This window comes from Pyrgilauda ruficollis, unplaced genomic scaffold (assembly GCF_017590135.1).
Source record: "Pyrgilauda ruficollis isolate IOZ18807 unplaced genomic scaffold, ASM1759013v1 scaffold288, whole genome shotgun sequence".
NCBI classification, from domain to species: domain Eukaryota; kingdom Metazoa; phylum Chordata; class Aves; order Passeriformes; family Passeridae; genus Pyrgilauda; species Pyrgilauda ruficollis.
Window position 1 is genome coordinate 3 of NW_024524244.1, and position 144,179 is coordinate 144,181.

At 37.3% G+C, this 144,179-nt stretch overlaps 1 protein-coding gene across 1 annotated transcript; it reads right to left on the reverse strand.

Moving 5' to 3' along the window:
* Positions 1 to 591: 591 nt before the first annotated feature.
* On the reverse strand, positions 592 to 121,351 carry LOC121356149 (protein prune homolog 2-like; the record flags this gene model as incomplete). The annotated part of the gene is made up of 16 exons (XM_041472263.1): positions 121,242 to 121,351; positions 94,598 to 94,702; positions 93,943 to 94,145; positions 92,553 to 92,716; positions 86,244 to 86,396; positions 83,606 to 83,700; positions 46,807 to 46,965; positions 39,350 to 45,836; positions 37,645 to 38,443; positions 16,612 to 16,691; positions 15,517 to 15,717; positions 11,124 to 11,300; positions 6,801 to 6,903; positions 3,329 to 3,460; positions 3,091 to 3,177; positions 592 to 698 (listed from the first exon to the last, which is right to left on the reverse strand). Coding segments are annotated over exons 1-16 (9,088 nt in total), but the record flags the coding sequence as incomplete, so codon positions are not given.
* Positions 121,352 to 144,179: the final 22,828 nt, after the last annotated feature.

A 144,179-nucleotide genomic window follows, 5' to 3' on the forward strand; every position in this document is an offset into this window, starting at 1 on the left:
ACTCGCAATTTTCATTTATAACACCTACCTTTTAGATACTATGATTAGTTTTACAGTTGGAAGAAGATGTGTAAAAATTTGGAAAATACTCAAATCCCTTAAAGACTACTTACATGTAAAAAAGAGATGGGAAGCATTACTTGACATGGACATAATAATAAAGACAGTTATCAAGGGATTGTGATGACTTAGCATTTCTATTTTACACCAATTCTCAAACACAATAAAACTGAATTTCATAATTTATTCAGAAGAGCACAGATCTGATTGTGTCTATTCTTACCGCAGTGCCTTTCTATGACAAAATATTGTGCCTATTTGAGCTGTGCTATATGATTCATTTATTGTGCTTGTAAAACAATCAGTTGGAAAAAAGACTAAATTGTTCAGAAAACACACTTAAAACACAAGGCTATTTACTTGTCTAACCTAAGTTTGACAAGTTTGGCTTATAAAGCAATTTTTCACATTTAGTTCTGCTTGTATTTAGATGGTCTTGTAACATCAGTAAGAGCGGCAAGCTCATATTGACCATGTATGTTAAGTGTAGGTCTTGAAAAACAGCACATATTCTTTCTATTTACTGCTGACCTGCAGGTACAGCCAGACAACACGAAGCCTCTGAAACAGCTCTGAGCAGAAGGTGACTGCCCCTCCCCTCAAGAGACGTATCTTCCCAATAATGCAAAGTGAGACAACTGGAACAGTAACACATGAAGGTGCTGTGAACAGTTGTTTAAGCTTATTCATTGTAATTTGTTTCTGCCCCAATTAGCATCACTAGGCACATACACTGGATCAGAGTGGTCACATTTTAGAGGCAAGAATCACCCAAAACTGTCCAGTCAAAGCATGGTAACGTACAGATTCTTAGCATTTTATCTAAATTGTTAATCATAGTCTGCAGCATCAGCATTGCCATCTAAAATAACCTGGCAAACTGCAAGCCAATCATAAGATTCTAAAGGTGGTGGGAAGGGATTAAAAATCTTTCAATGGTTAATTTTTCTTCCTGAGGATTCTTCTGGGTCCACTACTTCCACTACAGCGACCAATTCCTATTTCCTTCATGTGGGTGTCAGGGCACCCCAGACACAGTTTCTTTCAGACTTCAGGGAAAGCATGCTGCCAATAGTGGTAACTTTCCATCATTTAAGTATTTTCATCAAATGCCAAGGATCTTTCATACACCCTTGAAAAATCCCTTTGAAATCTAATTTCTCACCTAACACAGCTCAAATTTTTGGCATGAATTATCTATAGGGGTTCTAAAAGAGCATCTAAGATCTGTATCTGCTACCTCTAGTTCTTTAATTCTGTATATTCAGACAATGGTTTGTCAGTCAAGATGGGTCCCACACTCTACTGAATTATCTTGTCAGTTTTTGAGGTAGAAAAACGACAGAGCTGAGATAGAATTGAGGCAGTGAACTGAGGCACACACTCAGTGACTTGACTGCCCCTTACCACTTTGTTGTCTTTCAGGTTTTTGATTTCTACTGTTTAGCTCCACATCTCAGCTGATATACAATTAAAATTATGTTGCTTGCTGTCAGGTATCTCACTGAAATCTCTGCTTGCCTTGTGGCACATTAATTTCTCACTCTAAAATTCCCACTGTGCCTGTCACGGGTTCAGGGAACAGCTGAGGGCTAGCAAAGTAAGCTACAGTCATTGGCTTTCAATCCAATCAAGTTTTTATCTCCTTACCTCCTGAAGAAAGGGAAGGGAACTCATAATGTTCTTCTGTCCTTGGTAAGGGTCCAAATATCTCATACCATCCTCCACAAAATTCACACTAGCCATGTGTCCTGTCCAGCTTTGTCAGCTTCTATTTGCCCTTCACTTTCTTCTTGCACCAAGACTGTCTACCTGGCTGAGCTGGTGTCTAGTGTGTCTAGTTCTGCACTGCTAATCTGCTTTGCCAAACTATTTAGAGTGAACATTTTCTCCTGTTTTGCAATGAAAAACCTCTAATCACTGCTGCTTAGTATGGCTACTTTGAATAAATGACTAATGAATTGAAACAGACGTGACTTTTAAAAAAGACCAAACTGTCATTTCTGGCAGGAAATAGGATGGCAACAGAAATATCTCAGGTATCAAATGCAACTCAGCAAATCCTTGTAACTACTGTTGATAATTCCAAGTATTGTTTTCCTTTTACTCTGGTATTCTGAACAGTAACTTTCAGCTTGGTCTTTAAGATACCACATCTAGAAAGGAGCTTTGTTGTGACATTCTGCCTGCTGCACTCTGGCAGCAATGGGACAACTCATGTGCTTCCCCAGCCCAATGTACTTCTATCAGGACAGAGCACCCTGCGACTGTGATCTCCACAGAGATCTCCAGTGTCTTCACCTGCAGACTGTGAGCAGAACTCCCCGAGATCTGTCATAACTTAAGTAATTCTCTGTGTGGTTTTGTAGCTGAAGCTTCTTCTCTTGCCTGAAGCAACTCTTTTTCACACCTGCTAGTTTGCCCTCCCTCACTGAATATATGCCTATCTTCTCCACTACGTGTGAGGTCTTTGAAGTTGGTAACTTTAAAAAAAAAATTGTTTTACTAATCAAGCCATTATTTTTGACAGCATTAAACATTTTTTTAATACAAATGCATTCTGACAGCATTAAACATTTTTTTAATACAAATGCATTCAAACACCTTAGGGTGCAGGCAGTTCCTCTTGTATGAGCTATGAGCAGCAATGATATTTTAAAAACCCAGAACCGCAGCCTAATCTTGTTCCGTAGCCAGGATTTTTTAAATAAGGTGATTATAATTACATGCAGTCCCCTTTTCTATATGCCTGTTATGTGGAGTCTGAACAATGACTATTTTAAGAACTGAATTCTCAATACATACACATACAGGTTTAGAAAACCATGCCTATGACTTCTGCAACTAGATACTCATATGAATCACTTTTTTTTCCCTATTCACCTTCAGAAAGTGAAATTCAACTTCCAAAATCCCAATGTGAGCTATAAAATGAGCATTATTCAGCGAAAGATTAACAGCCACGTTTGATGATTTAGGGTGCTTATGTATTCTCAAGAACATAGGAAATCACACGTATTTATTACATACCTTATAAAAGGTCGTGTTACAGCCAGAATTGTCCTGATAAACCATGATGGATGAACAATTATAAATGACTTCAAATTCTTCCGTAATCTAAATAACAAAAGCAATAGTTAGAAAAGCAAAAAACCCCACAAAAGATAAAGAAACATCAAACACAGTAAGCCCTGCCATACAGGAGAGTTACAGAAACGGACACCCTTTAAAATACTGGCTGTGGATCAGACAGCAAAACACCACTTACCGTCGATCAATCATCTGGTAGCATTTTTTCATCCAACCCAATCCAGGCATCCTTCTTCTTGGTGTTGCTCCATTCAAGTAGACAATCATATAGTCTTCAGCTACCATCAGCTCTAAGGTACTGATTACATATCTGATAAAAGTACAGATGTCAGTGAGCATATACTGTACACTATCTGATTGAGCCCAAACTAAATGAGGCTATTAGGAATAAATGAAGGCAGATTGAACACTTTATGACAATCTTTTAAACAAAAGCAAACATTCAGCACTGATCACAATGGTACCTGTACATACACAGCTAGAAAACCACAGTCTTACCTGAGTCTTCAAAAATATGTGGCTTCCTTACAATAACAGAGTTTTGTAGTGAGTTTTCAAGTATCACTGGTGAATTTGTTTTTTCTTAAAAAGTAATTAAATCAGGAAATTTTGCAAGGGAGAACATGGCATCATGTGAAGTCCTAGGAACTTCTGAAATTAACTCTTGAGAAACTTCTATTCACTATTTAATCACCAAGTTTGCTCAATACAATAATAAAAGGTGTCAGAAGATACTTGTTTATACTTCGTGTGATCCTTACACTCCTGCTATCAGTCTGTGATAAGTACAAATACTTTGACAGTCAAGCCCAAGAAAACCTGACATCTGATGGAACAGAGCACTCCAGGACATCACTTCATTTTGCCTGCAAAACACTCCCGACACCCATTATCAGACAGTGCTCTTGGGGCCAAATGCATTCTACTTAGAAGAGCACACTACTCATTCAAATAAGAAGATGGTTTTAAATTCTTGTTTGGGACTATCTATGCAGATGATCTACTCAGAAGTCCCTACCTCATTAGGGAGCTGATCATCACAGGAATGTTCAAATTGTTCTCTCTACTATCCAGCCTCAAGGCATGCCAATGTAAAAACTAGAATGCAAAACCACAAGTCACACCTTAAAACCCTGAATGCCTGAGTGCACTCACTACAAAAGGCAGCTCTATCCCTAAGCATAATGGCCCCTTTCAGAGTTGTATGGGAATGCCTCACAATCTAATCTGACCCTTAAATTCCTGAGGATGCAATATCTTTAGAAGAATTGTAGGAAATCTAGTTCTCACCAGAGAGTGGTACTTTACCTTGGGCATAAAGTAGGCAGCATTAACTAGACCAGTTCCATGCATTTGGTAAATCCCATCTAAATCACTACCCCCTCAATGCTCATTCTTGTGTTGTCAATGCTCCTTGCAGTTGTGCATTCCCTGCTTTTGCCTCACATTTGTGAAGGCTTATGTTTAACAGTGATATAAGAAAGCAAGGGATTGCATGGACATTCTGATGCATAAAGCTTCATTTCATAGCTACTTCAGCGAAACTACTATTTGACAGGTTGTAAGATTAGCCCTTCCCACAGGGCAGAACATCTAATGCTTTAAAGGCACTTAACACTGAAACATAAAAGTTTGTAAGGACAGGTGTGTAAGTACATATTAAAATACTATAAGAGTTTCAGGAATGGAACACGACAGTCTAAAACGGGCAAGTTATTGACAAAAATGTCAAATTATACTTCTCTAATAATTTATTATTTTATAATAATGGCAATTTCTTCATCATTTGGAAAGATGGACAGAAATTTTCTCATTGACTAGAACAACGGAATCACGCAGAAACAAAGTGCAGGTTTTGTTTTCAAAGTGTAGTTTTTCAAATTGAGATTATTTTTAAAAATTTTAATCTCTGGACTGGCTTTACTCTGACTTCCAGGCAGCCACAAATTAAACAGTAGATTTTTTTAATGTGGTTCTGCATTAGCTACAAAAACTGCTGTAGAAGCTTTTCCAAGCATTTTCACACAAATTCAGCCCTTCAAAGACAATTTTACATAATTAGTCAATATAAAAAAATAGGAAGAAGATAATTGGAAATGTGAAAGGAATTCAGATGGGAAAGGAGCTACTGAGGACAATTGTTAATCAGAAGCTAGAGGTAGTTTATATGCTACCAGAAACATCCTGTGTAAAAAAAGAGATTCAGTGGTTTGCAGGTCTCTCCAGATTTCTATGTAATTCAATAGTAAAGAATTACCAAATATTTAAAAATATCAGTTACTGTATTTAGCAAACTGTTGCACTCCCTCTATTTCCATGCAGACCTAGAATGGAAACAAAGAGTTGAACTCCTTTTTCTTGTAGAGAGCCAACCGTCTACAAGCCTTAAAATAAGCTGCAAGTTCACAGCCAACATGAGAGTTCATTTATATTATTACTCCAGAAAAAGGGACTTACAAAATTGACTTCAGCAATATCCTTAAGCCATGTGGCTCTTAAGGCTTTCTCTGCAAAGTTAATTTATCACCAGCTCTATCTGAACAATGGTCTTGGGTGAAGACAAAGAACAACTATTGAATGTCAGTCATGGTTACAGTCAGCTTTGTTCCTTACTTATCATGTTAAAACCACTGAAGTAATTCCTTCCTCTCTTCTAAATCACTGGGCATTGTGTGTATCAGTTACTGTAGATGACACTGAGTTCTTAGAGGCTCTACCAGGCAAACGATACCACCTGTTCTGACCAGAAACTAAAACACTGAGTCTTGATTTTCACACATAGAGATAATGTTAAAGGCACTGGCTGCCAACAAGTGCATCTTCACAGGCTGGAATATTAAGGAGACCTGGGTCTGTGCTCTCAGTGCCTTGTAAGCTGCAAATGGCAAAGGCCGGGTCTCCTGCTGGCTTTAGAAAAATACTGCATTTTACCACAGAAAACATTGGAATGACTGATTTTTTTAACAGCTGTAAGTGAAAGTAGCTGAAGGCACTTCAGAAGAGCGTTGCCTTCAAAATTTTGGGCTGCCAAACCAATTGCTATTAGGAATAACTTCCCTGTATTAGATTTGGGGTTATGTGGCCAAATTTGTGTCCTGCCCAACTGGTCCCTGCCACTTCTAGCTGAATTAGAAGCAGCTGGAGTCAGGAAGCATAGTTAGAGATGCTGGTGTCAGCAATTGCCATTTATCCTGCTTTTAAAAAGCAAGTGTCAAAAAAAGGCCCAGTAACTCCTAAACCAAAGACAGCATATATTAAAAATATGTCCAGGGATACGTCCTAATAATAAACAATGAACAGTAAAAAACAGTCTAAGCCCCTGCTGACTGCTCTCAGCAAGACCTGGAAATGATTAGTCAAACAGTGTAAAGACTGTAGCCCCAGCAAGGTGAAGATATCGCACTCCTTGGCTTTTAGAGAGATACTGACAGTCAGATTTAGTCCTGACAAATACACCTTAATTTGGGAAGGTGAGTAGGTAAAGGATACCAAAATAATACTCTGAGCAGTTTATCTAAAACTGCTATTTTCCTTGTCACTCCCCTTCTAATGGCCAAAATTACCTCTTAAGGAAAGACAGGTTACCTCTCACTGCATAATTCTGAGTACTAACTCAAAAGACTTTGCCACATTGCTCACATATCACTCACAGGAAAAGATTTTCCATGACATAGTTGTAATCAGTTCGACTGCTGTCTGGCAAGAAGCATGCTGCGAACACAATGATAGCATTCAGACCATCACCATAGTATCCTGTGGAAAAAAAAATGAAAATGCATTTTTATCTTTGTCAAAGGCTTTTAACAGGATAATTTTTTTTTAATCCTCTAATAAAGCTACTATGTCTACTGCTGAAGCATCATTTTGGTATGAATGCTTCATACTAAAGGCCTGAAAATATATGAACTATCATAAAATGATAAAGAAGTTGGATAGTCAGCTAAGGTGAATCCTCAAAAACCACATATAAACTACTAGTAAAGTTTTTACAGTGACCAGCAAAAAAGCTTTTTAAGGCTTCTACTTCTGGTTCATTGCAGCTCTATGGCAATCACGTACTGAATGCTCACCTCAGAGTGAGGAATAAGGAGCTGAAGAAAATATCCTACACTTGTTGTCCTGCATCATTTGAATTATGTTCAGCAAAGTCTGAACATAATCCAATCCAATGCTGGCCTGTGCAGCTCCAATGGCTTTAGACCATTACAATTATGACTGCACTCCACTATTCCTTAAAAGCTCCTGGGGAGCAGTTAAATCCTTTGCTGCAAGTTTTGTTTACATTACTTTTTAACCTTCAATGCTCCAATTGTCCCATACTGGCATTCTCTGGGCTGCATCACTGCCTAATGATAGCTGTTAATCTTCAAAGCTGTAGCACTACCATTCCAGGGCGCAGCACAGTTGCTTATTATCCAAAAAAGTATGTTTCCTTTTCATGATAGATTAATATTGGTTAATCTTCTCCACAACCCTTTGCAGCTGCCATGGATTTTCTGTACTTTCTATATTATTATCATAAATAATAAATAATACTCCTGCATTTCAGTTGAAAGTTTTGCTTAAAGGATACATGCAATAAGGAGGGAATTTATAAAGATGCCGTAGGAATGTCTGTAGGTAGATAGCACTAGTGATGCAGAGACAGAAGACAGATATACTCAGAGAACACTCAAAAACCTTTTGAGTCTAGAAAAAACAGACAATAAGGGAGAGATGATAATATTTTTGAAGGCAACTTCAATTCCCCTCAGGAATATGTTTTCATGACAAAAATTAAAGGCTAATACTAACACTTAAACAATCTTTGCTAAAAGAGATTCTAAGACTTTTACAGTGCTTTCTGGATACTAGAGAGCAATATCCAAACCTAACTAAAGTGCTTATGGAACTCAAGTCTAGTTTTCAGCACACATTATTATTCAGCTAGATCATTTGGAATTGTGCTGGTTTTGGCTGGCAGAAAGTTAGTTTTCTTCACAGTGGCAAGTATGGGGATGTAGTTTTGATTAGCACTGAAATCAGGTGGCTGATAATATAGAGATGTTTTTGTTATTGCTCTGCAGTGTTCACAAAGCATCAAGACTTTTTCTGCCTTTCATTCTGCCCCCCACCACTCCGACAGCAGGCTGAGGATCCACAAGAACTTGGAAGGGGAAGGGGATACTGCCAAGACAGCTGACTCCAACTGACTACAGGGATATTCCAGACCATATGGCATCATGCTCAGCAGAGGAAGAAGGAGGAAGTAGGAGGGGACATTTGGAGTGATGGCCTTTAACTTCTCAAGTGTTTTGTGTGATGAGGACCTGCTCTCCTGGAGATGGCTGAATACCTTCCTGTCTTTGGGAAGAAGTGAATGAATTTCTGGTTTTGCTTTGCTTGTGAGCATAGGTTTTGCTTTATGTATTAAATTGTCCTTATCTCAACCCAGACTTTACTCGTTCTTACTCTTCTGATTCACCATGTGGGAGTGAGTGACTGACTGCGTGGGGCTTGGCTGCCAGCTGGGTTTCAACAACAACAAGAAAAAGTATTTCTCTCCCCCTCCGGTTTACAAATAGGGAAATAGGGAGGACAATTCTTTCCTTCCATAAATTTAATAACATTTAAAAAGACTTTATACTAAAGCAATCTGTCCAGCTGGCAGGCACAGGAATTTGGCAGTAAGAGCACATTATGGCAGGTGCATCCACTAAATTACACAGCACAGTTTGCAGTTCATGGAAAGCAAAACAATTATGTGCAGATGCTAACTAGCAACACACAGAAGAAAAATCCACAGATAAATCTAAGCCACTTTTTCTCACACATGCTTGAAGAGAAGGAATGTTCACCCTAGGGACAAGTGTATTTTAATCCATCACTAAAAGCCAGTAAAAGCCGTTTGCCCAAAATCTCAGTTAGCCTAAGCAAAGCAAAAGATCTCTAAAGAATTTCTCCATTAGCATATATTGAAGACAGTCTCAAACCTAGGCTGCCAAAGCTACTCTCCCCTTTCCTATTTTGTAGCTACCACCTAGATTCTGTGTTTGCTATTATCTGTCATTTGGTAGGGAGGAATGTTCAGTAGATCTTTGAATCATCAATAAATGCTTGACTTGACTTCCTATTGACTAATTTTAGTCAGAAACTCTCATTATTCTTGAGATTAAAGAAAAGACTCCTGGCCCTCTAAACACTCCACTGAAGTACTGCCAAAGGGCCTTGCTGCCCCTTTCCGTATGAAACTGTTCGAGTTGTCCGAAGTTTTCCACGTTAGATGCAACAATGTGATTTTGTTTCCTTGACTTCAATCTGCCACTTTATTAATGCAGAATTTAATCCAGTCCTTAACTTACTTTGATTTGCCTAGATATCAGGAAAAAATTGCAGTTTAGCCAGCAGCAGGCTGAAACTTGTTGTTAAATCTTACACTTTTTGTTTTACAACAACTTAATGCTATTGACTAATAGCAAAACAACCTTTCAAAAGTAAAAAAAACCTAAATGCTCCTTATCTTACATTTGAGTGATCTAACAAAACGTCAGATACGTAAAATTTGAACTAGTATTATTTCATATTGAGAGGTCAGCTGAATTACATAGTCTCCCATTAAACACCGATTTTTCACAAAAGCTGATATAAACATAAACTTCAACATCTAGTAGGAAATATACACGGTTTTCCTGCAAATGCCTATTGACTAATCTACAGCACACAAAAATATATAAATAAACAACATTAGCAAGGCCCAAAAATATTTTGTGTTTGTTTCCTAAATTAAGTCATCTGGGTATGTTTGTTAAATTGAGTCTGAGGTGTCATCACATTGATAAAACTTTGATGGTAATGTTGTAGTAGAAAAATACTTGTTTGGAGGCCTAAACATCTTTATTAATTCTGGTTAAACCTTCAGTACACTGGCCACCATGAATACCTGTAGGCTAGCATTTAGCTGCTTTTAATGTAAAAATTAACCATCATTCATTTATGTAATTTTACCAGACAGAGGCTCAACACTGAAAACATTTTAACTTCAATATTTTAGTATCTTTAACTGATGCTGCAGATCAACAACACTGTGACAAAAGCATCCTCATATAAACTCATAAATCTTACCTCTGAGATGCTACGCTGCCTGTCTCAGTTTTTGCAAGAATTGAACACCTCATCTTAACCTAATACCTTGCTTAACAGATAGCAAAGAGTGTCCCCCAAAATTACAGAATCCAAAGATAATCCAAAGCTGAAACCAAGGAAAAGGCACTTAGAGCAATACTTACCCATTTGAATTAATTGATACATAAGTGTATTAGTAACACTGAAACTATAAATTCTCTGAGGAAGCTGGGTAGCAGATAAGAAAATGAAAAAATATAGCAAGCACATGGGGCCATTTTCCTACTTTAAATGTTGTCTTTGATATGTTATTTAATAGTTATTAACAAATTATGTATGAAGTCCCATAAACCAGTTCCTGGTGAAATGCTGCTGACAACTATAAATGGCAGAAAAATAGTATAAGGTGAGTAGCCATATGAATGGAAGCCCCAGGGAAAAGGATATTTTATCTTTTGCCACTCTACTTGTTTAGATCTGTGCAATCACATACATCATTCAGCAAATCACAGAGCATTATACTTCCTCACACAAAAGGTTTTGTCAAAACTCACCAAATAAAGTTTTCAAAATTTTATTTTGCTGTAGGTCAAAAGCTTTTTTCCTTGTCCCAGACAGTTTTACCCTGCAATGACCAGATTGTTCCTGACACATATGTGCCAGTATGCTGCTTCCAAAATAGCTTTAAATTTAAAATTCTTATTAGTCATTGCCACATTGAATTTAAAGCCTGGATGGTTTCAACCAAAGCTGAAAAATAAATTTTCTCTCCCCTTGTCAATAGGATAATGGAACAAAAATAAAAATAAATCATGATCAATAAAGCGTGAATTTTTTACATCAATTTAAAAAATGCTTACAGCTGCTCTTACCTCCATGTGAAATGACCTTTTTGTATGGTTCAATGACTTTCATATCAATTCTCTGTTCTTGTTCTCCAATAACCACTGTTCTCCATAACCTGTTGTCCTCTCGCTCCTCTTCAGCAGAATACTCAGGGATTGATTCAGACTCCTCCTGGGAAGCATCCTTAGCAGCAGTCTGCTCTTCTGAAAAGAAGAACTGTATATATTACCTCTTCCTGTTAAACCTCTAAATATTTTTGCTGCTACATACATTTGAGATGGATGACTGAAATTAACTGCATTTTTACAGTACTGGTATAAATTAGAGCAGAATGACCTATATTTGAAGTAAACTGTTCTTTCTAAAACATTATTCCGTCTCTGCAGTCATAAGAACAGAATTTGAATTGCAAGTCAGTAAGTGAAATAACAGTAAACAAAGATAGAGTGAGATACATAATGACATACACAAGAGTACACAAAAAGCTGCAGGTATTCTATTTGAAAATACTAACAAGATCTATGAGAATTAAGAATAAACTCAAAGGAGCAATTTTAATTGACAATAACTAAAGAACACAATGTTCCATAGCTGCCGTCAAACCTTTCTATGTGTTGGGTTACTACAGATGTGCCTCTCTGATTAAGGCTTCTTCTTGAACCACTCATATAAATCAAAGTATATTGCTCCTCAAAACACACTAGTTTATCATAAGAATTAAAAAAGTTACCTATGAAATCAGGAATATGAGAGTATACTGTATGTATACCACATATATTTACATAGAAGCTACAGGCACATATGCATACATGTACTAAACTATTACTTTGTAAAACTGAATTCTCCTATAAATCCTACCAATAATTTCACCAGATCTGTTACAAACACCAAGTTTCTCTAAGTCCACCAAAAAAGCTTCTAAAAAAGATAGGTTGAGCACATATTTATTGCAACAATAGGACTAACAAAGTCTGAATTTCTACCGCTGCCTGTCTTGTATTTTCTGTCCCTAATACAAAATATTATTACAGAATTATACTGGCAGAAGGTGCCCCTTTCTGAGGTAGATTCTCTTATGTGCAATGAAATCTGAGTCTATAAACAATTCTGTACTTTACCTAGTTCTTGCCCGATGGAATCCTGAAAGAAAGTGAAAGAAAGGAGGAATATTTCACCTCTTTCCTCACTAAATAGCCAATGAGTTAAAAACATACTCAAATGAAATTGTATTAATGGTGGAAACAGGGATGGAAAATCAAGAAATATATACATGTGCAAATATAGTGTGACCATGCAAGCCTTTTTTCCTTAAAAACTCGAAAAGAGTTTGAGGAGATCTAAGGTTGGAAAAAAGGACAGTCTGACAAAAAGTGGGGTTTTTTCAAGTATAGTACTTCAAATTGGTTTAACAGTTGCTGCTCAGCAAATTATATACTGAGGAATTGAAGAATATACTTATGCCTTTCTCAGGGCACAATCCTCATGATATTTAATAACACCATTCAGCTTCGAAATACCACATATTCTGTGGCACTGGGAATAAGCTTACAAAATGCATAACCCCACTACCTCCAAACCCAGGTATCTGAATGCAATTTTTTATGTTGTCAGTTTTGCAAAGGTACTGTTGGTAGAAATATGAAAATTACATGCATACAGTCAAGTTATACAAACTTTGAGAGGCCACTGCAGGGCAGCCCATTCCGGTAAGGGTCTCCAAGGACACTATTTTGCAGCTCAGGTACTTTTAGAATAGACAGATGGGATTATCAACACAGCCTATAAAGTCTGTCTGGTCAGCTGATTCCTTGTCAAGTACAAAGAACATGACTGCGGCAGAAAAGCGTAGCTGGCGGAACAAACTTTAATAAAAAGAGGCTGGGCTACATACATGGCTGACCAATGTTGAAATTGTGTTTGGGGTTTTTTTTTTTTTTTTTTTTTTTTTTTTTTTTTTTGGTTTGGTGAAACTTAAGAAAATAAAAAAATTACTAAACCCTGATAAAATTTACAATGTTGAAATTGGACACATGAATTATTTTTTAATAGAAATGGTACTAGATTGCCTCTTCCTGATGAAGTAGCTCTCCTTTACTGCCTGGACTGTTGATTTTGCAAAGAAAGATGCACCAGTGTGAAATTCAGAAAGGAAATAAATATCTGCAGAAAAAATAATAAATATTCGTACTTTATAAGTATGCTGATTGGAGAAAAGGCCTTCACTGATACTCATATATGGTTTTCAGAAACGGAATTTTTATGTCATCTAAATAAATACTAATAAAAAGCTCATTTTAGAAACTAGCATGGCTTGTAAAGGGAATGTTGAATGTATGGTATTAGTGACTAAAAAGACCCACCCCATGAAACTGATGATCAATCAATCTCTGAACAAGTCAGGTGCTAGTTCAAGACAAGTACTTTAGTATTTCTGCTCTCATCTTTCACGCATATTGCAGTTGTGATAATTGTTCTTCACCATTCATTTGAAAAAAGGAGCCTCAGTATTAACTTATAATACAGAGACATTTTTCAGTGATGAGGTGAACTCCTGAACCATGGTAAGAGTCTTGCTTTTCTCAGTTGTCTTTTGTAGTTCAAAGGGACCTTCAACAGTCTGATCATGACAAAAGTCACTGTTCTTTCTGGTCTCAGCAGCTATGTTTTTCTCAGTATTTACTTTTCTGGGTTTGGCAGCAGTTAGAAGCATTGAACTGTGGGAGATTGCTGGTAACATCATGACGAGTGCATACCAGCTAATAGTAGAGTACAGGAGTACAAAGATAACAAAGGCTATTTACCATGCAAATAAGCCATTCTGCACTGGTTCTTGTAACTATAATCTTAGCTATCAGATTAACATTACATACAGCCAACTTCTTTTATTTTTGGCTTATTTAGTTAAAATGTTGGGGGTTTTTTTTTGGTCTTTTCTATTCTTTTCATGGCTCATCTCAGTGGAAGATATTTTTACTATTAACTATCTGAAATAAAACTACACAACCATATACATGTCACCAAAACCAGAGGGACCCTGAGCTCTTCTGACTTAAGCATTTGGAGAAATTGCTCCTGACTTAAGCATTTGGAGAAATTGGTCTAACTTTAAGAACTGAACGAATCATCATATTTAGAAAGTAGAAAATGGGAGGAAATGCCACCAATACAGCTGCTATGAAAATCACTGGAGCTGAATTTAACTACTTGGGGGTTTAAAGGAAATGTCTGCTCTACTGCAGACAAGAGACATTTTCTCTCACATGGTGGTCACAACAGTGAAACCATGTGAGACTGTGTGTGTGTGTTAGTTTTAACCCTCACTATAAAATCTTCTAACTATCAAGCAACTCATCACCACACTCTGCATCTACCCATAAGGAAATCAGCCTTCTCATGAGAAGTAACGTTAGAGATGCTAATGCATGATTGAGTACACAACAGTGCCTCTCTGGCAATATCACTTAAAATAATGCAACTGTTCTTGTATGCTCCAGAAACCTCACTAGCATTAGGGAAAATAAATGCATGGGAAAATTCAGTTTGAACTGATCAATTTTTAAAGTTTCTTTCTGCTCTTGCCTGTAAAATGTTTACACTTGTTTTCCCCTCAAATAGCTTGTGATCTGTTTGTGTTTACATCAGCAATTACATTACAGTTCTTACATGTTTATGTTTTATAAGGTACTAGCAAGGAACAGGAAACACCCTATTTTGAACACCATGAAACTAAGCAAACTGAGTAAAACTTCTACATCATATTTCTCCACCAAAAAATCATTAATACATGAAGAAAGAATGAAGTTTCCATTGCACACTTCAGGGTGCATCTGTATTGTACAGCTAGCCCTGCTGAGAAAGGACATTAAAATTAGTGGAATAAGGAATTCTGTTCTTCCATCATCATCTGAGCTAGCTTTATTATGCTATCCACATACCTTCCATACGTCAGCTTTTCAACCATGGGAATAAAAAGCAGACCTTTCTTCCTAACAAAAGACCTCTCAGCACGTTATGTCTACCTCACTTATATACTGCAAGACCTTTGGTGCAGCCAACATATTTTCCACAAAGTCATATTCCTAAATATGACCGATGTAACTGTACTCTAGAGCTGGCCAGAGCTGCAAGAAGCTGCAGTTAGCTACAGCACTATCCACAGCAACAGTTAGCTGCTCTCTCTTTCTTGAACAGTTGTTTTCAGGCAAGTCCTGTGGTACTGGACAAAGAAAGGACTTGGAATTTCATTCTCCCTAGGTAGCTGCTCTTACTTTATTAATTCAGTTGAACTATTTCTTTCTGCACTCTGAATAAACAGAAGGATAATACTTTACACAGGAGGAATAAAAAAAAATAGCAGACAGTAAAAATACCTGGATGCCTAGCATTGATGAACCCTACATTTACAATCTAGAATATTACCTTGTCCAGCGTATTCAAAAGAGTCAGCTTCATCAGGAGTGTCAAGGTCATCTACATTAATGTCAATTTCATCAGGAGTATCCAAATTATCATCAGACAATATAGACCCTTCGCTCTGATCCAATGACAGATTGATGTTTGGAGCAGTGAGCTTTATCCTTCTGGGTTGGGAACCATTAAGATCAAGCGAATTAGGAGGTTCTGAATAAAAGGAAAAAAAAAAAATAAAAAGAACTGTATCTACTCCGCATAGAATTAATCTCTCAGGTATTTGAAAACTAACTTTAAACACCCTGGGACAGATCAATGCTAGTAACACCATGACATTTAAGACCATCTAACACAAAACACAAATATTAGCATTAATGTTTTATGAAATGAAACAAAAATCTACAGGAGCAGCAAATGTAGTTCAGAGCTCTTTAACTATGCTAAACCCACATACACTTTTTTGCAGTCATCAAAAAAAAAAAAAAGGTTTTGAACATGCTCTGACCCACAATATTTAAGAGTTTAAAGGGCAAATACAAATCACTTGAGTTATGAATCAAGACATTGCTGAGTCATGGTAAAATTTGTACGAGTTAAAAGCCATTGTAAATATATTTTTTTATGCACTCACTGCTAATTTACAGATACTTACATCTTCAGCTTTAAATATATAATACCTTACTCAATACAGTAACAAATAAAAAAATCTCTGAGTCTCTTAATCAGTCTTAAATATAAGTATTATTCAACAAGACGAGAGCTAGATATATCTTTGCTCCTTGCCTCTGCCTTGTACAGCACAATTCAAATTGTTCTGTCTAACGCAGTTCACTTAGACAGCGGTCAATTACAAAATAAATAATACAGACTATTAAAATTTTCCAAGGACTAAACAAGTGGTAACAATGCCCAAGAGAAAATGTCACACTGTAATTATCATTTCTCAAGTGAAGAAGAAAATTGACTAAATAAAGGAAACTCAATGCTTTTTTCTTTTTAACACTGAACTGATTCTTTACCAGCACAGAAATATCATTCTCACTGCATAATTAAAGGCCACAGGAAAAAGATACAATTAAGAAAATGAGCAAGAGCTTCTCTCACCAGGTCTCATCTCCGTAGAACTGGGGCTCAGTACACCCTCAGCTAAGGGGATGTCCATTCCCATATCCTCTTGTACCAACCTGAGAGGTAAATATAAAGTATGATCTTAAAGAGATGTACAGCTCAAGATCCTATATAGAACTGAAATTTCCTCCAACATAGCCAGTTCAGAAGTCTGATTACAAAACTGATGCTGCAAACAGCAATATTTCTCATTTTACACAAATGAAGTTGGTCTTTGGTTATCAAGCGAACGGCATCATTGCAAGGAGCTGCAGCTACTCTTTGTAAAACAGTATATTCATGACTGTATACACAGTTACTGTATAGCAAAAATGAGTAAGTTTTCCCTTTTTTGATATCATGTGTAGCTTACAGTAATTCTGATCCAAACCAGTAATACTAATGCAGGTAATCTGACACACTGAAAAAGTTCCGAAAGTAAAAAAGTGAGAACCAAATTACATCACAGATTTTCAAAGATTAAATTGTTGCAAATATCTTACCTAGACCCCATTTTTATGTAAGTAAATATTAGAAATTACTTTTAACATACATACATACCTACAGACATACCCACATATATAAGAAAAGGAAAAGGCACTAAGTGGTGAAAATAGCAACCAAGATAGTTAAACGTTTACTTGAAAACAAGTTGACTTGAACCATTTTTATATCTACTTGTTATTTAAATATTTTACTAAGTACTTGCTGGAAGAATGGTTCAAATGCAAATAGGAAACAACATTATACATTTTCAGGACACTTTTAACAGCTACAAAACTATCTTCAAATGCATGACTTCAAGAGAGCTTCATTTACTTTATCGTAATACTTGTAGCATTTATTCTGCACTGCTGTTACAAAATGTGTTTTCTTTTTTTTTTTCCTCACAAAAGCTGAAGAACAGACCCTTCTTAGAGTACTTTGACCAACAGAACTGTGATGAGATCAAAGCTGGTAGTTTTCCCTGCAACAGCAACAGCTAACTGTGTTTTGAATGATTCAAGTGACTCAGCTGAACAGATCTGAATAGGTGTGGCTTATAGCTCTTGCAGTGTCTTCCTGCCTTCACTTTTCCAATGAGGAGGATTACCCTCATTATTTGATTGTGTCCAGACAAGACTCTTTGGTCAATCACTGTATCAAAGTAGGAGTATAGTTTCTGTGATTTCTAGTTATTTCATATAAATTGTATAAAAATGTGCATATTTAGGGCTGCCAAAGGCTTTACTGTGCCTAAAGTTGAAAAAGATCTTTACTTCAAGCCCCATGAGATGAAATTCCCAGTACAGCCCAACAAACTAGTCAACTCAGAATTTTCAATGAAACCATAGAGAGAACACAGTTTAAAACTATGGTCAAACATGTTTGTGCTGCTCAGCTTACAACCAAGCCTTGTATCTTAATAAAAACTGATTTTATTAATTTTGATTTTATCCCCACATACTGTATAGTATGACTTTCATAAACACAGAGATGAACAGCTTAATGATTTTTACAAAACATATCAATTCTTGAATGTGTTTAATTACTGTCAAAGAAGGCTTGAAACACTTTCTCTTAGGATACACAAGAGAATAGTGAAGGAATTTGATCAAAGTATCCTTTTTCATGAATAAAATCAAGGCACAAATTGCCCGTAAATTACCAGTTCCTTTTCCCCCCATACTCAGTACAATTATCTGTATTCAGAAGTACTGAATACCACCACAACTTACACAGATAATGTAAATAAATCATTAGAGTCTTTGGCTTTTTTTTTTTTTTTTGAGGTTTTTATACCATCCATAGTAAAATATGTGTAATGAAGTCTGAGTCATTCATTTGAACTAACTAGAGAAAAACGCTAATTAAAAAGAAGAGCTGTAAGTAACAGCTGGCTGTAGTGGAAAGGGTGTGGGGAGAGTATGAATATTTCTAACCCATTTTAAATTCAGATATGTATTTTATGTGGGGCTATATTAACCTTCTAAATTAAAAAAAAAAAAAAAAAAAAAAAAAAAACCAAAAAACCAACCAAAAAAAAAAAAAACCCCCACCAAAAAAAACCAAAAAAAACCAAAATACCATGAAGAGTTCTTCAATTAAACCAGCTCAGGATTTGTCAGATGATGACTTATGAGTACTGAAGGGTTTATATTTTGGTTGAAAAGAACAGAATTTTTGTACTGTCATTCAAACAATTAATTTGTGGTATTTCTTACAGCTTTATCAGACCAAAGGGCATTTCCTTACCTGCACAACCTTTGGAAATTACTGGAGGAAATTATTTGAAAGGAAATATTCAAAGCTGTGTGAAGAGGAAGGTAGAGCAGGACAGTGAAATTTCAGGCTTTCTGTATTAAAATGAGAGACACTTTTCTCTGTATAAAACAAAAAATTTGTTTAAGAATGAAGTTCATATTTTCCTCTGTATGAAAAGAGTATGACTGAGTTTTATACACTCTATGCCTACAGAAACAGTGACAATTATAATCTGAAAGAAAGCAATTTCCCACAAGTAATTTACAAATCTAGAGCTGCTTAATGTTTTTGCAATGCCCAAAACAGAATTATCCTAAATCATGATGTTTCTAGGACTGCCTCAAGACTGCTTTTCTCCCTGTGGCATCCTCTTTTTATTTTTTTTCCAACACATATGTACTTGTGTTGGTATTGTTGCTTTCTCTAGGGCCCCTTACACTTTCACAACAAAATTTTGAAGTATTTTTCTGCTTTCAATGGGACTACTGCAGCTGAGTTAAACCAGAATTTTTTATCATATTTGTGAAGAACAGTACATTTCTAGGTATTAAAAGCTGCATGTGAAATGCGTGTTTGAATTTTTTATAAAATTCAGCTACAAGCAGTATAACTCAAAAAATATCCCTACTACTGGATTACAGTTAAACAGCATCAGGATTTGTTGGAGAATTTCTAACTTTATTTTGTTGACATAGTGTTTTTAATGTCAAAAATCTGTACTGTTCATATTGGGTTATTAAACTTGGAACATAAGACTCTCTGGTCCTACAAGAGCTGGGTCAAAGCAGGCATTTAAAAAGTCCAGTTGCCAAAAGCTGTTGCTGACACGAGGTTCTCCATTTTATCTTCAATTACATAAAATGCTATTGCCTTTCAGAAGCTTTTTAGCAGAGATTAGGTTTCCTGGTTTTCTTTTTTTTTGTTTGTTTGTTTGTTTTTTTAAAATTGTGTCAGGTTCTTATGTACTGTCAAAACCAGGCAATAGGCTTTTTGGAGAAGAGAAAGTCTGCCTTGGGAGCTAGTCTTATTTTTCCAAATCCTCTGTGCTTTACCCAAAGACATTAAAGATTCCTTGCCAGACACACACACCTTCAGCTCAGGGAAAGTTCAATATTTCACTCAAAAATTAATGGGCAATATAGGCACATTTAAAATTGTATTTAAATGTCTGTGATACTGTGCCTCAACATATGGCTTCAGAACTGCTGTCACTAAGAGAATGAGTAGGATATGGATGAAGATTTTTTTCTATAGACGCTGCTTCACATTTTCTGACGGATTTTGAGAGCATGTTATGGTGAGCAGCTCAGCACCTTGCAGAGCAGAAGCTCTCAACAGACCTCAGCAGGAACCCTAGCAATGGAAGTCAGACTCCAGAAACTTTAAAATAGGCAACTACCTCCTCTTCCTTTCCCACAGACTACTTCACATGCTTCCAAAATTCTGGCTTATAAAATTCTTTGCCTTGCCATAAGGGTGCAGCTTATAACATGGATGATGTGGACAAAAATATTAAGGACAGATATTTTTTTAATCCCCTTTTAATCAATGCTTCTACTGAAGAAATAAATTAAGTTACTTTAGAAAGCCCATTCTAATCAGGTATGATTTACTGGATTGATAAAAAACGGATCTTGGAACAGAGGTCAAAGTCAATTAAGGTTTTTTGTGTCATAAATGACTTCTTTTATGTTGTACACAGACCAGTCATTTAAGGATCAGCTGCACTGGGAATCAAGTTACTGATTATTTGCTCTGATATTCAGGTCTATGATCTCTCTCAGAAGCAGCTGAACCCCCCTCATTTCTCAAAGGTGGAACAGAGACAGATACCAAATTCATTTGAAAGGAGGAGAGGCAGGAGGCTGAAATACTTTCCTTGCTCTTTCTTTGGTTCAGACATTCTTACAACTCAGTAAGTTAATAATCTTTAAATAATTCTTAATGCCCTCTCAAATCAGTATTTCTCAAAATTAAAGTTTTCCTTCCTGACTTTTCTAGGTACAGCAGCATTCTGCTATTTTGGAAAGAGCAGTTTTGAATATTCACAGCAATATGTCATAATCCCTATGGGCTGTGTTGCCTCACCCTTGTGTCATCTGTGATCTATCACCAGTTTCCCAAGTTGCTCTGCAGCTATCATTATCAAGAAGTTAATTTCTTTAGTCTAAAACAAGATATCCTTCCAATGCACTGCTCTGAATAAATACATACAATGTGCAAAAGAGATCAACATTAATCCAGTTGTGACTGTCACCACAATTTATTCACCAGCTGGACTTCAAAATGTATACATTTTCTCATTTTCTTTACTCATCATTGCAGATGTTTAATCTGAAGTGGATCCCACAACTGCCAGGCACTTTTCCTAGATAAGAAAATCATGTTTCCTCCTGTTCCCTTTACACAGAGAAATAATTTTTTTCTTAAATTTTCACACGATGTCAGAAGTTTTTTTATAAAGTTTCAAAACATGATGAGTCAAAGAAATGACATGGATGAAATCACCTCTGTGCATATTAATATATGCTTGGTTTGAATACTAAATGTGAAGAGGGGATATGAAGTGCAGTGGAAAGTGGTCAGTCAGAGGCTAGACATTCAGGCTTTTTTCATCTTCTCAAATTCCACACCTTATGCAGGTATACCCTGGTTTTGGATGAAGTAAGCATCCTGCTGATAGCCCACTTTCTCACTAATTTTGCAGAAAAATTGAGCTGCATTGAAGAATAATGCAGGAAGTGAAATTTTAAGTACAAAAACAAGTAGGGGAACTTAAACTCATTGAGTCACTTTTGCAGCACACAGTCAGAACAAAGTTCTTCTCCTTTGAACCCATCCCATCCCCACCCTGTGACACCACCCTTATGCAAGTACTGAGCCCAGGAAAACAGAAAGGAGAGTTTGAGGGACTGGATATGAGAGTATTTTCCTTGGAAGGTATGAAAAAGCCCTTGGTATTTATCAAGTAATGCCTGCCTACTGAGTCTCAGCACAGCTTTGTCTGAAAGTGCCTTAGCATTAAGGAGGGTTAAATGTTTTACCAGAGTATGCAGTATCTTGTGTAAAGCCATCTCTGGCCTGCTTGGTGGGTCTCACATAATTTTGATCACCCCATCTGGAAGATGTCTAACTTCTTTCAGACAAAACAAGAATTCCTTCCTATTAAGAAGCAGTAAAAAGCCTTAGAAGAACCTAAAGCAATTGTTCAAACACTCCACAAACTGCAATTTACATCAAGGATATGTTTATGCAAAATGTTTTCTTAATTGCTTCATTCCTCTTCAGTTTACAATTATAGAAATGCAGATAAATATGTTACCAAATACATGATTTACAAGGCGTGCTTTGCCATCACCCATCTCTGTAGCGACCTGTCATGGTTTAAGCTGAGCTGGCAAATAAGTACCTCACAGACACTCATCCACTTTCACCCAGCCCAGTGGGATGGAGTGGAGAATACAAAGTTAGCCTTAGGATTTCAGTGAGGAACAATACAATTGCTCAACACTCACCAAGCCATGCCAAACTCCATCCCTGCGCCAGGATCAGTCCCCCTTTTGCTTGGTAACTCCCCAGATTATACACCAGGCATGATATTCTATGATCAGCGTGGGTCAGCTGCTCCAGCTATGCTTCCTCCTGGCTTCCTGTGCACCTGCTTGCTTGCAGGTCATGAGACACCAAAACTGTCCTTGACTTAGGGTAAACATTACTTAGCAGCAACTAAAACATCAGTGTGTTATCAACATTACTCTCATACTGAATCCAAAACACAGCACTGCACCAGCTGAGGAAAAATGAACTCTATGCCAGTCAAAACCAGGACATTACTCCAACATTCATCCCACTTCCTATAAAAGAACAGCAAAACCCATTCTGTTAGCACAATTTAACACTCGACATATTATTTCATTAAGAAAAAAACACCTGTTTTGCTGTTTCACATTTACATCCAAACAGCACATCTTTCCGTTCTTTCACAGATTCCACAACTGTGGCTTGTAATTTCTGCACCATTTCTGTTCAGACCATCACTACAACAGCATTTTTAAAAAGAAAGCAAATGTCTACTTCCTACTTTTACTACTTGGAGTGCATGGAGAAGAAAGTCAGTCTGTCCATCATCTTCCAGTTGTAGATGTAACTCCATAAACTGTTATAACTGAGATGTGTTACTTCCACGACCTTTAACGCTACTGGACTAATAAGAAATCCTAATATAATCTGCATGTGTTCGAGTTTTGATGCTTATTGTCCAGGTTACACAGGTAGCAGTGTTCTGCAAAGTCAGAGAAATGTTGGACATACTTCAGTATCAACTGTGTCTACAGCCAAAAGGAGATGCTTTAGGAAACACAGTGTTTCAGAATCGAGAATTTCAGAAATAACAGCTGACAAAATAGTGGGCTTTAGTGTGAAGAAGCTTTGATGAAAATACACAGGAAGAAACAGAGAAAGAAAGCAAGAACATTAGTCCCCAAAAACCTAAATGGATTGCGCACTAAGAAATGAAGAAATCCATTAGCCTATGTACCCACTAAAACCAAAATTACTTCCTGTAACTAGTCCCCTGCTACAAAACTTCCAGACAATAAAAAAGAATTTATGCAGATACCTATTCAGAGATAAAAGAGACTGCAGTGTGATTTTTTTTTAGGTTCAGCAGAATTAATGATCCCTAAATTGTAGAAGAGTATGCAACAAATCAAAGTGACATGCACTGTGCAAGATTTAGTCAGCATCAGTCAGAGATTATGCTTCAGCTCTATCCATATACCAAGAAAATGAGTGTATTGGAAGGAATCCACTCCAGGATATCTGAGACTATAAAAAAGTAATTACTTTTACTCACAGCTGCGTAAAATAATTATACTGTATACAGGTGACTTGTAAAAATGGATTAATTTTATAACCTCCCAAGACCTGAATTTAGCAACCATATGTTAGAAATTAACGGTGTTTCTCTTGCTATTTATTTTGTAGCTCTTAGTCACAAATTAGTTTAGGAAAAATCCATAGATTGAGCACCATAATTTATGCATAGCATGAGACTTTTATTCCCACATCTGTATGAAAAGGAAAAGAAAATAAAAAAGCTGTGGTGGTTTGTTTGAGCCAAAAGGTTTATTCATCAAACACCTGTGCAGATGCTAATTCATCATTGTCACTCTGCTTGCTTCCTAGTAGATTACATGCTCATAATCATATTTTACAGAAATATATGTCATTTATGAAAGCCACAGAATAAGCCATTGCTAAATATTAGCAAAAAAATCATAAGTTCTTTGGTTTTTATACTTCAGTTTTCATGTACTAACATTTTGCTCCATTTTCAGCATGGGAGCTGAATGAAAAAGTCAGGCATAACAGTAACAGGCAATATTCTTTCTGTAGAAAAATCATTACACAGCCACAAGATTTAAAAACATGTTAAAATTCTCACTTAGAGCCACTGAATACATTTTCAACCATTCTTTATTAAAATATTTCCTAGTCTCCAATCAAATTCATTGTTTAGTATTTGTTTATCTACCCATCTTTTCCCTTGCACCTCTTTTTTAACTTATACTATAAGCCTCATTTTATTCCAGAAAGCTTGTCATAGTGGCAGGCTCTTCTGGCTCCTCATATCAGCTTAAGACTGCCAAAAAAAAAAGTTGCTATTCTTAAACATATGCTGCTGCTTTCACTGCTGCTAGGCAGGCACACGGTGTCTGTCCTGACCCTTTGCCAGCTCCCTCCCTGTGTCACAGCACAAGAAAAACAGGAAAAGACATGGAGGGATGCAGAGAGACATGAAGGGACAAATCCAAGTAACAAGGATAGTGGACTTCACTAGGCTATTTCATCAGCCTTATGTACATACCCATGGATCACGAAGGCCTATGGAAGAGATCCAGGGCTCCAGCCTTCTTCCAATTATACATGACTTCCAGACACATGAAATAAAAATGCATCTTTATATAAAATGAGGGAAATTGAAGTTCCAAACCTAGATGTCTTGCTGAAATGGGGACCTAGAAATGCAAGCCAGACTGATGCTGCTGGCAGCAGATCCCAGAGTCTCCAAAACCACATAACAACTTCATGGCACGAACATGGACAGGAGAAAATTCTTTAGGGTGGTGCTTTTGGAACCACTGTATGCATCCATATAATAGCACTGTCTCCAACTATGCCTCTTACAGAGAAATGTAGAACCTGCTAGGTTACTAATATTACCATTTTAATAATATTCTCTTCAGACAATATTCTATGTGCAAAAGCAGAGAGTAACAAATTCTAAGGCAGAAGTAACATATCACTTAACACCTATTTCTTTGCATAGCATTGCACTTGTATACCACCACACAGTTTTGTCCTAAGAGCAGGGGTTGTTCTTTGTTAGGTGCCTAGATCATTGCTCCTTACTGCTCTTTACTGAAACCATGGAAAGTCAGAATTAACAACACAAAGTTGGGGAGTTTATGGGTGCTCCTCCATCGATATTGAAAGATCACAAGGTCCGCAATATGCTGTGTAGGTTCAAAGCAGTATTAGCATTTAGAAAGCACGTTTCTGATCTCTTAATAGATGTTGTTAGTATTCTACAGATAATATTCCACATATTTATATGTGTTGATTGTTAATCAACAATCACTCTTGAACAAGCATTACAAAAGCAACTGGTAATGCTAGCAGAGAAAGTAGAAATTAAAACAATCTGGTTCAAAAGATCCATAAGTATAACCTGAAAATACATATTCTTTTTAAATTATATTTTTAAAATTTATTAAGATGCCAGGGATGTGATTCCTACCTTCTACTCTCATTGAGTGATTAATTATTCCCTGAGAAAACTCAGTTTTAGTTTTCCTAACTTTTAAACCAGTTTCTCTTCCTGAATGTGTGGCTCACAGTGACCATTTTCCTGTCATACTGTGCTGTCAGGACCAACCATCAGAATACCTGCAGCTTCAAATGATGCAATTGGCTTATCAGAAGCACTTGAAAAAGCAGGGTGCACCTTCTACCCAGTGCAGCCATCTGCACTTTCAGGAAGTATGCTAACGATTTGAGAGTAGTTAACAGAGGTGAGGTTACAGGATCAGAAGCCAAAAAATCTTTAGAAAGTTTTAATAGACACTGGACTTGTCTATTCTCCACTGGACTTGTGGAAAATCTCTTCCAAATGAAAACATGCTAAAATGCCTCACTCTGCTCTTAACCATTATTCATAACCATTAATTCTGAAACTGAGCTAGTACCTGAACTTCAGTGGCTGTTTCTCTCTACCACTTGTTTTTTTCTGTAATATTGGCAATTTCTTGCATTGCTTAATGGACTTGTTTCTCTGCACGTCCAGATGATGACATGTACAGTGCTGATGATACTTATTACCATCCTAAACTAGGCTGGAACAAAATGCTTTAACAAACCATCTTACAACAGGTGAAGTATGACCTGCCCACGTGGTAAAATGTGATAATGACTTTTAGAGCTGCCAATTACAAGAATTCACTTAACATCAAGACATACATTTTCATCCATCCATTAAAGCATTAGTATTTTTCTAACACTCTTCTTATTTCAAGCTCAGCTTTTGGACCATATGTTGATAGACAGGAAAAGATACATGGCATTTTTTTTTTTTTTTAAATATTGTATGACTTCTATCTTTTCCTCCCCTAATACTCCTTTTCTCTAGTCCTATTTATCATCTCATTCCCTATCCTCCAAATATTTCTATTTCCTCAATACCTTAAATATTGTGAAATTCTGTCTTCTTTTGTCACATCTGTGTCACTGTACTGCCAAATGTCTACCTTTCCATATTTTCAACATTACTGTATCAATGATTTCACAACTTATATAGTGTTCAATGTTATTATAATTTAGATTCCTAGCTGACCTACTACAAATTTAGGAATAACCAACAGCTACATTTTCCCTGTCTTGGCTACCGTGACTTAAAGAAAAAGCTCTGAAAAGGTGATAATGTCAAAGTTTAGTGCTTCTTAAAGCTGCAGTTGCTGGAGATGCAATACACAGTAGGGGAATTTAAGTGACAATGCAGAATATGGAGTGGGAATTTTAGCCAGAAAATTAAAATGGAAATATCTTATTGGGTGTAAATTGGTAACTGAAATTAATTCCCATCTATACTGGGAAATTATCAGCTTGGGAAAAATAGAGAAGTCCCAAACATGAGCCAAGGAAGACTCCTAATCAGGAGTCTACAGAAGCAGTAAAACTGGAAAACATGCAAGCCTGCAGCTTGCTCTGGCAAGGGGTTTTAAGAGCAGGAAAGATTGTTAGACCCTGCAGCTGGCAGGCCTAAAAGGCATGTGCAAAGAGACATGGGAGATGCAGAAAGCCACCAGTTATCAGAAGCAGAACTCTGTCAATGAGTTGGAAGTGCCACAAGAAGCAGTAGGAAGATAAAAACCAGCCCAAGTGTGGGAAAGAGGAGTAATGTCAGTCATAGCAAAAATGATGTGAAAGAGTCAGAGTGACAGGAAATGCCAGACCGAGTAAATAATATTCAGGAGAGAAAATGGGGCTCCTCCTTCCTCCACATGGCACTTACATACTACAGCTAGGGAAATACATGGGCAAGGTTAGCTACATGCTCTACTTTCTACAAGCAGGCAATGGTGTATTCTGCTGGGCTACTGCTCAGCAGACAGGTCTTTAGAGTCTGCTGCCAGTGTGTCGGACACAGTCATGTTTCATCTGTTAGCCTAAAATAAAGAAGTCCCATCTGCTGCTCTCATAGGTTTTTCATAGGTGCAAGGCTGTAGATAAGACCATAAACTACAAGATATACTAAGAACTAATAATGAGTTAATTCTTAAAATCCTGTAACAGCTAAACCACTTCCTTCAATGTCCAAAGGAAAAACAAAGTAGATAAACTATGAAATCTGTCAAGCAACTGGAATGTCACTCCCACCTTCCCCCACCTCAGTATTATTTGTTGTTGCAGTAGCACTGTCATTTTCTGGATATTTATACAGGGCATGATAGGAAGTGTCCCCAATCCTGAAGACACTACAGTGATAAAAAAAAGCCTTATCAATATTCACAGATGCTTTCAAAAACATATTCTCATGTACACGTTGTCTCTTATTAAGTTTGCCAGCTGTAACTTTTGCCCAAAGAAAGACTGGAGCTTTAAAATGGCTTTATTTTCATATGCCTTTTCCTATAGATACATTACAAGCTGTAAATAACACTGTTCTATTATTGCTGAATTCTATAGAGAGATGCCACAAAACTGCAACAGACCGCTTGCAGCAGGATCTAAGTTTTTAAAAGTAGTGAATGTATGCAAAAACTAGATTCGTCTCTAACTACATGGATTTTCTACTATCCAGATTTATGCAAAGCAAAATAAAAAACCAGACTAATCAAGGCCAGGAAAGAAAAGGCTATTTTAGATCTTTGTACATCCCTACCCCATCAGTGAAGATATCAGTGAAGAGCGTTGCTGAGAGTGAAAGAATGAACATGGCAGCCCTGGAAGAAAGAAATGTTTGGCAGGGTAAGAATTAGTGTGCATTGTTCCCTGCTCTGACCTCCACAGTTATTTTAATGCCTTCTGATAGTGCTGCTAGAGCTGTGTGCATCCTCCCTTTCCCAAAACAGATTTGCTTTCCAAGTAAATATACATAAATCCAGAAATTACATCTCTGCCTGCCCATCCTTCCCTTCCCCAGTCCCCTTAGAAGAATTCTGGCTGCAGAAAGAAACAAGCTTGCATACATTTCCTTTCAATGTTCCTTTAAGTAGCCAATATTTTTACATTCTATATATTTCAATGCCTCCTGTATACTACTATCATCACTATCATTTATGCACTTACCATACTTGGAACTGAGGAATATTTTCATTCCTTCATCACAGACAAAAAAGCAAGTAACTGAATGAGCTGAATCAAGCTCCTATAATTAATTTAAAAAAAAAATACTGCCTGCACAAACCAACTTTTGCAGTAATTTAATCTCTTACCATTGAGATTACAGCTGCATCCTTCATCAGCTTTAACCTTCAAAAATTACATATACTGTTCACTGCAACATTTTAAGAGGACATTGCAAAAAATTCAAAAATCATATGCTTCAGTTGATAGGGAAAAAAACCCCGAAACTATAATGCCAAGTAGCCTACAATGAGAGCTGTCACAAACAGTGGAGCTACCAGTAATTAAGCACTTTTAAAAGCAAGATATATGCTGGCAATGCCCTTTCATCCCTTTTTGCCCATTGTGTCCTCAGAGCTAGGCAAAAAAGCTGAAAATAATCCAGCACATTAGGTGACTGGGCAGTGAAGTTTTGTTTCCTAATTATAAATACCATGCCTGTGCTCAGACAAAAGAAATCCTTCTGAACTGATGTAAGCTTCTCTCATAAAGAGCTGCAACAGAATTAAAATACAGCTGCCCTGTTTTCAGTAATGAGGTCCGGAGTGCTTTTCATCATGCTGACTAACATTTACCCTTTTTCTGTCTAAAGTAACTGCAATAAAGAGCCATTAATCAGAAAATCTTCTGCACATCTGTCGCTCGGAGCCAAGAGACGAGAGACACTTACCTTCTGAAGACTTGAAAAGGCCTCTCTACTGCAAAAATAGTAAAGATGCTTCACTGCTGCGCTTCAGCATCCCTCGTTCCCTAGCAGTTTACAAGGAATACAGATCCTCCACCATTTTCTCGTCACGTGGGCAGTGGTACTGCTAAATAAGGGTGATCACCTGCCCTCACACAGCCGGCTGGGTGAACCAGCAGCTACTGGGCTTTGGTTACAGGCGCACTTCCACAAACGCAGAGCTGTGCTTCGGCCGTGAAAATTGCGATTCTTTTTCACATTCCCTGTGGAGCTTCATCGGAGCATCATCAAACTTTGATGCAGCGAGTCAGCCGGCGGCAGCAAAAGGGCTCCCTGCTGCTTCATTTCACTGCCTGAGGAAAGCTTATGCTGCGATTGCATGACAGAAGTTCTTATGGATTCAACTTATCTCAGTCCTCATTTCTGTTTGCATTGATAGTCACAGAGCACAAGCACATTCAGACACGGTTTGCATATTTTTTTCAGTTTGCAATTTAGCAATGGGAATACAGATGCAAATTTAAACAAAAAAACCAAAACACCAACAACCACCAGTTCGGAAGGCACGGTAGATTCTGAAAACACAAACTATGTGCAGCAGGAAGCAATGCCCACAGCCTGTGGTCCTGATTGTGCTTCATAGGGAAAGAAAGGATACTTCTTCCCAGGCAGTGCGGTCGCACAGTCTCCTTTTATAAAAGTCTATTGCGAGTAGGGTCCCTAAAAAATCCAGGTTCCTTTCCAAATGAAAACAGCTTCCAATCCTAACCCCCACAGCAAGGCAACAGATCCTAGGACAGCCTAACCTTCATCTGGTTTCTCTCTCCATACTGCACAGATCCTCCTGGAAAAGAATGAGAACTGGAGAAGCTTTCACGTCACACTGCTTAGCCAGAAACAGTCAAAAACAAACAAAAGCCTAACCCCATTTTCTCTTTTCAGTACAGCTCCATGCACAGCTACAGCACAGCGTAAATACAATTCAGTGGCTCGCACCTTGTTCTTCATGGCATTAGTAATCCTACAGAGAAAGCGGTCATTATCTGCAACCCATGTCCTGGTAAGTCAGTCCCAGATGCTATTTTAAAGGAAAACAGGTAAATACAAAGCATTTCAAGAAATTTAAAAACCATCACCAATATGAAAATACACTTCCAAAGAGGACAGTGCTGCAGACACATCATCTTTGATGCTTCTGTCACCTAGCTGTACGTAAAATTTACAGTGATGGTGATGTTTCTAGCACCTTTTCAACTGGCCAAGATTTATTTCATTTGAAATCAAAAGTCCATAAACCCAGTAATCATGGACCCAAAAGTCCATAATTCCCTAGGAAATAAAGCTATGAAGTATTTATGTACAACAGAAATCATTAGTAGCAAGATTACAGTGAAACTGTGAAATCAGTTAATGTGGCAGAAAACAAGGTCTTAATTCTCCATGAGCAGAGTACCATAGAATATTTTTGAGATTTTAGGATGTTTTTGAGGAAACTTCCCTGTCTGACCATCCACGAGCCATTCTGGCAGTCACACTCGCAGCACCTGAGCTGACTCACGCGGTCAGACTAGGCTTCCTTACCAGTGCAACTGCCTGCTTCCCATAGCAGAGTCTCGATCCTTAAAATAACCTAATCATGGTGCAACAACAAAAGAACAGCTTCAGCTGGGTGCCTCTGAGGAAGGACCCTGAACACAGGAAACTCTGGGCTTTTATGCCCTCACAGCCTGTGCATGCAAAATTCTGGGGGTCGTCCAGCAGAGTCAGCAGCCACTTGCTGGCACATTTCCCCGTGCCCTTTGTTGTGCAAAGGGGAGAACCAGTCCATGGACTCCTTAACAGATGCTCTGCTGGGTCCACTTACCTCACTGAGGCTCACTGCTGAAGTCAGGTCTGTGAACATGGTTAAAGTTTCAAAGCTTGTTAACACTTTAGGCTGACGTCTCTTGTCATCGATCATATTGATTGGAATATACAATTAATTAGGTCAGAAAACAGTGGTGCTTTTAATAGTGAGGGACGTTTTCATTTAACTGCTAAACCATACTAACAAAGTCCAGGTCTTCTTGCTTTAAGAAAGTGGCTCTATCAGGGCAATCTCACAATTTAATTAAAATTTCAGTACAATTAGTAAATAATAGTAAGTTGTGGATTTTTTCCCTTTTGAAGTAGTTTTTCAGTCAGTGAAGTGCTGTTCTTTTCTTCTTAAAAGATTTTTATAAAGGTCTTGATATTTGCCATGCAAATATTAAAGCTGTTTTTACAAAAATGAGATCATCAGGACCTTCCTACAAGCAACCTTCTCAGTAGCTGCTCCTTACTTAGATGTTTGGTTTTAACCTTTAAAGCATGGTCTTTGTGTTAAGTCAAATGTCATGCTTTGTGCTGCCAAGTGGGAGACCTAAGTTCAATTCCCATTTCAAGTCCATAATCTTGTAGGTCAGCAGGAGCTGGAAACATAACTGAAGCAGCATGCCTGGTCCCCAGAGTGCCTGGAACTGCTTTCCAGTGGATCTGGCCAATTAATAAACAATCCTGACAGAAGTGAAAGATGGCAGCCACAGATTTCCAAGGCAAAAAAGGAGTCAAGTATCCAAAGCAAAGTAAATGTTGTTTTATTTTTTCTTACGACAGATTTTCAAGCCTTTAAGCATCCTATATATAGCATCCCTGCTTTGCCCATAAAAGAATAAGGCAAACCTGGGATCTCTAACTCACTGCCTTATTCTATCTTTGGGATGACAGAACAGATATTTTGAGTAAATATTTGGTGAAACCTCTGGTCGCTGGAATCAATGTGAATTTTTTCCTGGGTTCCAGTCTGTCAGTATTTAATTTCAGTACTGGGCATTGATATTGACTCAAATAATTAATGGCTTTGAGATTTATTTGTATTTGGCTAAGTCACAGAGACAGCACAGTCATCTCAGAATTCTTATTAATCTTGTAACAGTCACATATTTTTCTTTAATTAAATTTGATTATCTTTATTCACTGGCAAGCACAGGAGAATGTGATGAAAGCAGGCTTTTCTATGAATAAAACACTGGATTGCTTCCCCTACTGGGCAATTTTAATAGCCAGCAGTATAGTAGTAGTCACAGAGGGATATTTCAGACAGAGGCAGTGGAAGAATTATCTTTTCCAAAGCACCATTATACATGTGAGCAGAAAATAATTATTCCTGTTACTTTGAGAAAATGCTATCAGAAAGATAAATGAAGCTTTCTTTTGAAGTCCTGTTCTAGCAGGTTAAATACATTATGGTAGTTCTTCAAAGGAAGTTATCTGCTGCTCCGTTTTGCCACCAGTTTTTTAAGCTCTCCCTCAAACCTTCCAAATATCTCTGTTCTTATTTCTACTGTTCCCACTGCTTCTTGTACCTCAAGTCAATACATCATTTAATATTATTTTGGTCAGCTCTTTCTAACTCCTTCTAATAAGGAAAAGGATAATACTGCCCTACAACAAAGGTAAAAGCAAGAATGATCTGGTATACACAGTCACTAAAATACTCTGAGGGATATGCAGGGTAAAAACTAGCTTAGCCATCTGCAGTGTTCTCCCTCTGCCTCCTGACCAATTCATCACCACCAACCTTCATACAGCTCTGTAAGACACGACACCTATCAAGAAGAAAATTACCTCCCATCTTCATAAATTTTACTGCTGGCACACCTCCAGTCAGCAGCAGCAAAGTATGTAATCCTGCCCACCTAACAGGCTGTATAAAAAGCTGGTTTTTTCCTGAAAGACTGACATTAGTAATGACCTATCAAATATTTTTGTATTTTTTTTAGGAGTCCAAAGAAGCTCTAGGGTTTGTTACTTTTGGTGTTTGTGTATTTCTGAGAAAAGCTGATGTCTTTTCTGCAGTGTTTTAATACTAGTAAATATCCTTTTCTTCACTCCCTGCTGAAGCTTTTCCTTGCAGAAATAGAACAGGAGAGGATGGAAAAACTTCACCCCTAGCCACAGACATCTTTAAAACACCTTTGAGAGTTGTTATGTGTGACATTGGGATGAAGGGCAGTGACTAGCAGACATCAAAATTTTAAGGCACTTCTTCATTCTAGTTTTTGTTAATGCTTTCTGTTTCAAAACTTTAATTCCCTCTTTGTTGGAATACCAGGCTCTTTCTTGCTCCAAGGTCAGGGCGAATAAAACTCAGGAGACATTGTTTTTGAAGTCTGAGTCTGAAGTTTATTATCCTTATTTATTACAAACTCACAAGATGTGAGCTCTCTCTAACAAGTCGAGAAAGTGAGCTAAAATGGTGTCTATTCAAGGCTACTTAAGTCCTAATTATCCAATAAAGGGCTGACATCTGTATTATTTATGCTTCTAACACAATTATGGTCACCTGAAACCTGCAATGCAGACATCTTTCACCCAGAGAAAACCACCCAGATTCGTGAAGAAGAAGGTGCAAATAAGATAACTAACCCACACCCAAACTGCTCCATCTTGGCTCCCTTATATCACCATATACTAAAATCCCAAATCCAAGCTTTTTCACCCTGTGAGATCACACAATACTATCCAAACTACACACACACTGTTTCTGTGCTCTCACTCAATTTTTGAACCCTTTTCCAAGGTCTCAGGTCAAATGAGGTGTTTACTTGAGGGTTGGCACCCTTAAATTCAGAAAGCTCGAAATTTGCAGCTGTCAGAGTTCCAATATCTTTTCTGTGTAACAGGCAATTTTTATTAGAAGAAGTGGCAGACATCTGCTGGATGAAAGCAGGAAACAATGTGAACTGCATCCTTCACTGACCCTTACTCCCCTACAAAAGGAACCTACTTCAGCACAGTACAAGTATGAACTTTTTCTTTTTTTTTTTTAAACAGGGGCATATGGATATAAAATGCATTACAAGACAGTTACTAAGTAAGTGACTTCATAAACTTTCTACTACTTTTTCAGTACTCTACTACTTCAGTGACTTTCTACTACTAATTCAGCTGTTCATTGGCTGGGTTTGAGTTTACAAATGGTAAGTTTCTTTATTTTTGTAAGATGATAGAACCACAGAATGATTTGGGTTGGAAGGGATCTCAAAGATCACCTGGTTCCAACCCACTTGACTGTGGAAGGGACACTTACCACTACATCATGTTGCTCAGTGGCCCCTCCAGCCTGGCTCTGCACACTTCCAAGGATGGAGTATTCAAAGCTATCCTGGGCAACCTGTTCCAGTGCCTCACCACCCTAACAATAAAGAGTTTCTTTACATCCTACTTTGATGTAAATCTTTGGCAGACTCAGCTTCTGATGACTAGCACCATCAGGTGCCTTCCAGAAATTGTATTGCAACAATCAGAAAAGTCTTAGTTTCTTCTCTTATGTGGTAACACCAGTGTTTCTTCACTAACCTCCCATAGGCTGGCAGCTCTGCTGCATCACTTTATTTTAAATTTCATTGGCCATGAAAGGTAGTTAATTTCAGACTAAAAAGTCAAAAGCAGCATACTGAGTAATGTTTTAAGAAGGAACTTCTGTTTTTAAAACTGTCACAGTGTATGTCTTAAATACATTAAGAAAGCATTACTAATTGCATACTTCTACCATGTCAGTTGCTAGTTTTTCAGCTGTTTATGTAAGAGCTTTCATTAAATGGGCATATCATCTAGAAACAATTATTCCTGTATGTGTTTCATCATAGTATTTTTTTGTGTGTTTGCTTTGGTTTCAAAGGAACTAAGGCCTCTGTGATCATGCTGTGGGCATGCACAGGGATGCATTTGTCTGCTCTTCCAGGAAGTCTGAAGTCTTTACCTAACTGATCGAAGATATTAAGCTTACCACGAGTTTATTGAATATCAACTACCAAGCAGAGGGGAAACTGAGGGGAAAACCACGCCACAAAAGCAATCTCTATTACACACAAAATACTCACAGAAGATGATTAATTACTTTTAATAAAATTAATGCTGGAATAAACTTGCATTAAAGTTTACAACTTACCAAGAAAAAATCTAACAAGAAAACTTAAACCCAAAGCAAAATACATTTTACTGGTTCCATGCTGCCACAATTAATTGTTAATGTGGAAGCTGAATAAATTCCTTAATTTGCTTCTCTGGGCATCAGTATTAGTAGTGTAAAGGACAGAAATAGCCACTGCTATTGACTAAAAAGGCATTTAGTATTAAACAACTTCTAAGTAAGATAAGAGAAAAGACTAAACTAGAAGCTATAGTGATCATATATATTCTATACCAAGAATTATTTTATCTTTTTCTTGCAGGATGCACCATATTCCATCATGCATTTAAATTTTTACTGAAAACACAAGAACATTAACATGGTCCAGTTTTGTATTTTAATGTGGGAATTACTCTAAGCAAATACGCTTAGTTCTAAGAATAATGAATGTACTGCAAGCAAAATTCCAGTGTGAACTGTTATTGAGTAGTACTTCAGGATTTGCCAAAGTTCCTAAAAAACAGCAGAGCTCTTCTCAAAATGGATATAACAATTTATAGCAATAAGATGTTAACCCACCCCTATAAATCCATGGCATAGAAATGTTTTTTCTAGTACCAGTCAATGTTCAAAAATCAAATTTTCTTACTGAGGTGTCTAACTAAGAGTCTTATTGCATCAAAGTTATCTCAAGTCGAAAATGTGCTGGTTTACTTACAAATCATTCTAAATCAGATACCTACAGTTTTCTTTCCCTCTCTACATCATGGGAATGTAAGTATGACAAGTCAAATCCCTATGATGCTGCCTGCATGTAATTAATCAGTGTGACTTAGACTGGGCCAGCATCTGTCTGGTTTTAATTTAAAATACTTTATGGGAGACAGAGGAAATAACAGATTATTTCTTTGTGTCAGATTTGCAAGCCTGCAACTAGCCAGGGCCTCTAAACAACTCTTCCTGTTTCCTGTCCCAGTCATTACTGGCTGTGAGCAGAACTGGTAGACATTTCATGATTCTACGATTTTTTACTAGAAATGCATGGTTTGTCAAAAAAGCATCTTTACTAGTTGAAATTAGTTGTTTTTCATGAACTCCCAGTGAAACCCTGCAGAGGTTAACACCAGAAAATGGCTTCTAGGGCTCACAAACAAAGCACCTCCTTGTCAAAGGACATCTAGCTTTCCTAGATTTGCAGAATCCTAAGCCACCCTTCCACACAACAGCATGGATACAAAACAGCTGCTTGGAAATTTTGCTTGTTCGGCTTCTCCCAGATTTCCCTTTTATAGGAAATTTCAAAATTTCTATTTTTCCTTTTGGAATGGAATTTACAAGCTTAGAGGATTGGGTGCAACAGAAATGCTGTGCCAAACTCCCATACTTTGGCTAGTTTCAAGGTCAAGCACTCAATTTTTGGTTTACTTCAGGCTCTACAGGTCTGATGAGTACTCATCTTCTGCTAACACTTTTGAAGATTTTCCTCTCCCTTGATGGCAGCCTGCAGTTTGCAAAGGAAGAGAGGTCAACAACAGAAGCACCCTCTCCAAAACACTGCAGTAAATGGAGTCAGGAGGGCCACCCCTCACTCCATCTGATGACAGCAGGGAGTCACTTGGCAGGAGGAATACTGCTAGCACAAAGACTGCATGTCCACCCAAAACCAGGTCCACATGTACTCACTCAACCTGCTTCAATCGCCAGTTCAATTCCAATAGTTATAAATGCTCCTCTCATCTGACTAGAGCTTGAAAATAATGACAAAGACGACAACTTTCCTTCATGCTTTTCTTTCCTCTACAAGCAGCACATTTTTCTGACTTTGGGCCTTGACTTCTTCCTTTCTTCCTTCTCAGCAGTTTTGCATTGGGCAGAGATACTGCTTCACTTCAATCCCTCCATAATCTCATCATATACTGGCAACATTATCAGTACCTGGCTTGGGCCTGTATGGCCTGGCCATATCTGTTTCAGATTTAAAGGTAGGTAATACAATCAGTGGGACTTCACAGAAGGAAGACAGATTTACTCCGGCAAGAAAGTAACCTTCAAGTCAATTGCAAAACAACCCTAATGTGGCTTACATCAAGCAATGAAGAACCAAAAATCTGCTTACAGAAAGTAATACACTGATAATTAAATAATACTTTGCATACTTCAGACTTGAAAGTCTTGCCATCTGTTCATAATGGTACACACCTCAATAACATAGTAACAAATGAACAGAAGACTTTTGAAAGAAAATAGGTTGATTTTTACTTACCCTGATTTTTGATTCAATTCTCTGTCACTGTTGAGAAGAACCGTTTCCTCCTTCATTTCTTGTTCTGTTGCTACATGGTTCCCAAGCCTCTGTTGAGAATTTGCTTCCCAGGTACTATCACCACCAGCTACCTGCAACTCTGATGTTCCTGCAATGCCCGAACTCACATTCTCAGCAGCCAGGCCATCTGAAGGAGAACAGCTTTCATGTTCAAAAGGTTTCTGAAGGGGAGTTTCTACCTGAAATTCTGTCCAAGTGTCAAGAATCAGTTCCTGTGCTACAACAGATGGCAGTTCTTCAGGATGTCTGGACCCTGATTTTGGCATTTCTGTCTTGGCAGAAATTTCTTCAGGTGATAGGTCACTTACTTCATTTTGTCCCAATATAATCCAACCCTCGTCTTGCCCACAGCTTTCCTGTGATTTCCTTTCACCATCCAGCTTTTGAGGCACAGCAGAAGAATTTTTCTCTTCTAAGTGAACAGTGTCCCATCCAGTCCCACAAACAAGATGATCTTTGCTTTCATTTGAAATGGATATTGCCTGAAAGGCATCCAAGGAGCCTGGTGAAAAGCCTTCATGGGATTCTTGAAATGCAAAATCAATTTTGCTTCTTTCAAGGGTATCATTTGTTGCAGGTGTATTTTTTTCCTCAGTAACAAGGATGTAATCCATCTCCAGTGAAGCTGGGAGCACCTGCATCCTCACATCTTCTTTACTGTCTGTACTTTCCAGTTCAGGGCTCTTATGGGAATTTCTCAGCTTTTCCTCCGTACAAAGTGGGGAGTCAGTGCCAGTTTCTAAAAGAACAGGCAAATAGAAACTCTTTTTAATTTCTATTAATTGCTGATTTAGTCACCATAGTATGCTTTAATCAGTTCTGTGAGATAAAGCTCTTTTCAGTTTTCTGTGCTCTGTTAATGTGTACTTGAATTTTACAACATCATCACCATTATCATTATTGTTAAAGGTTATACATTAACACGGCAATCATCCCCAAGGTACAAACAATTCAGTGTCCCATAGGCTAGGCCCTGTACAAACAACAGAAATTATATTACTACTTCACTGTTTAAAAGCTTTAGATCTGTCTGTGATGCCTTAAGTTTTAGCTTTCATATTTTCCAGATTCTGTACTGCATTAGTATATGACTCTGAACTTCATATGAAGTGTTAGCAAGTTCTCCTCACAGTTTAGTCAGACAAAATGATCCATTTTCAGCCTGAGAGCCAAGGACATCGTTACAGCCTCTGGCCCAAAAAGTGTCAACAACAGCAATTTGAAGAGAGCAGTCTGGGAGGATGGGACTTCATAACCTGAAGCTGTAATTGGACAACTAACCCCAATATGTAAATGGACCAAAACTTATAAAAGTGTGAAAACTCGTGACCAGTTGTCCATCTTGGGTCCACCTTGGGTGGAGCCACGGCCGGGCTCTTCTACTGCCCAAGATGTATGCTTCAAAGGCCTTTTAATAAATACCTACTTTATTCCTTTTACTCTGTCTAACCTCTTTTCCAGGTACCCTCTCAAGGCATCATCTCAAAGAACGACACTAAAGCTCTTCCTACAATAAATGTCTTGTACATTACGGAGACACACAAACTCCACACTTCACTCAAAGCCTCTTCCTCATAGACTTCATAAAAATACTTCCCTCTTTTCTCTCTCCTATGTATTTGCCCTGGAAAGCAGATTTTCTTACCGTCACATGATCTTCTATCTCCACCTGGTGGTGAGTCAGGATCAGCTGTTTCTGTTTCAGATTTTCCTGTCAAGAAATCCGTATATGGGGGGGTTACTTCACACATGGAGGGCGATGGTACTGGGGTGAGATTTTCCTCAAGACACTCCATGGATGTCTCAGACACCTTATCTTCGGTCTTTAGGATGCCCTCTGCACCTTCCAGAGCAGCCGGCAGTGGCAATCGTTTTTCCAAAGAAACACTGTCATAAAATGGCTGCTGTAACAAGAGTTCACCGTTTGCATACTCTCTGCTGCCAGAGGGTTCAGCGTCAAAAGATGCAGAGGATGGTGGAGTACACACTGTTGGTGATTGGTCATTAGGTATTTCCTTAAACACAGGAACACAATTTTCAATTACAGCTTCATATTCTTTTGCTGTGTCATCGAACAGTTGATTATTTGAATGAGATTCATTACCTTCATTACCACCAGGTAGAAAGCATTTGGGAAAAAGTGTCCGTTCATCCTCTGATTTCCCTTCTGCTGCCTCACTGTCTAGCAGTGTCAGTATGTTCATTCCACCACATGTGCCTGCCAGGACATTAGTCGCTGAGGTGTCCCTGATACTATGTGCTATCCCTGCGTCAGAGTCATCCACACATTCTTCTGGCCTATCTAGCTCAACATCAGTTATTGCTGTATGGTCAGTATCAGAATATTTTACAACTTCACCCAAGGCACTGATTTCTTTTAAGCTTTGTTCTTTCCTATCAGGATGATTGAAATCCATGGGAAGCAAATGCATTTGAGAGGTTGATATTTGAGCTGTATCAGTTGGTGCTCCTTGATGGCTTGCATTAGTGAAACTTCCATGGAACGTGTCTTTCACATCGAAGGATGCTACTTTTGTAACTTCGCTGGCATTTTCAGCTGACTCAACAGGGTCAAAACCCAGCTTATTTTCTAGACTGTATTCGTCTGGAATTGCAAATTCAGGAGGCTCCTGAAGATTAGAAGAGATAAGCTGATAGAATTCATTGGTCTTTACTGGTTCATAGTCCTGGGGGCTACCATTTTCAGAGTGCATCTCATTCTGCATTACCAACTGACACTTTGAATCAAAATGTGTCTCTTTATTCACATTTGATCTTGTATGAATTGGCTGACTGTCTTCAGGCTCCACAGCAATCTGAGAAGATGGGACAGAGGCATGTTTAGCTCCATATTCCTGGCACACATCAGGACTGCTTGATGACTCTGAACCATTGTCTTGGTCACAGTGACTTAAAATATCAGGATTTTCACCATCTGATTTCAAAGTGACAGTCTGCTCAGCATTAGTCCACAGGTCAGGTTCCACTGAAAACTGTTGATTACTTCCCTGTGTGTTATCCTGTAAAATATCTGGGATAATTGCAGTTTGGGGAACTAATATATTCCACTCTGGACTTGACTTTTCTGCCATTTCAAAAGATAAGTCTTCTACAGTGAAAGCATCTGGCACAGAGTAGTGCACTCCTTCACAGGTGTCCTCCTGCTGTCCTTGAGGAGTAAGATTTGCATTTCCCTCATCGTCTTTTGGTAGATCCAGTACAGTGATTGCTTCAACTGCTGTATTTGGTATAGCTTGTTCCTCATCTGAAAAAGAGTTCTGTGGAATCAGTTGATTTTCCTCATCTGCAGAAAACAACTGCTCTATCAACTCCCTTTCTTTTTTATCCAGTGTGAAAGAATCAAATTGATTGAACTGTAAAGTGTCTTCATTTATCTGACCATCAGGACTATTGATAGAATGTACTAGTCTTTCATTTTCTTTTTCATCAGAGTACAGGGGGGCAGGTGGATTTTCATCATTACCTGTATCTGTGGAATGTGTTTCTGTTAGTTCTTCATCCTGTGAAGGGGAGCCACAGGAGTACTCTTTACTGTTTCCTAGCTGATTTGTTGCAGAGTGACTTGACACGGAATACTGATCTTCCAATTGCTTTTCTTCACAGGGCTGTGAACTCCACCATTCTGAACTATTATCTAGAAAATCAGATGTTCCTACTGTGGATTTTGGACTAGTTCTTGAATCAGCTTCCAGTGACATACTCCACCTATCTACAGCTTTTGAAGAATGCTCTTCTTTATCACCAACAGCAGAAGTTGATGCAGGATCTTCATTCATTTGATACAAATGTGAGTCTTCCCCACTATATGGCTTTTCATTGAAAATACTCACGTGAGTTATTTCGTCAGGTGTTTCACTGTGGCCTGTAGTAGATTGAGTAGTCTTATTATGATCAATAAAGTCAACAGTCCCATCCTCCTGCAATACCTTTTTGCCTTCAGTTGATTCAGAATTTTCACCAAAGGTGCTTACCAGGACCTTCTCTCCCACCTTAGTTTTTGCACCTAAACTGTCTTCATTAGGTCCAGGACTTGTTGCATTGGACTGATCACAATCCTCTTCATTTTCAGCCCCTTCGTGCTGTTTGTTTTCACACACTGAATCTTCATTAATCACTTCTGGACATGCCTCTGAATTCTCTGAATCCTCATTTATGTCAGGACTTGATAAAGAAGATACAGTATCGTCATCTACATGGGCATTCCAAAAATCTAAGCTTTTAGGAATTTTGTTCTCTTCGCCGCTTGCTTCAAATCCTTCTTCATGTTCATTCCCAAATTCCTGCTTTTTAAAAGAATCCGCAAGATTTTTATTATTTTTCATCTCCCACACATCCCTGCTCCTTTCATGATGACTAGCAACTGGAAAGTCTCCCCACACATTCACAGATGCATCACTTAAGTCAGGACTTGTTCCACTTGAGTGTGTATAATAATTTATTGAATTACTCCACATATTATCTTCTTCCAAATAGCTTTTGATCTGTATATCTTTTGAAAGGCTGCTTGTGGTATTTGCTATTTCAAGGATTTCGCTTGCCTCAGGACTTGTTCTAGGAGACTGCAAATCTTCACGTGGCTGTGAATCCCAAGCAGTTTGGAGAAAATTGTCATTAAGCACTGCAAATGGCTCTCCACGAAGATTCGTAGCAGTTTCTACATTTTCAGAGTTTTCATTTCTCCCAGAAGCTATTTCAAATGAAAATGAATTTTCTACCACAGACATATGTGTAATATCAGGAACACTAACAAATCCAGAAGGATTTTTCTTAAACTCATCTGTGAAAGAATTTTCATTGGTCTTCATCAGTTCTAAGCTATTTTTAAAATATACTAAATCAGAATTACAAATGTCTGGATGGTTAGGAGACACTTCATGTAAGCATTCTTGCCCTTCTCCCAGAGGTTCTTGTGGTTTATCCATCAAAGGAATTGATATGGCTTGGCCACAACCATTCTTTCCAGAGTCATTCCAGACACCTGAGCTTCCAGGTAATTTAGAAGAATTATTTTCAGGATTATCACTACCCTTATCAGAACTTTCAGAAATACTTTCCATCTTGGGACTTGTTGCATCCTCTGTCACCGTACCCTCTTTTCCAGCTGCCTCAGAAAGCAGCTGTGACATTTCACTATAATTGTAATTTTGTAGTAAGGGGTCATCAAAAAATTCATAATCTCTGCCTCCTTCAGAAATACTTGAAGATTCTAAACTGCACTGCAACACATCTTTTCTCTCTTCCTGACTAACTGGATTGCTTTGATTGGAAAATGACACATTCTCTGTGATTAATGCTTCCAAACTAAAACTATTTCTCAGTTTTTCTAGGGAGCTGGCAACTTCACTTGTTGGCTCATTTTCTTCCAAATCTGTTTTATCTGAAGATTCATTGTCCTCTTGCACTGGTTTATTACAAATGTCATTTATCATCTGCTGCCCACTTGACACATGTGTTCTCTTACATTCTTCTCCTTCCTTAGAGATGACAGTGGCATTATCCCAGCCTTCCTCACAGCTCTGCTCACTCTGTAAACGCCATGAGTCCAGCTGTTGCACTGAATCCTCAATACCCAGCTCTTCATCAATACTGGCAGTGTCTTGTGCTGCATTCTTACTAAGCATCTCACTCCCTAAGTCACATATTTTCAGATCCAAACCATTCTCATTTTCTGAAGTTGGCGTAGAGATGTTTGTGTCTTCTACACTGCCCACTGCTTCTGCCTTGTCAGCTGCTCTCTGTCTAGTATTTAATTCATTCTGTGATGGTGATAAGTCATTCACTGTTTGATTATATGCCAGTATTACTCTTCTGCTTTCAGATACAGGAAAGTTATTTTCACTGCTACATGTTTCAGCTGAGAAACATACATCAGCTGTTTGTTCTGAATTAAGGCAAGGTTTAGCAGAGGCAGAAAGAACTGGAATTTCAGAATTTCTTTCTTGTAACTGGGTGATGTTATTTAGGGGAGTGTTCCAGATATCTGTATTTCTAGCATTTGAAAAAGGCACATTGTTAGGAGATAACGGTTCCTTACTTGATTTCTCAAGTACTTTTGACTCAGCCAAGTTTTTGTTCATGAATTTACCAGTAACTGTTTCTTCTTCAAAATCCTTGTCCTCATTTTCTCTTTCATCTTCCACATATGTAGGTGATATATATGAATCAGATGTTGAATAATTGGTGTCTGGTGGAGAAACAACTAAATCTTCTGCTATATTTGAGGAACTAAGATCCGAGTTTTTATATAAGAAGGTATCCTCCCATGGCACCACTACTTCTGTTACTTCTTTTCTGATGTTTTTATCATACATATTCCAGCTATCTATATTTTCAAATTGTTTTGGTCTATGTTTAGGATCTCCAAATGCAGTTTTTTCCCCTGTGTTCAGCTTGGAATTATTTTGCATATTGTTGAAAACAAAAGTTACATTTTCAGATTTGCCACAGTCTTCTATTGAATAACACCTTCCTTTATCCCACACTTCTGGATTTTCAGTTTCATTGCCCACTGTGATTTCTGAAGAATGTGATAAACCAGTTTTTGATATGGCCCATTCCTCAGGAATATTCACCGCTTTTAACTCTCTATCTAGTTTGCGCATGTTCCATACATTTTCTGAGGATTTACCAGCATTTCCTTCATCAAACTCAGTCCAGATTTTGTAAGAGTCTCCAGCTAGCTGGCTATCTTTTCCTTCACTGCTACACCATGCATCTGACATCACAGGTGTTGGTTGGCTGACCTTCCACAGGTCTGTAAAGCTCTCCACCTCTTGCTTTGTCTCATCTAAAGAAGCAGTTTGCAAACAGGAATGTTCACTGTTTTTCTCTTGATTCTCATTGTTCCAGTTATCTTCTTTAAACTGATTATCCCATAGACCTGCTTTCATATATTCCATTTGTTTTGGCTGTTTTTGGAGGAACACAGAATCTGAGGCTCTTCTATCAGTATGTTCTCGTAGCAAAGGACTTTCTTTAGAATCTTTCCACAAGACAGGACTCTGAAATACAGATTCCTGTTCACTTGAACTCCATGCATCAGCATTTCTGGAATCTAGATCAAAGCCATCCCACCAGCTCCCATATCTAACACGAGATGGAGAGTAATTTGTGCCATCTATTTCATTAATTTTTTTTATGACATCTTGTGAGAAAATTAAAGGCTGCCCATTATCTAATGGTGAAGTATCCACAAGACTATTCATAGGAGTTGGTGGAATTCTTGAATCAGCAGATTTCAACACTTCTGGTGAAGAAGAATCACCTTCAACTAAATCAATCAAACTTGAAGTTTTCTCACACATTTCTCCTGTATTCTCATCAAATTCAGCCAGATTGTCTTCCTCAATTTTTGTTGTAAGTAAGTCAGTTGAATACTTTACTGTATCATTTTCTGATAGGTTTGTCTCATCAAGTTTTTTCTTCAGAGTAAGCTGATGCCCTTCTGATGAATCACTATTGAGAAAATAGTCATCTGCTGGGGAACAATCAACAGAGCGAGATGACTGAGATGGAGCTGTAACCATGGGCACTAGATCAAAATTGAAAAGACCAAAGTTATCGCTATTGCTTCCTGACTGAGACTTTTGCTCTTCAGCTATTGCTCCTTCAGGAATAGGGCTGTAGGAATCAAAGCCAGGCAGAAGACTGTGATGTGCAGCACCTTCTGCAACAGGGCTATCATCACTAAGAAAAACAGAACTCTCCTTGGAAGACCGGCTGCTTCTAATGGTAGCCAAGCCACTGTCTGGACTCACAAGGTCTACATTAACATCAATGTGGGCTTGCACAGACCCATTTAGATCTTGAGGATTTTCTATAAAATTGGCAGAACTGGGCTGTGGTTCCACATCAGAACCATATAACTCCATAATACCAGAAGATCCTTGTGAAAGTGGAGCACTTCCAGCAACAGCTTCAGTAGAAGAAGTTCTACTGTTTGATACCATTTCTGGTTGCCTTCTATTTATAACTTCCTTAATTAGAAGAAGAATTTGATCACAGGTCACTGAAGAATTTTCTTGATGATAAATGAGAATTTGGTCACATTCACATTCTAGAGGATCTAGCTCCAAACAAGGATTTTGACATTCTTCTAATTCACAGCAGATCTGTTGAAAAATGGGGTATTTCAGAAGTTACTGCAGTCATGGACATAGGCACATATTGACTTTATCATGTAATACAGCCATACCTATCTCTTCCTATTAACCTATTGCTTGGCCATTTCACTGCAGCATCCTTATTATGATCCCCAAATAGATTATGTATTACAAAAGAGGATCAAGACAAAATATTTGTCATATGGTTGGTCAAAAATTGTACCATTTGACTTTTTGGTTCACTTCTTGTTAGAAAATCCAAATAAAATGTTTGGTTGTTTCCTTAAGAAATCTGAGTAAAATTTATTAATTAATTTAGGAATGTATTTCTAGACTGGGATAATTATATTAGTAAAATAAATAAATGCATTTATATTGGTCTTGAAAACCATGGAGTCACTTAGCCACCTGTCCCAAAAATCATAAGTTTTCAAGACTGATAAAAAGGTTCAGAAAGTTGCCACTGAGATAGTCTCTTCCATCTGGGGACAAATATAGTTTAAAAAAATGGAGCGCACCTAGCTCTGGACAAATGTACACAATAATAATGATTTGTTTTGATTTCAGAGCTTGAATTCTTTAGGAATAACATATACATATATGAGTTCTGGTCATTACCACTTACAAGGTGTTTGCTTATCACTCATTGCCAAAGACACATTTGTATAACTCACAGTACAAACCCAAGTCAAAACTGGGGAAAAAACATTTTAACTGAATTTAAAAATCTGCCTCTTTCAGTATTTTTCATAACCTTTTTCAATTAGCTTGGTCTGAAGCAATAATATCATAATCTTTCATTCTCTTACCATATAAATAATGCAGCCATTTCAAATAGCTGCTCAATTGCTGGTCAACTGTTGCTATGTTTTGACCTCACTTAATTAATCAACATCTTGATATACACTACTTAAAAAAACCTCAACTTTTTTTTTTCCAGGAAATGGAAACAATTCTGATTCTTTTTTCAGGTACTTACTTGATTGCCTAGCTCTACATTTTCCGAGTATATTGCTATTTGTTGTTTTGTTTGCTTCTCATCTGACAAGCAGTTGGCCAAAATGACAAGTACGTCAAACCCATATTTATCTATGAATGCTTTCAGATCACCAATGAGACTCCTGTGTAATTTGCAGTCCTGAAAAACATTGAAAAATTAAAAGAAATGTCAGCAACTTTTCTGGTTCTTTTCATCCAAATATGTTGTAAAAATAGCTGTAAATGTTAAAAAGCATCAGCAGGTCTAACAAGGAAGAAAATTCCATTTCACTTGTCAAAACAACTATGTACCTAATAAAAATCAAGAACCAGTCCCATAGCACAGCAATGGAAGAACACTAGAATACTAAATGCAGGTTTTGCCTTCCTAATCTGTTGGTGAAACATAATTCTTACTTGTTCCTGCTACCTGCTTTTGCAACATTGATTAAAAGCACTCCAAGCTCTAGTGTATACCCATGACAAAGAAACTGGGCAAAGGGAGTAGGAGACTTGCATGGATGAGCATGGAACTTGCAGTAAAACTCAAGAAAGAAATATATGCAACCTGGAAGAAGGGAGAGACCGCACGGAAGGACTCTAGGAACATCGAGTTGCAGGGATACAACGAGAAAGGCCAAGACCCACTTGCAACTCAGTCTGGCAAGGGCCAACAAGAAGGGCTTCTACGATTTTATCAGCAACAGAAGAAAGATTAGGCAAAATGCAGGGCCACTGCAAAATCAGATGGGTGTTCTGGTGGTGGAAGACAGAGAGAAAGTAAAATTACTGAAATGCCTTCTTTGCTTGTCTTTATTGTTAAGACCAGCCCTCATGAGTCGCAGACCTCAGCAGTAAGAGAGGAAGGCTGGAGAAAGGAAGGCTTCCCCTTGGCTGTTGAGGGTTGGGTTAGAGATCAGCTAGGCAGACTTAACACCTTAAATCCATAGGATCCACCCACAGGTGCTCAGAGAGCCAGCAGACCTTGTTGATCGGCTGCTTTCCAGCATCTTTGAAAAATCATGGAAAATGGGAGAATTGACTGATGATTCAAGGAAGGTCAATGTCATTCCTGTCTTCAAAAATGGCAAGGAGATCCGGGAATCTACCAGCCAACCTCAGTTCCTGTAAAAGTGATGGAACAGATAATTCTGGAGATCATCAAAAAGCATATAGGAAACAAGGTCATCAGGAACACAGGAGTGGTAAGGATGGATTCACTGAAGGCAAGTCAGCTTGGACCAATTTGATAGACTTCTATGATGGCACAGCAGGATGGGTCGACAAGGAGAGAGCAGTGGATGTTGTCTACCTGAGCTTCAGCAAGGTTTTTGATACTGTCTCCCATAACATCCTTAGAGAAAGGCAGTGAGGTGGATCAGGAACTGGCTGAAGGCAGAACTCAGAGGGTCAGAGGGTCATGGTCAGAGCAGCAGAGTCCAGCAGGTGGCCTGCAGACAGTGGTATTTCCAACGGGGGATCAATCTTATTCAACTTGTTTTTCAGTGACCTGGAGGAAGGGATCAAATGCAGGTTTGCTGTTGACACTAAAGAGGAAGAATTTCTTTACACTGAGGATGGCAGAGCACTGGAACAGCTGCCTGAAGGGGTTGTGGAGTCTCCCTCTCTGGAGACATTTAAAACCCCACTGCACGTGTTCCTTTGTCACCTGCTTTAGATGACCCTGCTTTGGCAGAGGGCTTGGACTGGATGATCTCCAGAGGTCCTTTCCAACCCTTACAATTTTGTGATTCTGTGATACTGGTCTATTACTATTTCTTGAATAAATCACGTTTTTTTGCTAGGAAAAGAAATACTTTATGAAATTTGTCATGCCAATATCTCATCTAAGAAATAAATGTTAAAATAATAGCATTGAGAAGTATCCACAAGCTAATTTAATTTTGCAGCCCTTCATATGTATCCATGATGATGTCACCCTATGGGTAACACACAATTACTACAGATTGCTCCTGCAGATCCTCTTGTTCCTGCTCTTTGAATTGCGCAAATCTCAAAAAAACTACACACACACACACACAAGTAAGAACTGAGGCAAAGTATTTTTATACTCCTTGTATCAAAAAAATTGCCTTCTTTCACACACACCCCACCCCAAATACACAGGAGGTAAACTTTTATGTTTCCTATTCTCATTAATGCTTGGACCAGCCCAGTTATGTAAAACTTGAAACAAAAACCATACATCTACCTTTTTCAACTGGGAACATAATGTACAAAGTATAAATGTAATTTTTCAGCCCTCACTTCTGATAACTACTGGTCAACAAAGACTTAGAAATTTCATTTTCTCCTTTATGTTTCTGCTGTTTGTATTTAAATAATTTTTTGTCATTTTCTAGCCAAGACTTCTTTTGATGCTGCCAAGCTACACTGGCCGTGAACAAACAGCAGTTCATCATGAACATAGCACAACTGTACCTGCAGACTGGCATGTTATTCCCTTGCATCAGTCTCCTACCTAATAAATTACTGTTTTGATTACAAATATATAAACACTATTTATTAATCTGCTCAAATATGTCCAAAAATGCATGGCCCTCCCTCTAAGTTAAACTTAAAAAAAAAAAATCTTGTTTGTCAAATGCTTTGGAAGTAGATTCCTTTCTGCAGCTAGAGATGAAGTTTCCCTTTGATGTTTGTATAGCATCTAAAAATGAGGTTTATATCAAACTCACACAGATAAATGCACAAACAGTCAGCTGGCAGTTTACTGGTGGACATTCATATGTGAAATCTGAATAGAGGGTTATGGTAAGGAATTATTCTGAAAAAGCTTTGAATATCCAAACAAGTAAAATCTTCTGAAGACACAAGTATCATGTAGATTAGAAACAGTTCCAGAATGTCCTTGAGCATGAAACAGTCACTTCAATTATCCCATTCCTAACTGCAGCTGGAACAATTAAAATCTGTTCAAATAAAAAATCTGAACTATAGCAGATTCAAAACCATCTGAAAATTCCTGATAACTCACCTAAACAACCCTAGAGTTTATTCTTTTAAACTAGTACCAGCAACAAAATTCAGATACTATATTTACCGGTATTCAAACATCCAAGTAAATAATGACAGTTGCAAACAAGTCTTAAAAACTACCAAAGGCCAAATACTGAAAGATATGATAGATATATGGACTCACCCATGAATTTGATAACCTAGATTAACAAGCAGAATGTATTATAAATGCTTACAGAAAATGAAAAATTTCCTTCAAAAATGAAAAAATTCAAATAATTTCAACAGTTAAGCTAGTACATCCCAAATTAATTACATGCATTTAAAATATGCTGTTGATGAATTAGTATAATAGGAGATATACTGACACAGTTAAAGAATGACAAAGAGGTCAGTTAATTGGTCATTTTTATACACTCCTTTTCTTTTACTAACATGTGCTGGCTTTAGTATTAAGTAATATTTACATAGTATACAGCAGATAAACAGTGTATATAAACATTACTAGTTGTTATAATGCCCTCTAAATAACTTAGAAAAATTAATTGTTAGCATGCTTGAAATGTATGTACTTGAAATAAATAGAATCTAGTAGTACATGTATTTGCATAGTTAATAGCAGTATAACTACTGGAGTAATTTAGTGTCATAACATGTAATAAAATGGTGCTTTTAAGTAATGCATATAAATAGTTTCTGCTGAACATAGCAATATGATGAACACTCTGAAATTTACAAATATTTTTCATATCAGTTAGGTAAGCAGAATGAGAAAGTTGAAGAAATCCAAAGACAGACTTTTGTAGGATTTTTCAACATGACCTGTTTAATAATTATGTATTTTTGTTGAGAAATACCATTTTATATAAGTTCCACATTGCTGGGAAATTTCTTTCTCTGAAACTCTATTTTCTTTCTTAATTCTCAATAATTTCTTTTTAAGTTTAACAGATAATGTAACTATAAACATGGATGATCCTTTAAAAGAGGCAAAATATCAAAGAAATATCTGAAGAGAATCTGTAACTTCTCTGTCTCTTGCAACACTGATTCATGAAATCAACAGCCAATTACCCAAGTGATCACTGCAAGTATACATTACACACACTTCTGACTCTTCTAAGCTAACTGTGTCAATATTAACCTGACCAAATTAAGAACAAACTGTCTCTTTTGTTCTTCACACTTCTCACATGGGGAGCACAATATGGCTTTTGTCAGAGGTGCTCCATCATTTTGGCTCAAGGAAACTGTCAGTACAGTTTGGGATTCGTTATTCATGGGCAGATACCCTGATGGGTCTAATGAAGCCTTTCTGCTGACAACTCATTTGCTAAAAATACCCAACCATCACAAAATATAAATGAGGAATATTGTATCCCATTACAATTTTCACAACTGATGCAATTATCACAATACAGAAGTCATATATACTGCTACCGCATTCTCTCAATATTTCATGGTCGGTACTTCTGCATGCCAGTTTATTTCTATGTGATCACTGATAAAACTTTATGACATACTTAAATTGCAATATAATAGGGTAAACACCAAAGATACAGCACACATGCCGAGCTAGCAGGCTGTGTGCCATTTGTTGTAAATCCAGCTAATTACTAGAAGCCCCCTCCTTTATTAAAAAAAAAAAAAAAAAAAAATTAAGAAGAAAGGCAAAAGAGTGCAGAAAATTACTCAATTTTTTATAAAAAGTTTTCAGGTAAAGGTCAGTAAAAACTGAAAGAACAGTACAAACAGTATGATGTTTACCAGACTCCAGAAACACAAACTAGTGTGTATTTTTTGTTTTACCTCTTTTTTTCTTCTATCAGCACCACTGGTAAAAATGCTCTATTAAAAATCCCTACCTTCTCTGTAAGGAAAGACTGCATTTTTCTATCATGCATTTTGAAATACCAAATATCAGCTCTTCTGCACTGATATTTATCAGTCTTCTGGGTAGAACAAAAATAGCAGTAAAATCTGCTTTCCTTGTGTCAACAGTTTCCAAAGACAGGTCCTAAACTAAACAGTAGGAGAATTGGCATCTTTGAGCCTTGTTATCTTGCTCCATGACAACCCCAGTCACACATTCAACTTTAGGCATTCCAAACTTAAGTTGGAATGAATTTGAACTGGAAATACTCTAGCATTGTGGAAAGTTCATATTGAATAACGCAATGAGTGCCTTTGTAGCATTCACACCCCTTAGTACTGATGATGGCTGTGTTTTTACACCTATTTCATTAAATACAGAGTAACTACAAAAAGAAAAAAAGAAAGCAAAGAAAAAATAAGGATTCATCTTTAATAAAAAAATATAAATTAGTATGCTTTGTTCAATGAAAGCATGTTTAGAGAGGTTCATAATGGAAAGAGTGTCTTTTCTACAGCTTTGGTGCATTTCATCATAGTGTCCTAACAATGATCCATTCTTTATGAATTCAGATTGCAGCTAAAGAGGTTTTACTCGCATTTGATACAGGTACAAATTCTGTATACTCAAATTCAGGCTTGGCTATTTTAACCTGTGTTTAAGAACTTACAAAGATTTACACGGTTTTTGTGTATTTAGCACAGCACATGATTTTTGGCCAAGACTGTGAAGTCTCCATTCATAAAACCTAAGGTAGAAAAATTTTGCTCAGGAATGCTGCAGTTTCATTATTCCCCATTTACAGAACTAGCTGAGACAGTTCTGAATTTAGCAGCTGGGGTACAGCATCTTCATGTATCCTAAAAGACATTATGATATACATGTAACATAAGGATATCATCATGGCCCATTTGGCTTATTCTTCCTAGAGCTGGAATACCTACCTTCAGTGCCTATCATTGCCACCCACCTAAGGAACACAGTTTCTTACCCATAAGCAAGGCAGCCCCCCAGGAGTGCTGAGGTGTACAACTAACTCTCTGAAATACAACAGTGAAAAAAGCTCCCCGGTGTCAGTGGGGTTTGTGCACATGTACTCAAAATATGCAGCAGTTCAGAAGGGCTGGAGATGAAGCCCTGTTAAGGCACTGCCACTACTGTACAACATAAACATTGAGTGTATAGCCCAAAGACATTAACAAACATAGGTGATGGTCTGCACACTCCTGTGTATCTCATAACCATATTAGATTGCTGGGACCTCACTACCTAGAAGAAAAGAAGTTTTGCAGCAGTACAGGAGTCAGAGTATATCAAAGTACATCATGTAGTCTGGTGTAGAGATGAAAGTACTCATTTATTTCCATCTCTGAAAGAAGAAATTCAAAGTGCTTGTAATTTGTCTCACTGTTAGTGAATGTTTTCTGTAATAGGAAAACCGTGACTGATAAATATTAAGCTTCCAGTTTTGAGCATTTCTGGTAGTTAAAGGGTAAGTAGTTTGGAATTGCTAAAAATGCAAAATAAATTAAAATACGTAGAAGTAATTTTCAAGTTTAAAGGCTTAAATGACACCTCCCTTTTCAATCTGTCTTTCAAACTCTACCTCTGTAAAATAAGGGAAGGGACCAACTAGAAAACTTGCAATCATAGCAGTATGACTTTTGCTCCAAGTAGAGAAGTATAGAGAAATGTAGTATGTTGAAATGTACTCCCTCCAGATAATTTTAAAGATTCAAGTAAATATGAACGTATTTTTTTGGGCAAAAGTACATGGAGAGGAAAGTCTTTTATTTTGAAACCACAAGTATACAAAGCCTAAAAGTAAAGGCAACTGCTTATGCACCATACTTTTAAGCAAAGATCCCCCACAGAAAATATGCACAAAATACGTATAAAATTAAAATAAATACCTCCACACTGAAGTACAGCATAGTTTATACAATCTAATAATTATTTACCTCAAAAATTTAGAGAAAGAGAAGCGTTACTTTTTATTAATCAATAAGCTACGTGGAAATAGCCTACAATACACTTTTTTGTTCTCCTTTATATTATTCTGTTTTCTGACTCTAGGTTAAGAACTTGCATCTGATTTTTCCATAGCTTGTAAATCAATTAAAAATACTGAAAAAGACACAACCTATCACTTCAGTTACAAGGTTCATTTAGTCACATACAATATTTGATTTCGCTGTTGACTGATTAGCAAGTGGTAACAAGCAAAAGGCTGAATAGACAGAGTGATGGATTAAAACATAAGAAACATCACAACCATACATATACTGACCAGGAGCTGTCTCTTTTAGCCAGCTAAGTCTCAGGTGTAAGTTTATACATAATAATTCATACCTTACAAAATAATCCCCATGCAAACATGATAATGCAAAAACACATTTCTGGCTGTCAAGAAAATTTCTGGCAAAATTAATCAACCATTCATCCATTCAGGCTCTTTGCATATCCTTTTGTCAAAGAGGGAATACTAAGAGATTTCTTTCCTCTTTCACGCGCTCATTGCAATGGTTTGTAAAATCCATCAAGCCTGAGTTGATTTATTGAACTGTCTCTTAGCTCAGCAGTGTAACTATAGCAAATGAACTGGTAACTTCTTAAAAAACAGCAGTGATTCAACAATATCTGGTTTATTTGATTCCTTCTAACTTCAGATTAGCAATTTCTTAAAGGCACTGACTTGCATTATTTAGTAGTTCTATCTGCAATTTTATACCAGCATGTTTTGTTTGTACTGCCCCACATTTTTAATATCGTGTTTTGACATTTGACAAAGGCATTTTTGATTTATAACTGATGTAAGACTCTGCCTAAATCTTCACATCTTCACACCCGCTAGTATGTTTCTACTGCTACTCAACAGAGCTTTCCAATTTAAATACAATACTGCTGTGTACTATTATGTGAGCCATCTCTCTCATTAAGCTATGAATACTGAAAACTAATTACCCCCACCTATTTCTTTAATTACACAGACAACTTTGCATGCATATTCAACTGTTTTTGTATTTATCTATTCCCATCACTAGTAATGAGAATTGTTATAAAAAGTAGTTAAGGCACAAAAGACAGAGATATGCCAAGCCATTTGAAGCACATGGATTTTATTGCTACGCATCGTCCATTGAACCCCATGAAGCACATTCATCACTCACCAGCTTTGCATTTTTCTTCATAAAGATATATGACCTTTGCCTATTAGATTTCATTAGCAGGGCACCATACAAGGCTCGTCTGCAGCTGACAGGATAGAAAGCTAAACAACCTCGCCTGAAGGATTTGTGAGAACAAGCCCATCTTCAATCTTTGTCCCTGGGAGGCACTTCTAACACCTGCCAACCACAGCACTATCATCAGAAAAACATTTAGAGATTTATCTTCAGGCTGGTGATTATAAGAGATAATTTGTTTGGAGTATGGATAAAGTTGGTCTAGCATAAACAAACTACAAGCTCAAATTATACGACGAACCTCATTAACTATTGATTTAACCACTGCAAATCCATGAACAAATGTTGTATCAAAATGTTAATTCTTCATGAAAATATAATTTAAAAAAATGCCAAGGCAGGATGGCAGGCTACTCTTAGTACGCTTTTAATGTTTGCAGTTTAAACTGGAAATGGAGACTTGCTTTTTTCCTAACATGGACAACACTGTACTGTTGTGATTTTCTCATAACATGGAGTTTTGTCTGGTAAGAAGTGCTAGATCTTTTCAGTTACTGTCACTAACTGAAAACAGTGTGAATGAAACAGTGTTTTCTCTCCTACTTTTAGGAAACGCTCCTTTTGTTTTGAGATAGCAAGACTAGATGTACCACTGAAAACACTTTCAATAGCAAGAAGCTAGAAGTATTATAAATGGACAGGTAGACAGACTGAAAAAATATATTTATTGATACCTTCTATATTACAGATATCACACATATCCTACGTTCCATAACAGGAAACAACTTTCTCCTAATCTTTCAAAATTATTTAAACTCAAGCTGAAAATAAACTCTCAGTCTTCAGCCAACAGTATATTTAGAAATAATACAACTGCACTATTCCTGAGGTCTATTTTTGAGGGGGAAAGGTTGGGATTTTTTCCTTCTTTTCTAATACAGTGGCATTCAGGCCTGTCCCCTCTTTGGTAATAGAGAAAAAAAATGCTGCCAGACTTCCTGCTGTAATCCAAAAAGAAGGGCCACAAAGTATTTCCACCTGATGTTGTTGGTGGAATATGGCCTAGAAGAATTCCATTGCACCGGCTCTGACAGCAACACAATTCCTTAATATGCCTATCCTGGGAGCTCATTTCTGTATAGAAGGTAGAAGGAAACCCACAGCACCTCCTGCACTCCAGCAGTTTAAACAAATCATTCAGTGTGACTTGCATTTAATAACAAAATATGAACACTTTTAACATTATTTTTACCGTAGAAACAGCAAAAATCTTTTGGAAGGAACTCAAAAATTTTCAGGTAAAACATTCAAAAGGAGAAGAAATTGCAAAAATATTTTCATGGGATGACATTATCTCCCATACTAATTGCTTCTGGATGTGAATGGTACTGGCTGTGAAATTATTATTTTATCAATTAAAAAAATAAAGGCAAAATGACAAAATCTGCTGGGGAAGACAGTCATACAACCTAAGTGTTCCTCACATAGCAACATAGCCATTCGAAGTTACATGGCAGTTTTAGTTTTTTTCTTTTACTTTTTACCTTTTTCTTCCCCATTAGATTTGCTTTGCTAATTTAAGTATTCAACTCACAATGTCACTTCAGGAATAAACCACAGTTATTTAATTATTAAAGCCATTTCACTCCATATATAGACAAGAAAAAGATGTTGCAAGATAATTGATAGAAAATTAAAAATAATCAGCTGATAAAACATCTAAAGAGCCACTTTTGCAGGATTCAGTTATATCACTTCTAATATATTCTAAGCTGTTAATATGTCATTTTTGGATTGTTTCATCAAATTTCAGTAGCTGGTGCAGCTTTCTCTTTCATCTGGCTACATCTTCTGCCTTTCTAAAGCAGCTGTTTGATTCCTCACATTCTTTTGACTGCAAATATTTTTTCTCAAAAAATTTACTTCTTCCATTCATGCTCTTGACTACAAAAGACTATTTTCTCCAACAGGTTTTCTTCCTCCAGTGCTGAAAATTCTTGACTTACATAATTTTTACTTTTGCTGTTACTTGTCATGAACACTCTTGTTCCCACTTTCAACTTCTCATTCTCCTTCCTGTTACCCGAAATCTCAATAAATGCAAAATACAGTTTCCCATTGAGGCACAATATTCTCTAATTACACTTCAGTCTTTTTTATACTTTTATCCTTTGGTTCACAACAAATGTTCCCTTTCAGCACACGTTTTTGAAAAATGCTACTCTAAACAGGTTCTCTTCATATGGGAAAATTCAAACAGTAATTATTACCTTTAGATGTTCAATTTTCAAGCCTGAACAAAAAGGCCTATTCAGAATTCCACAAAGGAAAAGTTAATGGAAATCCTCTCACTGACTTCACAGGATTTGGCACATGCCACTAATCTACACATAAGAATTCTCCCAATCATATCCGTGATGACATTCATGGTATTGCTTAGGCACTCAAGTTTAGCAAAGGCCCTTCCAGGAAGAGAAAGTTCCCTGGTAAGTATTTTACAAATGCATTTTCAATTATTTTTGTTAAATCACTGATTTTCCACAGTATGCTAAATCACTGGCACTTTGGTTGACCACCCATAGTGTCTTGTCAATATGGAACAACTGTCTGGAATAAAACTGAAGACAAAAGAGAATTAATTTTCTATTCACTCAGTTTATCTCTTTGCTGTGGGAAGCTGAACAACTTCCTCTAAAATATATGAACAAACAAGGATCAATGTATTACCAACAAAACTGACTTTATCCTCATCTGCAGTGACACTGAACTAGAAACTAGAAATTGAACAGAGATGGTCAAATGCTGTACACCGAACTTTTCCACCAAAAAAAAATCCCAGACAAATAAGAGTAGCAATTCAGTTTCTTGTAATTCATTTAAGTTTCCTATGGATTCTTCTAATAAGCACTTATAGTTATGCAAACAAAATGCCTTTAGCAACTCGTTTGTTAAACAGTCAGTTCCTTCAGAAGAGAGAACAGTCATTACCAACACAAGCAAAACAGGATAAACAAAAGTTTTTTGCAGACACCTGCCAGGGGACTCACACTTGTTCACAAAAGGCTGAAGTTGGCTATGGCCCTTGTCTCTGTTTTACGGTAACTAAGAGAGCACCTTTACTACTGAGATGGCACTATTTCCTGAGAACCAAATACAAGCTTTCTGTAAAGCTGCTTTTGGAGCTGCAGGACCAAGTTCTTCAACATACATGCTTTCTTCAGGTTGCATCCTTCAGAAAGTTGTTCCTTGCTCTCTCACTAGACAAATAGAAGTGAAAAATGAGATGCAAAGAAAACAGTACTCTAAAATCAATCTGAAGTTAACCACAGAGACACAAGACTGCTTTGGTGATAGTGGCATGTAAATGCAGTTAAACAATCACCCAAAAGAGCTGGAATATGTTTCATATTGTTTTATTTTTACTTGACACTTACATGAAATACTCAATGTTTAAAAGAAATTATGACTAGGAGTTTGTCAAAAAATAAAAAGGTTTTTTGCTGATGAATAATAACACAGGGATTTTGTTTGGGTCAGTAAACAAAAATGTGCTTCAAGATTTAATATTACAGGAAAAGTGGCATGCAAAATCATTTTTTTCCAATATGTTCAGCAGCCAGGTCAATTAATTTCCATAATCTTCAGCTATATCAGTACCGGCCCCGTGGCATAACACAAGTCTCAAATGGCCTTTACCAACTTACTGGCAATTACACCATGTGCACTAGTGACTCCAGCTAGCACAACTGGCTCTGCTCACACCATTACAGCTTTCTTCCATTAACTTAAATCTTGAGCCAATACTAAACATGTGCTTACTCTCTCCTTCATGACTGCAGTCATTCATTGTGACTGAAGCATCTTTCTAACACACTAAGAAATAGGTACTTCTCAGCAACAATTATCAGAACCATGTAGTAGATGCTAAGCTATAAAGAAAAGGCTCTTCTAACAACAATAAAAGAGTGCATCATTTAATAGTGTATCTACTACATTAAAACAATTTTAGTCCCTTGCAACTGTGTTAAGAACAAACAGCAGTAACACAGACCTACAGCTCCTTAAGTGAATATACCTGTATCATAAGCCTTAAAAAAGACATAACTTAAAACATCCAGATTTCGAGACACAATGGTCCAGACCTAAAAGAACATAAAAGGCACTGACTTAACCTCTCTTTATAGTGAACCACAAGCCCTGATGTTCCTCCCTCAAAAAGGAACTGACCATAGTCCTGCTGCATTCTTCAGCAGAACAACATTTTTGCATGTAATGTGTGGTTTACCTTCACCACTCTACATCCACCAGGAAGAAGAGGGAGAGTAATGAGAGGAAATAGTACAAGACACAGAATTCCTTGCCAGACCTTTTAGCAAACAGCTGCTCACAGGTATCAGAGAAAACAGAAAGGATATGATAAAGAAATTGATAACATATATAAGTAGAGGGACAAAAAGAGAGTACCCATTAATTTGGCTCATGAGTTTATACCAGAATAATACTTGTAGAGAATTCTCTGTTAAGTAGAGTTCATTGAGTAAAACATTGAAAAATACAAGGCAGAGGAAGAAACAGGAAACTGAATATGTACAATAGCAAGTATTATGTAATCTGAGTATGAGCATTACTAATAAAGGGAGCAGAGAAGAAGTCTTGATTAAAAGACGTTTAAATCTGATTTAATCTTTCTTTTTCAGCCACCAGATGGTGCCCTTGCAGCATCCATGAACAAGCTACGTGAATCTCTGCCTCTGCCTACAGACACAGACAGGTCATTCCATGTGTTCTCATACCTGGTTCTGAAGGGACAGTTTAGCTGTATTCCTGACACTTGAACTGTTCTTAAAAGAGGAGACTTTTCAGATAGTTCTTGGCATACATATTTTTCAAAATCTCATTAGAAGTCTGACTAATTTTAGTAGCAGCATGATGTACAGGCCATACCTACCCCTATGGCAGCTGGTATCCGCTGCGGTGTATGGATCTGTGAGCAGGAGAATGACAGTTTGGCATCAATTAGGAGAGCACACAAACTCTCAGAAAGCACTGGAGATTTATTTTGTTGCCTGAAACGTGGTTTCTAATCTGGAAATACTTCATCTCTGCAGACCTGTGTGTTTCTCCCACAGTGATGGAGAAAGCTTTGCATCTGTTCAGGTTAATATGCTCCTGTTTCTCTGCTGACATTTAAATTTAAGGATATACAGCATTTTTCAAAGCTTGATTGGCACACAGAAGTAAAACGTGTATTCAGTGTTAATCTCCTAGTCTATTACTACCATCTTTCATAATCTACATATATTTTACAAAATTCTTTAGTAAGAAAGGCTGTCAGAGCAAATGATGCATCAAATTCAAACAGGCCATCAAGATTGCTAATGGATTTTAATAGCAGCTATTACAGCATAATGGTATTTTCCCAACAGCTGTTTGTTTATAAAATTTTCAGTTTACAAGACCTTTATGTCCAATCCCAGGAGACATCCGTCAATTCATTTATAATCATTTGGTTCAACCTACATGTAAATGCTATCTTATTTGCACTAGATGTGATCGTGTATGTGTAGAAGACATGAGCAACTACCACAGCAATGAAAATGCTGGGGAACTTTACAAACTAAACTAATTAGTGTGTGCCTTTTGATTTTAGCAGCAGATTAAAGTGTTTTACTTGTTTCTTTCTTCCCACTCCTGAACAGCTTATTGCAACTAAGGAAGAGCTGCCTGGATTACAGCCTATTTTATGTACTAAACTGACATATGATTATTTGTTTAGTTCCATGTAGGTACAGCTGTTAAAGATTTTAAAACATAGCACATAACTGGGCGTAACTGGAGCAACTGACCAGCAGACAATGGCTCAATGTGGCCTGCAGAAGTGGTAGAGAAGCATTAAAGGAAAAGTATCTTGACAGGCTTAGGAAGTTTGATCTGATCTGGAAAACCTACAGGACACAAAACCCATAAAAGCATGTTTGTGATGATTTGGTTTGGTTTTTTGGGGACATTTTTTTGGTTGATTGGTTGGGGTATTTTAGTGTACAAGCAAGTATTTTTTGATGTCTATTAGATAACACAAAATCAGGAAGAAATAGGAAACTCGGACTCTGGCATGCTTTTTCTATTGAATCATATTCAGAGCTGAACTGTGTGAAATAAGTGGGATTTTTAAAAATTACTCAGAAGACAACTAGAAATGGGAGCTAATTATGAACTGAGGAAAGAAAAATTGATAAATTTATTGAATGAGATTTTTTGATGTTGCACTTAGAGATGGCTGTTTGACCAGCTCTCTTCCTGATTCTCAAGTTGCCTATGTAATATAAATTTCTGAGTAACAGTTAATACTGAAGTCTGGATAAATGCCTTTTAGTATATGTACTAATGGGTAAAAGTTTTCTAGAAACATCTAGACCTAAATAATTTTGCTTCCATGGTGTTAGCAAATACCCTACTAACAACAAACAACTGAGAATTTTTAAGGATATAGGACAAGACAGAAAGACCACACACTTCACCTTAAACACTGCCCTCTTTAAACAGCAGATGGCTCTAATTTTCCACAAAAGAAGGCTATGACTAAAATTTTCAGCCAGGACTCTCATTTCTATCATACAGGAATAGGGGAGTTGTTATGCAGTAAGCAGGATATGGATAAACAAACTGTTACATGGGTTCTATTTGTGAGCAGTGTTAGGTAACCACCTTACAAACCAGCAGTCTTCATCCATACAACAAGTACTGTCCTGGGTAATTAGCTTATAGTAAATGTCAATTACAGCAAACTCTGTAGATTCAGATTCTACCTCTGTGCCTGCTAATCTCTGTAGTCTGATATGCACTTAAACATCTCAAACAACAAGGAAAATTACTAAAAGAAGAATCTTTATATTTTTTTTCAGGGAATGCCTTGACATGTATGGTGCTTTACATGGAGATGCACCATCTTTTCCTCCTAGTTATTTCAGTACCATACCATGACTTAGCATTATTATTTGGTTTATTCTGATTTTGCACATCCATTCTGCACAGCAGAGTTATCAGCAGTAATTTTCATGGCAGAAGAAGAATTAAAAAGTAAAAAAAAAAATGTCTGCCAAAAGAGTTATGATCAAATCTATGGACATAGAGTTGATATGAGGAAAGCAATTAGAAAACACAATCTAAATATGATCAACTAAAAAAAGAGTACTTTCTACCTCTAAATCAATACAGTAGAAGAGCTGAGCTTCACAGAAAACCACCAGTGACATTAGACTGCAACTCATTTATAAACCAGCTGGCCAGAACTGTGGGGGACAATAAAAGGAGTTTTTTCAAATACACTAATATAAAAATGCAGCATAAAAATAACATTGTCCCATTACAGGATAAGGATGGTTATCTCACAAACAGGTAGATGGAGAAGGCAGAGATGCTTAATGCATTCTTTGCCTCTGTCTTCAACACTGATGACTGACCAAGAGCGTCTCAGAGCACCGAGCTGAAGAATTGTGACTTCAAGAACAATCAATTCCCAATGGATTCTGAAATTGTGAGGGACCTGTTGCTCCAGCTGCACCCTTACAAATCTAGTCCTGATGGGATTCATCCAATACTTCTCAAAGAGCTGCTGTCATTGCAAAGCCTCTCTCAATGATTTCTGATCAATGAGTTTTGGGAACCCGTACAAGTCCCAGCTGACTGGAAGCTGATTTTCAAGAAGACCAATGAGGACCCTGGAAAATACAGGCCTGTCAGTCTCACTTCAGTGATGGGTAGTTATGGAGAAGATTATTCTGGGGGTATTGAAAAACACCTGAAGGACTACAGCCAGCATGGTTTCATGAGAAAAGACACTTTATCAAATTTTATATCCTTTCATAACAAGGTAACCCACCCAGTTGATCAACAGAAGCCAGCTGATGTGACCTTCTTGAATTTCAGTAAAGTTTCCAATACTGTCTCTCACAGAATCCTTCTGGACCTAATGTGCAGCCCACAGCTGGATAAACACATCATGGGATGGGTGAGCAGCTCAGCTGGGTCACAGGTCAACCACAAAGGGTTACAGTGAATGGGTGACAGCAGACTGAGAACCTGTCATTAGTGGGGCTCCAGAGGGCCCTCTGCACACTTGGCCCTCTGCTCTTCAACATCTTCATAGATTACCTGGAGGCAGGACTGGAAGGTATACTGCGCAAGTTTCCAGAAAATAAAAAACTGAGAGGAGCTGCTGACTCCCTCAAAAGGCAGGGAGACCCTGCAGAGAGGCCTTGACAAATTAGGGGTCTGAGCAATCACCAACCATATAAAGTTCATCAGGGGAAAGTGCTGGATTCTGCATCTGGGATGGGGCAACCCTTGATGTATGGACAGACTGGGAATGAGAAACTGGAAAGCAGTGCCATGGAAAGGGACCTGGGGGTCCTGGCAAGTTGAACATGGGTCAGCAGTGCCCTGGCAGCCAGGAGGGACAGCCCTGTCCTGGGGGGCATCAGGCACAGCATCGCCAGCCAGGCAAGGGAGGGGATTGTCCTGCTCTGCTCTGAGCTGGGGCAGCCTCACCTCCAGTGCTGGGTGCCACTATACTTAAAAGGATATAAAGCTGCTGGAGAGCATCCAAAGGAAGGTAACAAGGATGGCGAAGGGCCTTGAGGGGGAGCTGTATGAGGAGTGGCTGAGATCACTTGGTCTGTTCTGCCTGGAGGAGACTGAGGGGAACCCTCATTACAGTTTACAACTTCCTCGTGAGGAGAAGAGGAGGGCAGGCACTGATCTCTTCTCTGTGGTGACTAGCAGGACTCAAGGGAATGGCCTGGAGTTGCGTCAGCTGGAAAGTTTACACTGGATATTAAGAAAAAGTTCTTCACTCCGAGGGTGGCTGGGCACTGGAACAGCAGTGGTCACAGCACCAGCCTGAGAGAGCTCAAGACACATTTGGACAGTGCTCTCAGGCACACGGTGTGACTCTTGGGGATGTCATGTGTAGAGCCAGGAGATGGACCCAATGATCCATGTGGGTGCCCTCCAACTCCACATACTCTGTGATAAAAAACAGACACAGCACCTAAAGCCTGATTATTATAACTCACGAGCATCATACTGGAAAGAGACTATTTTTTGATGTGAAAGTTACTTCTTGAGAACAAGCAGTGATATTTTGGAGAGGTCTATGCAGAAGAACTTAAGGAAAAAATACTGATTCAAAAAGGTATTTTTGCTGTTTGTACGTGGACCCTCCTACATCACACAATGACCACATGCCTATGAATATGATATGGAGTATCTTTGATTGGTTTTCACTGAGAAATACATACATATATGGAAGAAATATTACTTAGCTGCTAGTTTTGGAACTCTGAGAAACTATTTGGAATTGAGCTTCTATGATCACAGCATTATTTAATTTCACTGGATGCCATAAAAATTAGTATTGTCTTAACTTATCTGAAAAGTGCACAGGGTATATGCAGGTGCCTTCATCTCAGTATGCCATAAGCTTCCCAATGTCTTAATTTTTCTTTGTCTCTATGATTTTTCTGAAAGGTTTGTTCAAGTATTTCACAATAAATGAGATATTCTGAGATATCATCACAAGTGGTCTCTGCATTAGCCAGTTAGCAAAGATTATAGTCTTCTGGCCTATTTATCTTGGTGTGGGCATGACACCACAGTGACTGGTGAATTTTCCATGTTTAGTCAAAAAGAAATGCAAAGTGCAGCAAAAAATACAACAAAGAAAGCTTAAGAAATCTAAAATAAGGTGTGATGGGAGATGGAAGACCAGTCCTCTCCACAAAGCTTTATTTTATTCAAAATTCTAATAGCTTTTCAAAGTGAGAAACTGAAAGCACAGTAATTAAAGAAAACACCTAAAAGTTAGTAAAGGCAACATTCAGAATTGAGGTCGCTACTTTTGTTTACTGATAGAGCTGCTTGTGGAAATAATTTTTTTTTAAAAAAAAATCTAATGTATATCAATTTTTTACTGCATATGCACTGAATATTTTATATATACGGCATATAAACTCTATATACTGAATAGTTCATATTTCCAAAGAGTCCATATGTATATATGCATTTTTCAAGACAGTATATTTCTATATAAACACAGACACACACTACTGCTTAGGCATTTCAATTCAAGTTGATCCAGTACTGCCAGGAAGTAAGTATTCAGGGAATTAAGACTTTACAAACACTATAATTCAGAACACTGTGTAGTCATATAATAAACTGTGAGACAGCAAGTTTATTTACATTATAGATGTTACAATGAAATGTTCAAAAAGTAAAGACAAGCAACAGAACACAAACTCATCTGTGGTGATTTTTAATTTTAGAAGTCTGGGTAAAGGAAAACCTACAATATATTCTAGAGTATATTGCCTCAAAGTCACCTAACTGATATCACTGTTATGGAAAAGCACAGCAGGAGCCACAGAAGTGAGCATTATGTAAACAGTCAAAGAAATTCAAAGCTAGGTATTTAGATATAAATACAACTTTTAAGTTATTAAGTTATTATTTCTTCATAGTGTTTTCCTCACAAATTTATATAAATAATTAGCTACAGTCTCAGTTCTGGCAGAGCTCTGCTAAACACAGTATGTGCATTTGTCTTTATAAGAAGTATTCTGGTTGATGTGCTTCACGAAGGGCTACATTCACACAATTCTGGTTTTAAGGTACGGCCATGCTCTGACACAACCACAGCAGAAACCAAGTAGTGCCTGCAACAGAAACTGTTTTGCAACCTATTTTTTGATTATGTAATACTCAGCCATCTCAATTATTCCAAGAAGTTAGAAGACTTTTTCTTTTTAGTTTAAATTGCAATTTTGAAGAACTCTGAGTACTTAATTCTTGCCACTGTTACATGCTTTCCATATGATCTCAAATGTATCCTGCATTCTCCAACCCCTGTACCATGCTGACCTAAGGCAATGTCAGTTATAATAAATAATAAATAATAAAGAATGTCAGAATAATAAAACTAAGAGATTCTAAAGAGAAATTGAAGATATAAATTATCAGAGAGATGACTACTCAAACAATTTTCAGTTCTTCAGTATGTGTAAAACATCAGCTTACTCTCTGAATAGTTTTCTGTACAATAAATGAAGGGAAGGGAGGGGGAGCCAACACTCTTCAGGGTTTTCCTAGCATGTTCCTTGTACTTTCACTGTTGAACAGAATAGCATCCAAATATATCATACTATATACATATAGGAATGCTATCTCTTCCATATAGAATACATAATATTAACTTATTATTCTGTACAGTGCATTATACTTCCTTGCACTATTGAACAAATACTGAATTTCTTGATGACACCAATGAGTGAAATAAGAATTATGTGGATCAGATTCTCCTAGACAAGAATATTAAGAGATTACTGATTTTTTGGGGGCTAAATTCATAAATCATTATGTGATCTGTCAACATTCATAATCATCCATAAGAAAAACATTCCAAAGAACTAGTATGAAAATTTCATATTGTGATACTCTTCCAGAGTTTATATGTCAAATGTTTTACCTCAATAGCAAAGAATTTGTCTATTCCACAGTCGGAAATACATGTAAAGTAAAATGTAACACAAAATTTCTGACAATGCCAAACAGATGCATAGCTGGAGCAAAAACTATAATGCTTTACTAGCTATGGCCATGAAAAACTGGGAGCCTTTAAAAGAAACAGTTTCTTTTTTTTTTTTTAACACAAAGCAAATATATATCCTGTTGCCACCAACAAGTGAGCTAGCACATATTTCTGTGCCTTGGATTTCTGCTAAATCTTCCACAGTTATTTTTACTGATCAAATTATGCACTATTTAATTAATTATTAGAAAGTACTCCTAAGCCGTTCATAGAACTGTCCAATGAGTTGGAGATAATCTACCTCTGCTTTCATCAAGTAAATAAATTTAGCTATTTAATTTTATTTGTACTAAGCTTTATTCTAAGAGGGACAAAAGGACAGGTAACTAATAATCTTGATAACACTCAATCCTCATCTTCATGGAACTTATAAATGCTAAGTAAACATTTTTTACATTCATCTCTCAAACATGCCTTTGTCCTGTGTTCTCACCAAAATTGCCTTCTTTTATGTATCAGTGGAATTTACAATATCTAAAAACTGCCTGTCCACTTACTAGGTCAGATTCTGATTTCAACTGCATCTCAGAAGATAAGAAACAATGGCTTCAAATGAGTCACTGGAGACAATTTAGATTGGAGAAATACCAATACCAATGTACTGAAGAGATACCAATCTATCTAACCAAACATCTTTTCAGATAGAATGAGTTTCCATGTCTTTCATGCTCCTACATTTTTTATTCTATATTATTTAAAGAATTGTTAGTGTTGATTTACTTCACATAAATTAATGGAGAAAATGCTTTCTAGAGCACGATATTTCACCAGAGAATGCAAAACAATGTCTAGAATCCTAATAAATACCGTTATGTCTGAAATGAGTTATCTCAGTAGTGACTTGGGCTCAGATTTATTGTACAGTTCATCAACTTCTCAGCATGCTGGATAATGAATGTTTCATTTACATTGCTAATTGCCAAGCCATGGTTCCTTCAACCTTTAACCCTTACGCTTTATCACATTATCACCATATGTCAATATAATTGCATTCAACATTCCAAACAACTAACTTTTTCATGAGGTCAAGAGATTATCTTTTTTAAAGCTTTACCAGTGGGATATCTTTAAAACTACCAAGAAAACCAGTAGTATATAGACAGTGGGAAGCTAAGGCAATTTTTTCTTCTGAAAAACTGCTTGCATCTTCTGACCCAAAATGAGTTCTTTTCAGTTAAAATCACCATTTGCCCACTGTAACTAAATCACGCACAGTTCTGTGAAGAGCTTCACCTTTACTGCCTGTAATTATGAAACACTATTAATTAAATACTAATATGAAATATCTTCTGTATCTGGCTGTGCTTTTTTTTTTTTTTTTTTTTAATCTGTGGAATTATACAGTTATTTCCTCATCTTGATCTTCATTCTGCATCGTCCCAAAAATTAAAGCATTTTACTGTAGGTACCATTCAAGATGCTGTCTTAGGCTATGTCTATGTTACAAAAGTATTGCCACTCATTTCTTTCATTTATACTTTCCCTCAATAGAAAATTGGGCTGTATCTCACCTCCAGAATATGTTAACTCACCCTGCACCTGCAAACTCCTTTCTTTCTGTTGACTTTCACCACAAATACTTCTTTCATCCCTGAAACCTGCATTATCAATTGCAAAGTTTCAGCTAATCATACACAAAATAAGTTCTGGAAAAAGATTTTACTACTGAGCGTAACTGAATCAGTTTTATGGCTTGTATATAACGTTGGTCTTAAACATAAAAGAAAAATGTGCTCCTGGTTGGTAATAGTTACATCAGTAGAGACTCTGGCCTTTCTCCATTTCTTTGGAACAAGAAACTTTGACAAGGCACCCTCTTAGAACAACTCTGAAATACAGAAAGTTAAAAATTTATTTCTCAGTATTTGAGTCAGAAATTCAGATGCACTCTCACAGACAGAATTAAGCAAACTGAATTTGAATAATGAAGATGGGTAATGAAGATGAAAGACAGTGAGCCTAATTCATCTTCCGTGTAGCAAAACTTTCACATTACATGGCAGATAGACAGGTCATATGTCTCAGATATATCTGGTGTATATGCATATACATACACACAGACAGAAATGCATGGCACACTTTTATATGGCATGCAGCACCACAAATCAGCAGCCCCATCTCTAAGAAAAATACTGTGGCATAATCCTGAAGCCCACAAGTTGGTGGAAACTTCAAGCTGGTTTATATCACACTTATACTGTTTTATGTCTTTATGTTCTGTACCACAGCAGCTCACTCCTCTCTACTGCCACAATTCCATATTTCTTCTTTAACTCTTGGAATGTCCTTTCTGACTAAACACCAAACCCACAAAGTCTCCTTTCTGTCAGTTACTTTTATCCCCGACTTCTTCTGCAGGAACCTTGCTTGATTCTATGTCAAGAGCACTACAAAATAATAACTGCATTTGAAAATTTTGAAGTATAACAGAGTGGCAGGCATGAGCACTCAGGATATCATGAGGTTCATATACCACTCCCTTGCAACTTTCATCTATTAAAAAAAAAAGTTTTAGCATACACTGCTGTTAACATAACCTTCTTCTCAAACTGTAGATAATCCTTTTTCAAATCATCAGCAGTATCCACCCAATAAACATCCATTTATTAGTGTTCAACTGATCATGTTCTTGGATGTCACAGAAAAGGACTGCTTCTGCTCCCTGCTAGCTTGGACAAGACATAACCTTCTGATCTACCTATACATAAAACATGAGAAAAGCCTAGCATCAGAACTATAAACCCCCTTTGAAGTAGATTAAGACCAGAAATGTATGTTTTCTTCAAAGTGTTTCAATCCATTAAATGTATATATAAAAACATTTTATAAAATCAAATTCCATGTTACCACTGAGAAATGAATATTCCCTCATGCACACCAGCTGAGACACAACGTAAGTATGTCACTCCTAAATATGAGGAACTTGAGCAGTATATGCCAAACAGTGTGTTCCTAGGAGATTTAAGCATGTGGTTATTCATTTCCAGCTGCTTCTGTGGAGTCAAACTTGGTTCTTATGTTATCAGGTAACATTATTATCACATTTTCTGCAGGACAGTGAGTTCAAGCACAGGTAATCACTGACAGTGCAGAGGGCCATTTGAGAGCATGCTTGTTTTCTTCATCTTTAATGTGGATTAAAAAATACAGCCAAATTCTATGTAACTTTAAATGTGTTCAGAATGTGAGTTCATGAAGACTGAGCATACAGTACACGAAGGATCACCCATCACTTAATTTACTTTAACCTCCCAACTACTTCCAGTTGACACATGGAGCTAAATTAACATTGTTCTAAAATAGTTTAAGGTATAAAATCCAGAGTCCTGAACAGTCTGAATACCAGTGGCTCCAGACTTCAGCTGATACTTGTAGAAATTTAAATGCATAAGTAGTGAAATGACTGCTTTTGGGGTTCTGTTCGTTCACCTGGGCATCTTTAAAACCTGACTTTAACAGTTACACTGCTAGTAGCCGAATTCCACAGTAAGAGGGGCTGAGGCTTTGCTTCTCAGTAAACATTGTTTATACTACAAAACAAAATTCCATTACCTCAGAGGATCTGTGTAAATGTAACTGACTGAAACACTATGAACAATTAAGCTAATGATACACATAATATACATGAAGGAAGAATTCATAATAGACAAAACAACCAATGCTTTCTATTTATTCAGGTATCAGTATTTACAGATTAGTTTGCGGAGAAGACCAACAAGAGTCAGTACACTAGAGCAGTACAAAATACCCAAAAACAAACAGAAAAACAAAACTTGTCATTCCAATTAACTCCTATCCATAAGATGGAACAAGGGGAAATGAAACATAACTGCACATACTAATATACAAGCCAAATATGCAACCTGGATCACACTGGCAATCTGCGGTGACCATACTTAGACAAATGTTGAACAGCATCCAGTGAAAGAGTTTTGCATTTATTTGACCTAAATACCTTCAGATGGTGTAAACTATTTTATCTTGAAGACATGGAAAAAATGTTGCCTAAAGGAAATTGTATTATGGCTGTTCAATGTTCAATGCACCTTCTTCTAGATCAGAATCATGAACACTTCTGAATTATCACAGAATCAAGAATGGCCTGGGTTAGAAAGGACCTTAAAGATCATCTAGTTCCAAACTACCTGCCATGGGCAGAACACATTTCACTAGACCAGGTTGCTCAGAGCCCCATCCAAACCAGCCTTGAACACTTTCAGAGATGGGACATCCATGACCTCCCTGAGCAACCTGTTCCAGTGCCTCGTCACCTTCAAAGGAAAGAATTTCTTCATAGTATGTAACCTAAATCTACTCGCTTTTAGCTTGAAGCCATTTCCCCTTGTCCTATCACTACAGGCTCTTGTAAATAGTCTCACTCCATCTCTTTTGTAAGCTCTCTTAGATTCAGGAAGGCTGTAATTGGGTCACCCCAAGGCTTTCTCCACTCCAGGATGAACAATCCCAATTGTCTCAGCCTCTCCTCATCGGAGACGTGCACCATCCCTCTAAACAATTTGGCAACCCTCCTCTGGATTCTCTCCAACAGAGAGGTTGATCCCCTTGTGCTGGGACCCCAGAGCGGATGCAGCCCTGCAGGTGGGGTCTCAACAGAGCAGAGCAGAGGGGCAGAATTCCCTCCCTGGCCCTGTTGCCCACGCTGCTTTGGATGCAGCCCAGGACACATTTGGCTTTCTGAGCTGTGAGTGCTCATGGCCATGTAACGTTCAGCCTCTCACCCACCCCCAAGTCCTCCTCAGTTGAATCCATATCTGGAATGGGAATGTGCACGTGTCTTGCTGGAACAGGCAGCATCCAGGCAGAAAAGCAAGCATATGCACTATCAAGGTCTAACGTGTAACAGTAAGACAGAGGGCAGGATGCAAAACACTGCTTTTAAAGGCATTTCCTTTTGTAGCTTTAATGTTTGCAATTACAATGTGAAGAGAATAATGGCAGCCATTTCTATTATTTAGAAAAATGCATCCATTTAAGCTACTGAGTTTCTTTTGCTCAGATATGCCTGCTCTGAAGTGTAAAACAGATATTTTGGGGGTATTTTTTAATATAGCAATGCAGACCTGCCTGTGGGGAAAAACTCTTTCTTTGGACTGGAAGCACTGATTGAAGAGTGGTCACTTGGGTTGCTTATACATACAAGGCCTAGGGTGGACCAAGCTCTAAAGAGTCCATGAAGGACAGTAATTGCAGTGAAGTCCCTAGAGAGGAAGAGAACCCACAGAGAGAAAGGAAGCATGTACACAATACTAACAGAAAGCCCCAGGAGCTCATTGGAGATTGGAGGTTTTCAAAATATTGGTGCTGTGGATTTCCATGGCTGTGTTTGAGAAGAAACCATACCATTACTTATTTTTGATTTATTTTATACCTCCTTCTATGTCTGATCCAAATCCTAGCAGTGGCCCAGAAGATGAACGCATTAATTTAGTTGCTGACCCTCTTGCAGAGGCCAGGGAAAAGCTAAAGCATGCCACACTAAAGCAAGAAAAGTGATGTTTTCCACCAACTGCCCTTCATGGAGAAAGCACAGCCCTGGGGCAGCTGGCACCACGCCAGACCAGAGCAAGGAAGGTATAATTTACACACTGCCAGGCAAGCTTCAGCAAATCAGTCTCATGGCAAGAAAAATGCAACATTTCAGTCTTCACAAACTCCCAGGAGAGTGGGAAATACACACATACTCAACTAAGTGCCACAACTATATGGGCTGAACCTGAATAAGCTGATTTCAGTTTTTTTAAAAAAAATGGAATGATGTGAGAATATGAATATTTTCATTGCCTTTTTTTCTGTTCACTCACTGTGTGTTTACCATAAATTAGACCTGCTGAGAGTGTAATGCTGAGCAACCCATATGGCAAATACTCAACTGAGAGATGTGACAGGAAAATCACTTTTTTATATCGGAATTGTATCTAGCCTGTTTATTTAGGAAGTCTTCTTTAATAGCAAATGTTCAGAAGCAACCCAGATATCACTGTTTATATTAGAAAAGATAAGGTAACATACCTTTTAGACCAAAACCAATATATTTTCAAAAGAAAATGACTCAACATGAGACGAAATAGGGAAAAAATTACACTTAAATCACTGTTCACTTACGATTTTTGGTTCTAAAACACAATTACAGAGGTTCTTGGTTGTAAAGCTGACATTTATTCAAACTTATTCTCAAATCCTTCTTCCAATGAAACAACCTACAACTAGCCTAAGTCCATGGTGTTCTACCAACTGTAGAACTTACCTAACAGTTCCCACTTAAGGTACAAAATTAATCTATTTCAACTTTTTTCCTTACTAGACTGTGACAAACACTGACGAGGAAACAAGCATGCACAGAGGGCTGTCATCCATGAAACCTAAAAAACAGTCAAGTTCTACATGTGGAATTCAGGCACAGATTGCTAACCAGATCTCTCTGGCAATCTTGTAGTGGGGAAAATAATGAAGAATGGAATGTAGATGATTCATTGTTCACTCATTCCTTCTGGACCTTGTTCACTCTTACCTTTCTTTTTCTGTAAGCCTTCCTTTCCCTTCTCCCCCCTGACCCCCATAAAGGATGGAGAGAGAATCAAGTTTCATTAAAATTTCTCTGAAAATGTGACTAAGGCAACAACAGCAGCAAGATGGGAAGGATAATATGCATCCAAGTGACAATATATCTACCAGTGACATTTATCCTCCTGTAGAAAGTGCCAGAACTAGGAAGAGATACTGACCAATCCATCTTGTTCCTAAAGGTGGCATGCAGGGAAGGAGAGATTTTTTTCAAGGGCTTTAGTTGTTCATGCAAAGGAGGAAGAAAAATCATCCAGAAATGAAAATCGATAATTTATCAGGTTCCCTGCTTCGTTTTACTACCAACTCTATAATCCTGATTGACTTGAGCCACAAGAACAAAGCAGCCCATATTCAGACATACTAATTCTTTCTCACAGAACTGAGAGAACTCATCCTCCTGAAGTGTGAAAATGTTGCATAATTCCCCACAGCTTTAATGCAAAAACTGTGATTCTTTCATATTTGGGTAAGATAAAATAAACAGCTGCTACTCTTGTGCTCTGGCATAAACTTGGTGGCCTCAATAGGTTTTTCCTCACCAGCCTAAGGGCTGTGTTTATATTCTGTTTAGAAGTAAGAATTCTGGAAGGCAGACACCCAATAGGCATAAGAAATTCAGATACATTGACAGCTACATGATCACAGCTGAATAAAATACCCTGTTCTGCGTGCATCTTGTCTTTTTTTGCGGGGGGAGGGGGTGGTTGGGTTTTTTTGTTTGTTTGGTTTGGTTTTTGTTAGTCTAAACAGTAACGAAAATGTACAAAACCCTAAAAATTATTCTACCATGAGAAATTACAATCTCTCCATCCCTGAATTTTTAGTCTAAGGATGATTTTTTTTTATTAACCACAAATCACAAACAAGTAGAAAGTCACAAAACTCAAAATACTGAGATGTAATCTACTGAAAGAGTAATTAAGAAAAAAAAAACCAGCCCGGAAATGTAGATCTTCCTACTCTTTTTCTTTCTTTTTGTAATTAATAAATTCAATCCGTACTAAGCAACTTTGGTTAAAGATACTGTTTCATTTCAGAAATGCAGGACAAAAAGTGGTATGTTCATGCACAGAATTTCTTATGGAGAAAATAATAAATGTCTTTGTCATAAAAGCAATGCAAGATTACCCTGAAGGAATTTTCATTTTACACTTTATCAAGTCTATATGGAAAAAAAAATTTTAAAAAAGTGAGATGTTGCAGTACTCACAACATACACAGGAGTTCTGAATGTTGGTTTTTCTGGCTCAAAGAGCCTGCAGGTTAGACTTAATATGTATTCATTTAAATACACAAAGTATTTAATGTACCCAAACAATGCTGCCATGGAGTTGCAGAAGAAATTACATTTTGGGGGAATACCATTCTTGCAGCAGCTTTATGATGAAAGCTACATTTGGGTGGAGACACAGAGAAGCTGTGAAAAATTCTGAATATAGAAATGGTGATCCTTCTGAGAAAATGTTATATGTCTCCAAGAAAGAAAGGAAAATTGCAGTCTTTGGTAGAATTAGTACTCTTAGCTAATTTGAAAATTCAAAAATTCAAATAAGGGCTGAAGGTTTTTAACTTGAATTATTTTGCAATTTTTTAAAATCTCTGTATTATAAATAAAAAATATAAAAATGCACATAGAATTAAATAAACCCTGAAGTTTCCAGTTAAATAGAACACTTGACTTCAAGTCCTGAGAGTGTACACAGTTACAGAGTCAAAAAAAAGGATCTTTTCCATCATCATCTAAACAGAGAACACATGGGCATCATAAAAATCTTACAGAGCACTTGATCTGCCTAATTCAAAATTCAAAAATATTCCTACGCCCCAAAATGGATATCCAATAGTTTCAGATCTGGGCTTCTGTTATGTACTAGAAGATATAAAATTCAGTGGTGCATGATAAAAACATTGGCTATTGTAATGTTTATAAGTATTAAGCACTCCTTTACATTAGAGTTCAGAAGATGTTTTAGGACATGCTTTGTCAAATGGAACAGAAGTATTATTTCAAGACACATCAGACAAACTTAATAGAATTTCTGCATCAAAATAGCACTATTCTAAATAAACATTACATGATTTTAAAAGTGGAGGGATTTTAAGATTTTTAAGTTAAAAGCAGTCACCAAGCAGAATATTTGTTTAGAAATACACTGCATCTCTCTCCACATCTTGTCCACAGAATTGCTGGCTTCTGCAGTGCTGGAACACAAACACTAGCAAACTCAAAATGTCTTTTTACTTACAGCTAGAGTTACACTGTAATGTTGGATCAATAATTCAATATTTTAATTGATTTGTTTCCCACACAATAGCAAAGAAGAAACAAAAACTGAATAGAAGACAATATAATTTCTGTAATATTCCTATTGTTATCCCTAACTGTTATCAGTTCTAATATTCTTATGCATTACACCAGATTTTAAAATGTTAAATGTTCATGCTAGGTTTTACACAGAATTTTTTTTAAAAGTGCATTAAATTTCATAGAAACAACTCTTTATGCTGAATGTTTCTCAAAACAGCACCTCCCGCTGTCAATGTCCATGCCCCATAAGCAGCTAAGCTGAGTGCTACTGACAAGAACTAGAAGAGTATACAAATGATAAATTAGTCAGCTTTGTATAAGTCAGAAATACAGGCCAATAATGATACGGTAGATTATAGCATTTTACTTAGCTGGAAGATACACTGTATTTCATAAAGAAAATATCTTAATTTATTTAAACACATTTCATAAATTATACAAAAGAAAACAGTTTATCTTTTTGAACAATGTACTTGCGAGCACAAGCACATTTTTACTGCAATGTTAGTGGATTGTTTATGCTCATTCCTTTGACAATTTTCATAGCTATTTTACATCGTTTATTAACTTTTGAACCAAGATATTAAAGGCAAAATCATAAATGATAGCTTGGACCAAATTAGAGCAGATGTCATACTAATTATAACCAATGACATCTATCCAATTTATTCACACAGTGAAATAAAAATTAAATCCTAAAAACATACCACTGTGCACCTTGCAGCGATTCTACTGTTTACCTTGTACATTTTTTAAGTGATACTGCAAGTACAAAAAATTCTGATGCTTCTGGCTTACTATCTATTATGACAGTACTATAGAATAAAATAATCAAATACACCTTGCAAAAATGACAGTTGAATATATCAGTACATGCTGATTTGGGAAAATTCATAAATATAATGGTCTTAGCCAGTTTTACAAGTTCACATTTTTCTCAAATCTCAAGAAACCATAATAACATCCTACATGACTTCACGCAGAAGCATCTCATTGACTGGGGGAACTTGAGCTCGTATCACCCCCACATTATTTCTGAAAGGAATCTGATATGAAAACTATAAGCAATCCTACCAATCACTGTAATAAATGTCATTTTTGCTGCCATTTGATTTCACATACTTAATTAGGAAGCACTCTTTTGAATCACAGAATAACAGCTAGAAGAGATCTCAAGGATGACGTAGTCCAAACTTTTTTGAGAAAAACACTTTTGACAAGTTGGTCCAACACCCTGCCCAGATGAACCTTAAAGTGCTTAATGTTGAGGAATACATCACTTCTCTGGAGATTATTCCAATGACTGATAGTTATAATTGTGAAAAATCTTCCTCTTGTGTCTAATCAGAATCTCCTCAGGAGTAACTTGTACACATTATCCTTCATTTTTTTCATGTGACTCCTTGTAAAAACAGTCTGTGTCTTTTTGTAGCCACTCTTTAAATACTAGAACCAGGTGTTAAGGTCTCACCTAAGCATTCTTTCCAAACATATCAGGCTTCTCAGCCCTTTGATAATCTCTGAGGCCCTTCTCTCCACCCTCTCCAGCCTGTCCGTATCTTTTTTGTATAGCGGAGACCAAAACAGACAACAGTATTCCAGGTGTGGCCTGACAAACGCTGACAGGAATGGGATAATCTCTGCTGCTGATGGCCCTCTTGATGCAGCCCAAGATCTCACTGAGCTCCTTTGCTCCAGCAGCACACTCCTCACTCATATTGAGTTTTTTGCTCCCTGGGACTCCCTGGTTCCCTTCCCCAGATCTGTTCCTCAGCCTTGTGCTCCCAGCCTGTGCTGCCCTCCTGGATTACACCTGTCCTTGCTAAACTTCAAAAGGCTCTTCTTTGCCCACTCTTCCAGCCTACACAGGTTTTCCTCCAGCATGGCTCTCCCTTCCAAAGTGCTCACTTGATCCCTGAGTGATTTTGAGTGCTCTGGATGACCACATATGAAGACACAAAACAGCGCTAGGCCCAATACCAGTTCCTGGGGGACTCCACCTGTGCCAGTTGGAAAAGGAGCCATTTACCCCCACTCTGGGTGCTGCCTGTGGGTCAGTTCCCCACCCACTGCACCGGCAGCTTGTCCAGACTGTTACACAACAGCTGGACAGGAAGATGACCAGCAGAGTTGTTACACAACTTCACCAGGAAGCTGTGGGAGACCACAGAGAAAGCCTTGGAGAAACACAGGCAGACAACATCCGCAGCTTGCCCCCCTCAACCAAGCAGGTTACTTTGCCCTAGAAGGTAATCAGATTTGCCCAGAAGGCAATCAATTCGAGCACAATTTGGCCTTGGTGAACCTGTGCTGGCATTTCCCAATCACCTGGTTCATCTGACTGGCAATGAATTCTCCTAAAAGGGTTTGTGTCATAACTTTTCTAGGGCCTGTAATTTCTTGGGTTCTCTTTTAAGCACCCCTTGTAGATGGGGGTGACATTACCCTTCTTTCAGTCTTCTGGGATCTCTCCTGTTCTCCACAATTTCTCTAAGATTATGGAGAACAGCCTCACAATGACCCCAGCCAGCTCTCCAATACTCTTGAGTGGATATTGTAAGGTCCTATGAATTTGCAGGAGCCAAGTTCCTGTAATAGCCCACACAGCAATTTTTTCTTCACTGACAGTGGGTCTTGTTTGCATCAGCATGGATTCTTACTTCCAGCATCTGGGGCCCAGCTGTGCTAGTGACAACAGCGGTCAAGGTCAAGTTAAGAACTTCTGCCTTCTCAGTGCTGTTGGTGACTAATTCACCTCTCCCATTTAACACTGGGCCAGCAGTTTCTTCCTGTTTCTACTTGTAGTTTTTTATATATTCAAAGACCCCTTCCCTGTAGTTTTTGACATCTCTTGCCAATTTCAATTCAAGCTGAGCCTTTGCTTTTCTAATGGCATCTCATGCCCTGGCAACATTCTTGTGGTTCTCAATAGATTTGTAACTCCCTTTCCATCTCTGGTGTGCTTCTCTTTCGGTCCTGAACAGACTCAGAAGCTCACAGTTAAACCAAGAGGGTCTCATGTTCCACCTACTTCCCTTCCCTTTGAAGGGGATGAACTGGTTTTGTGTTTTCATGAGAGCTATCTTCAAAAACTCACAGCAGTCGCTAGCTCCTTTATTCTCCATGGAAGCTTCCCTTTCAATTGAGCTCTGAGCAAGCTGAAGCTTCCTCTTCTAAAATCTAAGACCTCTGCTTTAGTGCTAACCTTCAGAGTGCACAACCAGATGCCAAAATCCACAATACTGCTTGGAGATGACCCTTTTAACCTTGACCCAGAGGCATTTGAGAGGGCTTCTATGGTCACTGTAGTTGAGTTCTGTACATTTGAGGTTCTCCTTAACTTAAAGTGCAATTCCCCTTCCTTCCTTCCCTGACTCTCTTTACAAAGCAGCCTATCCATCATATTCCTCCAGTCACGGGAGTTGTCCTACCATGTTTCAGTTACTCCTGTGATACCCTAACTTTCAGACTGGGTGTCGAGTTCCTAGTGTTTATTCTCCTGGCTCCGAGTATTTGTCTAAATGCACATGAAGTGCCAGGTCTTGCTCTTGTCGTGGGAGGCAACGAAGGAAAAGTTGTCACTGCTCTTATTGGCCTGGCTTATTTCCCAGTTGGCTGCAATGGCAACCACACAAAACCACCACTTAAACAGTTCTGCCCACCAGATTCCTTTCACATCTTTAGAGAAAAGTCACTATAGAGAATTCAGTTTGCCTAACCTCTCCACGCCTTGGATTGCACTCGCTACAACTGAGGTATTTTGGCTGACCTGAGGCATCAACTGGACAGCTGTTGTTTTCCAGAAGACAGCAGTCTGATGTTTAAGCACGAGTATGGTATTTACATTAATGCACGTGAGGCTGCATTACTCAGTCATATGAGGTTATGACTTCAGCCTCTTAATACTTCTGAAAAAGCAAGTGAAAGTATGTTTAAGCTTTATGTACTATATATGTTATAAATTTTCCTAAGGCAGATATCACACACTGACATTTTAAGACCTTAATTAAGGTTGATTTATTTACAAATGGTATGTTTTCAGCTCTCAGAAATGATGTATTTAATGTTTTATTTTTAAACACAATTAAAAAATAATATATAAATATATACATACTGCAAATGTAATACAGATAACAAATTCATTTAAGCCCATTTATGCACATTAGTGACACACCATGTGGCAGAAAGACTAGGACTACAAGAAGACCCCGTGGCGATTTATTTTATATTAAATCCCTAATGGCCTCTTCTCATCTTTACAAAAATATGCACAAAAGTCCAGACTATGCAGCCATTGAAATGAATGGTTATTTATTTGCTAAACGAGAACCCTATGTTTAATGTTCCTTAGACATAAGGTAGTCTGCAAAAGTCGCATTCCTACAGCTCTATACATCATTTATTTTACATACCCTAACTTCTCACAACAGGCATCAGAAAAATACTTTTGAACCACATTGCTATTGTAAGTTGCTGAGAATTTTGTTTCCGATTCCATTACTGGAAGATTAAATGTTAACATGTTTATTTGAGGTTTGCTTCTTGTTTTGTCTTTTGCATTAAAAACAAATTCATGGACCAATCTGCCATTTAAAATACATTTATATTTATACCAAGAGAAAAAGGTTCCCAAATACACAATATATCTACATAATCATTATAGATAGACAACAGAAGTTCAAATCTTGAAAGATATACATTGTAATCTCACTTATTTGGTTGTAATGGTCTACGTAGTACTTGTTTGATGTGCTTCAGCTAAGACAGAGATCCTTGATTTGCTTTACAGAAGTATTAACAACATCACTTTTCAAAACACAGAAATAAAATTGTCCAAATTATGAGACAGTGGCATTTCTTACTAATACTACAAAATACCTTTAAAATTAAGATCTATCTCCAAGATAACACTATTTTTTTCATAGGAAGATGATAAACCGTGCACCCAAACACTTCTACATTTCTTAAATTTCTGTTGCTGGAACTGCCACTGTAAGTTCTTCTGAGGCATAAAGCCACAAATGGCGAAGTTGTTACAAGAAACAGAACTTCCTATTGGTACTATCCCAAACTCATTTGGACTATGAAGGCTACCTAAGGACAGTCAAGATTCCTGCAGCAGCATCAACGTGCAGGTCACTTTCTTGAGGAAACAACACTGGCGACAGCAGCCTCCACTGCAGCTCTGATGTGTTCTCTGAGCTTTTACAAATGGCATACAACCCCTACTACTTGGAAACTGTCTTCATGAAGTATGTGGATGCCATGGCCAGAGGCATGAACCTCAACAGACCTTCAGAACACCATCTTGTCTGCCACAGTCAGTAGCAGACAACCACAGAACTTGTTTTCAACTGACTGACCTGCTTCCTCAGGTGGTAACTGATTTTCTATAATTTTAAGTTCTGTGAGCAGTTAGAATGAATTTTCATGAACGAACAGATAAAAGACTTAGTCCAACAAGCATATTATTAATCTATGTTATAATGAGCCATTTCAACTGAGCTGAACATTCATGAAACCTGGACTGTTCTCCCAGTGCACTACACTTAAAAAAGCAGAGAACAGAGTTCGCCTTACAACAGACGTATTCATTTCTCAGGAGTAATATTACTTTCCCAGAAAGCCACGTTGAGAAAAAATTTCTCATTTGCAAGAGAATTCCAGCAGAGAAGCAGCAAAAGATACTCTAAGGGTAACCAAAATGTAACAGAAATTAACTGTAACACATGCATTGAATTTTGCTACAATATCTTAGGAGTAATCTTTATTAGGACTTGGAGAAATTTTCCAGCAAAGGCTACAAAAATAACTGTGATCTGGGCAGTGTCGCTTTTATTTTGTCCTTCACATCAAAAATAAAGTGGTTACGTATGTAAAATTCAAGCAGCATACACTCTGAAGCGGGTCACTGGTGACACAGGTCTGATTTCAACTTACAGCTTTAATGCCACCTAAATCCAGGAGGGCCAGATCCAAAGATCTTAACGAATGCAAAAGCTGTGTGTGGACTCTTAGAGAAACCTAAACACATTCACACAAAATGACTGCCCGACAGAAAGCACTTTATTGGAAGATACTTTTGCATATTTGTTGATTATTAAGGAAAAAGAGTGACCTTGTGATACTTCTGAAAAAGCAAACACACAAACACACCAGAGATTCAACACCTGTTGCCAAGCCTGTTCTTCATATTTCCTTAATACTTAATCAGGTAACATCTGTGGAGCACTTTAAGGATGAATAACGAACTACCACTATCATTGCTGAGAAAACTGAGAATTCATTCAAGTCCGTGTATTCTGAGTTCATAATAGAATTCTAAACTGAACAGAAAGGTCTGGACAGTTTTATCATTCATTTTCTTATATGTATTGTGCTTCTGGCACAGGGTGAAGTAACTACATGTGATCTCTATCACTAATAAAACTGAGTAAAAAAACATCTTTTGCTGGCCAAGCACCAAAAATTAGGGTGTTTTCATTTCAACAAAGAGCAATAATGTAGCAAATGTAAAATGCATCTCCATCCCAATAACTTTACAAACACTACACCTAGGGAAAAAAAAGCAGTTACGCCCCTGAAAACTTAGTCCTTTATGGCACAAACTATTCACAGTACAACAACAGAGCTAAAAGCAAAGGAAGACACCTGCGACTTCCAGAAAGAAATCCCATCAGAAATACTAGTAATAAAATTACTTAACAGACTGGGACTAAAAATCACCTAACATCAGTAAAATCTGTTCAGTTTGTTCTTACAGGCAAATGAACCTCTTCTGCCCTCCACAATGACCACTAGCTATGAAAGAAAAACAACTATGAAACATTTACTGCTTGACCACCAGATCTTAACACTTCTTGGCCAAGGTAAGTCAGCATCACATGTTACACTGCACTGAAAAAAGGTTGAAAATTTGCCTGCTTTGAGAACTAGGATCACCTCAACAAAGTCAAACTGTGAGATCCAGCCAAAAGGAAGTTCTCAGTTACAATTAATTTGAGCATATAGAGTTGCAAAGATGAGGTCAGAACAGATTTACCTGGAGCTTAAACCTGTGGAGTGCAAGGTCTGTACTCTTCATAGTTATCAAACATGATATAATGCAAAATAAACAAAAAGAAAATGTAATGCTAAAGCTAGCTCCTAGCTCTGTCCACCATTAACTGAAACTGACTGCATAAAAGAGAAAGATTTAAAACAAAAGAAGATGAGGATTTTATTAAGAACTTTATAAAATCCCATTCTCTCTTTTGGGGATTTATCTTACAACACTCTTTCCCCATGCCCTTTCTGCCCAGCCTCAGCCTAATTTTTAGGATCAAATTATGGTTCATAAAGCAGTGCTGTTTTGGTGGCAAAGATTGCTTAATATTGGAACAACTAATCGAAAACTAACAGATTCTACTTCATTTCTTGAAGCTTTGCTACATAATTTGCTTTCTATATTTTAGTATGCAACCAGAAATCTATGGGTAATTATAAGCTAGATTGTAACCAAAACTTGTTCAACCACAGAAGCATCTTATTTTTTGTAAAATGAATCACAAGACACATATTATAAAAAATCTCTTGGGACACACAAGGCAAGAACTATTCAAGAGACTTAATTTTTTTTAGCAGCATTTTATGTAAAAAAAAAAATTTGATTTAGTGCAAAAGTATATGAAAATTTCTTCTACATTTCAAATACTTCTGTATACGTGACTTTCATGCAAATGAAGAGACTGAAAATTACAGATATATACTATATAAAGATGTTTCTGCTATTGATATTTTCTTCAGATCACTTAGGTTTTATTACTAATCAATATGCCAGTATGCAAACTTCAATCAGAAACAATGGTATCATGTTATACTTGTTCAGTGATCTAAGCATTCCTATTTTTAAAATAATATTTTTACATAATAATCAGCAACATGTAACTCTCTACAGATCAAGGAGGAAAGCTCATACCTTCAATTCACCCAAAGTTTCCAAATTGTTTATGCCATTGTTTTTAACACACCATACCACAAACCAAAGGGAGCAAATAATTATAATATCATAATAATGGAAGTCAGATAACAAATAGCTACTACTTCTCTCAAAGTTAATTAAATCACTGAAAATTCTGCTCATACCGGAAAAAGTATTGGGAAAATAACTCGCTCACATTCTGTTTTAAAGAACTATCTCCATATGCAATAAGGCTGTTAAACATGTTTTAAGTTTCCTCTTACCTCCAGTGTCACGTACACAGTGCTAATCGCTACTTTGATTTCTCCATCTGAAATCTCCTTGAGATCCTTGAGCATAACCTCCTCAATGCTCACAGCTGTTTAAGAAAATAAACACATTTCCATGTATACAATTATCTACAGCTGATAGATGCACGAACATAAATTAAAAACACAGCTTAGACCTTAATGCTGAACCTTCTTTCGGTATTTCAGGATGTCATATGAGAAAATTAAAGATAACATTAATATTTAAATGCTTAATGTTTCTAGAGGGATTTTTTTAAGGAAGGAAGAGATTTAACGGAGGATACACACTAACAACAAGTATGAAGAATTAAGTCTACTGCAACACCTGGGTTCCTGTGTGAACACTGAAGTTTTTAAGTGAACATAATTCCAGCTGATGATAAATGTATAGCTAGGCAATTTCTGTGGCCTAATATGAAATCACAAATATAAAATTACTTCTGAAATAATTAATGTATTGGAAAGCACCTGTGGACTACTATGGTGTTTATGAAATACTCAAAAGCAAGGAACTTAACACAGTCATTCAACCTTTCTGACCTTCTTCACAAATTGATAACACCAATGGGTTTTTCTTATGTACATCAAATCATTAATGAACTAAGTACATGTTCACCATAGAAACATTATCAACAGAAAAAAATGGTGTAAAACAGGAATTGCAACCAGACATATTGGTATGTTTAAGCCAAATGTTTTGAAAGTTCAAGTGACTAAGTTTCCCTCATCAGACGTGTTTGCCTAACATGTTGCAAAGATTCTCAAAGATTCTCAAAACAAATACATATTATGTAAAAGAACATAACTGCATCACATGATTGCAAGACAGACACAATAGCCAAATATCTATGTAAAGAATGCTGCAAGCCAGCTATCTCGGTGCAGGGCAACAACTAAAACGTCCACCACCCTTTAAGGCATAGCAGTTTAACATCCACCATGTGTTTGTACAAATGATTTTCAAGAGGGAAACAAATACCAACCTCAGTCAAAGAAATTAATCCTTTCATTACTGTTCCTATACAGAGTCCAGTTACTGCAGTCAATCTAATGACAAGATGAACATTTACACATCTGTCATTTAAAAAATTTTGTATATAACCTATAAACTTTCTGGGGAGCTGCAACCCATTGTGCCTTAAATAACGAATTAATTCAGGCCAATAAATCATTATTTCTGCCAGAAACTGAGAAATATTTTGGCTGCATGCCCTAATATTGCCTCAAATGAGGAGTGCATTAGGTAAAATATTCAGTAGAGGTTACATCCTTCAAGGAGCTCCTGAAACTCAGCAGCATCCTACTAAAAGAAATGTCATATGCAGTATATGTATATGTTATACAGTAAATATGTGTCTTGTAATACACAGAAAACAGGAGTCATAAGCCAAAAAAAAAAAAAAGAGTGCGCGACAGTGCCCTCCCTATGTCTCATGTGACACTCATAAATTACTGGCAACCAGCACCATGCAGACTACACCCACTACATCTACTCATCCAAATTTTACATTCAATATTACAGAAAACTTCATGACAAACAGTACTAAACCGTTTTCCCTGGCAACTGGCAGAACTAAGAACTGACTTCCATCAAAGCTACTTTAACTGCCACTTTCCAATCTAGACTGCATACAGTTCATTCCTGAACTGTACTGATTACTTGAGTAGAGGAACTTAACAGAATTCATGTGAAATTTTATAGACCTGAACTTAATTACTCTGTAATGTTACTGACAGAAAAGGCAAAAGAAGAAGCTCCTCAAATTCTGTCCTTATCTACCAGACAGGGCAGCTGTCTCAGGCTGATGGTCTGAATTTCAATGACTACTTTCTGCACATGGGGAGATAGAGAACAGATAAAGACCCTGAGTCTGCATGGACCCTCTGCTTACCTGATATATCTAACAGAGAAATACTAGGAATTTGGTAGTAAATTCCTGTACAAGAAAGTACCGGGAATTTAGTGCTCCCTCTTTGGTAAGAACTTGGCAGCAGATGCCGGTAAAAATTGTAAGAGTTATTGCAACAATTTTCTTCAGGCTTCCACAGCAGCTCTTCAAAGGCCTGCTACTAAATTTTGGGTTCAAACATTGCCACTTTACATCACTGAATATTTCTACTCGGTATTTCTGTCAGAAGAAAGGAAAAGAATTGCAACTTTCCTGCTGCTTCCTTAATCTGAGTCTGATGTCAAATGATTTCACCTGTACACAGCTCTTAGTAAATCTGAGTCATAATACAAAATCTACTTCCACACAACACAGGCAATTGCAATACAATTTCTGCCCATGGGCTGACACATTTTTATGTCCACGTGAATCAACATAAATTCTTGATGAACATACACTTGTAAAAGCAATACATAAAATAAATTGTTAACTTTATCTGTAAAAACAATACAAGATTATTTATGAGCTAAGTAGTTCCTCAAAAGAAATCACAATTCCATGATTTAGAATGGAAGCAACTTAATTTGAAACATACAACACTTAGCTGTCAATGAAGATAGCATGTTGCACCTATTTTGATCACATACAATGAAACAGTATTCTGATACAATTACACAAACAAATTTGTAACAGGTCTGAAAAATGGAAGGAAGTTGCACTACCTTGGGTGTTAAACTGAGTCTCCTGGAGAACAGAGATAATTTCCTCTCTTGGTGGAAGATCTGGAAACTTTTCCTCCAAAACTGACAGTACTTTCTCCTGGTGCTCTGTCATTCTGTCAGCTTCCAAAGACATGCACTTGAAGAGAATGCTCCCTGAAACATTGAAAGACAAAAAATCAATGTCTTCTGTAGATATCAAAGAGGTACCACAGAAACAAGAAATTTTACTGTATTGCTTCTTGGAGGTTCCTTCTTGGAGGTTGTTTCCACTGAGAGTTCACTGAGACTTCCACATGGAAACATCTTCCTAACATGAAGCTCCTAAATCAGAACTGACTGCCTCTTCAGTACCTCTGCTACAGCTAACTGGCTGGTCCCAGTGCTGCCACACTGTGCAGCATGCTTCTGTACACTAACACGGCTGTGCGGCACAGCCAGCAGCAGCCAACAGCATGCCAGCCTATACTCTCCTCTTTCCAGGCATTAGACCAAGTGCTGCTGTGTTTTGAAACATAAATCCACATTGTCAACCTTCCTTCTACAGATGTGTCATTGAACTCCTACAATGGAGTTCATAAGGAGGACAAAAGGAAGAAATGCTTTACTGTGAGGATGGTGAGCCACAGAACAGGCTGCCCAGAGAATATGGGGATGCCCCATCCCTGGAAGTGTTCAAGGCCACGTTGGACCAGGCTCTGAGCAGCCTGGACTAGAGAAAGGTATGCCCATTCATGGCAGTGGTGTTTGAATTGAATGATCTTAAAGTCATTGGTCATCGTGGTGTAACTAACTCTGGATAATTCTTGTCAACAGACACACCAAAAAACACCAATTCAGACAACCAAAATTTTAAAATTTAAGAGAAACATCACTCAGAAAATAACTTCATAGTGATTGGAGCTGTCTTACAATACAGAAGTGAGAGTCATGTCTTTTCAGACGTGTGTGCTGCACACTAAGTCACCCCTTTCATTCCCTGGAGACTGGGATTCCATTTATCAATATACCCAAAGACAGTGTTTGCTTCCAATCACTCACAGTAAATTCAAGATAATAAAATCTTATACTTCAGCCTTGAAATAATTTATTACTTTATTATTCATTATTATTATTATTATTATTACTGTGCACAAGAATTTCAAACAAGTTTATGATTTCATTGCATCATGCTGGGTCAATGAGCCACGAAGTACAGTAAGTGAGTAAGACAGTTACTGCAAAACAAAGTGTGTAGGCTTTAGCACAGAGCAAAAAAGTGCAAATGAAAAACCTTGACACTGCCACCCTCAATCTCACCAGATGAGATAGGATCCAAGTATCTATTATATCTTCATTTTCCTTCTCTCCTACAATATCATCATATGAAATAACAAGTAGCATTTCTTCAAAATCCACAAACCACTTGCAACAAAAAATAATTGTGCCATGCTAAGTAAACACACCCTTACTAAACAAATCCTGTGTGGATTAAACAATAAATAATGCTTAACAAGCCAAAAGCAGCTCCCCATCAGATACTAATTTCTGGAATTAAATACAAATACATGAAGTTCCATTCTGTGTTTCTATTACAGATATTGTAACTGCCAATATTCTTTTAATTCGGAGCAGCTCTTTATGTTAGTCTTTCAATCAATTTAAGACAATGCTCCTGGTCTGTGTGATAACATTAAAAAAAAAATAAATACAGACTGCATGAAAATCACTATACTGATCCAGATTGATATTTCTAAATCTAGGTACACAATGTAACAAGCAGATTTTAGACTTCTGCAGGTAAATAACTGACATATAAAGTATCCAGATATCCACACCCATTATCAAGGCCAGGTTTTCAGTCCCTCTAACAGGAAGAAAGTTTCTCAACCAGCAGCATCCACAATAATTCATCTAAAAACATCCTTTTGTTGTTCAACTCCATTGCAAATAATAGTGCTTGTGCTACATATATACTCTTGAGATACATTCTAAATCTTCCACTTTTCTAAAAACAGTGGTGACCAGAATGATTGAGACACTCCACAACATGCTTTCTGTCAGCACAGAGCTGCACCTGGATAAATGGCAGCTCAGGGACCAGGCTGCATAAAGTATTTCAGCTATGGCAATTTTCTGATTTTTTTTTCTTCCTCCAGAAACAGAAGGAAATTGCTCATGCACACACAAAGGAAATGAAGACTCCAGCAAAAGTGCTGGATCTCCAACGTGTGCTCAAAGTCATCATACCTACTGGAGCAAGGCTGCATCCCGTAAAGCCCCCCAGTAGTACAGGGATGAGTTAGGCAGTCTGTCCATCTGCACAGCACCTCAGATATACAATGTATGAAACTTTTACCACAGCTATGAGTGCTTCAGGGAATGAATATTTGGGTAAGACCAAGAAGAGAAAACCCTAATACAAACATACAGGAAAATGCATAAGAACAAGTGTGAGTTGTATATCCACCCAAGCTCAGCAGTTTGGAAGTCAACATGATGTAACCTTCATTCACAATAGGCAGACACCTAAGAAAGGTTTCTAAAAGGCTCTGGTTTTGTCACTAGTCACACCAAAACTGAAATGCTTGCAACTGACAACTTTTCTACTACGATGAAAGCCAGAAAAGGATCATTCTCAAATTACTAGGGTGTCAGCAAGCCCCAAGATCAACATTTACTTGTCCTTTAATGCTATGGTCAGTCTTCAATACTCTCCTCATCACCAGGGGTGAAAGGCACACCTCTTCTCCCGTAGGGATCCTCAGCATTCCTGTGAGGGTTAAGACTCCAGGCAGTTTAGAAAAAGAGTTCACTTAAGTTACTTTTGCTTGACCAAAGGTCAGTAGTCCATTTAGTCACGTGCTGTCTTATAAATACCTGCTGTAAAAGCAATACATGGTCTCAGAAATCTCCTGCAGATTTTACTGAGTGTTGGTGCAACTCCCCTAAGGTTTCTGAAAGCATAATGGTGGCTGCTGTCTGCTTACAGAGAAAAAATATAAATAATAGGCAATACAAGATTCAATATTATTTCTTGTGTACATCACACTTTACTACATTTTTTTTTCTGAAGAGGTCACTAGAAAATAGGCTAAGGCTCTTAAAAATGTGCATCTTATTATTTTTTTGCAAAGCAGTTTGGAAGCGAAGCATTAGTTTTGCCAAAAGCAATTGCTGTGCATTAATATTAAACATGATCTAATGAAGGCAGAAGTCGTTTTGGGAAAACATTAAGAACAGCACAAGCATCTCCTGAATTATAAGTTTACGGCTGAGAGACACAGTACAATGAAAATATAAGCATTTCTCCTGTCAAGGTTTTGTTCCATAACCTGTAAAAATAAAGGACAGGAAAAAGGGGAAAACCAACACTCCACTAGGGAAAGTATACTTCAACACTCCTCACACACCTCCGCCCTTCCCCCAAAAAAAACCTGCAAACTAAAACTGTAAATATATCCAATTAAGCAATCTTTACTGTAATTAACAGGAAATGCAATGAAGCTGGAATAAAACATAACCGGGGAAAAGAGAGGAAAAGCACTGCCTCCAAAAAGAACCTGCTTCCATATATTAAAAAGAAGTGTCAGTCTGAGTAAGTGCAGTGTTTGGTGTAGGTCAAAATGTTCCTTTCTTCCAGGTATACATATTAAGGATGCATCAATGCAGGAGCATGTGAACCATCTGATCAATGTACAAGACAGAACAAAAAAAAATACTGGCCTAATTCCCAAAGTCCTTAAAAGGGCATTTCTTAACATTTGTCTGGGTGGCTAAAATAACAAACTAATCTCCTCTACTGAAAGTCAGACTGCCCCAACAGGGCATGAAAAGACCTCAACTATGCAGCTCATCACTAGCAAAAGATTCACATTAAAAAAATTGCTGATGCTCTTGCTGGAAATCTGTCTATATTTACATGTTATGGTTTGCACCTTGTGGCATCCTTCAAGGCTTTATACAAATAAACATAAGGAGGCATTTTTGAGAGTGCATTGACCCAAGATACCTGACAGTGAGTGCTTGGAATAACATCCTTGCCAGCTGGCTGCAACGGAGAATGTAATGATTCAGCAGTTTAATGGATCTTGAGTTTGGCAACAGCCCCCTTATAAACATCTCTTGGGAAATAAAATAATACAGGCCCAGGACTCTGGCAGGTTCTGTAATTGTTTGCTCCTGGCACAAATCCAGGGACAGCACAAGCTCTAACTTCAGGCAAATATGGCTGTACAAGACTGTTTCTCCAAGCAGGCTCTACTCAAAAGCCCAAGGATAGAATTAGCTTGTATAATGTCACATAAGGAAATAAAGATACCAGAAAAGCATACACCTAAAAAAATATGAAATTAATCTTTAAATATAAAAATACCTAAATCAGTAATGCTCAGTTTCACAGGAAATGTCTTTTCTCTTGACTAGTTTTTTTTTAAACATAGACAAGCAGGTAAAGTTTGCTCAAAGGTGAAATTTGCATACATAAACATCTGCCTTTTTATTGGAATTTTAAAACTGCTAACAGACTTTAAGAAAAAAGAAGTTTCAAAAACAGCCAACAAATTAAGCTGACTTGGTCACCACAAGATAATTATTAAACCATGAGATTTTCTTCTATCTTAAAAGTCTCCTAACAAAATACTCACTGGAAAGTCAGAAAATGAAAGAAGGCCTCACAGCTCAGAGACTCAGATAACAGCAACTCTCAGCATTTTTATGAAAATAAAATCCTAATTCTTAGCATTTCTAACTTTTACTTTGGCCTTTGAACTTCACCTGAAATTTCGACAAACTAACCCTATACAAATTTACATTGGAAGTAACATAGCAAAACGTGAAAAGCACAACAGAGCCTTTTTGCAGCCTCTGTACCTGTCCCTGCGCTGCTGGGAAAAGTAGAAAAGCACCAAGTCTCAAGTGCAATTGTGTTTTGTTCCCTAGGCTTTGCCAGTCACTTCTCATACAATGCAAAAGAAGGTATGCAGAGACTTTTTATCCACTAATTCCTAAAATTTGTTCTACCAAATGTAATTACTCGTTGATTAAAAAAAATTAAAATCAGCTACTATATTCCCCAAAACTGTAAGTGCTATCTATAATGCAAACACTAACAAAAGCACTTTATTTTAATCTGCATACATATTAGAGGCACAAATCACGCTGACGCATCCACATACAGTACTCGAACATGTTCCTGAACATTATTCAGACCTCTCCCTCTGACTCTCCACCAACAAACAAGTATCCCACAAAACCCTTTTTCTGTTCTGCCTCCAAAACCAATTATTATGCTTGGTCATTTGCTTAGATTCCTGGAGAGCTACTCAACAGAAATTTGGAGCTTACAAAAACGTTTCATGGCAGGCTAACTAAAGCTCAGTTACATGTTAGCATGGAAAGATACTGTAAAGGCAGGCTAAATGCTGTGCTATTGTTAATGCTTATTCTGTGGAATCTTTAAAAAAATTAATCTTTTTGATTTCTTATAACATGTTTATTAGTTATTACAGCGATGAGTACAATGATTTGCCAAGATTCTCATTGCTTCTGAAATCTAAATGTAGACAAGTTTTCATAATCCTCATTAAACATGCCCACATTAATTTCTTAAAAGGACATTTAGCAGTTTCACATCATTAAAACTGAAAACCTATAAAATTCCTTGAACATTATTAAAACACAATAATTAACTTAAAAGCAGTGACTGTTCTTTTCAACACCAGTTTTATTTCCAACTGGAAAGTTCTGTGCAGCAAATAAACCAAGGAAATTAATACAAATTATGAACTTCCAAAACAGAGAAGAAAATACTTCTGATTGTTGAAGCCCACCCCCAGTTTGTACTCTCCTGGGCATACACTACAAATGAAATGGAGAGCACAATGAAGATTTGGTAATACTGTTTTTAAACAGCAAAAGTTTTGCATCACGCCATTAAAATATCATTCCATAAAAAAGTACAACCATTGGGAGGGAGAAGCTTTAACTTGTAAATATTAGATTCCAATCCATATTGTTGTCCACAGTGCCCCTGGAATCAACGAACTGCACAGCTTTTCCAGCTACCCAGCTGGTATGTCGACAGCTTCATTTAATATTCTTGTCTAGTGATACAGCAAAGACCTCTCATGCCTATTTTTAAATGCACATTTTTAATATTCAATATAATGTTACTCTTTAACAAACTCTTTACTCCCTGCTTCTTTTATGAAGCTTCCTGTGGTCTTTAAAGGGATTGTTAACCAAAGAATGGATCACACTCTTTCTGCATGAGCAAATCCAGAAACACTCCATTAAACCTTTCAGTATTTAATATAAAGAGTAATCTCTCACCTCTGAGGAGATAAGCCAGTTGCTGAGTGATTAACTCTGGTGCCTTTTGAAGAATCTCTTTTACGACTAAAGAGGAAGAACATGCTTGTAACTCCAGGCTCCTGTCACATTGCTCATCTGGATTGATGACTTTGACAACAGCTGATTCCAAACTTTTATCCTCACTATCAAGCAAATTTAGAAGTTACACATATATTTATATTTACAGCTACATAGACAATTCAGTAAGAAAGTGCAACATTTTTTTTTTATTCTGGACTACAGCAGCATTGTTATAGCTACCTGAAATCTGCTATAAAGCCAAAGGATGTCACAGAGGTCCTAAATCCATGAATCTTAAATTAAGTGTTCAGAGTTCTTTAACTGCTTGATACATCACTAACTGTGACATTCCCCTCATCGAAATCTATTAAAAACTATTAAAAAATATTTCTACTTGTGCTGAAAATAGCCTTCTTTATATAGAGGAGATTTAGGATTCTCCCAACTGAATATTCTGAAAACTTAGCAAAATATTTTTTATTTAGATACTTTCTGTTTACAATAGCAGTAACCAAGCCAAACTAATTTTAATAATAAAATATTAATTGTAATTCTTCGGAAGGAAGAAACACAGGAAGTGACAGTAATAAACAGACAACAGATCTTACAGATAATTTTTGTTCTGAGGAGTGAATGATGTACTGAGCTGACAGCACTTAACACGTCAACAGTTAAGAGATTTGCACATATTTTTTCTTCAGATTTTATATACTTGTAGTCTAATCTATAAACTTCTCAGAGTACAATGGGGCTATAGGATGCTACTTGTCTTACATGAAGTTCTAAGGACAACTGGAAGTAAACAGCATCGTTCACTCTGGGGAAGACAGGCAGACCATTATAAAGGGGCTCTTCATAAAAGATTCACAATGCCCTTGTAAATGGTCCCTCTTAAGGAAGGGTATTGGGACCTTGATTTTCCAGACATCAACTCTGAGCCTTTGAAAGGTTGTAGTTGGTAAGGACCACTATAATCCACCGGCCATCTTAACAGCACATATCCCAGTGCCTGGGCACCTGCAAATCTATACAAGATTCTCAAAGGAAAGCTAACTAAGAAGCAGAAAAAAACCTCTAATCTCTTATCTACTGGCCACAGGAAACTTCCACACTATTTAACTAAATTAAAATATCTAATCTAAGATGTGTGGAAACACAAGGTTTTTAAAAGTGGAAGTTCCACTAAAAGTGATGCAAAGGTGACCGTGCACCTGTTACACTTATTCAACATAAAGGGAGACAAAATACATTTTAGTTTCCTTTTTTTGGGTCTGTGTTAACATAGCAATATCAATATTAATACAGAAAAATTCACATAATCCACCGTAGTGTACATAAAACGCAATACCTTGTCAGCATGTTGCTGTTTACAAGCGTTAAAGACAATTTCCCTTCAGCATTCAGCTGATGCAAATTGATTTCATCTCGGAAGATATGGAATGACTCTGGGATTTTCAGCTCGTCCAAAATAAATCTTGTCTCAGTAAAGTAGCTGAAATCTTTTCTTGGTATGTTCAACACAGGTAAGCAGAGAACATCAGGAGGACTGACCTGTAACATAGGTGTGTATTTGTGAGAATTGGACCTGTCTTTCAACAGGATGGCATTTTTAACAGAAGCAATTAGAAACAGCCTAGATTTTCTGCTTCAGGTTTCCTCCCCTTCTCTTAGTTAAAAGAAAAAAAAGAAGAGGTATTTCAAGTTTTTTTCCTTCACCTGTCACTGTTTGCCTGCTAGAGAGTACCTGGGAAACCAAGAGAAGAAAAGGATAAGGAATGAAGCACAGGACTGATTTTCTTATGTTATTCAATAAGCCATCTAATAACCACTCATTCATTTTTGTATGGAAATAAATGTTGATTATTTAGTTTTTATAAACTCACTTTCGATAATAACAAAATCATGATCCAGGAAAAATATTTTTACAATTGACTTAACAATAAGATGTCTGTAACAACCTGGAAAAAGTGAATTAAGACCACTCAGTCCAATTTTTCCATTACCTTGTCTAGAAAGTAGGCGTAGGCCAGGGTAGAAATCAGTGAATCCAAATCACAGGGTTTATTCCCAAGAACAACATGGACTTTTTCCAGGCGTTTGCTCCTGTTCTGTAACACAGTAGAAGACAATTGCCATGAGTGGAAATGATGAGAAAAAGTCAAAAGAGAAAAGTTCAAAGGACAAGTTAAATATTAGGCTTTGTACTCAGTTGTAGCATTTTTCACTGCTGGCTGAAGGCATGGACTTCCTGTCCACAGGAGGACATTCCTTGGCTTCAGAGCTTCCAAGAAAGCCAAAAACTAAATTTCACAAGACACCATAGTTTAGAACCCAATGAGGTCTGAATCTGACAGAAGCCCATTTCACAGCAAAGTAACAGATAAGCAGCAACTTCATGTATAAGTGGAAAAGCTTTTCAAAACATTTCGCATATCCATTTAGAAAAACAGTCCAAAAGAGTGTAGAAATATACAAAAAAAAAATACACAGCAAATAATAGGTAGCAAGTTGTAATTTTAATTTTACCTTTTTTTCTTCACTTAGCTGAAATCAGTAAATAGACAAAGTAACCTTTCATCCTGAATCTTCAGAAGCTGAAGTACTATGAGTTTTGAATTGTTCTGACTTAATAAAACTAAGAGCCTTCCAAACAAGAGGAAAAGAGAAGACAAACCCACTGTATGAAAGCAAAGTATTGAAGGCAAGGATCTACCTTCTTCATAATTACACACACAAAATATAAGACTAAGTTTTTCTCTTGTGCACATCATTGTTGTCAAGCTAGCTGCATGGAAACATTACAGTTTATTTACTTTCAGTGCTTCTTAATTGGTGAAACATATGTCTTTAACTAATGCTAAGAGATGTTTCAGAAACAAACACATGACAGTAAACAAGCTGATGTACTTTCTGCTATTTTTAATTGGAATTTTGGGTGTCAAAATTTTAATCTTTCAACAGAAGCATATAATTATTACATTACCCTTAATAATTATAAATGTGCAATTTTTCTTAAGCTAACCTTTTTTCTGTATGTCTAGTCTTAGGTCTACGTGGACATAAGGAATAAACTTAGGTTCTCTTTCTCTTAAGGGACCACAGCCATCAATATACATGTGGGTAATAAATCCAGGAGACAGTCTCCATTCCCTATATTCCCCCCATTCTCAGGAAAGACAGCTTACTGAAGAATACAATGACTGGAAGAGATACATGCATTTATGCTCTAAGTCTTCACTAGTAACAAACTGTCTTCATTAACTCTTTTCAATATAATTTTTGTAATATGTTCTTCTGCAGCATGCATTTCTGCTTGATTTGCCATGATAAAGAACGAAAATAAATCTCAGGAGCTCATCCTTTTTTTAGTACCCTCTCAGTAAAGAATTTCTTCATAATACCTAATCTAAACCTGCCCTTTTCCAGTTTAAGGCCATTCACACTTGTCCTATCACTGTGCATCCTTGTCAGAAATCCCTCTCCGCTTTCCTGTATTTCCCCTTTAGGAAGTGGAATACAGCTCTAAGGTCTTACTCCAGTCATCTCCAGGCTGAACATTCCCATCTCCCTGAGCCTGTCTTCCTAGGAGAGCTGCTCCAGTGCCGTGATTGATTTAATGGATCTCCTGCGGACTCCAACAGGTCCATGTCCATCCTGTGCTGGGACCCCAGAGCTGATGCAGCCCTGCAGGTGGGCTCTCAGCAGAGCAGAGCAGAGGGGCAGAATCCCCTCCCTGGCCCTGCTGCCCACCCTGCTTTGGATGCAGCCCAGGGCACGTTTGGCTTTCTGGGATGTAGACACACATTCCAGGTTATAATGAATTTTTTCTCCACTAACACTCACAAGTCCTTCTCCTGAGGGCTGCTCTCAGTCCCTCTCCACCCAGTTTGTGTTTGTGTTTGTGCTTGGCATTGCCCTGGCCCAGGTGCAGCACCTTGCATCTGGCCTTGTGGTTCATTAGGTTCACCCAAGCCCAACTCTCAAGCCTGTCAAGGTCCCTCTGTGGTAGTGACACCAACTAGCAATACCTTTCTCCCCTTTCCTGCTTTTCTCTTCACTGAGCTGAATTTGTTTCCCTTCTCCTTCCCCTCTTGCAGAACCAAGATACATGATTTCACAAATATTTCATTTCCCCATGTGCAGCTAAATGGCTTTTTAGCATCTTACTATTATTTAGTAATAATAACGCTCCAACTACTCTCCATTATACATTGTCCATAAATGAAACCCTGAAGTATGCCATCCAAGCATACTGCTTATCTTCAACCATCTCAGATACAACTAGTTTGCTTAGTCTTCTGCATGCTAATCAGCCATCTTCAGGAAAAGCAGGCACACGGATGTAAGACTTCCTCTCACAGGTCTTTCCAAGCAAAAACCTGGGCAGAGAAGACCACAATCCAGAAGACAAAGATGCATAAGCCCAATAAGGCTTAGCTACAATAGGACTAAAATTTGATTGCTCCTGCAGTTATCACAGCTAAACCTGACAGGAAACATGAACTAAGAATTAAAAAAATGTGGACCTTAATGATGAAGCTAGAACTCTTAAATCAAACTACACAGGAGATCAGCGATTTCTCTTCATGATAATGAGTTTTTGTTTAGCTAGACTAAAGGTAAATTGTAAAATGGACAAACACTGGATGACTGGGATAGAATGAATTAAAGAAATTATGTGTCATTTTCAGATGGCATCAGTCAGGATAATGCAATTTAGATCAGACCTGCGTAGCTTAACCTTCACTTACTCTGCTCAGGAAAGAGATTTATAAACATTAGTCTACTTCTGTAAGAGATCTGATTCTCAGATATTTACTATGAAAAAGCTCTCACACCTGTTTTGTTTTGTGGTCTATTAATACATAAAAGTATTAGTATGACAACTGCATCTTTATGTAACTGCAGTAAAAATACCATTTACTGGTTCCCATCTGTATCAAACAGCTGATATATCAAACACACTGCAATACTGCCAATCGGATTTGTAAATATTTTGAGCAGGACATGTTAACTCCAGTGATTGATCAAACTAGAATAATCCAGTCAAAAATTACACTGTCTCTACTTTTTTTTCTTCTGTTAATAGAGAAGCTGAAGTGATCTTGCAAGGTAATAAAACACTGAAGACTCATCCTAGTATAAACAAGAATGCCTACAAAATGCTCAATGTAGCATTTTGTAGCAAAAAAAAACCTTTTCCATTTCCTCCATACGCATTCACCCCCCCCACATACACACTGCACAAATACACATCCAGCAGCCACACACACACAGCCTTGCTTTCTGAGTCATTATTTGCTTTTTGCCTCAAATTTCACTAGTTCTGTCCTTAAACTGTAATGAATTCACTGCATTTTACTGCATGGAATGGGACAGCACTTGTCAAGCACAGCAATTCTTTGAAGAAGAAACAACGGCTTAACACAAGCAAATTAAAAACAAAGAAGCTGCAGAACCACACAGCAATATACAGTGTCAGATACAACACTGAAAACTTTTGCAGCCTTGTTGCTGAAGCACCAACCAGGGGGTACAAGCTTCACAGATACAGCCTTCCTGGAAGTGCACAGGGGAAATCCTAACTGTTTGGACAAAGGCCAAGATAGCAAAAAATCTGTCTTTCAATATTTGAAGTAATCAAATCACATGGAAGAGGATTTCTGTACCTAAAATTCTACCTTCAAACCAGAGGTACAATTTATTGAACAGTTGTTTTGGAGTACAACTTGCATTTACCTTATAGTAACAGGCAGTAATATGCTTCCAGCAGCCTGAGGGCTTTTAACATGATTATACATCTCTGTTGTGAAAGAAATGCTTTTAAGCCAAAGCAAAGTTAATTTAACATTTCATGCAAAGTTCCAGTTAGTTAAATACTTCACAAAGCTTTCACAAGAAAGCTTTGGTCTGGAAAAAAAATAGATGGTCTCTTATTCTAAAAAGAGACATAAGAGAAAATCCTTGTTTTCTCCCATTTTTGAGGTCAGTCAAAAAAATTATTGCATTTCTCTGCCCCTGTAGTATCCCATTTATCATGTAGAGTATATGACACATAGTAATCTAATGTACTAGCTGTTAAATACCTGGTTACACAAGCATTCTTCCCTAAGGAACACAAGTGTAGTCACAGAAATTTCAAGGGTGACATGTTTTAATAATTACCTATTGAATATCCATTGTACAGTCTTGCTTTACTTACAAATATTAAAAAAAAAACCTATTACAGCAAACAACAATACCACTAGCAGAACAAAATATAAAACAAAAGGGGAATTTTCTAATCCCACACCATCTGCTTCTGTGTCAGAGACACAGCCTTACCACTAAGATAAACAAAGGTGGAAGTATCAAAAACTTAACACCATCCTCAGAAATGGCTGGATAGGCACAAAACTTTATCTGATATTTTGCTTTGAATGGGATACAGTAAGACAAGACTATGATTAGTCCACAGCAAAGACTAGGAGAACTTCTTCACACCTTAGGTGTTGTACATATAGCACTTGTACGCATGATTTATCCAGTCATACTTGCACTCTGATGATGAGTGCACTTCCCACAGCAGGTTGAACACAGCCTTATGACTACATCTGCTCTTCTGAAATTAGTATTTTAAAAGCTACATTTAAGAATCAACCTCTTGATAAAAGGAGGAACTTTATTTAATTTTTTATTTTAAAATGTTGCTTTCCAAATTCACAATGTTCCATAGATTTGCAACGTTCCATCAAAATTAATAATGGAAATGAGGCACAGTAGCTATCTGACATGCCAGCCAGGCAAGGAAGTCTTATCTTTAGATTGTTCCTGGAATTTCCACAGGACAGGAACTCTCTTTTCCACTCATTTCTAATCAAGAACTGCATGGTCAGCTATTACTGATGAGAATGTAGTTCAGTATTTCTGCATTACCAACAGGTTCTGACTCAGAATTCTGTATGCAGACAAACTTAACACCATTCAAGAACGAATTCTGAGGAACCACAAACATTTATTCCTTTTCCACTTTTAGTTAATTTTACAGCTTGTAACTGTAGGGAAGTCTGCTCTGCTTGTTTTTGAAATACCTTCTCTCTAGCTTATTACATACATTCATTCACATTGCAAAAAATCCAGAAATGAACAATGATTTCTACATCAAGTTTTACTTGAAAAAGAATAGGTGGAGGAATCAAATAACGCGTAAGTTCTATTAAAATATAAAAAAGAAGAACTACAGAACTCAGAACATCAATCAAAATCTTGTTGGCTCCTTTTAAAATTAGATTTATTCCACCAATTGGTTTGGCATGAATTTTTTCACCATGTTTTATAAGCTTTACATGTTCACACTCTCCTGCTTCTACAAAATTTTGCCTTCAGGATCAACATTTGAGACACCACTTCTACTAGATCATGGAGTGTATGAATTTGGAATACCCAATAGCATGTGATTTTCAAACTGAATCATACATGGGGTACATATATATGCCCCTCTGCACACACATTTTGGGAGTGTGACTTTGACATCATATGTTTTGATGCCATCTTCGCTGCTGCATCAAAATAAAAAATGCTTTAAGTCAGACCAACATTAAATATGCTTTGTCTTAGAGAATTAGAGAAACCTAAGTTTTTATGATACAAGATAAAAAAAATGATAAAGCAAAGTCTTATTTTAATAGCCTTAGACTCAGTAACAACATCACACTACTCCTCCTGCAAAGACAAAACAGGATATGGTCTCCTATGGCTGAAAAAGGAAAATTTTCCCAGCACAATGATTATTTAAGACTGACTTAGCAGTACTTCAACAATCTGTCAATAGGACAATCTACGATAGAGATTACTAAAGTAAAAATCAAAGTCTCCTTTCATTTATGCTGTGTTAATTCATTTGTTGTTTAAATTAATCTCTCTTACACAGGATTAGTGCTCTCACCTAATAACTGAGTATACAGCACAAAGAAATTCAGCACACCAAAATTCAGCAAAAGAGCAAGTTATATTTCTAGTCTAGGTCATCTTTAGTGTTTAAAGTCAGTCACAGCAAATCTTTGAATTTCCACCTCAAGCTTCATAATTCCTCTTCCCACTTGCCACTTAACATGCAGAAGTGAGACCAGGATGCCTAATCTAGTTTACAGGACTTGACTGTATTTGTCTTCCTTAGGAATTGTTTGGCTTACTATAGTACCAAACTGTTCTTTGAGATATTAGGCACAAACTACTTAAAAGTAAGGAGTACATTTACCCGAGGAGCAGAGTGCCCCTCGGGTAAATATATCAGCTCTGTGGTGCATCAGGAGGAGACAGGTAGCAATAAACCCCTACACCATACAGTACAGATGCTAAATAAATTATACAGAGCAAGAGAAAGTGTATTCGAGAAAAAAAGGTGGGTTTGTTTTGATGAAGGCAGGGGAATACAATACAAACAATGCAGTTAATTTACCTGTCTCTCACAGACTTAATATCTGACCTTGGAACGTTTAAGTTTTGCTGCTTCTTTAAAATGAAAGAAGCAACTCTGCAATTGAGAATGAATTTACCAACAGTCAGGCAGCACTTTAACACTGCATTTTACAGAAGCCTTTGGAGTTAAGCTTCATCTTTCTTAAGTCAGTGTAACCCTCAGGTGATGGGCACCAAGCTGAACATGAAACCACAGCCTGAAGTAAGCCAACAACAATGATAGTAGAACTATCATTAGTGTACAAGAAAATCATAGCTGGAAGAGAAGATCAGACCAAAGTCACTTCCTCTTTTGCCTTTTTTGTTCAACAGGTTATCATACCGTAATTCTAAAACGTCTTTGGTTTTTTACCCATTCTCTGGTAAGGACGATGCTGAAAAGATGTCAGTTTTTGTTTTCGCTTTTATTTTGTTTCAGTTTTTAGCTTCAGAATTATTTCAGTTGCTCTTTCTTATTCCACCTATTCCTCTGTAGCAGCCAGTACTGCTCTGCTCTGCCTGCTCTATACATCATTCTAAGAAAACTACTTTATTATCATTGTCAGCTTCTTTCTCCATAAGGAAACTATGTGATTGTAATATGTTTTACTCCTGTTGCCCTTCTGAAGGATAAATATTTGGTTGATTTGATGTAAAAGCTGAGCACAGAATAAAAAAGTGCTTGTTAGTAAAATGACAGTGCACTCAGAATAAAACCTGACTTAAAAAAAAAACATGTATTTTTTTAATTTGCAATGTTATGAGAATAGAAACATATGCTTAATTATGTGAAAGCACTTTTTATTCATACAGTAATTAGTTATGTCTACACTGTTAGATCTCTGAATTGTCCTCACCATAACACTAATATCAGAGCCACAGATATATCACAAATGAGAAACAGAAAATGCATAATTATATTCCTGTATTACTTTTAACATGCATATGATTTCAGTGGAGGGCTAGTCACTAATAAAATTATGTTGCTTTAATGCCTAATGCTCCTTTTTACACAGATGACACAACAGCAACAGAAGTAGTTTATTTAGTAATTTCAGCTGGGTTCACACTACAGAAAGAGACTGTATGCTACCTCTTGAGCACATACGCAAAGGATGTACATACATCAGAAATATCCACGTATGAAATGAACCTCTTTCTCTGATCATTTGGGCTGTGTCCAAGTGCCCAGTCTGCTCATGAAATCCAAAGAGGTCATTAATACAACGACCATGGAACACTTCTTGGAGCAGTCTGAAACTACCTTGATCAATTTGCCTTAGCAAAGAATCCAGCTCAGATGCTCTCCACCATGACACACTTCCCCTTCAGCATAACCAAAGAGGAATAATCTGTGTTAATACTATTTAACTAAGACCCCCACACACACTGAGATGACTGGGGTCACTCATGGTCCCTTCCTTTTGCACTGGCCATCTTTTTCCAGAGCAGAATCATGCAAAAATGTGCTACTGATGTCTTCAAAGCCAGATATATGAGATTAAGGAGCTGATCCTCCATTTCATTTCATTAGCCTGTACCACTGCATTTCTTCAGAAGTCAGTAAGCCTAGACATACAGGTATTTTGCCTCTGCAGTTCCGACAGTCATTCCTCTTGTGATGGCAAGTAGACTCCACAGAGCTTTCAGACTTGCTCTCAGGTGACAAAGTATGCTTCAGCACAAACACTACCCAAAACCTTTTCTGAATCAGACTTCCCCATCAATCCCTGAAGCATTAAGAAGACATTTAAACATGCTTCCTGGATACCATTTGGCTCACTGCAGATTTTTGCTGTGTTTTAAGCACACTACTGACTGCATTAAATAACCTCATAATCACATTTAAAGGCTTAGTGATATAGTGCCACCAATATACTAAAATATATGATAAATGCAGTCAGCATTTTCCATACCATATGCTTGTAAATGTTATTCTGCAGGGAACCAATTAAAACTATAGAAAATTTGGAACACAGACATATGGAACAAAACAAAGCAACTTATCTTGTCACCATGGTGCTTGCTCAGTACATCGATTAGGGAATGGTGATATTATAGGACAAACAAATGTCACTTTAATTAAAGTATGCTGAAAGGCAATATACAATAGCAATCTAAAACATTAGCTTTTGCTGCGCTGATGTTAGTTTTCCTTCTAATTAGATAAAGCAGGTAAAATACACTCCTGAAAAAAAAAAAAAAACCCACAAATATTCCTCTTTGAAGTAATGTAACACTAGTCCTAATTCCATTTAAAAACTTCCTCTTTTAATATTCAATGAGAAAAAGGTAAGAAACTGAAACTGAATGTTTGAGTTTCAGGAAAAACATTTTAAAAACTCCTGAGGATATATGATCTTAGAGGGAAAAAAATAAGTTTAAGCAGGGACTTAAAAGTTTTTCTATGAAAATTTTGTGCATCAGGGAAAACAGTGAAACTAATCCTTGTAATTATCTATCACAATTGACAAAGTAAAAATACTAAAAAAACTGGAAGAAATAGCAATCACTTTAAATCAAGAAGTTATTAGGAGGTAAAATCATGATTACTTCATTCTCAAGGCAAGTTGGGAAAGATCAGAGGAAATATGCTCAAACTTTCATTTCCCACTCCTTCCACTTCAGAGTTCAGCACTGCAGTAGATGAAGTCCTACAAGGCACCACAGTGCTCCTAAGAAAGATTACAAAAAAATTAAGAACTTGAGGTCACACATTCTGGGTAAGACTCCTGTCTTACTACTCTTGTATTGTGCCAATGACACCTTGACAATGACATACACATGACGATACTGCAAACAGTATTTATGATATTATTTTCCCTCAGAAACACAACACCATTTCACAGTACTTTCTCTGACATAGAATATATGCGTAACTGAGACATGTTTTTAATTTAATGCTCTAGAACAAGCGGTAGCGAGGTGAAAAAAAGGAATTAAATTAATTCTGCAGTCATCAAGTAATGTTCCAACACAGACAAGACCTGTCAAGAGCCACAATACAATAAACACATCTTCCTCATATAGAGTTATAGGCAGATTCTCACTAACTACAAAAAATCCCCACCTTGAATGGAAGGAAAACTGCAGTAATGGTAAACAGGATACTGATTGCAAAATTTCTTATCTATCACAGTAGTTCAATTTCATCTCCTAAGAGATATGTTATAGAGACTGAACCATAGAATCAGAGAGCATATAGAATTAGAAATTATCTTTATGGTAAGCATACCAACTGCTGCTTTAAAACCTTAGAAAAAAATCTTTGAAGTGTAATTACAAAGTAAACTAAAGCACTTTTTGTACTATAAAACTACAATTATTTTTATAATGGTATCACATTATTTCAGTTAATAAAAATTGATAATGAACAGAATATAAGAGCTACAAACACAACTAGAAGGATTTTTTAATTTAAGTTTTGGCTCAGTTTCATTAATTTGCATTAAGGTTTTCACAATGTATTAATTAAAATTTTATTAAGCAGAAGGGAACAGGAGACATAAATTGACAAATTCACATATGAGGAGACATTAATGACTGATTAAGACATCATTCTCAATGATTTTTGCTGAATCCTCTTACTTAAGACAAAAACGGGTAATTCATCATCCCTGGCAAATCTGCTGCCCTAGCTAATTCAAAAGACAAGATATATTTTTAAAAAATATGGTTACAACAAAGTAAATTACATTAACATCTCAACTTTCACCTTTCAATATCTTCTAGTTTTGCATTGAAGACACTATAATGTATCTTTAATCTATGAAAATCACTGATATCTGTGCCCTCCCCCACAGAGGAGCTTGCTAGATTTTCTTCAAACATCAAGGTCCTGGTTTTCAATCAAAGAGGACACTGTCAGGAAAAGAAATCTCCATGGATTTCTATGCCAACTGTAGTTAAGAACAAATGATCCAAAGGTAAGGAGAGGTATGTAAGCTAGCACAGAACAATCTTCTTCTCAGGCTTGGCTCACTTCCAATAAACCACAGAGCTCAAACTTGCTTAAACTCTGATTCCAAATGTAAAAAAATCCAAGGTATAACATCCTTCCTAGGTCTTAAGTCTCTGGGAGTGGGGGTAAAAACTTCAACCAACTAACAAACAAACAAAAACCCAAAACAAACAAAAAAACCACACAAAGTACCCAAACAAACATACCAAACCCCAAAAAACTGAACCCAAATGAACAAAAACATACCCGGGAACAAGAACCAAAACAAAACAATGAACCAAAAAACCCACAAACAAAAACAAAACCCCTATGTCCATAAAAGGGACATATACAAGCAAAAATACCTATGCACATGACTGCTCACAGCATCCAGGCCCAGATTTTCCTACTGGTAAACTCTGAGGATACTGGTAGGGCACTTAAAATTGTAACCTCACCTCAGCAACTAGCAACACAACTACTCCAACCCACAGACATGTATTCTGTGCCAATAAGAGAATTCCTGTATTTCCAATCATAAGAATGCTACAACGTGTGAACTAAAATTTCTCTGTATCCTCAATGTGTTCAAGATGTTAAAGGGATTCACTGCCCTTGGAGATACTGACAAGCATCCAGATAAACACTTGTCATTACAGGAGCAGCAGTAACATTAGAAACTGGTGATGATTTCATGGCTTTGCAGTGTAAGATCACTCTCTGCTCCCAGTCTGGTATATTTTTATCATATTATTTCTACTTAGTTACTTGAATACATGTCAGCATATCAGAGGACAATTACCCAGTATTTTGTGTAAGTAAGTATTTTTCACTGAAAGAACAAATTGAATAACTACATGTAGCTTCCCTTCCTTCATATGGGAAGCATATACTGGCCTTGTACTGCTGTTGAAAGGGTATCTGTTCACCATTAATGGAATTAGGAAAGTCTGTTAAAAATAAACAAAACGTAATTCTTTCCTTTCTTTCACCAGCTAAGTAGAACAATAATTTTTCTTAGCATCAGCCAAACAGGATATGGTACAATGGCAACGTAATTACATTCAGTCATATTCAAACATTTAATCCCCAGCTGTAGAAAGAGTTCATATATGCAAACACCAACATATATATTGCTATTTCTGAATAAAAAAAGCATGTCATATCATAAAAAAACACACTGACTGAAAAGAGATTTGAGATACTCTACTGCAAGATTACAAGATATTAGTAAGCTGTTTAAATTTATAGAAACCCACAGAGGGTTGGTGATTTGAGTCATCTATTATACACAGCAATATATGAGAAGCAAATATTGAGAATGAGGTCTACTTATAAAAATAGACTGCTATGCCTGTCTGAGGAGATCCACGCTCGCTGAAACGAGATGAATTTTACATTCCTGTGATTTAAAGGCCAGCCTTTCAAATACATTTTAATATTGTCCATTAATTTGGGGAACTAGGATGTTAATAATTATGGCAGTTAGTATCACAATTAGTACTAAAATAAAAAGTTTAAATTTTATTTATTTTTTATTTCAAACCAATCTGTATGATATACCAATATCAACATGTTTTAATAAAAGTATGACTTAATTTACCTGTTTTGCCATGAAAGATATGCTATGAAGCATTTGTTAAGCATATGCTTAACATAACATCAGCAAAAAAAATCTGCAATTGTTACTCTGCTGACAATTAGTCTGTGAAGTCAATGTGACACAAAGCAATACTTAACAATAAGATGAAACTCCAAATGCTATTTAAAAATGTAAAACACTAGGAAAGTTCATAACATAGTTAAATGAAACCGGCACCTAACTGCTCCTCATAAAGGAATTTATTTTCAGCATAAAATACTGAATTTTAATGCTTCAGCATGGGAACAACATTCAGAGAATGCAGTACAAAATATTTAAATTACAAGAATTGTTAAGAAATATATGTTATTATATGTAACACCTCATATATATTATATTATAACACCTCAATAATATTATTACATATAACACCTCAGAAAAAAACTGTCATCAGTTTTGGATATGTTGGAATACTTTGCAAACAGCACGACACTGATGACAGGTACCACCTCCGTCTAAGTGATTCCTTCATCCATCTGATGATGCATGATACTAAGAGAATGATCAGTACCCAAAAATTAAACCAGCAGAGTCTCTATACAAACATTCTAAAACACAAGAAGGAAAAGGGGAGAAAGGAAAAGGGGAAAAAGTATTAAGTGCTGCATGACAGACCATCCTGTCAAAACCAGAAATAACGTTGTGGCTCAGCATGGCCTTCTTCAGAAACAACAGAAAAAACTTTTCTTCCCACAGATCATTCAGCAGGGGAAGCCATGAGCACCAAAGATGAGAGAAAAGGGAAGACTCATCTCTCTGTGACTGGAAACACCCTATTTTCAACTGACATTTGATTCCCTTGATTTACATTGTTCTCTGGCCTCCCAGTACAACTATATAATTTATGCAGGTGTTTGTGTAAGTGCTCACAAGGAAAAAGACCTAGCTACTAAAGCTCAGTGAGTCTGATCTATTTTAAACTATATGTATATTGATTTATATTAATTCCATTCCCTCAGAAATATTTGCAATTATGTAAAGTTGGAACACTCTCTAACAATAGTAAACTCTCTAATAATAGTAAAAAATGCAGACAAAGACTGGAAGTGTAGTGAAAATAAGCTTCCATGATTCAAGTTAAGTTTGCAAGTTTATTTAGACTTTTGACAGAATCAGAAACTAAATAAGACACTTCTGCATTCAATAAATGTTACCATTCTACTTTTTTTGTCTTTTTCAGGGTTTTGATTTATTAGTTGCTATGGAGTATTTGTTTTGCAGGGAGGAAAGGCGTACAGGGATATTTTTGCTGGAGTTTTTTGTTTTTGTTGGAGGTTTCTTTGGTTGGTTGTTTTTTGGCGGGGGGTGAGGGGGTGTGTATTTTCAGTCCCCAGCCTAAACCTTGTTTTACTCAGCAATCATGTCAAATAAGGTTCTATAATTTCTAGCCATCTATTCTTAACTTAAATGTGTCACACCATATTCTTGTTCAAAACAGTAATCAGAGCTAATGAACAGGAGAGAGTGGGGGTTGCAAGTACCCAAGCATTTCTGTAAAGAGGCAGAAAGTGCAAGGAAATTCCCTTGCCCTGTCTCTTATCTATTTCAACAGACTTCTGCTTATTTTTATTACAGAAGTGGTTTCCAACTCTCAGTGCAGACAACATGCTCTTCTATCACATACCAAACTAGTTCACACCAAATTATCACAAAAATGAGTTACTTTCTAAACATTCAGCAATGTGTAAAGGAGTCCTCAAAAGAAATGCTGTGGAGATTTACTCTTCCAAAAAAAAAAAAAAAGGTATACCTGAATAAGGAAGCATGCCACTTCTGAGCTTCTCTGGACTGTCACAGATGAATAGTCTATCATGAGGGCTAAATATTTTAATGTGAAGATAAACAGTCTTACAGCTATAATGGTCTCAATGTCATCCCGTCACCTACTGCAGCTGTGTATTCTGCCAGATCTCTGAGGGATGGAGCTTATCCTGTCCTTCCTGTCAAAAAATGACAAGCCAGGTGATTTAAAGTGCTTTCTCAAGAATTTGTGATGCTCTGAATCTATCTGTTCATTACACACCTACTAATATTCAGGCTTGAATATGCAAGAGTATACTAAACTATGATCACAAAGAAACCAGATCTATTTTAGATTTTGTGGAAGAGCTTGAAAAAAATCGTTTACTATACTTCTTTTTGTTTCAAAGGAAGAAATAAACGCTCTCCATATTTCACAGAATCATAAAATCCTTGAATATCTCATGTTGGAAAGTATTCATGGGACCATCAAGTCCAACTCCCTGATTCTTGCAGAACTACTCGACACTAAACTAGATGACTAAGAGCATCACTTAGACTCTCCTTGGATTCTGAGAGGCTTTGATGCTACAAACACTTCCGTGAGAAGCCTGTTCTAGTGACTGACCACCCTCTCTTCAAGCAAAGAACCTTCCTAAAGTCCAGTCTGAACATCCCCTGGCACAGGTTCACTCCATTTCCCTATGATCTACCATCGCTCACAAGGAGAGATCAGCAGCTCCCCCGCCACCACCCCGTGTCTTGCCTCAGCCTTCTCTTCCCTCAAGCCGAGCAAACCAAGTGACCTCAGATATTCCTTTGAAGTCTTGCCCTTGAGGCCCTCAAATTTTTCCTTCAAGTCTAAGTGAAAACAGAGTATTAACAGTACTTTATTTCTTTAACAGCATTTATAGCATGCTATATGGGCATAAGGAAAGCCTAGTTTCCTCCTTCCTTAGATGTGCAAATTTCCTGAAGAGGTCAGTGTTTCTAATAGGTATCAAAGATTCCAACTTGACCAGTCTTATTCAGTAAGATTGAATTCTACTCCCATCACCCCAGGAATTTTCTTGCATATCTCAACAATGTCTAGAAACAGACTCCCTAGGGTTTGTGCTTCTCTCTGTGTTTCCAAATGACAGAGAATATGAGTGTACAAGTGACCTACACGAAAGTGGTAATTTAATAGTGTGGACTAAGTGAAAACTGCTAAGGCTGAGACGCCAGGTTGGACAACTACACTCAGCCCCTTTCCGTCTTCCTCAGTCTTACCTTCCTCGACTATCATATACAGACTCTTCCTAAAGAATCTATGTAGTCACTTTGGAAACATTAAACTCCAAACCCACGCTTTAAAGCGAGCATCACATTCTCATAATGCGATAGATCTGTAACAGAGATTTTCATGCATCTGAGAGAGATGCTTACACCTCACAATGCCTGGAATTCAATCATCCTCTGAGTTTTTAAATTGGACAGAACACACCAGATTACCAATCCCGCTGTAGCTTCTGATATTTTACTGTGGCTCAAACAATTATATGAAATACAGATGTATAACCATTCCTGCTTTATGGAAGCAAAGAGCAGATTCTGCTCCTGCAGACTGATGTTAATTCAGTATCAGTAATTACTATCTGGTTGGAAGAAAAGCAGCTGAATTCTAATCACCACTTAACAGGGCAACTAACTAGGTTGTTTTTGCCAAAACATCATCAAGTAGCACTGATTTGAGATCTAAGAATTTGAAATATGCAAAGACTTAAACAAATTCTAACTAATTTAAAAGACAAGTAATGAAGCATTCAGTTAACAATGGAGGACACATGCAAACAAGCAGAGCTAGAACTATGTAGAATGTCATTTCACATCTTGTTTAGCATCTTTGTTTATTTTTCAGTGCAGCAAAATGCAGAAGTAGGTAGGATGATCTGGTTTTTTGGCAAAAGACAACATGTTGTAAGGTAGAACTTAAAGTGGCAGTTCAGAAACAATCATGTCCCAAAAGATTAATTTATCCTAAAACATAAGATGTATGACAAAACGCATCTGTAGCTCATTCAAGTGGCACAGAAGGAAAAGACAAACTACACTATCAACAGCCCTGATGAGATTCTTACACTGCAGTGTTCTGAATTGTTGAAATTTACTAAGAGTATATACTAATTTCACACACACTGTACACTACTCTTAACAGCAACATGGCAGTATCATAACTCTGCCTGCTGAGTATTGTAGTGCTTGGAAAGCACAATGAGGAGAAAGAAAAAAATAGGGCAAAGGAAAAACAAAATAAAAATATATGTAAGTGTCTCATTACTTCAGCCTCTTTGGAAACTACAAAGTTGAGGAGAAAAGGACATAAAAAGGTTAAGTTCACCTGCTTGTTAAAACAGAGCATTTTTATATTTAGTGTTCTGTTTTTCCACACTGAGGCCACTCTCTTCAGTTTTACCCAGGATAAATGTAAGCAAGATCCCAGCATTTTTAGACAAGCAGAGCTCAGTCTTCACACTTACCTAAATTTAAACAAAAATATTTCTTTTGATCAGTTCATTTTCTTTACCAACTGTAACTTTTGTTTGACGTAGAATATGTAAACAGATGATCTTTTCAGGCCATGAGAATATAACTGGTTTAATTATCATATGGGGCAGGGGTGGGAAGTTGATGGCTACTTTGGTTTTTCCAATGAAGGCTCAACGCTTTGACATTGAGACAGGTTCATACCATAGAACAACTATTGGACACACTTTGCAACACAGATCAAGCAAAATACCTCTGACCCAGCCTCAGAAACTCCTCTTCCACTGCACAAAAGGTGACAGTTAAAAACTGCACAATGATCTTTAAGATGTTAACAAAGAGCAAACATTAGATTATTTCATTCATTTTCACATGAGATTTAAACATGATATAAGCAAGCATCTCTGGAAATCAAGGACTAGAATTCCAGTCTACAACACTCCCTTATCCCTGGAATGAAGGCTTTAGTGCATAGTTACACCACTTCAATGAAACCTTTTTATTCTTGTCCTAGGACTGTCAGTGCTGAAGTACTAGTGTGTATCAAATTTTCAAGGAAGAGAAGGCATCTTTACAGTAGCACGGAACTGCCTTTATGCAAGTTCATGCAGTTTGCCTTTTACAAAAGCAAAGAATCATACAAAAACATCCCATACCTCTTCCTTTCATACAAAAAATAATTTTTATGTAAAAATGTAGCCAATTTCCAAATGTTTGGAAATTTTTAAGCTGTTTGCAGTGACTGCACAGTTTATCTGTCATCACCTCTACAGTTCCATCTTGTCACAAAGACAAATGCACAGATTTCCTTTACGGTGGTGGAGAAGTTGTATATCATCCCTTTACCACAAACAATGAATGCCCTAGTGATACCATGTGGTCTCCAAATCCCTCAAAGATTGAGTAATTAATTTTGAATTTTTAAAAAGTTTGTAATTCAGGTAAACTTGAATTACAGTATTTTTGCTAGTCAAAAAATTATCACACATCTTATTTCAACTACATCAAGAGAGAGAACAGTCAAGTCCATCTTTGCAAAAATAGAAAAATTTGTTTGTTTGTTTGTTTTCTGAGCTACAATTATTTAAATTGCATGGATTATTGCCATTTTTATGTTAGTTAATTTTTTTTTTAAATTTAAAAAACCGAAGAAGCACGGAACCAAATCCAAAACCAGAAAGAGACTGGAAGTGAAATGGGGGGTTAAAAAGTATCGGGTCTTTTAACTTTAAATAGCTATTTACTTAATTAAACATGTAAAAGAGACATGCAGGAACTCTGCAGACTAACATTTCAAAGATTTCATATAGTCCTAAACACCCTCTTACAGACACAATACTCCATATATCACAAAAAGCCATTTGTTCTTCTAAGTAATGTGACTGCTAAGGATAAAGTCTCAAACAGATTTATCTGTAAGAAAACTAAGCAAACATAAATTAAACTTCTGTGGACTGCATACAGGCATTGTCAAACATAGGAGCTTACTTTTCCAGCAGGTTAAACCATCCCAGTATACTCCATATGACCCTGCTGTAACACAGCCAGGCCTGCAAATGACTTTGACTGAATGCTGAAACCTTTCCTAAGTCAAAGAAAGGCTGCTTAGTCAACTGGTTATTTGCCAACTGTCTATATTTAGGACTGTCCCTGCAAGTGTTCAAAAGTTTACCATTTATCACTGCTTCAGAAAAAGACAAATATATTCCAAGCAGAATTCCAGAGGAATTCTGCTTCTCATCAAAGGGAAGTCTTCCTCTTTCTACCCATCCCACTGACTCCAGATCAACATACAAGGTTCACCAAGCAGAATATGCCTGTCTCTGTAGCCCTCCAGATTCTAAGTCTCTACACATACCCAGGATTTATAAGAGCATGATAGTAGCTGAAAAAATAGTTCAGCGTTCTCTTCTTCCCTACCAACTCCTCTTTGATTAGGATTTTGTAATCACTACTGCACAAATGCAAGGAAGTATTTATTGGGAATGGTAATCTTTATGCTGTGTAGCACAATGAGATTAACCATTAAGAAAAAGGTCACTACAGCATGACGGTGTCTCACAGGCAAGGGCTGGTTTAGCAGCTAACTTGGTTAGACAGCAGAAGGGGTTGCATATAGCACCACTTCCACACACAAGGCTAAATCAAAAACCAAAACTGTGCCAACTACAAACAGACATGAACACAATTATTGCAATCAAAATACGGCAAGACCAAAATTTCCTAAGTAGTACAAAACAGGTACACTGCAAAATCAAACTGTGCTCTAAACAGAATTTGTTATAAGGAGGCTTAAGATTAATAAATTACAGCTAGAAGGAAATGTACAGAAGCAGGTTATGACTGTGCAAGATGGAACTGGGCCAGTGCATTAGGTCTATCAGGCCTATTACACATTATTCAGTTACTGTCAAATGATTCAGTAAACAATGGAGGAGAACTATCTGACGTCCTCCAGATGTCATCATTTTCTGAAATCTTCCGAGTCTTTTCACTGTCCATCCTCTGTCCTTACTGTGTCACCATCTATTTGGATCTTGTTAGAACAAGTGATATCATACCTGTTGTTAAGGACCTGTCTAACTGTTTTTTGGAACAGAGGCCCTTCTTTGAAGAAAAATAATGTAACAGGAATGTTATGAAGTCATTTAAATCCTAAGTCTGATCTCCCTCAGGACTCCAGGCTGGCAAATAGGACTTCCATGCTGCTCCAGTCCTACCCTTTCCAAACTAAAATCCCACATCTACTCACACCTTCCCAGTATAAACACAATCATACAGTCCACCCAAGCACGGTTAAAGCTGAGGTTTTACTCCCTCTCCTTTTACTAAGCCTCTCTCTCACAGGAGCATAAATCACAGATATATAAGGAACTCATGAAAGTATCCTACCTATAACTCCAGTCTGTAATCCTGGTTACAGGAGAATCTGTGATCCTCCTGTATCCTGTAATCATATTCAGTTTAGACGCTACTTAGATACTGCAAAGCTCTGCAGGCCTGTTTAGCTCACTAGGGGTAGGCCTAATTCCTGCCTACCCTCAGAGCTAACACTCTGGCTATCATGACCTGATGGTTTAATCACATGAACATTATTTGGTTTCAGCAGAAGTAACATACCAGCTTCCACAGCCATGCTGTGGGAAGCCTTCCCCTCCTAGCCTGACTCTAACTCTGCCTATATAGACTTCCCTCTTCCCGCCCTCCTTGCTCCAACGTGTTCAAGAAAATGCCTCAACAACATCTTGAAACCTTTTCAAATCCTTCCCTGCTTCAACTACCGTTTCCTACTCAATAGTGAAACATTTTAAATCTTCAGACAGTCTATAGCAGAGGAACAGAAAGAGCAGTCAGATATCATTTTTCTGTGATGCTGTCCTTATGCTTAAAGACATGTTTCCAAACCTCAGCAACTTTCTGGTTTTTTCTAACTCCTATGCAAAACTGCCATTTGCTAAAATGCTAACTAATAGGTGAGGAAACATAAAACCAACTATTACCACCACACTACTACTTTGGATTGATCCACTCAGTCTATGTCCAACAGACTCCCAAGATAGGAACTGAAATGATTTTTTAATCAAGTATTTGCATGCAATCTAGCACAGCAGAATCATGGCCACACTTTAATAGTTGTGTGATACCCTAGTAAATACCCTACTACACTGAAATGCCTTTGGAATTTATTTGTGTGTAGAACAAAATATAAAGTATCTCAGCTACATACGCAGTGATTCAACACCCGAAAAGTTAACCAAGACAGAATTTGACCTAATCATTACCAATATGGTGCGCTTCACTTATCACTGCACCAGAGACTGAAGAAAAGCAAGGTATGTAGATAATTGTTTAAAAATGCTATTTCTGTCATATCAAACCATGAAAATCCATGGGGGAAAAGAATTTTTAATTCTCCATTTCTGCCACATTTTTGTAGTCTGTCTGACTTCATTGGAACTGTAAAAGGCTATTAAATTACCCAATATATTTTCCTTACAATTACACGTTGCTTTTTAAAGCAGTTTTACATATGTTCATCCAATTCAGGTTTTATTTTGGTTTGCTTATATGGAGAGGCCTTCTCTCACTCCTCTGGGAAACTGTCTTCCTTGCTAATAGACCTAATTTTCTGGAACTAGCCTCTTTATTAAGCTTCTGCTGACTATTTTGTAATTACATATTTATACCTATGTTTCTGAATGAAAGATTCCTTCCTTTCTTTGCATTGCTTCTAGCAATTCATAGATCCAGACTGTTCTCATGTCTCAGTGCAGCAGGAATTTAATCAAGTTTTATGTGGAGCTCTTTTTTTTTCTTGGACATCAATTCTTTAAATATTTTTCTTATGATTCCCTGAATTCTTTTCCAGTTAAGAAATATTTCTGATTATGTGGTACCCATAAAAAGAAGGGAGTATTCCACTTAAAACTGTAGCATGATAACAAAAACCAACCCTTCAATATTACTGTAACTGCTCATAACTTTGCTTTGTTTAAAAATTTACCTAAGAATTATGCTGGTGCAATGTTTATTCTTTTTTTACTTATTACTAATAAACACTGACTCCATAGCTGCTGCTGCATGATTTCTTCTGACAGGTTTAAGTAATAAAATGTTAATCAGCTGTAACACTCTGATTCTGCAACCATTTTAGGTGTATGTACAACTTCTATATCAGAGCTTTCCAACTGGAGTCAATATCATTACTCATACCCTTTAATTCTTACACAGCATAAGTGCCTTGCTAAGTGGAGTCAAGTCCCTTGTGTGCTGCTAGATGAATGCAAAGAAGACACGTGAGAGGGTAAGACTTGATTCCCTGTCTAAATGTTTAAAAGCTTTTTTACTCCTCAGCTTGGAGATGTTCAGCAGTTTCTGGGAAAATAACTTCTGCTTCACTTCTGTAGTGTTTCTCACTTCCTGTAAAGCCAAAACTATTCCAACTAAATCAAATACTATTTTCAAAGTAACCACTGCCTGTATAAACCATTACAGTAACCATTGATAAAAAAAAACAAACCTCCAGATAGGAAAATAAGAAGCACTATGAATAAGCATGTAAGTGACTCAGCTTGTTTTTAAACTGCGGTCACATAAATCTACTCAAGTCACGCCATCATCACTAACTGTTCTTTGAACTTCTGTGCCTCAGAAACAAGCACAACATTCATTTTTCATATCTATCAAAGCAGTGCCTTAAAAGCCTTTTTAACTATTCTCAAGGGCATCTCCCTGGTCAAGGGTCTGACCCTTGGTTATATTTTCCTCAGACTGGAAAATGTCCAGTCACACAGTCCAGTATTTATTTGGGCACACCTGTCTGGGCTCGGAATACCCCATTTGTCCAGTGTGTACCCTGCCAGGTGTAACACTGGTCTAGCATTCTGGTCTCTTTTCTTGTATCAGCAAGGGACTAAAAGAACTTCAATTTTTAGAGGGTTTGGGGCTTTTTTTCCAAATACCGAATATTCCAATTTCCGAATACTATCCAAATGCTGAAGATGACAAAGCATTTAGAAAGATTATTTTCCCAGCTAATTTGCCATTCTCTGCAGGAGGATGACCATCCTTCAATTACTAGTTTGAAGCACTTTGCTGCAGTATGTGGTTATCTCAGTATCATCAGCACATTAAGCCTTTCTGGAGCTCATTCTGTTCTCTGACTTCCCTGAAGCCAGCATACAAAGCATTAGGTTCTCCATTAGGCACAGACCTAAAGCCAGGGGAAAAGCACTCTCTGACAGTCCTTGTTTCAGTATCTCTCAGAGGCAATTCTGTAAATTTATTTTTAAAATTCTTACAGCTTCTTTCTTGACATATTCCCTTGATTTAGCTTCTCACAGTCATTCCACTTCACTGTAACAGTCTGAAGCACGTAAGATTACTTGGAAAATACCTAATTTAAGTACCTTCCTTGGTACACAGCATTCCATGTCAGAGAATTACTGAGGAAGTAATTTCTGAATGCTTAGTTCTCTATTTGATTGACTTTAACATCTTGATAACTGCTGTGATAATCAGTCTGAAGCTACACCACTGAAACCTTAAACTTTTGATTTGTTTTCTTGAATAAATTATACAAAATTTTATACTGACTGATCAGTAACTCTTCTCCATCTGGATGGATTGCCTGTACCTGAAAGAGTCTAATCCCAAGAGATTAAGACCATAATACAGCTGGGAAAAGACAATGTTTGTAAAGCATGACATTTTTTGTACAAAATTGTTTAAGGTTTAGTAAAGTTCTTAAATAACTCAATAAGCATGCAGAGAAGGACAGCAAGTATTGCATTTGGATCTTCCAAAATATTACTGAAGTTTCCTACAAGCCAATAAAGAAACAAAATCACCCAAGAAAAAAGGGGTGTCATCCTTTCACGACATACCACAGAATTAAAAGTTCAGGAAAAGAAGGAAAGGAACAAATGGTCAGTTTTTCAGTGAAGAATAACCATGAAGGAGTCTTCAAAAGAATATGTGCTGAGATATGTGCTGTTTCTCATATCCATAAATAATAAATAATATTACTTCTAGTAAGAAAGGCAGGGAAATAATGAGGTGGGGAAAGCTGCAGACAATACCAGATTATTTAGGAGAGTCAAATCTGTAACTGGCTACAAGAACTGCAGAAAGGACTCATGACAGTGAGAACTAGGAAATAAAACAGTAAATGGATTTGAAGGCCAAGAAGTGCAGAGTAGGGAAAATGTGAGAAAACAACCAGTCTTCACTTTTAACTGTACTGAGATGCTGTACACTGTCAGATGAGCTTTAAAAAAGGTATTACTAAGCAGCAAAAACATCATGAATTCACATTACATGATACTCTGAAAGCATCAGAAAAACGCCTTCTGACAATAAAACAGAGTCAGTAGGATAGCAAGAACCCTTAAGAAAATTGAAAAAGAAAAAAAAAGAGAGAAGACAATTGTACTACTGTAAGTCTTTTATGCTGTTATGACTTAAACCTGACAGGCGGTTCTGGGCTCCCCAGCTTTCAAACAGTTAAATGAAATCTTCAGAGAAAGGGCACAAGGATGACCAGAGTGATAGACTTATGCTCATGTATGAAGAGGCAACAGAAAACTTTAGCTTAAAAATGTCTGAAAGAAGACAAGGAGAATATGGTACTACTTAATTAAAGGCCAGAGACAAAGTGAAATAAAAATACTCACTCAGGTAGAACCATCATAGAATACACATTGAAATTGTCAGGCAATTTACAGCAAACAAAGAGGAATATTGTCACTGTCAAACAAAGCACGTGATAAAACTGTAAAACTCACTGCCTCAGGGATTTTGTTGAAGCCAAAGCATAAAAAAACCCAAGCACATGTCATAGCCGAATGTATGGAAGATGGTTCTAGCTGTGGCTAACATGTTAGTTCAGCTATACATTTTGATCTAAGCTTTCAACACCTGATCAGCCTGTGTCTTCTACTGTTTATAATCTCCCACTAGACAAGACAGAATGGTTTAAAAAGATCTTTGATCTCATCTAGTCTCACCTATTGTCGCTTTATTACTAGACTTACAAAAAAAAGGAGAAAAACCTGCAGAACCGAACCATAAATGTGAAAAAATGTCAGTATAGTATTTCTTATATCCCATCATGTATTGCCTTCAAAAATTTTGCCTCCTTGGTTTTACATAGATTATATGTAACAACTTTAAAGATTGATACTGAAAATTACTGAGGGTGTTTTAAAAGCTATGAAAGCAAAATCCATTGTTTTCTAAGAAGGAATAGTCTAGTTGAGGCTTTATTATTAATAGATAATACACAGAGAATTTTCCTCTCAACAATTGATGAAAGTAGACAATACAAAGACTTAGAAAACAAAAAACAAGCATGCCCTTTGTGCATCACAGTCCGAGGCTGTAATTTCCTCCATGCGGATAAATAGCCTTGATTAATATTGTGGCTGGATCCAGACCCAAATGAATGACAAAGCACTTCCTGTAATAGGTTCCCCTGCATGGTCTGGAGCAACTGTAACTGTTCTTCTGGTGAAAATTTTCCTTCACTCATGCTGAGTAGCAGGCACGTAGTCAGCACACTGTAACCTGTTTAACCTAACAAGAATACCCGTGGTGTGAAATGCCAGCACTGTGACGCTGGCATCAACAGGCCTCTCAGATACAACTGTAGGCCTTTCAGCATCTTCCACAGATATGGCTGCAGTAGCACAACACACAGCAGCTCCTTCCTCCTTAGTCATTCCCCTGCACAGCTTTACCTCACATCAGTGTCAAAACAAAGACTGCTCATTGCTTTGCCTCAACTCAGCCTATGGCTACCAGCTGAGAGATTGCCCACAAAAGGCCTGAACAAGCTAAAAGGAAAACACACCATCAGCCTTTCCTGTTGCAGAATGCGAATCTTGAATTTTTCTGGGTTACCCCTTTCAGGTCACTGTAGTACAGAGTAAACTGGCAAATTGAAGACAACCTATAAGATTTATGGATCTGTTTTGAACGGAACACACCAGTGCTAAGATGCTTCATCCCCAGCCACGCTCTGCTGATATGCCCATAGATGGAGTCTGAAAGACACTCTCCTGCCACAATACCACTCTTGTAGAGGAGGCCTCCTCCAAAACATGTCTTTTCCTCCCATGATTCAGAAGGTACAAAGAGAATTCTGCATTTCTTTTGAAAACACACGTTGCAGGAATATAAAGGTGCTCCTGTGGTGCGTTCAGTTGCTGTGCCCCTCCCTTGATCTAAATGAAAGAAATAATTTTATCTATTCTCCATGGGCCTCTTTCAGTTCTGGTTTTCTAGACAACTCCTTTGTGATCATCAAAAGCTATTCAGGAAGATTAGTGCAATGTTTGCTTTTAGAGGTAAACAAATTGTTTTTACTGCTTGCCACTTACTAATGGGAAACATTATTGCTGCACAATTAATGTCTATCAAGAAAGACTACCTATGATGTTCTTGAGCAGAAGGTTTGTCAAAACCACCATCTCCATCTCAAATTTTGTAATACATGAATGTCTAATGTGAAAAATGTATTAAGAATTTGTAACTGCACTGTGCAGTATCTTTTAAGAGGGCTACCAATATTGCAACTGCTTATATGAAAACCTAAGGGAAATATTCTAAAAACTCCTAAAAATACATTCTAAAACACCTTCTGTTGGCATGTGACCAAAATTACACACTTCATGTTTATTTATCCTTAATGTCCGACAACATAGTTAAAGAAGACACCAAGGGATTAATTTTCCATCTCTTTCTCCACTCCTTAAAAAAATTAGTTGATTCTCTGATTTCCAACAATGCTAGCCAAGAATGGATAGTGTAACAAGTAATTTTCTACAAATCTTTTTAGATACAGAACCACATCTGTCAAAGAGCATCTTGGGCTTATGATTGCTCCCTCTCCAGAGATTCTTAACAGATCTATGAAACTGGGAAGGCCCTGCAAGTACCAAATACCCAAATAAAATACCCAGGATAAAACAAGCAGGCATGGGATAAATCCAGTCCTACTCCTATAACTGAACACATTTCTTAGAGCTGGAGAGCTAGTGGGCATGCAGGCTACACGTGAAAGGTAAGAAGTCAGTAAAATCGAGTTTTGCAGAGAAAATCAGAATGGAAAACAAGTTGGCCTAAGACCATCCCCGTCTTTAAAACATCCTACTTTTGGAGTCCGTATAAGGGGGAAAAGAGCAGGCACTGTCTGGGGTAGATTAACTGTCACTGTAAACAAAATAAATACTCGGCAGTTTCAGCAGAGCCCTACCAACAAGCCGCCTGAGAATAGGATCTATCTACCTCTGTGATTCCTACCACGGTATTGACGACCGATGACTACTGAGACACAATTATGATGCTGAACCTTGGTAATCTTTGCATATTGTGTGATTATTTAATATTTTGGTTATTTAAACTTATCCCCTACTGCCAGTGCCGTTTAGACCACAGAAATAACACTTCTCCAGCAACTTCGCGTATTATTACCTTCCCTTCAACTGTGCAACTTGATGCATCTCGAAGTCCCAAGAAACGCGCAAATAATCCTCAAACGGCATGCTGACACCTCCCGCAATGCCTGTCAGATACGGGCTCGTGGGTTCGCAAAGCACAGCATTATTCAGCAGTAATTAGAGGGCAGCCCGGTGTGAGAAGAAAACGCACACCCAAAACACGCCGCAGCCCCAGCCGCTGCGAAGGTCACCAGCCCCATCCCCTGCCCGCCGCCCGCCCGGGAGGACCATAACACTGCCCCCAGAAGTTTCGGAGAGCACCCGCGGGCGCCGCACCCGGGGCTGCGCGGGCGCGGCCGACGGCCGCAGTCTCCGGCAAGTCGGGCGAAGTCCCGCGCACGCTGCCCCGCGCCGTGACTCACCAGCCGGGACTGGGCGCGCTGCAGGAACTCCTCCATGGCTCCGGCCGGGCGCAGGGATGGGCAGGAGCACGGCCGGGCTGCCCGCCCGGCGCTGCCCCGCTCGGCGCCCCGGCTGCCCCGCGCCCCGCCGCGCTGCGGAGCGCCCGGTGCCGCAAGGGCCGGCGCGGAGCCCCCGGAGCGCGCACAGCGCCGGGACGCGGCTGCGGCCCCCGGGCCGCGCCGGCCCCAGGCCCTGGGAAGAGGCGGCTTGCTCTTTGACAAGAATTCCTGACCCCAAGGACAGGGCGCGCCGAGACCCGCCCCACGCAGGGGCTCCAAGCAACAGGCACCAGCCGGTGGCTGCAGTGGTTTGCTTGGGCTGCGGTGTCTGAGTTCCCACTTGACGTTTAGTAGGACTCATCAGTGGAAGGCTCGAGGGCTTTGGGGTCAGAGGCAGTGACTGTTTCGGGGTCCCCTTCCCATGGTGATGAAGGTCTGGAGGGAGCCAAGCAGTGGGTTCAAATTGCAAGAGAACAGGTTAGATAGATGTTAGGAAAAAACCTCTTCTGAGGGTTGTGAGGCACTGCCCAGGGAAGTTGTGGATGCCTGATCACTGGAGGAGTTCAAGACCAGTTTGGATGGAGCTCTGTGGAACCTGGATCAGTGGAAGGTGTCCCTGTCCACTGCGGGGGAGCTGGAACTAGATGTCCTTTAAGGTCCCTTCCAACTCAAACCATGCTATGATTCTATTTGTTTCATAGTCAAGCCTCAGTAAACCCTGCCCCGTACCTCAAACGTAGGATCATTTCTAAACATTGTGCCCACAGTCACATTTTATGTATCTATTCAATTGCTCACAAGGAGCTCACAAAGGAGTCTTCTAGGCTAGAAGCCACTTTGTAGAGAAACAAAGAGAAACGTCAAAGAGTTCAGTCCAGTACTGTAGAAGTCAATGGGAAGTAATGCAATGAATGCAGAGTAGACCAGAAAATAAACTCTAGGGTTTGCAGCATCTCCAGTGCTCTCATACCACTAGTATTCCCCACAATATGTGTTTTTTTCCCACTCTAAATAACTAACCTGAATAATGTGGTTTTATTCCAATCAAGTAGTGCCTCACTGAGGAGTGAGTGATGGCAAATTGTTAATAAATTCAGTGCTATGAGATCTGGGATTTTTCTCTCTTGTGTATTTTTTGCAGCTCATTGAAGATATTACTGTAAGAGCTAAAAGCTCTTGCTTCCTTATTAACAAACTTTTTCTTGTAATTTACTCTCATTTGATTTGTTAATTCTTCCATGATATCTTGCAGATCCTGTTACTGTGTCTCCTGCCATAATCAATCTGCTCTGCCTAGTCATATGTTCCAGTGGGAAATTGTTCTGGGGAACAGAAAAAATAAGCCTTCATCAGTACCATAACAGTCTAAAACTGGAAGGTAACTCTTCATTAAAATACTTGAGTAGACAAATTGCATGAAGCAAAGTATTCTAAATGACAGTGTTCTACAGGAAAAAGATAATTCTCTTTCATTTACTGGAACATTTCTTCTTCTGAAAGTCATTTGTCTGTTTGCACATTAATTTATTTCAGAACTCTATCTGAATTTGGGTTTTCTGGTTGTTCTGTAGAAAAAATAGGTCTCCTGAAAAATTACAGGTTTTGCACAACGTACGGTCATACTTGTAACTTGAAATTGAGGAATTACAATACAGAAGTTGCTGTGTAACTTGGGATGCAGAGATGAGGTTGACTAGGAGTGTATTGCCAAGTAAGAAAATTAAAGTATAGCTCTCACTTCAGTAAAGTCTGCGAAACAAAATTAAAAGATCCACCTTGCTACATGACCTAAACTGAAGTTTGGGAAACAGATGCTTAGAAATGTCATTTTTTGTGCATATGTATTAAAAAAATAAATTTTAAAAGTGCCAGAACAGCAAATAGTAGAATGAAAAAGCTGAATTTGCTAAACAGGCAGGAAAGTTGTGCTCTTATGCTTCATACCAAAAAGCACACTCACTCTTATACACTGTAAATAAAATGCATTGACTAATTACTTCCTTGTACATCCACTGAACAAACTTGTGCATGTAAATATACCTCTGCATTGTAGCATCCAAGTGGTCCTTCATTGAATCTAGAAGGACCGTGTGGATATTTTGTGATCCCCATGTTGGATTTCCAGAGATGGCCTCAGTACAGTTGCACTGAAAACAAAAGAGAGTGCACCTGAGCTCCCTGAAAACATTAGGACTAGATAGCTTTTAAAACTGCTTTTTTTGAGTAACTTTTTTGCCTCCATAATTATTGTATGAGTTACATATTGAATAATTAATTATTCATATCCTATTGTGCAAAACCATGGACAGAGTACCAATCGTTGTATCAGTTTAATATTTAATAGGAATTCCTAAGCCTTATTCTCCTCTTTTCTACCCCACTTCTAGCCACTAATTTACTTCCACTTTACTGAAGGGTAAATTAGAGATGAATCAGGACCCAGATTATTTTTTTATCCTCCTTCCTAAAGTAGCTAAAATCACTTCACAGTCATCCAGAGGGTCTTCCTAAGGTGTGTTCTTCATTTGACATATGCAGCTCATCTCCTTACTAAATCTGTAGGAACTATGTATGAGTCCCAAAGTGAGAATTTGCTCAATCTTCATTTGTAGAATCAAATTATTGAAAAATAGATTTGCTGAGCAATACTGGGGTTTGACTTGTTCATAAGCACATTTGCAGTACATCTTGTCACATTGAGGGGATTTAGGCTGTGAATTGAGAGTTCTGCTTTGTATGTCTTTGTTGTTTTGAAAATGGAAATACAAATAATGTCATACTTCTACAGAGAGTATAGTTTGGAAGTGAATGCTTCTCTGTTCACATGGCAAAGTTCATTTTTGAATTTCAGCCATTATTCAAGTATGTGTACTTTGCTATGTCTTTTTTACTGTGTCCTGAAAACCCCTGTAATTCTAGTAATGATGAACAATGTCTTACAGTTCATGTTCTTCTAAAACTCCTCCCATTTTCACTGTGGTCATCTGGGGAAAAGTAATTTGCATGATACATAAACTATCTGAGTACAACCTTATATCCTCATACATAATGTGTGCTACCAGATAATACAGACTTTTGTGATATTCCATGGTTTCTGTGGTTCATATCCATTTTATTTATTCTCCAGGCATACAGTTCAGATCGTTCTATTCTAAATAATGAGAGAAGTAAAGCCAGTGATTACACATGTCTCAGAGCAATTCAGAACTAAACTCTGTAACTCAGTTTAGCAGTTTTACAGTTTAACAAGCAAATAGAAGAGCTGTCATGATACAGCAATCTAGTGGTCTAGCATTTCTATCAAAATGCATTTGTATGATAAACACTTCAATAATTTATTAAAAAATCATTTTCTTGTTAAATAAGGCCAAGTTTTCCATTGCAAGACTTTTTATACTACCACAGTAAGAATAAATTGTTCCTGCCCATGGAATGAGAATGTAACATAATCATTTTCATAACAACACAAAAGTAGCTCACAGCTCTCAGCTCTTGTAAGAGGATATTATTTAAAAGTTTGAAAGGAAAAAGGTGATTTCACAAATTACTGAAAGATTAGTTCTCTAGACAGCCACCCAAAGAAACAAGAAAGAACAAATCTGTGTATAGCAGCAGTAGGCTGACAGTCATTTGCATTGGCACTCAAGCCATTTTACTTTCAGAGTCACTATGATTTCCAGGTATACCTATGAAAGCCACTATTGTTTTCTTGAAGAGTTTTACTAATATGTCATGTCCTTAGAATCACCAATTATCCAGTCTTTGGTATCAAGTGTCTTCACTTCCTGTGTTTAGTATTTCCACAGTTTTTCACGTTTCAGTTGCCCTGGTCCCAGCATCATAGAATTGTTTAGTTTGGAAAAGACCCCTTATATCATCAAGTCCACCCGTTAATCCAGCACGAGTGTGCACCACTAATCTGTGTCCCTAAATGCCACATCAACAAGTCTTTTCTCCAGATTAAACAGTCCCAGCTCCCTCAGCCATTCCTCACAGGGCTTGCACTCCAGACTTTTCACCTTCTGTGGATGCTCTCCAGCCCCTCAGTGTCTGTCCTGTAGTGAGTGAAGGACCCAACACTGGATACAAAGTTTGAGGTGAGACCTCACACGAGTACAGAGGCTATGCTTTGCTCCCTTTGCCAGTCCTGCTGGCCACACTGTTGCTGATATAGGCCAGGATGTCAGTGGTCTTCTTGGTTATCTGGGCGCAGCTGGGTCATGTTCAGCTACTGTCAACCAACAGCCTCTGGTCCTTTTCTGCTGGGCAGCTTTCTAGGCGCTCTGCCCCCAGCCTGTAGCACTCTCGCATAGTGTTCTGGTGACCCAAGGACAGGACCTGGCACTTTGCCTTTTCGAGCCTCATACCACTGGCCTTGACCCATCAATCCATCTGCCCAGATCCCTCTGTAAAGCCTTCCTGCCCTCAGCAGATCACTCCCACCCAGCTTGGTGTCATCTGCAAACTGACTGAGGGGGCACTCAGTCAACCCCTCACCCAAAGGGGTGACAAAGATATTGATAAAGATATTGACAAAGACAAATGGAACTGGCCCCACGACTGAGCCCTGGGGAACACTACTTGTGACTGGTAGCCAGTCACCCTATAAAGACAGACAAAAAGAAACCACTTCAAATATCAGGAGACTCTTCTCCAAACATGACCACTGTCCATCAACAATGCATAAAACCTCTATGCTGTGAATGCCTCCTATCTTTCTGTAGTGAAAGTGAGCATAAAAATGAAGATAATGAACTCACTGTCCCTTTTGCACTTCTGGTTTGCCCAGTGCAAACCAAGTAATATTGAGAAACTTTTTTCTCCAAGGGAACAAAAGAACTTTGTTCTCTTATTCAAATATTTCATTCCTAACCATAAATTTCAAGGCAAAACTTTATAACATGCCCTATTTCTTTTGTGGAATGTTAGTTGTGGAAAAATGAAATTGCCACTGCTTTTTTTGAGGTGCAAAGGAAGCGAAAGAAGCCAGCCCGGCTAGGTGACTCCTAAAATTCTGATACAGATATCTGTTGAGGTTTTCAAAGACCGAATGCATTAACCATATTTTACTTGTGAATAGCACATAATTCCTGTGTTACAATAATTGTCTTTTCCTCCTTGCAAGACTGAATAAGATTCCAGAGTGTGCATTTTTGAGTCAAGGCTAGCTTCTAATTCAAAGCCAAAAAACAATATTGAATCAATACCAAATGTACTTGGAGGTATCCCAAACAATGGATGATTGAATGGCTTTCTGTGTGGGAAAGTACAGGCTGAAGGTGAACAATAGAACTGCCAGTTTAGTCCGCTCCCAAACTGCAGTTTATACAAATTAAGCATGAAATTAAGTGTGAGAAGCCAGAATCCAGATTCATTTCCCATCAGCACTATGTCCATAGAATCCGAGTTCCCAAGTTATTCATCAAATATCAACACAGATGTATTCTAAGACAGATTATTGTGGAAGTTCACCTTCTGTGCTGCTACCTCTTTCTTACACCTTATATGCTGATAATTTAGGCAAATTCCATGTGCCATGTGAATACATCCCCAACTGTACAAACAACAGATTATGTTATGTCATTTGCACAGCCTCAGTACAGGCTATTTGTGTGAAGCTAGTCCCAGGTCTAAGTAGTAATTTTGGTAGATGGGCTCAGTTTAAGCTATTACCAAATCTCCTGTCCACTTATCTCTTGGAAATTAATTGAAGGAAATTTATTCCTATTATGCTGCTGTATACTAGTAGTATTTAAACTAGGCAGAAAGCATGTTTCCAAGGATAATATCTGTCAAAGTAGGGGGCAAGGGCTTAAGATACTTGATTTAAATCATTAACACTGTTTGCTTCCCATGTACATGGCTCAAAGTCCTCACAAGTTTTAGGCTGCAGTGAGCACAAGGCATTTTCCAGTTAACTGTAAGAAAATTAGAGTAAACAGTACATGAAACTTCTGCCATATAGATTACTATTGATCAACTGCATATAGTATGTGTATTATTTTTGCATTTGGAGATGTTTAGAAGTTCACAAGGGAGCATACTTATAACTATTAGTTTGAATACAGATAAAAAGGGAATAAGAATGAACGCCAGATTTCAAATTATAGAAAATAACATGAAGAGAATATTGGCTCTCTGGTAATAATTGTGAAATACATTACACTGAATAATATAGTGGTTACTATTTGAAAACCGAAATCGGTTTTCAAATGTAAGAATGTAAGAAGTAATGTAAGAACTTCTCATTTTGCAAATGAGACCAGAATATGCATATGAATATGAATTTGACCAGAATATGCAACTGCTTATCATAGACCAGCTAGCTAGAAGTAATTTTTAAGGCAGAAATTACTTAATTAGTAGACTATCGCATTATCATTTTTAGACAGGTCTTCTCATTCCACAGACAAGTAACATAGCTAACTACAGTTATGGTCCTAAAAAAAATAGGGAAAGAAAAAAATCTATCCTATTAGATTGGATACCGTTCTTACCTTGACCTTTGAAATTCATACATACTCAGCAAATTTATAGGACCTTTGCTTTGCAGACAATGCCATATGTTTGGCAGATATACTGATAAGAAAATTAAGGCTTATGAGTCTTTAAGTTTCAGGTCAGTTTTTTTATCCTGCTCATAACAGGGGGACTGGAACATGATGATCTTTAAGGCCCCTTCCGATACAGGCCAGTCTTTGATTCTACAATACTATGAAGGTCCTAAATACAAGTTGAAGTATCCTATATTATTAATAAAAGATAATAAAGGATATTTATGGATATTACCTCTAAACTTTGGGGTTTTTTTCTTTAAAAGAAATACAGTTCTTTTAATGACATGCAAATGCAACAGTAGAATTACAAGACTGGTATTGATCTGAAGGTGCAAGTGAGAGGAATTCGTGTGTAGGTAATGTTGGTTTGGACCAAAAAAACAGGCTACGGCGGAAGAGCATGGAACTCACAGAACACACACTCAGACTTTCCTTCAAGTCTGAGTTACAGTTGCTGATTCTGTATACCCGTCATAGTTTTGGCCAGGACCCAGAGATTTTTCTATACCATTTCTGTAGCCTTTGCTTGCTCAGTCAGGAGATCATGAGACCCTTAATCCCAGGGTTGTGGGTTGGAGCCCCACATAAGGCAGCAATGTCATGGTTTAGGAACAGTACTCCCTAATCTAATGCCCACACTCAAGACTGTCCAAAACCAGATGCCATTCTCGCTCCCTCGTTCCCTCCCCCTTCCCTAAGGCAGGATGGAGTTGAGAATTGGAGACACAAATGGTGGATGTCACGGCTTGAGATAAGAACAATTTACTGAAAACAGCAATGAGGTAAGAAACAGCAACAATATTAATAACAAAAATTTATTACTTTTTCATGGAAACCAATGAAAACTAGTTTTGGAGTATTTTCTGTTATTTGTGGTTTATGTTTTTATGGATTATTTTACTATTATTATTAAACCAATGGGATTAATGCCAAGGACTTGCATTTATTTTCTGCTTCAATAATAGTATGTCTCGTGTTTCAAGACTTTGGCTTTTCAGCTCTTAGAATTCATACTGTAAAGATAACAGGTTTGGCCATTAATGATCATTAGTGTCACCACTAAGAAAAGACTCATGTTGGTCTTATTTATTAAGGGAATCAAAATGTGCTATTGTGTTCCTAATTACTTTATTTATTCACACTCCCCTACTTATCCACAGTACAAGTATAGTGCAGACAGCTGTTGCAGAAGCTTCCCTATGCAGCTCTGGAAATGAGGTTGTCTTTCAACTAAGGACACTCTATTCTTATACAGAAAAGAGTAGAATAAATGTGAATCTTTGTACTGTAAGGTAAACACTGGTGTTGGATACATGAAGTTGTGTTGAGGATAAGAACTATTGAAGCATAGAAGTGTCTAAGAACTGTGGTAGATCATAAAATGTTCTGTTCAAGCTTCTCCTCCTGGGCAAGTATATAATTGCAAAAATAAAATATTATAAACAGTCAAACAAGCAAAGAAAACTTTGTCACTTTTAATGTATATTTCCCACACAGAAAAGTTATTTTAGAATATGAAAGAGTATTTTATTAATTTCTTTCCTTTGGAAGATAAAGATAATCTAGAAACAGATTTGATGTCAAAGAGACATCCCTGGAGAGATGAAATAAAAGGCTTGCTTTACTGTTATGCAGCACAGTGGCAGAAACAGAGAAACACAAACTGTAGAACTGTCATTAAGCTTATCATAAAAAATATAAAGAAACAAATATGAATGTATGCATATTATTTTAAGAGCATGTATTCAGGATATTTTTCGAGTCTTTACCTTAATTCAGTGTCCACTGACTGTGTGGTTTTTGCTGAAGTATGAGCAAGGTGTTTATTATTGATTTCAAGCATTGTTAAGCAGAGACCCCTAATACAGCTAAAAAGATCACATTCTGCTTTCCTCATATGAAGCCCACCTTTTGTTTTTAGGAAACACAATTGAATATGCTTTTTCCAAACCAATTCCAGAAAAAAACTCTGTTAAAAGACACCATTAAGGTCTTGATAAACAATCTATTTTATTGTTTATTTCGAAAGATTAATGATTATCCCAAAACCCTTTAAAAATATAAAACATTATTTAGGCCACTTTCCCAAGGGGATTTTGTAGCTGTGAACTGACATACAGTCAGTGATATTTTCAGAGAGATAGAAAACATTTTGTTAGTAATGTTGGTCTATGCTTTTGTGTGCGTTCTCCTCTAGATTATCTCTCTGTGGGGATGTTTATTTGCTTCAGGAAAGAGGAAGACAATCCAAGATACTCTTATGGCACAGCATATCCCAGTCTAAGCTATAAACTCAGATACAGTGAAATACGCTGGTTATTCAAAATAGAGAATAGTATCTCTATTCTCAATTCAGAAACAGAGGATAAGGAAGCAAAGTCTAATTTAAAGTCAATACAAATCTCAGGTGGGATAAGATGGCCCTAATTTTTGTGGAAGTAAGGAAAGACGGGTTAAGGGGATTATGAAGGAGTGAAACAGAATTTAGGCTCCTCTAAACCCTCACTCGTAGTGTGTATAATAAAAATAGAGCAAAAGTTCAGATTAGAAGTTGTTCCCTTCTCATCTGCTAACTGCATATAAACAATGACTTCATAGTCACAAGATAGTTGCAATCATAAGATTAACATGCAAGACAGTTAAATATATACCTCAATAGGTTTTCTGAGTGCTGAGTTCAGTCTATTTACTTACTCAGTGTGCAATTCCATTCACTTTAGTAGGAACATTTTTTGTAATAAATATTTACAGCCTGGAGAAAATTGTAAAATGCATGTAAATCGATTGTTTTTTTAAATGGCAATAATTACAGTGGCATGGGGAGCCAACACTGAGCCTAAACAGAATCTTGGTGGCAAATTGCACTGCTGTAGAATAAAAAACCACTAAGATTGACATGTATGGGAGGAATAGACATCAGTGTATGAGGATGTCAGAACTAATTAATCTTCTAATTAAGAAGCATAAGCAGAATAAACACATATGCTTTTATCATGACCCCATGAATATGATAGTATTTATGCTTTTGCATAGATATCCCTTTTACTCTAAGGGAAAATTATGTTTTATATTGCATTTCTTTTTTCCCCTGATTGAGCGAGAGTTTTGTTCTATCACCTGAAAGTGAAATAACTCACCAAGACAAAATAGCAAAGCTTTCTCAACAATGATTTTTCTTTTCTCTCTCTCTCTCTCTTTTTTTTTTTTTTTTTTTTTTTTTTTTTTAAATAAAAGATGAATGACTGCATCTCCTACAGACTTGAAAATGTTCTCCACCCAAATTACTGTGGGCAAGATTTCCTCCTTCTTACCTATCTTCATTTTCTCTTCAGCCCTAAAAATTGTCTAATCCACAAGTATTGCATTTCTATAGAGCAATGAGGAAGAGAATACAGGGCTCAGCAAATGCTCATTTTCAACGGAGTTCAAAGATACTGTAGTGCTTTATGACAGCCACAGTTCCCGTTTTTGGAATTAAACTAAAACTTGGTATTGGTTACTGTATCTTCCTCATAGTGTCTCAAAATTTAATTATACATGCTGATTTCCTCTGTTACCATTATTCTATCTTCTCATGTTTTTGGGTTTATGTGTGCATGACACTATGAAGAGAGTCCTAGAAACTGCCTCCTTTATATTTATAGTGATTATAGCTCTTAATAAGTAATTCCTTTAGGATCCTTTCCCTTGGCAGTACATAGGTAATCTAATTGCACCTTACAATAGTCACTTCCTAAAGAACTCATATTTATCCGAAACTTGTGCAATTATTGAGGAGAAGAAATATTTGAACTGTGTTATTACAGGCAGAAAAATGGGATTGTGTTTCACAGCCCAAAGCTTCTGTAAGCAGAATCAGAGAAAGTAATTCTTGGAAGACAGTATACAGGCACACTCATGCCTCTCATCATTTACAGTCCAGAAGCTGCCTGTACTTTTCCTACTTTCCTGTAGGAAAGTAACTGAGTAAAAGCAAACAAAGTCAAAGTGATCGTTTTATGAGGGCAAAAGTTCTTTGAAGCTGATCAACTTTGAATTAGTCTCAGCAACTGGTTTTTTCTGAGAACCATTTACTGAATTAGTATTATTTGCTTCAAATAGGACAGAGCATAGAAGAAAGAATACACTATTGATTTTTATATCAAATTCTCAAGAGACCCAGGAATTATTTCCTTGGTAGGAAACTGACCTATCCACTTTTTCAGCTAGATTGTACTTCTACTTCTCCTCTAGCTCTCCTTCAGATTAAGTCCAAGGTAGGGATGAAGGATAAGAGGCTAATGGATCTGTCTATATAGAATTGTTTCCTACCTTGGAGAGCCAATTAAACATAAACTGCCTTGGGCTTTTAAGTGTCTTCAGAATGCCAAAGCAAATGTCTCATTTCATATTTTAATTTATTTCTTTATTATTCAACAAAAATATTTTAGTTTACATAGAACAGGTGTTATTTCTGTAAATGGTAGCTGTTTGGAAATTATTCTGATTTAACTGACAATAACCGATTTTAACACTTGGTGATTTGTCCTTGCTAGTATCAGAGATAACAGTAGTCACCAAAAAAAGAAAAATTGTCTGGCAGGTGTTACCCTTTTTTCCCTTACCTGCACTGAGCTCTGACAAAAGGTTGTCTCATTTCCTTCCATTTACTTTAATACATGAGAACCAGCATTGTTTCAAACCCTTTGTAAGGCTCAGATCTCACAAGCACAAAAACACTTTTTATTTAAGTCCATTGAATACACATGTTAGGTCAAGCACATCTTTTTATGTTATTTGAACAAGAGCCTCAATTCCCAGTATTGTTTACTGAAGTTACCCTTCCCCTTTTATTTAAAAATATTCATAATATCTGGGAAATTATGTCAAAACATCCAGCTAATGTTTTTTTACTCTTCCTTTTGATATAATAAAATAACAGTAGCAGCAATAATTATCACTTTCAACATATAAAAATTGTACCATAATTTTCTAAGTTTGGCATGTCATTTGCCTGTAATTCTCCTTCTTTTCAAATACAAGAAAAGCATCAGTGTTGGTGTTTTCAAATGATCCGTGTTATATTCATCTTTCTGTCTCAAGGTTTCCAAAAGTAGAAGTAACAATGCCATACGTGATGGAAGTCCACGTAGAATTCGTGAGAAGCGTATTTGCCTCAGAAATGTGAAAGGATAGCAGTGAAATAATTTTTCAGTGGATGAATTAGGGATAGTAGACTGAAGGACTCATTGTCTCTTCGGCTGAAGGACATGCTGCTTGTCTTTATGTTCCCACTCTAGAGGCACACAGCATCATAGATCTTAGAGATATACATGCAGTTTCATGGGATTCTGCTCTGGCCACCAGTGGATTAATTAACAAAAGTGATAAAAGTTAATTTCTGCTTCAAGGCTCAAAAGAAAGGCTGAGATTTTGATTGAAAGATTAAAATAAATGTTCTCCGTATTAATTTCAACTTTCAGAATGAGTTAGAATTGACTGCTTTGTTGAAAATCTCCTCTAGTAACCCATGACAGAAGACAAACATTTCCTCTGTTTGACTCCCAGCAACTATTGGAAACAAATCATGATACAAACATGAATAACTAGAGTAAAACTAATTAAAATGGAAACTCTAAGGTATTTAAGTAAATTGAGTTGAAAGAATCTGAGAAAACCAGTCAGCTCGTGTATTTATAGACAGATAGAAAATTACAATATTCATCTTCATGCTCTTCTTTATATTCCAGTTCTATGTCTCAGTGATCACAATAGCATGTTGGAACTGAATCTGTGGTTTACGGTTGGATGGTAACTGATTTCTGCTGGAATGTCTTCCAGCTTATTCTGGGTTTTGGTAGGGTTTTTGCTGGCAAGGATATTGGGTATCTTCTATGAGAGAAGCCAGAATCTTCCTCCATGTCTGGCAGAGCCAGTTCCAGCTGGTTCAAGGAAGCAAGTCCATAAGCAATGGTAATAGTGCCTCTGGGATAACCCTTTCATTAAGTGGGGGGAAATGTGCTGCAAAAAAATAATCAAAAAGGAGCCAAAAGAGAGGACTGAGAATATGTGAGAGAAACAGCCCTTCAGACACCGAGGTGAGTGGAGAAGGAGGGGGAAGAAGTCATCCAGGCATCTCTGCTCTCTTGCTCGGAAGCAGAGATCCCCCTGCAGCCCATGGTGCAGCCCATGGTGAGGCAGCTGTGTGCCTGCAGCCCATGGAGGTCCATGAGGATGCAGAGATCCACCTGCAGCCCTTGGAAGAGCCCGCTCTGGAGCAGGTTAATGCTGGGAGGAGGCTGTGACTGCTGGGTCACATTATGGATTCATGTTGGAGCAGTCTGTCCCTAAAGGACTGCATCCGGTGGAAGGGACCCACTCTGGAGCAGGAAAAGAACATGAGGAGAAAGAAGCAGCAAAACCAGTATGTGATGAACTGACCACAACCCCCATTCCCTGTCCACCTGAGCTGCTGCAGGGAAGAGGTGGAAAATTTGGGAGTGAAGTTGATCCTGAGGAGAACAGAGGGGTGGGAGGAAGCTGTTTTAACATTCAGATTTATTTCTCCCTATTGTACTTTGATTTGATTAGCAATAAATTAAATTAATTTCTCCTAATAGAGTCAGTTTTGGTGAATGGTCTCTTCCTGTTCTTATTGTGACCCACAATCCTTTTATTCTATTTTCTCTCCCCCTACCCAGCTGAGAAAGGGGAGGAATAGAGCATATGTGGTCAGCATCTGGTGTCCAGCCATGGTCAACCCACTGCACAGCCATAAGCATCAATATAATAAGAAATTACCAGCCCAAACTATTTAAAGCACATTGATGTTTCTACAATTGTGTTTCTTCTTATGTACTTAATTCTATCTGTATTTCAACAACATAACCTGAGAGGAGGAAACTAATTAAAAATTATTTCTAGTTGTCTCATAGGCACACACAAAAAGAAAAGGGAAGAATAAAACCCACTTAGGTCTTGCAAACTTTGCAAAATTTTTACAACCAGAGCCTAGACTGTCAGTTTCTCTGTGTTTAAAGCTAACCAAATTACAATATGGATACATGAAAAATCTCTCCTCTGAACCTGTTGAGATCATAAGTACTGTATATTTCCAGTATATATGCAAGTGTTGTTCATTCATAATATCAGTTTGGAGAAGTGCAGACACTGATTGCTTTGAGCAGAAAACAAGAGCAGAAAGCTCCAGTCTTAAGTCTACAGCTCCTATGTGGCATATACATAGACATATATATAGCAGGTAAAATAGGAATTTTTGAAGGTCTTGTAAAACATCAGCGTAGTTCAGTGAGCCAGCCAAAAAAAGCTGTGCTCTAATAGGAAAAAAAAATAACAGTTTGTTCTCAGGGCTATTTCATGCAGGATGCTCAGGAAAGGAGACACTCTAGCATCATTCTACTAACCTGATTCATGTTCTTAATATCCCATTGCCTTTAAAATGGTAACAGCCTGAAAGGTGGAGGGATGTTTGGAAATTATTTTAAGAAAGGAGGATAGTATGTGTGTGTACTTGAGACAAAAGGAGAAAAGTTCAAAGCTAAGACTAGATGAAGCCTGGTCCAGTAGACTTTTAGAATTCCAAAAGGTGCTGGAATTAAAAATGGTTATAAGCCACTGCAACCATCTTTTCAGACTGGTAAATATGTAGCCTTATGCTCCTAGTAAGCTAAAAAACAGTGAATGTAACAGTTGTTTTTTTAACGGGAATTCAGTGATGGCACAGATCTTTCCAGCGGTAAACTATATATCTATATAAACAAATTAATACCATGAATTCATTCTTTTCTTAATGTATTCTATGAGCTATGGGTTTATGTGGGAAAGAGGACTGTTCTTACACATTACAACCTTTGTGTTAGCCCCCAACTGCTACAGTACTCCAACTCTGAAAACACACAGTCCTGGAATGATACCATGTGCATACATTGTCACGCAGTCCAAACAGGTGTCCTTTGCCCAGAAATCACCATATCAAGTTTTGTCATAAACTTCATGTTCAACTTATTAAACGTCTAACTCTTCCACAATACTCAGCCTCAAAGATAGAGGCTGAGCTAGAGGCAGGGCATTTCTATGTTAATTGTGCCAAATTTAAGAAATTCCTACTTTCCTACATGCTGCCATTTAACATTCATAGCTTTCTAGAGGCAGAAGTTCATAGTACTTTGCCAAGTAGAGAAGGGTCTTTATCTTGAAAACAGTCTTATAATACAAAACTATCATACAAATGCTGGTACCACCAACAGGAATCTGCAATAACATCTTAATGAAGTATTTACCTATGGAAATACGCTTGCATTTGTGAATAGCTAACAAAACAGACAGCTGCACTGTTTGCTGTTCTGGTTTTTTATAACATTTATTTCCTTAATGTTAGAGGTAAGTTGTATCACTTACAAGCTGGAACACTAATTTCTTCCAACTTTTAAAAATCTGTTATATCCTTCAAACATCTCCCAAAATTAAGATGTTTTTTAAAATCCCAAGCTTCCTGTTTCTTCTAAATATTATTTGGATGTAATAATGTCTCTTATGGGAACTGCAATTTTGCTTTATAATGCTTTTTCTCTCCCTGCAACTGGTATTCTGCCTGCTGAACTCTTTACAGTCCTTTTACATTTGCACAGAGACAAAACCAGATATTTCTTTGATAATTGGCATATTAAAAATTTATGGTGCACTACAATGTTTAATATTTAAACACAATGTTTAATGTTTTCTGTTGCCATTTTTTTCCTGGAAAAAAAAAAGAAACAAGTATTATAGAGAATGCTGCTTCTTCCAGACAATTAGAGATCTTATTTTGACTTAGCATTCAGGATAGATAACATCATTACTCCAACTTCAGTAAATATTTTTTATAAGTTGGAGATCACACTACATTTTGATTCCCAAGGCAGCCAGCATTGATACACTACAGTACTGTAAATCAATCTGTTTTTTTACTTTTTCATTTTTTCTCAGGACTGCTGCTGACATATAAAAAGGATTACCAATCAACTATCTGAAAGGAGCCTTTATTACCTGAAGGGAGCCTACAAGAAATCTGGAGAAGGACTCTTTACAAAAGCATGCAGTGATTGGACAAAGGGCAATGGCTTCAAAATGAAACAGAGCAGATTAGATTAGATATTAAGAAAAACTTATTTACTGGGAGGGTAGTGAGGCATTGGCACAGGCTGCCCAGAAAAGTTGTGCATGCCCCATCCCTGAAAGTGTTCGAGGCCAGGTTGGATGGAGCTCTGAGCAACCTGGTTTAGAGGAAGTTGTCCCTGCTCATGGCACTTGGGTTGGAAGAAGATGATCTTTAAGGCCCCTTCCAACCCAAGCCATTCTATGATTCTATTATATGCACCATTAACATTAGACTTGAAACTCCTTTATCAGGGAATTTTCCATTTCCTAGTTAATCTGTTAAATACTTTCCACACAAAGCTTGGAGTCTACAAAGTACTAAATTCCCTGGTGGGGCAGATAAATGCAAAATCAAGATTTCAATCTTCCTGCTTTAAAACAAAAAAGCAGAATGTCACAATTTAAATTGAGAAAGACCAGTGTTTAAAGCAGAACATGAAGAACCTGGGACACTTGCATTAAATATTCTTCTCACCCCAGGCTACTTCTCTGTTTTTAAGAAAATCATCTGCAGCCCACTGACTTTCATGGACTATCTTCTATCTGTGTGCAAATAAAAAAATGCAAATACAAAAAAAAAAAAAAAAAAAAAAAACCCCAAAAAAAAAAAAAAAAACATCATGTTACATTATTGCTCAACTTCCTAGGGACCTATACAAGCACTGAGAAAAGTGCCTACAAAACTTTCATTCAAATATAAACTGTCAAGATGAAGCAATGAGATATTAGAACAGGCCAAGACCCATAAAGGTTGAATTCTTTTGTCTAATTCACCTGTGTCTCACCCAGTCCGGCAACTGGTCTAAGGAACTTTCCATGCTCCTGAGCATTTTTTTCACTTACTTAGGATTAAAGTTATAGGATGAAGCTTACCAATCCATATTCTGTTCTTCACAGAAAGAGTGACAGGGCATTGGAATGGGAGTGGGTGGAGTCACTATTCCTGGAGGCGCTTAAGAAAAGCCTGGATATGGCATTTAGTGCCATGGTCTGATTAAAAGGTGGTGTTTTGTCATAGGTTGGATTCAATTATGTCAAATATCTTTTCCAATCTAATTTATTCCGTGATTCTTTATTATTCCAGAGGATGAGTCAGATGATCCAACTGATAGCTCTTTATTTTTCAAAGAGGCCCTGCTTTCTCTTGGATGACCAGTTTTGCTTTGCACTCCCATCACCTCTCTTAGCACCACAAGTTCTTATTGGGGCTTTTCATTGAACCATTTGAAAGCATAATTCCCCTTCTTCACGGTTAAATAAAAAAAAATAAAATAAAAGTTTAAACAAGTTTGACTTTGGGATTTACTGACTATTTCCCCACAGAAAGCCCTTTTTCATTTCAAATCTATGAACCTTTTACAAAAATGACAGTTTTGAGCTGGGAATAACTTTTGTTGCCATTACTCTTTTGTGCTCTTAAATGTTCCTTCTCTTATGTTGTCTTTGCCAACCCATTAATATGAAAGAAAATAATTGGGCAGATATTCCAGCTAAACTATAGAAGTTCCATCCTCAGAACAATCTTCAGAATTCCACAGCTGAAGAAAACTGTGACACCTACTTTTCAATATTATCTTATTATTTTACAATTAATTATCATCTATGTGTGCCCAAATTTGCTTGTTTCCTACTCACAGTCATCCTTGGAAATAAAGATTGCTTTGCAGAGTTAGATCTCTGCATCTGATAAGTTATGCAAGCAAAAGCTGTTTATTTAAAATCAAAATAGCCAGGACATAGAATGCCAATCAGTAGTCCAGTGACTTTGAAAGGTATTTTATTTGCAGACGTTATCTTAAGTCTGTTTGAAGGTTTTTAGTACCAGAACTATTAGGCAGCTGAAAAGGCAGTATGTTCTGGACTCTCCCATTTCCAGAGAACAAAAGCTTTTTTTCCTTATTCATAACTGATTGCTATTTTTTACTAATAAACACTAAAGTGTTGTGTTTGTTTTAGTTATTTTGGGTTTTTAAAGTAAAAAAAATATCATCTGTAAAACTTCTTTTATAAAGTTGGAGAAAAATCCTGAAATAGAGATCAAAAATCCTGTTCTAAGAAGGGTCTGGCAGGAGTGCTATACAGAAACAAAGCAGTTGGTTTGATTCTGAAGCAAAATTTGTGCAAAAGTAAAACAATAATTCACCAGACTTCAAATGAACTCATATGTCATAAACAGAGTAGCATATATCAGATCACGCTCTGTTGTTTGTCTCTTCTGGCTTCTTCTTATATTTGCCAATTATTATTTCTCCCATGGTGTTTCTTTTTAACATACAATGAGGTTATACGCTGTTTATGACCAGGCAACATTAGAGAAAAATTATAAAATAGCAGATGGGAATCACTAGGCAAATGCCTTGGGAAGGAGTTTTATTTTAACACATTCAGCTGCAACACCATGATTCTAGTTGCAACAGGCAGCCCCAAATTTAACATGTAATTTTAATATCTGGCATCAGATATTTTTGTTTTTCTCATGTTATTAAAGTGCATGTAGATAGAAACGTTTCTCTGTGTGTGTTGTTTCATACTTCACTTGTGGCTCTGCTTCGCCCAGTGACACAGAAGATGCTAGGCTCACTAGGACAGCCAGCCACTGTCTGAAATGAAATCTGGAATATAATGGACCTGTCTTAGAATAGCACCCACAGATAAGGTAATTTAGTCACCTTGGCTTCACTTCATTTTAAAAAAAAAGAAAAGAACTTCACTCTCACAACAGAGGAACACTTTAAAACCTACTCTAAAAGTACCCCATGTGCAGCCAGCATTTGGGTCTGGGGGAAGCAGCACTCAACAGCATCAGAAGGGTCATCCATGGTCACCTGACATACTTGCTCCGCAGGCACAGCACCCATCCTCCTGTTCGCTGTGGGGCTCTGACTGGACTGGCTCCAGACAACTGAGTGGAGAAGGTTCAAATGTTGAATGGGAGGGGTCTAACCCTCAATCCTCATTTTCCCCAGAAGAGGTAGCATTTTCCCAGCAGAAGAGGAACACACTATGCTAAATTTAATTTCGAACAAGGCTGGCTTAAATATGTCAAAACCTATTAAAAAATATATGCTATTTGGAATTTTAATAAGGTCCCAAACAACTCCAATTGAATATGCTCTCAAAATATCTACTAGGTTGGTGTATATACCTAGGTGCATTATAAATAGTTCCCTGTAAGTACTATTAAAAATGCTTTTATTAGGATAATTGATCATACCTGAGAATTAATTCAGGTTTAGAGGGAACTGAATTTATGAAAAATGCTGAAGTGTGAATTTGAATGAAAGGTGTGTAAACTTTCATTTTTTCAGAAATACTCTATGAAATAATGAAAAAACATATTGAATTTTAGTAACTGAGTATACTCAACCCTAAGCAATATATTGCACGTTTGATATAAGGATTTACCCTTTTATCCTATGTCCAGTATCTACATGTGAATGGCCTGTATTTAAAGACAAAAAGGACTCAAGGGCACCGACTTCCCGATTAAAATACTAGGCTTTTGAAGGAAATAGTGCTGTCTCCTAAAGAAAGAATGCCCTCTACTGCTTGGTTAGAGAGCTGCTCCATAGCAAAAGGAACTCAAACTCATGTTTCATATGGACTGGAAACTTTGGAAAATACATATAACAAAAATTACTACTGTTATTACTGTTGTTGTTGCTGCTGTTGTTAACAACAACAACAACAATAATAAATTCTACCTCTGAAATATGAGATGTGTTATGCTTATATGAAACCAAATGTTCTTTACAAGCATTCCTATCTGCTCTACTGTTCATTTTTCATTACATACCTGCAGAGCATAGCCCAAACATCTTACCCTAAACAAATATATATGTGGAATATTTTCTCCATAATATTCAAGTGAATAAATTTTAAAATAGTTAATATCTTTATTTTCAGTAATTATTTTTGCATGCAATTTCCTTAAACTTTATATATTTCCTGCCTGTCCTCAAACTTAATATATCCCACCTTATTAATGTATACAGTCTCCTTCATGTATATTGTTTGTCCACAGTGCTTTGCCTTTGGAAACCAACCAGCTGAAAGTCTTACACCTCTAAAACCTTCATAGCATGCAATTTTGAGGCATGCTACCACGCAGTAGTGCTTTAAAGCATCATCAAGAAACAGCAGAGACATGTATGCTGATTTTTTTACCTCTGATTGTTTTACCTCTGCAGAGGAGAGGCTGATGTATGCTACTCTAGAAACTTACCTCAGATGTGATTCTGTTTTAGATCAATTTTTTTCCTAGGATCTCCAAAATCATATATTCATCTTTTTCCTGCCATTTTTCCACTCATTTATTTGGCTTTCCAAGTAAGTAAAGAGAAAGTCTAGGGATGTGCACAGTAGGTTCATTTTTGTTTCTCTAGTAAGAGTTATTTTGGTTGTATGACACTAAAAATACAAACTAAAAGACAGTTTAATTCACAGCTGTTTAAAAGTACATAAATGATGAATACCTGGAATACATGATTCTTTCTGTTTCATTCGTGACAGTACTTAACATTCTTGCCCATTCTCATAGCATGAGCTTTTGGGCAGTGAGGGAATTCAAAAATTTAATGCCAAAAGACTGAGGGATTGCACCACCAGCAAACACATCTGAAACTATAGCTTTGTCTCCCCTGGCCCTAGAAGGGGAAAAACAAACAAATTCATGACCTTGAAGTAATTTTTTTTTTCTGCCAGATATGAATTTTCCTTCTTTCCCAATGTCACACTTGCACTATCTGGAAAAATGCATGGTCTGGAAGGAAGACCCTGTTTTCTCATACGGAGAAACACAGAGATATAAGACCAGGCTATTAGGTCAAGTAGTTCTACATTAACTGAGAGAAACTTGCAATGCATACTGTAAGACAAAATATGAGAAAAAGAATTTCAAATCAGATATGACATGAGCCAGTATTCTCCAAACACTCTCAGATGTTAAACAATGAGGCCACAATTTCTAGGAAAAGAAAATATATGTTTCTACTATTCAAAAATAAAACAGAAGCTTTTATTTACTTACAGAAAGAATGACAGGCATGTATAATCTCATACACAGAACTTGATTCAGTTTCATGTAAAAACCAGAAAAATCCAGTTTTACGGCAAACACACTGAAAACATCAATAAAGGACAACTTATTTAGAGACATCTCAGCCTCCCTACTAGAAAACTACTTTATTTTGGAAAGGAAGGAACTGCTAACTACACAAACCTTGATTGATGTATTGACCAAAGTTGTTACAGTGTGTATACAAAAGGACCAACTCTCGATTCCAGACTAATTCAACATTATACTTCATTTTCAACAAGTAATGGCAGATGTAGCTACCATCATGGTTATTCGTAGACATTCATACATATTTTCTGCAATTATTCTTATGTTCTAGCCATGAACTGACCTGATAGTTTCAAGGACACACTTCCCGAAGCCTGCATAACAGTAACAACCACTATTAACAATGTCTACAGCAAGCGTGTACAAAGGTTTTTTATTGTTCTTCATCTTTTTCTATTACACCCACACATGCTTAACTCGGAGGGATAGATGTCTCAGATAGCTTTCATAGTAATAATAGTGTGTGTGCCAAAATTTGCACATTTTCAGATCAAAAAACACAGTCAAAATTTTACCAATCTAAGAATTTTACCTTTCTGTGAGGATAAACTGTGTTCAATTTTCAGCAGTAATGAACAAAAATCTCATGAATATACTGTCCAAGATAAAATATAGCATCTCCCAAATAGAATAAATTATCAAACACCTTTTGCTTTCAAAGAATATATACAAGCTCCATGTGCATTTGCCCACAAATACTATCCATTGCATGCAAGCGTACGTGTATGTGTATACACACATGCCTATCTATTTATGTATAGATGGATGGATGGATGATTTTTCCATATTAAGAATCAAGGATTTAGCAGGGTGCTAATGTAGCACCGAAATGAAAAACAAGATTGTAATGACAGCAGTACTATTTTTCATTGCTGCCAGGACTAAACCTAAAGGGAAAATTATTGCTATCCAACCTCTCTTTCCTCTGCTGGGTGTATCAAGAATATCAGCTGTTTCAGAAAGGACTGAAACTCAAAAAGAATCAGGCTTGTTTAAGAAGCAACATTCTTTTGCATTCACACAAAATAGTGATCATTGAAAGGATTTTTTTCTTGAATTAGAAACAATGAATTAATTTTATAATATTTTATTATTTTGTTTTTCATTTTAAGTTCCTTTTTAAGCACATCCTCCAGTACAAATGAATTTCTGCATTTCCACAAAAACCATATCAGCAGTAATGATAAGCTGGTTTCTCTTAAAGCTATCCTCGTGCAAACAAAAGTATTAAGAGTGATTTAGAGTAATGAAATTTAAACTAATATGATTCATAAAAGTGGAGGATCCCTAACATAGGAAGAGAGAAATTATTTTTCTGAAATCATTCAGATATGAAAGCATGTTTTTTGAATTCTTTTCTAGCAGAACTACAGTTTAAAAAAAAAATAGGACAAGACTGGCAGGAAAATTAATCAGCCACATTATTCAGCAGAATTATTGAAGTCACTTAAAATGATACTGCATTCTTGTACATTTTGCTATCTTAGCTTAGAGAATGACACATAACAAACATCTTGAAATACCTGAAGACCATACACTTGAGATACCTGAAGACCATAAACTCCAAAATTCAAGTAATTACTTAGCATTGCAAAGACAGTATAATTAAAAATAGTGGGATAATTGTAGACGAAGTGGGAAAAAGCTTCTTGACCATGAAATTTGTGCAAAACCGAAACGGCTTTCTTAACAGGGAGATCTGTTGCTCAAGTAATTTGAGTTAGAATGCAGAGCACACACAGAAAAGCCCTATAGGGAATGCTCTGCATTGCTTTGGCAATAAACCTAGTATGTCTTTCAGCTATAATTTGTATGATTTCTTGGGTTTGGATATAAAACACATGGGAACACAAGTCAAGAGTTCATGTAACTATTGTTTTTGATTGAGCTGAGTACCATATGGTGCAATCCAGGCAAGCTGATAAAGTTAATTTTAGGTTATGGAGAAGCGAGACGTGTTCCTGTCAATATTGTGGCCAAAGAATGCCACCTCAATGTATAGAATAACTGGATATAAAATAAATTTAGATAAAATACACTGGCAGCATCAAGGATTCTTCAAAACCTTCTTTACATATTAAT